This window comes from Homalodisca vitripennis, chromosome 7 (assembly GCF_021130785.1).
Source record: "Homalodisca vitripennis isolate AUS2020 chromosome 7, UT_GWSS_2.1, whole genome shotgun sequence".
NCBI lineage: Eukaryota > Metazoa > Arthropoda > Insecta > Hemiptera > Cicadellidae > Homalodisca > Homalodisca vitripennis.
In genome coordinates this window covers 100,821,250-100,965,428 of record NC_060213.1, presented here as the reverse complement: position 1 = coordinate 100,965,428, position 144,179 = coordinate 100,821,250, and the positions used below count along the sequence as shown (strand labels likewise).

The following is a 144,179-nucleotide window of genomic DNA, read 5'->3' as shown; positions in this document are numbered from 1 at the left end:
ACGATGTATTCTGTATTCCTTGATCATCTAGTGATACGTGCGTGATCAGTAATACCAGTGACGTACATAGCTTACAATGCTTTCATAATGTTTCAATATTTAACGGAGCCAAGGCGCAATGTATGAAACTTAGACCTGATTTATCAACAGTGACAGAGTGTAAATAATTATGGGTTTGTAACAGCTGTAGTTACTTAGCAAGATCAGCGCTTTTTATGACGAGGGCAGGGATTAAGCAACCCCCATCTTTGATAAATGTTTTTATCATTTGGAAACCTAAGAGGACTTTAGACCCCTAAGAGCAGATTAGATCGGCTTCGATCTTCTATGCGGTAAAACCCACGCAATACACTTTGAAGGAGGAGAACAAGTCACAATATGAACTTTCTATAAATCTTTGTTCAAGAAAGATCAAGAAATTCCTAGACAATATCGGAACAATTAACGAAGCTTTAAATCCTCTTTAAATGTAGACTTGAGAGCATTTTCATTTCACCTACATGCTAATTATTAGAGAGAAAAAATTGTTAAGAAAAGTGGATAGGTGACTAAGAGGGTTTTGAAATCAAGAGAAAATTTAAAGTTTTACTATATTATTTCTAAGCATTCTCACTATTAATAATTTAAAATCTGTTTTAAATACAGTAACAAGTTTTAAGAGAAAGTTATGAAAGCCTTAAACGCTCATGATATCTAAAGGAGACTGATAAAAAGAGATTACGATAAAAAAACCATGGTGGAATATTAAAATTCAACTTTAAAATCCAAATCTCTCAAACTCTTCATAATTAAATTTAAAGTAAAATTAGTGGGAGAATTGAAAAAACTCACAAAAAACAACATAAAATTAAGAAATTATTTTTCTCCTGATGTATAAAAAAGCATAGGAAAGTCGGTCGGAAGGAGTATTGGCTAGTTCCTGGGCTTAGTTCTCTAAATGTGACATCTGTGGGTTATCGGTATGGTTTCTTAAACATTGCTGCATGCACGTTGTGAAGCCACATACGAAATAGGTTAACGTTTATTTTGAAATGACTCAGTTAAAACAGCCCAAGTTTTCAAGAAGCGATTCATACTTATTAGGCAATTATCACAGGATTTAAATTTTCCAATTTTGAATAAAATATTTGAAAAACCTTTTTCAGAAAGATTCATAGAATTGTTTAACAGGTAAAACTTCGTACCTATAAAGCAATTCAATTTTCGTACAAATAAATCAATAATTAACGTCATTACAAACTTAGTGGATATAATAATGGAGTGTCTGGATGGTAAAGATTGCACTCTGGGTGTGTTTCTTGATCTCTCAAAGGCCTTTGACTGTGTTCATCATGCTATTTTACTGTACATGTAGGGTCCATAGCGTATAACTTTGAGTGGGTGAGATCGTATCTTGTGACAGAGACGAGTTATTGTGTTGAGATTGCAAACTCTTGTCACGAATAGTCCACATTTATCAAGGTGTCCCCAAGGATCAATTTAGGCCCAGTATTGTTTTAGTTTGTATAAACGATCTTGGAGCATCGATTTATCGAAAAGAATAATCTAATATGTGGATGACACGACTATCTGCTTCAAAGAAAGGTCAATAACAAAATTCGAAATTAGAACATTTATTGAACTAGATTCGTGACCTTAAATAATGATAGTAATAAAATCACATTTAAATTCATAAATAAAATTAAATCGTCAACTTGTCATTACGTTTGAGAATGCGTTGTACACGGTTTAAAATCAATAAAGGTATGGTTATTAATTAATATGTGGAGTATTAAATTGAATTAGTACTAAATTGTGGATTACCGAAGCTTCTTGTCAAAATTAATAGGGTTATATATCCCCCCACTCACCCCTCTTGTATACACCCCTGATATTCGAAGAAGCTGTTAGCGTTTGTTCTTAGCAAACATCGGCGCATCGTTCTGTTAGGCTAATAACGGTTGTGTACTGATTCGGTCTCGCATGTTCTGATTGCGCTGCGGGCTTGTTTGATTTGATGATTCAGTGCTCATGGAAAATAGCCGGGAGCCTTACTATGAATGCACAGAAAGCAATAACATAATAGATATATTATAATAGTCATAACAAGACGTAGAAATTCAGACTGAAATACTTTTGAGTGCAGTGTTTCATAAAAACATTGCAAATTTACTTGGTTATGCGTGTGTTTAAAACAACAATAACATTATCATGTGTTATTTACTTGGCTAAGTAGTTTTAATTTTATTGTACTTACTACTAATAACGAGTTATAATCGGACAAAAATACGCATCATCTTAATTTCGTTATATTTAATTTAAATTTAAAACTTAAAAGAAGGAATATAATTATTCACAACAATTATCACAAGGTAGGAGTAACGGATAGTTATTAAAAAATGTTTAGCATCACTCTGGCAGAAAAAAGAAATTGTAACAGGCTACTTAGTGACGCCCAACCTGATTCCTTTTTTAGATACGAACCAACTTTTCTTGTCTATGGAGAAATGTTTTGTTACATGCCAAATTTAAAGTATACAGATGAAAACTTTGCCTGCTATATTGTCACATGTGCAATCAACGTTTTTACCATTAATTTAGGTTTCACAGCAGTGTTAAAATAATAACAGTTCCAGTAAGCTACAAAAGGTACACAAGAAGGGGTTAAAATCAAATCTTTCCACCGCCCTTTAACATTGACTTTCTTAGATTGACATTTAAATGGCTTAGGTTCGTTCTCACGGGAGTACTTGAGCTTTTGAATGGCAGTTCATTGCTGCACTTTTTGGGGTGTGCATATTCATTTTTATTGACACAGGAAGTAGAGGGTGGATTTGAATCCTCGAAACGTAATGTTTTATTTCTTGTTACATATTACGAAGATAAATGTCCTGTATCCTATTATAATTTACTATGTGAAATCCGTTGTACACAGCCTCAAATAGCAAAGACCTAACAAGAATATATGTCTTCACAAAATTGTATATTTTGGTGGAAATGTCTACATTAGAAGAACATATACTATGGGAATCTAGAATGCTGGTCAATAGCCTAGCTGTGCGTTTAGAGGCTCAGTTTATCCAAATTCGTTTCCAGGGATCCGGGTTCAAATCTTGGTCTGAGCACGATATGCTAGAACGTTAACGTGATAAATAATCTGAGCCCAGCCATAAATTGTGGTAAAAAATTACAATATGAAAAATTTAGAGGTATAGAAGGGTGTCGAGGAAGAAAAATAAAGTAATTTAAAAACCTAAAACTGTTAAAAGTAGTTTAAAACTGACAATAAAACAATCCTCGATGGAAATTACTATAAAGTATCGCTCATTGTAAAATTATAAATATTTACTAATGACTATCAGTGTAATTTAATCAGTTTGATTTGAAAGATACAGTACGAAACAGAAATGTTTTGTTAACAACAAAGGTGTACAATGTACCTTGCAGACTTGCACACAGAGCCCATTAGAGCTTCAATTGAGAAGTGTAGAGTGCTAAGTTCAACGGATACTCTTGTAATTATTATTGTATAGAGTAATATAGACAAAGCCTTTTCTCAACTTTGAGGTTCAAAACTGGTATATACAGTTTCATAACAATTAAGTATTCTGTTTACTCATAATTTAAGAAATTAATTATACTTAAAATCGTTGTAAATGTATTATAAAGGTTGTTTCAGAAATAAATCTTATCAGATGTTTAAAGGAATTTTTCTATGGTTATAGAGAACTAATTTTTAACTTTAGTTTGGATTTTTGTATTTAATTTGTGATACTCTTTATATGTATGCATTTTTAGGACTGTTTTAATTCAAACCATTACATATACATTAACATAGCTGTTTGATAATATCCTTTTATAAAACACATAAAAATGAAACTTTTACATCTATAAAATTTCAGATGGTGTTCATTTAAAACGTTTGACTTAATATTGTGTATGGTTATTACTCAAAACACAACCAATTTACAAGACTAAAAATTTTAGAATCGTTAATTAGAAATCCAATGACACATCGTTTAAGTAAACCGAAATAACCGAAATATTGCAGTACATGTATTAGTGAAGGTAGCACGCGTGCTCCGTCTTTGCTCGAGTAAATTTTAAAATCTCACAAAAGAATTAAAATTGTATTGGTGATTAGACATTGTTAACTCTAAGTGTGGACTAGTGGTAGTATTCATATTGTAAAAGGAATAAGTCAGCTAGCTCTTTCATGCAATTGGTGTAGGCAATATGCACACAACAAAAATAGTATTTTTTCAATATACTTACGGGAATATATGTATGTATAAAAGTACAGACGAATTTGAATATTAAAATATGCAAACAATGTATTTCTACAAAAAACTGGAATACAAAGTGAGTGAATCTACAATAAAACTGTTTCATTATTCACGAGGCATCCACTAAAGGTGCGGCCATGCTGAAACCCTTTTGGATGTTCCACATATATTTCAATAACTTCGTCCAGTGAGCATGAGCAATTATACAATATTATTCTTATTTCATTGAAATAGTTTAATGAAATATTACGAAATATATATATATATATATATATATATAATAATTATTTTTTTTTTTTTTGAATGAACAAGAGTATGTAGTCTGTAATACATTTAAGATCATTTGAGTTTTAATTTTACAGGAGTGTAAAATATGTAATAAATGTATGCTATTTATTAAACTTGATTTTCACATTTGTATAATAAAATAATAATAGAATTGTGAACTATAGTATTTTCTTTGTGGGAAAAACCATATTTTAAAAACCATATGAAGAGCTCAAAGCTAAAAGGATGAGGGTCCATTAATTGTCGTTTTGGAGCTAACACTGATTTCTTGTATTTTATTTCTTATAAAATATTGCATGGTATCTAACTAAGCTGAAAAGATGAAGGTGTACAAGCTATAGAGGTTTGAAAAATACGTGTTCTAGGCTAAAAGGATGAAGGTGCTATAAATGCTGGCTAAAAGGATGAGAGTCCACCTAGTTCAGATTGCTGACCACAGAGGTCTCTGCTCTTAGTGCTGTTGTTTGTTGCCCATCTGCTGATTGTTTGTGTTTTGGAAATTTGCATTACAGTGTTTATTTTACAGCTTCAGGTTAATTGTAGTGTAGATTAGTGTTGTTTTGTGCAGTTTAAAATGTCTGACAACGAAAATTCTGTAACAATTGAAAACTGTGCAAAAACCACCTTGACTTGCAGGTAAAAGAACTTAAAATTTTCTGTGATTCCTGCGCAGGACAAAACAAAAAATGTGTTGTTTTCCGTATGCTTCACTACATTGTACACTATACTAAGAGACTTGAAAAAATAACAATGATTTTTTCCAATCAGATTTAGAGTGATTTCTTGTGACAACCAGGAAATTTTCAAGTCTTGGACTAAATTTCTTTCTCCTTTATATGCAAAAAGTTGTCCTTTCAAAACACGACCTGTACGGCAACTAACCATAGTTTCCCATCACCCTTGAATGATGTTACATCGTCAGTCTTTTAATGGCATAAATGAAGAAAGTGTTGTTACTAAGTCTAAAAGGAAACACGTTTCCCTGCCAGAAGGCTGTTTTCACCTGCCAGAGCTTGCATATTGTGGACTTTTACCTTTAAAAAAAGCAAAATACGATGATATTCAACATTTAAAAAGATTTTGCTCTGTAAAGTCTCAATCATATTTTGACACACTGCCATATGCTTAAACTGTTAAATGTATCCATTACAAACAATCTTGTTATTGAATTTGTAGGTAATCACCATAAGCAGATCTGTAAACAATTTTTGAAAATATAGTCTATCTTATCAGTATTTGTTTGTTTCATTTCAAGACTTGTTAGTGGACCCTCATCCATTTAGCCTAAGATTTAGTGGCATTAAAAAATAAAATTACTGTATTTAATTTTAAAATTTATAATTATAACCCAAATACATAACATATACGTTCCCAGTAAGGTACTGCATGAATTAGTAACCAAAATGAAGAGCTCTTTATTTTAATTATTTTTCAATTTAGTTTTAAATCTTAAAGTCTTGATTTCTCAAAACTTGTTATTTTGGATCCTCATCCTTTTAGCTTTGAGCTCTTCATATACTTACCTCGAAAAAAATACTTTTACTACACGTTGTGGACCAATGACATGTGCATTATTCATTCTCACCGGTACATAAAATTAATTTTGAAAGGAAAAGGAATGGGAAAAATGGCTGTTTGAGGTAATGCTGAGAACGCCTGTAATATTAAACTGCAATAAAGTATCTATAAAATGTGCAATAAACCGGTTACAGATTTTGTAGGAGTTACACGATTATCGTAAGAAATGGAGACTCAAAGTATCCTTAATTAGAGAGCCAAATATATATAAATCATCACGCGTTTTCTGAAACATTTATTTTACTAATGGTTGTTTCTATGACGGAAAAAGACAACTGACAGAATAGTTATTTTATTTTATATTTTATCATCTAGTCTTTCTATATTTAATAAAATTTTCAGCATATTTTTACTGCGGGTCTACATTACTAAGTATTGTTACAGTGTATGAATTATTCATGCCTTACAATAATTTAAGCAATTCGTAACTTTTTCCTCAACGTCTTGCAATTACTATTGTCTGTTTTACCCTAGACCTAATAAAACCCCGCCCAAACATGAATATTACAACACTTACTAATTAGCTATACGTAGGTATTTTCTGTTAAATCTTGCTTCAGTTCTTTCTTCGGTTCATAACAGCTACGTTACTTCCTGTTCGTAAGAGACACAGCATAATAAACTGTCGATAGGTAATTTGTACAGTACCTCACACAATGTACACAGCATTTCTTACAAAATATATTTGATAATGTTCACTGTGACATTGTACAAAAATTTAAAAATTAAATTTGAATGTTTTAGAATGTAATATTTGTACATTGAAGGAGCGGGCATACTTATACTGCCCTGTTCTACCCGGTCCGTACGGCTTTCGACGGATGGATTGTTTGAAAAGCAAAGTTTGATAGCCAGACACATAGCTAGGCTAATTCACACTAGTCTTTTTACTTTTTGCTATAGCTGAAAATGAATAGCAAAATGTTTAGAGGCTGCAAGAAAATACCCTCTTCATCAGCAGCAACAAATCTAAATCTCCAAAAACCTACGAGAGAAAGGAATCATACACTTTTCGTAAATTTCAGAACTGTTCGAAGACCGAGCATCGTCTCAATCTTTTGCAGTTTTCTCAATACTGATGAAAGCTAGTTGAGTCTCGTTTAAATAAACCAATATACCTGTGTAAATTGAATAATTTATAAATATGTAAAGCTCTTTTTACCAACAAAGTTTCTTTCAAATCTCAAAATCCTTCATCCAAATGTTTGTTATAAATATTTGGGTGATGAATTTCCATAGATTGGCTGGACCTGGATTGATCACTTCATATGAAAAGAGCTTCCAAAGACTTTTCAATAATTTTCAGATCAAAACATGAACAAATTTTCAACGACTTTACAGGAGAGAAAATATTTTTTTAATTTAGGATAAAACTATTGACGATATGTAAAACGAAACATGAGTATTACAATTTGTATTTTATTTTATGTATACACGAAACTAACCCATGGGTATTAATCGGTTCTTGGAGACTTTATTAGAGCGGCATTGAATGATTACTGTTCATAGATTTAGATGGAGGGAAAATATAGCTATTAAATTACTAGAGCTATCGTTATGTGAAATACAGAAAAAAAATAAACTAGAATTTAATTAAATATTAAAATTAATTCAAAATAGTTGCCAGTCGCTTATTTGGTAGTATGCAGGGTCTCAAATTTGTATTTTCCTTCTAAGAAGCGTAAACTTTACGAGTTGAAAATTTCTGAGAACTCATTTGAAATGTTAAATGTTCTTGACCTGCCCCCAATAAACCGCTTAAAACTATACATTCTGAGGAGGCTAAAAATAAATTTGCTTTGGAATAATGAAATAAACATGTTTGCATCACCCATAATATCCAAGCCAAAGATAAATTTATAGGCATGCTAGGATCTCTATGGCTGCTCCATGACAGCACAGAAGAGCCCTGGCTCGACCAACTTAACACCTAAGCATTTGTGTTGCATTTCAGATTTGGTAGGCGTTTTTACTTAGTGATTATTCATACCCGACTCTATTAGTCAGTGACTCTATTTAACAATTACATTAAAAAAAGCACTCCAATAAAAATTACATTTTACTTCTCTGAGGCTTCTCGTCTTCAAAAAAATAAAAATAAAAAAAAACATCGCCAAACCCACATATTAAGTGAAATCAAATTATGAGGGTCAGATGGTGATTTCATTGAAAACAAAAAGCCTCACACAAATAAGATTTTATTATTATTAGAGTGCTTATTATTAAAGTTAAGTAATAAAGTCCAATAAAAAAGAAGTTTTAAAAATGTAACTATTTTAACGTGTTATTTAAAGAGTGAGAACTATTAGAATTTATATTAGTTAGAAATTATGTTAATTGTTATTGTCAAATACAGTATATAAAACTGTATTAGATCATCTGTTCTGTAACTGTTTATTAGTAGCCTGTAGCAGTGATAAAAGTAACACGGTTACAGTTTAGCAAGCAGCAGTTCTATTATGGATAGAGATTTGAGTACATTGAATATACTCAAATTAATATTTAGGTTCCAGAAATCTTTTATATGTATTACCTGTCCACAGTTGAAATGTTTAACAATAGGCAAATTTTTTGATTCCTTTTGAATATCGTTGTTAACATTCAACTATTATTTTAAATTAATTTATTGGCATTTTATGTAAATAAATAAATAAAAATGCCTTTATTGCAAGCGTTTATCAGTATAACAACTGCTTTACAGAACAATTCTTGTCATATCTTACACTATTTACAATACTGGGAAATAAAAATAAAAACTAAAACCTATCTACTAAAGAAAACATCCAAACAAGACAAATAAATTACTGTACAATCATTTTTCTTAATTTACTTTTAAAAACAGTAACAGAAGTCAGTTTAAGGTTCTGGGGGAGGTCATTGTACAACTTTGGGCCAAAGTAAGAAAAGCTCCTCCTCCCAAACTCATGCTTGACTCTGGGAAAGTAAAGCAGGTCACCATGGCGTACACTGCGTTGAGAGACCTCCTCCCGAAATTGGAGCTTCTCGATCAGGTACCGCGGCTCATCCAGCGCAAGCACCTTGTGGATTATGCCACATGTCAGGATCCTGCATACATTTTCCATGGGGGACAAACTGACAGCATCTCGGAAGGGTGACACATGATCAAAGCGTCTCAAATTGAAAATGAATCGAACTGCAGAATTTTGTAGTCTTTGAATCCGATCTGTGTCTCCCCTAGAGATACTGTTGCCGTATGCAGGATAGCAGTAATAAAATACAGATAGAACAAGAGAACTCATAAGCCGGAGGTTAGCGGATTCTGGCAGCAGACTTCTAAATCTGTACAGACCCCTCAGCCTACCAAGGGCACGCTGGATAGCATGAGTGACATGATCAGAAAAGGTGAGCTCACTGTCAAGCACAGCTCTCCCCACTGAGCCTTACTCTTACTCCTCTCTGACCAAGGGCCTGCACCAGATTGTGTAGGGCAAGATGAAGGACAATGCACTTACCTATATGGAGTTTAAGGCCATTGTTAACCGACCAAGTGTTGATGTTCAGTAGGTCGGAATTTATTTTCTTAATAGCCTTATCAATGGAGCCAGGCTAGTATGACAAGCGCAACTGACAATCATCTGCGTACAGGTGAGCTGCACAGCTTTGAACACAACTGGGGAAGTCAGACGTTTATAACTTGAACAATATAGGTCCAAGACAACTTCCTTGAGGAACACCTGAGGAACACCTGCGAGGTGTTCCTCAAGGAAGTTGTCTTGGACCTATATTGTTCAAGTTATAAACGTCTGACTTCCCCAGTTGTGTTCAAAGCTGTGCAGCTCACCTGTACGCAGATGATTGTCAGTTGCGCTTGTCATACTAGCCTGGCTCCATTGATAAGGCTATTAAGAAAATAAATTCCGACCTACTGAACATCAACACTTGGTCGGTTAACAATGGCCTTAAACTCCATATAGGTAAGTGCATTGTCCTTCATCTTGCCCTACACAATCTGGTGCAGGCCCTTGGTCAGAGAGGAGTAAGAGTAAGGCTCAGTGGGGAGAGCTGTGCTTGACAGTGAGCTCACCTTTTCTGATCATGTCACTCATGCTATCCAGCGTGCCCTTGGTAGGCTGAGGGGTCTGTACAGATTTAGAAGTCTGATGCCAGAATCCGCTAACCTCCGGCTTATGAGTTCTCTTGTTCTATCTGTATTTTATTACTGCTATCCTGCATACGGCAACAGTATCTCTAGGGGAGACACAGATCGGATTCAAAGACTACAAAATTCTGCAGTTCGATTCATTTTCAATTTGAGACGCTTTGATCATGTGTCACCCTTCCGAGATGCTGTCAGTTTGTCCCCCATGGAAAATGTATGCAGGATCCTGACATGTGGCATAATCCACAAGGTGCTTGCGCTGGATGAGCCGCGGTACCTGATCGAGAAGCTCCAATTTCGGGAGGAGGTCTCTCAACGCAGTGTACGCCATGGTGACCTGCTTTACTTTCCCAGAGTCAAGCATGAGTTTGGGAGGAGGAGCTTTTCTTACTTTGGCCCAAAGTTGTACAATGACCTCCCCCAGAACCTTAAACTGACTTCTGTTACTGTTTTTAAAAGTAAATTAAGAAAAATGATTGTACAGTAATTTATTTGTCTTGTTTGGATGTTTTCTTTAGTAGATAGGTTTTAGTTTTTATTTTTATTTCCCAGTATTGTAAATAGTGTAAGATATGACAAGAATTGTTCTGTAAAGCAGTTGTTATACTGATAAACGCTTGCAATAAAGGCATTTTTATTTATTTATTTACATAAAATGCCAATAAATTAATTTAAAATAATAGTTGAATGTTAACAACGATATTCAAAAGGAATCAAAAAATTTGCCTATTGTTAAACATTTCAACTGTGGACAGGTAATACACATAAAAGATTTCTGGAACCTAAATATTAATTTGAGTATATTCAATGTACTCAAATCTCTATCCATAATAGAACTGCTGCTTGCTAAACTGTAACCGTGTTACTTTTATCACTGCTACAGGCTACTAATAAACAGTTACAGAACAGATGATCTAATACAGTTTTATATACTGTATTTGACAATAACAATTAACATAATTTCTAACTAATATAAATTCTAATAGTTCTCACTCTTTAAATAACACGTTAAAATAGTTACATTTTTAAAACTTCTTTTTTATTGGACTTTATTACTTAACTTTAATAATAAGCACTCTAATAATAATAAAATCTTATTTGTGTGAGGCTTTTTGTTTTCAATGAAATCACCATCTGACCCTCATAATTTGATTTCACTTATGTGGGTTTGGCGATGTTTTTTTTTATTTTTATTTTTTTGAAGACGAGAAGCCTCAGAGAAGTAAAATGTAATTTTTATTGGAGTGCTTTTTTTAATGTAATTGTTAAATAGAGTCACTGACTAATAGAGTCGGGTATGAATAATCACTAAGTAAAAACGCCTACCAAATCTGAAATGCAACACAAATGCTTAGGTGTTAAGTTGGTCGAGCCAGGGCTCTTCTGTGCTGTCATGGAGCAGCCATAGAGATCCTAGCATGCCTATAAATTTATCTTTGGCTTGGATATTATGGGTGATGCAAACATGTTTATTTCATTATTCCAAAGCAAATTTATTTTTAGCCTCCTCAGAATGTATAGTTTTAAGCGGTTTATTGGGGGCAGGTCAAGAACATTTAACATTTCAAATGAGTTCTCAGAAATTTTCAACTCGTAAAGTTTACGCTTCTTAGAAGGAAAATACAAATTTGAGACCCTGCATACTACCAAATAAGCGACTGGCAACTATTTTGAATTAATTTTAATATTTAATTAAATTCTAGTTTATTTTTTTCTGTATTTCACATAACGATAGCTCTAGTAATTTAATAGCTATATTTTCCCTCCATCTAAATCTATGAACAGTAATCATTCAATGCCGCTCTAATAAAGTCTCCAAGAACCGATTAATACCCATGGGTTAGTTTCGTGTATACATAAAATAAAATACAAATTGTAATACTCATGTTTCGTTTTACATATCGTCAATAGTTTTATCCTAAATTAAAAAAATATTTTCTCTCCTGTAAAGTCGTTGAAAATTTGTTCATGTTTTGATCTGAAAATTATTGAAAAGTCTTTGGAAGCTCTTTTCATATGAAGTGATCAATCCAGGTCCAGCCAATCTATGGAAATTCATCACCCAAATATTTATAACAAACATTTGGATGAAGGATTTTGAGATTTGAAAGAAACTTTGTTGGTAAAAAGAGCTTTACATATTTATAAATTATTCAATTTACACAGGTATATTGGTTTATTTAAACGAGACTCAACTAGCTTTCATCAGTATTGAGAAAACTGCAAAAGATTGAGACGATGCTCGGTCTTCGAACAGTTCTGAAATTTACGAAAAGTGTATGATTCCTTTCTCTCGTAGGTTTTTGGAGATTTAGATTTGTTGCTGCTGATGAAGAGGGTATTTTCTTGCAGCCTCTAAACATTTTGCTATTCATTTTCAGCTATAGCAAAAAGTAAAAAGACTAGTGTGAATTAGCCTAGCTATGTGTCTGGCTATCAAACTTTGCTTTTCAAACAATCCATCCGTCGAAAGCCGTACGGACCGGGTAGAACAGGGCAGTATAAGTATGCCCGCTCCTTCAATGTACAAATATTACATTCTAAAACATTCAAATTTAATTTTTAAATTTTTGTACAATGTCACAGTGAACATTATCAAATATATTTTGTAAGAAATGCTGTGTACATTGTGTGAGGTACTGTACAAATTACCTATCGACAGTTTATTATGCTGTGTCTCTTACGAACAGGAAGTAACGTAGCTGTTATGAACCGAAGAAAGAACTGAAGCAAGATTTAACAGAAAATACCTACGTATAGCTAATTAGTAAGTGTTGTAATATTCATGTTTGGGCGGGGTTTTATTAGGTCTAGGGTAAAACAGACAATAGTAATTGCAAGACGTTGAGGAAAAAGTTACGAATTGCTTAAATTATTGTAAGGCATGAATAATTCATACACTGTAACAATACTTAGTATGTAGACCCGCAGTAAAAATATGCTGAAAATTTTATTAAATATAGAAAGACTAGATGATAAAATATAAAATAAAATAACTATTCTGTCAGTTGTCTTTTTCCGTCATAGAAACAACCATTAGTAAAATAAATGTTTCAGAAAACGCGTGATGATTTATATATATTTGGCTCTCTAATTAAGGATACTTTGAGTCTCCATTTCTTACGATAATCGTGTAACTCCTACAAAATCTGTAACCGGTTTATTGCACATTTTATAGATACTTTATTGCAGTTTAATATTACAGGCGTTCTCAGCATTACCTCAAACAGCCATTTTTCCCATTCCTTTTCCTTTCAAAATTAATTTTATGTACCGGTGAGAATGAATAATGCACATGTCATTGGTCCACAACGTGTAGTAAAAGTATTTTTTTCGAGGTAAGTATATGGTTTTTAAAATATGGTTTTTCCCACAAAGAAAATACTATAGTTCACAATTCTATTATTATTTTATTATACAAATGTGAAAATCAAGTTTAATAAATAGCATACATTTATTACATATTTTACACTCCTGTAAAATTAAAACTCAAATGATCTTAAATGTATTACAGACTACATACTCTTGTTCATTCAAAAAAAAAAAAATAATTATTATATATATATATATATATATATATTTCGTAATATTTCATTAAACTATTTCAATGAAATAAGAATAATATTGTATAATTGCTCATGCTCACTGGACGAAGTTATTGAAATATATGTGGAACATCCAAAAGGGTTTCAGCATGGCCGCACCTTTAGTGGATGCCTCGTGAATAATGAAACAGTTTTATTGTAGATTCACTCACTTTGTATTCCAGTTTTTTGTAGAAATACATTGTTTGCATATTTTAATATTCAAATTCGTCTGTACTTTTATACATACATATATTCCCGTAAGTATATTGAAAAAATACTATTTTTGTTGTGTGCATATTGCCTACACCAATTGCATGAAAGAGCTAGCTGACTTATTCCTTTTACAATATGAATACTACCACTAGTCCACACTTAGAGTTAACAATGTCTAATCACCAATACAATTTTAATTCTTTTGTGAGATTTTAAAATTTACTCGAGCAAAGACGGAGCACGCGTGCTACCTTCACTAATACATGTACTGCAATATTTCGGTTATTTCGGTTTACTTAAACGATGTGTCATTGGATTTCTAATTAACGATTCTAAAATTTTTAGTCTTGTAAATTGGTTGTGTTTTGAGTAATAACCATACACAATATTAAGTCAAACGTTTTAAATGAACACCATCTGAAATTTTATAGATGTAAAAGTTTCATTTTTATGTGTTTTATAAAAGGATATTATCAAACAGCTATGTTAATGTATATGTAATGGTTTGAATTAAAACAGTCCTAAAAATGCATACATATAAAGAGTATCACAAATTAAATACAAAAATCCAAACTAAAGTTAAAAATTAGTTCTCTATAACCATAGAAAAATTCCTTTAAACATCTGATAAGATTTATTTCTGAAACAACCTTTATAATACATTTACAACGATTTTAAGTATAATTAATTTCTTAAATTATGAGTAAACAGAATACTTAATTGTTATGAAACTGTATATACCAGTTTTGAACCTCAAAGTTGAGAAAAGGCTTTGTCTATATTACTCTATACAATAATAATTACAAGAGTATCCGTTGAACTTAGCACTCTACACTTCTCAATTGAAGCTCTAATGGGCTCTGTGTGCAAGTCTGCAAGGTACATTGTACACCTTTGTTGTTAACAAAACATTTCTGTTTCGTACTGTATCTTTCAAATCAAACTGATTAAATTACACTGATAGTCATTAGTAAATATTTATAATTTTACAATGAGCGATACTTTATAGTAATTTCCATCGAGGATTGTTTTATTGTCAGTTTTAAACTACTTTTAACAGTTTTAGGTTTTTAAATTACTTTATTTTTCTTCCTCGACACCCTTCTATACCTCTAAATTTTTCATATTGTAATTTTTTACCACAATTTATGGCTGGGCTCAGATTATTTATCACGTTAACGTTCTAGCATATCGTGCTCAGACCAAGATTTGAACCCGGATCCCTGGAAACGAATTTGGATAAACTGAGCCTCTAAACGCACAGCTAGGCTATTGACCAGCATTCTAGATTCCCATAGTATATGTTCTTCTAATGTAGACATTTCCACCAAAATATACAATTTTGTGAAGACATATATTCTTGTTAGGTCTTTGCTATTTGAGGCTGTGTACAACGGATTTCACATAGTAAATTATAATAGGATACAGGACATTTATCTTCGTAATATGTAACAAGAAATAAAACATTACGTTTCGAGGATTCAAATCCACCCTCTACTTCCTGTGTCAATAAAAATGAATATGCACACCCCAAAAAGTGCAGCAATGAACTGCCATTCAAAAGCTCAAGTACTCCCGTGAGAACGAACCTAAGCCATTTAAATGTCAATCTAAGAAAGTCAATGTTAAAGGGCGGTGGAAAGATTTGATTTTAACCCCTTCTTGTGTACCTTTTGTAGCTTACTGGAACTGTTATTATTTTAACACTGCTGTGAAACCTAAATTAATGGTAAAAACGTTGATTGCACATGTGACAATATAGCAGGCAAAGTTTTCATCTGTATACTTTAAATTTGGCATGTAACAAAACATTTCTCCATAGACAAGAAAAGTTGGTTCGTATCTAAAAAAGGAATCAGGTTGGGCGTCACTAAGTAGCCTGTTACAATTTCTTTTTTCTGCCAGAGTGATGCTAAACATTTTTTAATAACTATCCGTTACTCCTACCTTGTGATAATTGTTGTGAATAATTATATTCCTTCTTTTAAGTTTTAAATTTAAATTAAATATAACGAAATTAAGATGATGCGTATTTTTGTCCGATTATAACTCGTTATTAGTAGTAAGTACAATAAAATTAAAACTACTTAGCCAAGTAAATAACACATGATAATGTTATTGTTGTTTTAAACACACGCATAACCAAGTAAATTTGCAATGTTTTTATGAAACACTGCACTCAAAAGTATTTCAGTCTGAATTTCTACGTCTTGTTATGACTATTATAATATATCTATTATGTTATTGCTTTCTGTGCATTCATAGTAAGGCTCCCGGCTATTTTCCATGAGCACTGAATCATCAAATCAAACAAGCCCGCAGCGCAATCAGAACATGCGAGACCGAATCAGTACACAACCGTTATTAGCCTAACAGAACGATGCGCCGATGTTTGCTAAGAACAAACGCTAACAGCTTCTTCGAATATCAGGGGTGTATACAAGAGGGGTGAGTGGGGGGATATATAACCCTATTAATTTTGACAAGAAGCTTCGGTAATCCACAATTTAGTACTAATTCAATTTAATACTCCACATATTAATTAATAACCATACCTTTATTGATTTTAAACCGTGTACAACGCATTCTCAAACGTAATGACAAGTTGACGATTTAATTTTATTTATGAATTTAAATGTGATTTTATTACTATCATTATTTAAGGTCACGAATCTAGTTCAATAAATGTTCTAATTTCGAATTTTGTTATTGACCTTTCTTTGAAGCAGATAGTCGTGTCATCCACATATTAGATTATTCTTTTCGATAAATCGATGCTCCAAGATCGTTTATACAAACTAAAACAATACTGGGCCTAAATTGATCCTTGGGGACACCTTGATAAATGTGGACTATTCGTGACAAGAGTTTGCAATCTCAACACAATAACTCGTCTCTGTCACAAGATACGATCTCACCCACTCAAAGTTATACGCTATGGACCCTACATGTACAGTAAAATAGCATGATGAACACAGTCAAAGGCCTTTGAGAGATCAAGAAACACACCCAGAGTGCAATCTTTACCATCCAGACACTCCATTATTATATCCACTAAGTTTGTAATGACGTTAATTATTGATTTATTTGTACGAAAATTGAATTGCTTTATAGGTACGAAGTTTTACCTGTTAAACAATTCTATGAATCTTTCTGAAAAAGGTTTTTCAAATATTTTATTCAAAATTGGAAAATTTAAATCCTGTGATAATTGCCTAATAAGTATGAATCGCTTCTTGAAAACTTGGGCTGTTTTAACTGAGTCATTTCAAAATAAACGTTAACCTATTTCGTATGTGGCTTCACAACGTGCATGCAGCAATGTTTAAGAAACCATACCGATAACCCACAGATGTCACATTTAGAGAACTAAGCCCAGGAACTAGCCAATACTCCTTCCGACCGACTTTCCTATGCTTTTTTATACATCAGGAGAAAAATAATTTCTTAATTTTATGTTGTTTTATGTGAGTTTTTTCAATTCTCCCACTAATTTTACTTTAAATTTAATTATGAAGAGTTTGAGAGATTTGGATTTTAAAGTTGAATTTTAATATTCCACCATGGTTTTTTTATCGTAATCTCTTTTTATCAGTCTCCTTTAGATATCATGAGCGTTTAAGGCTTTCATAACTTTCTCTTAAAACTTGTTACTGTATTTAAAACAGATTTTAAATTATTAATAGTGAGAATGCTTAGAAATAATATAGTAAAACTTTAAATTTTCTCTTGATTTCAAAACCCTCTTAGTCACCTATCCACTTTTCTTAACAATTTTTTCTCTCTAATAATTAGCATGTAGGTGAAATGAAAATGCTCTCAAGTCTACATTTAAAGAGGATTTAAAGCTTCGTTAATTGTTCCGATATTGTCTAGGAATTTCTTGATCTTTCTTGAACAAAGATTTATAGAAAGTTCATATTGTGACTTGTTCTCCTCCTTCAAAGTGTATTGCGTGGGTTTTACCGCATAGAAGATCGAAGCCGATCTAATCTGCTCTTAGGGGTCTAAAGTCCTCTTAGGTTTCCAAATGATAAAAACATTTATCAAAGATGGGGGTTGCTTAATCCCTGCCCTCGTCATAAAAAGCGCTGATCTTGCTAAGTAACTACAGCTGTTACAAACCCATAATTATTTACACTCTGTCACTGTTGATAAATCAGGTCTAAGTTTCATACATTGCGCCTTGGCTCCGTTAAATATTGAAACATTATGAAAGCATTGTAAGCTATGTACGTCACTGGTATTACTGATCACGCACGTATCACTAGATGATCAAGGAATACAGAATACATCGTCAGTTTGTTTCGGTTGTTTATTTTTAACTGTTGAACCATTTTATTTCCTACAGTGTTTTCGACATAAATCTAGTCAATACTCTTAATTCTCATATAAGTATGTAGCGCGCTATATTTTGTGCATAATTTAACATAACATGCTACCACTATTACCTAAAACTTCTCATGCCAAAAAGAAATTAATTTTTTTAGTTATCTTTCTGGTGGGTTAGTAAAGTTCCAAATTTGTTTTCGCGAACTGTATTCACTTAATTTGTTTTCAACATAGAAGGGTCTTTTCCATTTTAAGTGGAAACCAAGGAAAACACATACACTATGACAGTTTATATGTTTTTCACCGATTCAATTTGCAGTGAATTTAAGTTAACAACCTGGGCTATATGTGACTATTAGCTTTAACTATTAGAACTTTTTTATTTAATGTATGATCTTTTCAGAAACTAATATTACGTTAAAAATACATAACATAAACATGTACTTGAGTTGTCTAAGACTAATTTAATTCAGTTGTGTTTGAAATATAATGTAATGTTAAACTGGGTCTTATACCTTTCGGATGTTTTAAATATTAATAATCTAGATTTTAGACAATTAAACAAAAGTGATAGAAAGTATATATGGTAAGACTTGTGTTGCTCCTTCAAAGTGCATCGTGTGCTTTTTAGCATCGACCATCGAAACCGATCTAATCTGCTCCTAGAGGTCTAATGGGTCTAATATCCAAAAGTTTCTCTAAACGTTTTTATTTTATTTTTTACATTTTTAGATGTCTGTCTTATTTCAAGAATTTCCTCGGACAATTTTATATACATTTTTTTTATTAGAATGGATTTACCTATATTCTTTACGTAAATATGTTTTTCAACTTCTGTTGTCTAGCACACACACGAGTTTTTCACAGGGGTGGGTTTAAACTTTACAGTAAATACACTGGTAGTATTAAATCTTACGTATTGTACAAACCATAACAGACAATTAGTTAAGAGTTAAAACCGTAGTGGAATTCAATTAGTAAAATATTGAATATATAGGCTACAAATTAATTTTAAAATGGATACCAAACTGTGGAAAACAGCATGCTCTCTAATTTACGTCATAAATGCTTAATTCTATCTATCTGCCTGTATATGTTTTTTTTTTTTTTTTACTTTTCATAACTGCTAAAACTCTAAAGTTTAAATGTGTAATTCTATACTTTTAAAGATAAAAAAATTAAATTGTTAATTGAAAAAAATCCAAAACAAGCCTATTTTAAAAGATATAATGTTCAATTCCACAAACACTTACATCTGTGTAAAATGTGTTCAAGAATGATAGAGGGTTTTTAATTTAGGCTGAAACCAACGCTATGTGATCCGTGAACATCACACACACACAACTTTTAAAAGTTTTTGTATTTTTCTGGAACCAGTTCTGTATCACCTGGCTCTAAAAAGCTTTTATGTAAAACAGATCATCACCTCTGAAACAAATAATTAATCCTTGAAAACCCACACCCTATCCAGATATTATTCCTTATGGTTTAGGATCGAATATGTATCTATTGATCCCGTAAAATTTACTGAGCTTTCCAAAAAAATAACTGTATCTAGTACCACAAACAATTTTGGAGTCTTCCCTCTCTAGCTTCCGATGAATGACAACATACTCTTATAGCATACGTGATTTAAGCAAACAACTTAAAAGTGGAGGGAAAGAAGAATATCGTAAGCATAAAATTCAAATTAAGCTTAGAATAAAGTGTGGCGTTTTTTAAAATTGCTAAATTATCTCGAAAATATCAAAGGACCAAGAACAGGGCCTTGTAATAATAATAATAATAATAATAATAATAATACTCTTTATTGCAGGAAACAATTAACAATAATTGTATTGCAAGCGTCATATAGAAATAAAAGTCCTACTCTAATAACTAACACAATTAATTTTAATTCTGAGTAAAAAAATATTCGAGTAAATTTAAAATAAAAATTACTTTTTGGGTATGTGCCACCTGCCGCCGTTTGTGGAACACCTTGTGTAAGTTTCAGATTAAATTTAGTATTATCAACACGCTGTCATTATACTGGAAACATTAATCATATCAACCAAGAAATGTTACAAAGAGACGATAAAACGTTATAATATTAATAAAAACAATAGTATAAAACAAAGAAGAATCGTTCAAAGTGTATTCTGTGAATTTCCCAATTAACACTTGGAGAAATAAACACGTAGTTTATTTAAACAAAACCAGAACAGATCCTCATTTATTTCCGATAATCTTATCATCTCCACATGTGGTTGGACAAAAAGTGTGACTCGCTATCATAAACCAATAATAATAAAAACACCAGACGCATTTGCCTGGACGCACGCACGCACTAAAGTAGATAGTTCCAGTTATCACAGACCACATGGCCTTATATCTCAACCAATAAATAGTGGTCAATTATTTGAATAATTTTGATCTTTAAAGCTATCAAATAATTTCCTTGTTAATGAGGTTACTCTTAAAATATTAATATTTCAGAGTTATCAATATCAATTCCATATACTTATAACAGAAATATATACTTACAGTACAACTTAAATTAAGGATGATATTAAATAATATAGGATCTTGTTACAAACTTATATTAACTGATACTTTGAACATTTACTATTTAGCGGAGAAATTAAAAATGGATCTTCATTTTGGTTATATTAGTAGGTTACTAAAATCCAGCTTTCAACGTTAAATTACTTCCCTGTATCATCCAATGACGTTCTAGACATTTTTACAAAACTTCGTGGTATTAAAGAAGTAGTTTTATTCAGAGAGAGCTTAGGAGTCATCAAACAGCCCAATCCCAAACTGTCTTAAAAAAGTAGCAACACTTTTTGATAAGAGTATACTACTAAATTAAACTTAAACATACAAGAAACGCATATTTTAGTTTTTAAAAATTAAATAAAACAAATTTATTACTTGTGTAGTGATAAATTGACATAGTTTATTTCCATCCAAATCTGAAACCGGGACGAAAACGTCATAGATAGTTACAATGGTTTGGCGCCTAACAAGGTGCAGCAGGTGGATGCAATTATAATTAATTTAACTTGTAACAAAACAGGGTATTAGTTATATAAACTATTTTTATTTTATTTAGAATATGGTTAAGAGGCACCGCATGAAAGCACCGTACCTCCTAGGAAAGTTAATATGCGTATTACAAGTCATCGATGATAACATATTACACAAGGCGTTATAACTTAATACGTTTCACAAAGTAAATATTTTATATCGGTGTCACGTAACCATTATGTGATTTTTTTAAACATTATGTATTTAACGAAAGGTTTGTTTGCCCACCCCTCTGGTCCATAAAATATGAGATGATGGATTCACTCTTCCCTACAACTCAAATTAAGGATACTCCATTCAAAAAGTAAATGCGGATGTCATGTGCTGTGATCAATTTCTTGTTGAGATGACTTTTTAATTTAGAAAAATGGGTTTGGCCACAGCTTTCTAAAATACCTTCAAACAAGAAAATTTAAAGTAAATTATATTGATCATTCCATGCTTACGCATTTGAAGCAGAATTTAGGGGGATGTTATAGTCAGGCCCAAATAAGATGCGAAGGTAAATACATGGATTTTTGCAATTTGTTTACGAAACTTTATTCGAGGCAATGGCATGTTATTTATGTCTTTTATATATTAAAATATCATGTCACTCACCGTAGCTGAGTAGCTAAAATCCATCTCATGTAGACTTGGTAATTTTTCAGTAAGGTAAAAATTGAGTAGGTTCATTTCTTAACCTAAATGCCTATACAGTAATTCTTGAAAATAAATCAAAGTATTACGAGCAGTATACTCAATATTTTCAAAACATCCGTCACTTTAAATAATTTCCAAATATAAATAAAAATAGTGTACCGTTTGCTTATTTATGTCACACTAAAATTTGAATGCATTAGATTATATTAGAAAATTGCTGCTAACATTCGGCTAATTTCCTTTATGAATCAAGAATCCTTCTTTGCAGCATTCAGATCATTATCTTAATTCTGTTCACATTAACATGAAGTCAGTGGATACTCATAAAATTATATATTCGGTTTTTATAATCAGATAATAATAAGAGTGAATAATTCAAAAGCAAACCAATCAAGTAGCCTCTGATAATTAAGGTTTATTAGTAATCAGAATTCATCCATTCTTTCAGGAATTGGTGGGATGAATCTTTCATAAACCTCAATCTATATCCCATCAATAAACATGAGTTCAAATCAGATTTATTATGATTCTTGCCGGTTGCTTAAGGCGATTCTTAATGTCTGTAGCAAGAAGTCTCAATCTCGTATTCTGCAAAGAAAATACGGTCCGGTCGGCCGCCTGGTGAGCCGTCCTTACCAAAAACAACGGGCTTTCCTTTAGAACCCATCCCTTCCCTATTTCTCGCAACTCAAGAGGCAATAACTCGTATACTTACTAATTTATTCAGTTTTCTCTTGGTTATATTCAAATAAAAGCTGTTCCATTAGCTGTTTTAATTTAATCACATAATTTAATGAGTGCGTTCGTGAGGTCAATGTTTCTTGGATGGCTATTACAGTCTCGGCCGCGCGCACAGAATGCTTGGCCTATCTGTGCAAGGTCGATGGTACTAATAAACATTGCTACGATCGCATACAGAATCTGAAGCTGTGCTATAGAACTCGGATTTAAAATCCGACGTCTTAGACCGCTCGGCCATTGGCTCTTCCTTCCCAATTAGGCTTCTCTCCTGCATGTAGATATATCGTCTTTGTAAAGTCTGTTTGGCATGCGTACGACACCATATATTGACTGTGGCGTTGATCCAAACAATTTCATTTCCCTTTCTTCCACTTTCTGCTGCAAATATTGTAAGCCAAGAAATATTGTAAGATTATGATTTGGGTCCGTCTCAGCCTATAAATCTGAAAGACAGGAGAGAGTTTCTCAAAACCGCAAATCGCTTAGGCTTAGCTGAAACTGAGTAAACAAACCATGCTTCTAACCAAGGAGAACATGCCAGAGACATGTCAGTGAGCCACTAAGACCAAATAAGATTACTATGATTTAGAAACTTTGCAGTTATACTCAATAATTAACTGAACTCAGTGTTAGTGTCTGAGCGTTAGTGGTATGACCGACTTCGGTGATTGCACATGTAACTGTATAGGATTTGGCTGAGCGTTAGTAAACATTTTAACATTGGTCTCATGAGTAACCATGATGGAGAAAATCTGTAAACAAATTGAGTACAATCGTATAAAATACAATCGTAAACTTTAACATAACCTATAAACTTAAAATTATTATACAATCTCAGTGAAACCTGTTACGCGACATGTGGAAGATTAATATGTTTAAAATAAAATAAATTAATATAAAGTGTTTTCATTTCTTTAATACAAGACTCAAAAGTTAATTAGATATTCCACAATACTATTTTTAACAAACTAAAACACAATACAAATACTGGATTGGTAAAATAATGACACATACAAAGTAATAACAAAAACATACTTTATTGGCTTATTTAAAATGCAATAAAATGACACAAAATAATAAACATATTTATTGTAATCCAAACATACAAAAATTGAAACTATATTGCTAACGTTTTAAGATAATCTTGTTTATAATTCTTTACCTAAAAAGTAACAATTACGTAATGTTTTATTGTCTTCTTACTAAAATCTTAATTTTAAAACGTACTTTATATTGTTTTTATATTTTGATCTAGGTAACAAAAACATCTATTAATACAAATTGTCATTTAATATTAATTACATACTACCCTTGTAATCAACATCAATACGAACTTATATTATTACATTCAATATCAAAAATATATAATGCAGAGCTTCTTTTATATTCTACTAATGACATACTCGTTACATACTTAGTTTTTGGATACGAATTTTGAACCGAAGCCAGTTTGAAATTCTTTATAATTATCTACTTGTATATTCTTATCTGCATACTCAAAGTTACGCGCTTAACTTAAGGATTTATTCTGTTACTGTCAATCAAAGTAGCTTGGTACATTGAGGATTGTAACTATATACCAAGGAATACTCAGGATATTCAGGAATACCAAGGATGTGAACAGTTTTCTCACAGTTCTTGACAAGCTATAGATTGCTTGATTAAGACGAGAGTTGAACTTTCAAAGAAAATTTAAAAATTCAACGACAATTAACGAATATTGGAATGTTAGGAACAAATCCCCACCTTTCTATAATTAATCTCAACTCTCACCCCTACCCCATACCAATGCTGTGAATTTGTTCTGAGCCAAAAAGGTGGATATTCATTTACTATAAAATCCTAACGTTCGATTTACTACTCATGTTAAACATAATATATTGCCTATAATTCTAGACAGCATGTAATTTGTACATAGAGAAGTCATAAGAGGAATTTACGTATACTTTTTAAAACATTGAAAATTTTAAATCTAATTAAGGTTTGCTTATATTTACATTTTTCCTTTCACCATTAAGCAACGTGCTTGATTTTTAAATTTAAAATAATTAGATGCAGTGTGAAAATTTTGAAGTTACTATGAACACTGTTATTTTCATAGTTTCAATTTTGTTAAGTATAATCACTTAGTAAAATTGTTCATACAAGAACTGGCATAAACATTGGTTAATATTTCAAACACTTCTATTTCTTTAAACATCGACTGAGTATTAAGTGATTTCAATGAAGTTTTTCTATTTTTTGAAAACTGTAACACTTTCACTGCCGACAACGTCTTTTGACGCCGCCAACTTTTACAGTAGTAATAAAAGTGCATTTAAACGTATTTTAACTTCGGCATTGATAGTAATTCGCTATTTCCATGTTTTTATTTCTTACTGTATGGATTTTGATGTATGAATGTTGGCAGTCGTCTGGAATATCGGGAAAATGGTTTACTTACGAACTCGTCGTCGCGTCGTGTCGGCCGTTTGTTGTCGTTTTTCTAATTTGTCGTCTGCATTGTTATTGTTTTGCTTGCTATTACTTTAGTTTAAACCGTTTGTTTTGTGATTAAATACAACAGATCTTGACAGTATAGAAGTGACAATCAAGTACCAGAAGATTTACTCAGATTTTCAAGTGACAGTGAAAGTGATGATTTATTCCAAGATTACACAGATAATGATCCTGATTTTACTACTGGACTTCTTGGAGATGCAATTGAGATTGTAGACATTGTTTTTTTAGCCAAATAACAAATATAAGCAAATTAGTAAAAAAAACTTTTATCGTTTTATCTAAGATTGATAACTAAGAAACAATCAGGAAAGACTACAAGAATTGACACTTACTATCAGTGTAGCGAGTTCAGAATTGCCATGTGCAAAAACAATGTTTCAAGACTTTCCACACTAAAAAAATATTTAAATATAAATGGATTTCAATTTAAATATGTGTAGCTATAGTGACAGTAATGACAATAAATGCTGAATATAGCAAATAATAATGAGAAATACATTTATGTTTTAGACTAGTACATGCTGATATTTTTTGTTAACTTTTTATTTTGTTTTTTTTACATTGAATTTTAAAACAAGAGTTTAGGTTTTAAAATATTTATGCATGAGCATTTGCATAGAAAGAGAAAGAACTCTCTTTCAAAAAATGTAAGCCCCATGGTTTTCTTATAATTAGTTAAAAAAATTTATTTAGCCTATCATTTTAAAAATCATTAAAATGGGCGGCAATGAAAGTTGTCAAAATTAGGAGGCGGCAGTTAAAGTGATTTATGACAGAATCATTCTTAACTACATTAGTCATAGTAACGAACTGTAATCAGTACAGCAACCGAGTATCACAGTGCAGTGTAGCATCTGGACTTCTGTTGAATCCACCGGTTCCTGCGATGCACCTTGGTGTGTTTGGCGAGATGGTCGGATCTCGCAAACCGCTTTTCGCACATGACGCAGGCGTAGGGCTTGACTCCGGAATGGGAACGGCGGTGGCGGGCCAACTCATCGGACCGGGAGAACCGCCACCCGCAACCGGGCCAGGTGCAGGGGAACGGTTTCTCTCCGGTGTGTCGGCGCAGGTGCGCCTTCAGGTGGGAGGACTTGGCGTACAGCTTGCCGCAACCAGCGTACGGACATGTGAACCCCTGTGGCAGTAATAAAACCAGCATTAGGAGGACCTAATAATATTGTACACGAATAAGAGCTCATGTTACTCACTGGAACCTGCTTCCTTCAAAAGCTATAAAGTGATTTCTTCCATTTTACTTTTGTCCTTAACGGATATAGAAATTTTATCTTCTAATAAACGGACTTTGGATTCGTACCGATGACACATTTGCCTGGCTATTGGCCAATACACGGATGGGGACTGGACTAATTACTAACTCCTGAGGAACTCCACTGGTAATTTCTTTGGTTTTCAGAAATCAGTTAGTTGGAACTCCTGGATATCCGAATAAAGTATCTTAACCGCGTAAGCAATGAATTAGAAGGCCTATCTGCAAACAGGCAAGAGAAGATCCAATCGTGTGAAACTGCTATTATTCCTAAGTGCATACATTTTGCTAAATTTGTAACTTTAAATAGAGCTACTGAAAATTTCGGCGTATCCCGGATCCACGTTAATAGCTTTGATAGACAATCTAGCTGGGTTCAATTCAGAGTAAGTTGGCTGGAATTGGTTATAAAGTCAGAGGGTAACGCGCTGCAAGACAAAGAGTCGAATTAGATAGTGGAAGGGAGGTTTTAGATTTGGAATTAAAAGGTGGAATAATACTCGCGCAAAACTGAAATAAACAAGATGATGTCGATGAAGAATAAGATTATATAGTGCTGTGGGCGAACCACAGTTAGTAACGAAAAAATATAAATTGATAGTATTAAGGGCAAACCACAGTTAGGATCGGAAAATAATAGGAGTCGGTAGTACTGAGGGCGAACCACAGTTAGAGTCGGAAAATAATAGGAGTCGGTAGTACTGAGGGTGAACCACAGTTAGGATCAGAAAATAATAGGAGTTGGTAGTACAGAGGGCGAACCACAGTTAGGATCGGAAAATAATAGGAGTCGGTAATACCGAGGACGAACCACAGTTAGGATCGGAAAATAATAGGAGTCGGTAGTACCGAGGGCGAACCACAGTAAGATCGGAAAATAATAAATAGGAGTCGGTAGTACTGAGGGCGAACCACAGTTAGGATCGGAAAATAATAGGAGTCGGTAGTACCGAGGGCGAACCACAGTAAGATCGGAAAATAATAAATAGGAGTCGGTAGTACTGAGGGCGAACCACAGTAAGATCGGATAATAATAAATAGGAGTCGGTAGTACTGAGGGCGAACCACAGTTAGGATCGGAAAATAATAGGAGTCGGTAGTACCGAGGGCGAACCACAGTAAGATCGGAAAATAATAAATAGGAGTCGGTAGTACTGAGGGCGAACCACAGTAAGATCGGAAAATAATAAATAGGAGTCGGTAGTACTGAGGGCGAACCACAGTTAGGATCGGAAAATAATAGGAGTCGGTAGTACCGAGGGCGAACCACAGTAAGATCGGAAAATAATAAATAGGAGTCGGTAGTACTGAGGGCGAACCACAGTTAGGATCGGAAAATAATAGGAGTCGGTAGTACCGAGGGCGAACCACAGTAAGATCGGAAAATAATAAATAGGAGTCGGTAGTACTGAGGGCGAACCACAGTTAGGATCGGAAAATAATAGGAGTCGGTAGTACCGAGGGCGAACCACAGTAAGATCGGAAAATAATAAATAGGAGTCGGTAGTACTGAGGGCGAACCACAGTTAGGATCGGAAAATAATAGGAGTCGGTAGTACCGAGGGCGAACCACAGTAAGATCGGAAAATAATCTGTAGTACTGTGAGCTAAGCATAGTTAGGATCGGAAAAAAGAATAAAATTCATTACTGTGGTGGGCGAATCACTGTGAGGATATATAAATTGCGATATAGGATATTATTTTCCAGTTTCATAATAATTAAAATCACAATATTTACCCAAGTAAAACACTGCAATAATTCAAAGAGGCTATTAGCCCATACTATAAGCGAATTACTATTTGTGTTTATCTACAGAGAATAAAATCGGCGTTAACTGGCCATAAATAAAAACAGTAGCAAACCTGGGGATTCAAAATATTGTCAATACTTTCCTTAGATAGATGTCTAGATCAACGACACAATTTATATTACTGAGGTAACTATGTTCTTTAAAGACTTTAAAATAAGATATTTATTACCAAGACGTATTTAACAAAAATATATGAAAACAATATCACATTTTTATAAACAAAACGTGAATAAAATTCAATTTCTTCTGTAATATTAAAATTAAATCTTAAATTAAATTGAGGAAAAAACAAAAATAAAATAATCTGTGTAATACATTATTTACTTTAAACAAAATACACGGTACTCTTATCTGTCAGTTAACACAATGTAACTATTCGATAATATAATTTTCTTAACAAATAATAATTGTCAAAGTTTATTTTAATTTTTACAAAAAAATACAAAAATGAGTATTAAATACTATGTTTTAATAATTCTGATGAAAAATGAAATCATCTAGAAAAATAGCATATTACAATTGGCTGAGCGTTAGCGAAGGGGCTGCTAGAACTTAATCTTTGTCTGTCTGCCTGTATGTTTGTCTTTTCATACGATATCTTGAAAATTTAGACTTTAATTTTGCACGAGACTTCATTTCAACGTAAACAAGTATGAGATCTATAGTAGTGCATGTCCAACAATAAGCGTTGTTGTAGCCTATTACTCAAGAGGCTGACACAATTTTTCTTTTGTCTGCCAGGGAGATGGATGTAAAAATATCTATTCAGTATGATTGTCTACCTGTCTCTGTCGGCAGGATAGTTCAAGATTGAAATAAGCTATACATTTTGCAAGCAACCTCAGCAAAGCTTGTTGGCGACACGTCTTATCTTGTTATAATAAGATAAACGTTTCACCTTATCATCTGAGACTGTGTTGAAGTCAGAGGCTATCTGTAGACTGTCAAACTGGCACAAGTCAACCCCTAGAACCACCATGGGCATAGGAGGAGGATACTGCAGCTGTTCTGCACTCTCTCTCAGGAAACTGGAAAACAGAGAAAGAAAGTGAAATTTGTATTACTACTTAAAAACATAGCATAATTCGGCTAAAGTTTATGACATAGAGTGTTCCACACTCTGAGACAGCAACTCCTCCAGTTCTGCAGTCAGTTTACAACAAATTATTAAAATGAAAATAGCTTGTACTACATAAACTTAATACTGACCTGTGGCAAGTGTCTGTGCAGAGCGGTGTGATCTCAGGAAGATCAGGGTACACGGAGGAGTCCAGCTCTGTCATGGTCTGTTCCGCACTCTGAGATAGCAACTCCTCCAGTTCTCCAGTGAGTTTACAGTAAATTATAAAAATGAAAATAGCTTGTACTACATAAACTTAATACTGACCTGTGGCAAGTGTCTGTGCAGAGCGGTGTGATCTCAGGAAGATCAGGGTACACGGAGGAGTCCAGCTCTGTCATGGTCTGTTCCGCACTCTGAGATGGCAACTCCTCCAGTTCTCCAGTGAGTTTACAGTAAATTATAAAAATGAAAATAGCTTGTACTACATAAACTCAATACTGACCTGTGGCAAGTGTCTGTGCAGAGAGGTGTGATCTCAGGAAGGTCAGGGGATACGGAGGAGTCCAGCTCTGTCATGGTCTGTTCCACACTCTGAGACAGCAATTCCTCCAGTTCTGAATCCAGCTCGCAGCAGGATGGCAGTGTTGGGAACGGACTGTACTGGGTGAACTCAGCATTTAGTAACAGATCATCTGTCAACTGATCATTTATACGTTATATTACATGTGTACTTTGTAGCTAATTATTGAAAAAGCAAGACTAATACTACTTGAAGCGGGGCTGAACTAAGTACCCTCTGAGGAGCCTCCTTAGCGATGTCAATATATTCCTTAATTAATGTTTCATTTTTATTCTTTTCAGCAAACATTCTTACATAATCGCAAATACGTTTGGTATGTGTTATAATTAATATTTCAAACATTATTGTATGTATCCAGGTTCACTTTCATATTTGTTTACATTTTGAAGAGAAATTATCCATATATCCTTTTATTTTTTAAATGTATCGGTAGAATGAACAACGCATAAGTTTGTAACTCTATATGGTAAACAAATTCATAGAACGTATGATGACGAATCAACATACGTTACAAAAAATTCCAGGATACATAAGTTCACCACAAAATCGCAGAGAAATATACGAGTGTACGAATGAAAGGGACTTCGTAAGTAAGTGGTGAACTCGATCATCCAGCTGTGATAAACATTTGCCTTTCGAAAATAGTGGATGGTTCCATCAACAATATTTATTTGGCTAGTTTTTTTCTAAATATTGTGAGCTCAACATATTTCACAGTTTATATGTTCTGCAATATCCAACGTTGAATTGTAAATCTTTATACGAGATCTCGTATCTAACAGCTGTATTTCTTATTAAAACCCAGAATATTTTCAACAGATTTTATAAATATAGTAAATTAAAAGATTAGTTTTATAACACTTGATCTGTGTATTTTTATATTAAAAACCAGAATATTTTAAACTTGTGTTTAATATATTAAACTTTAGTATATCTATTAATACAAATTAAAAGATCAGTTTAATAAAACTTAATGTATGTATTTATATTAAAAGCCAGAATATTTGTAACAGATGCTATATGTCTATTAATATGAATTATCAAAAGATGAGCTAACACTTGGTTTATGTATTGTTATATTAAATACCAGAATATTTTAACGGATGTTATACATCTGTAAATATAAATTAAAAGATTAGATTTATAAAAATTTATTTTTATGTTTTTATATTTAATACCAGAGTATTTTAACAGATGTTATACATCTATTAATGCCAATAAAAATATTAGATTTATACCAATTGATTTATGTATTTTTATATTAAATAACAACATATTTTTAACGGATGTTATACATCTAGTAATATCAGATAAAATACTAGTTTGATAACGTTTCATTTATGTATTTTTGTATTAAATACTAGAATATTTTCAACGGATTTTATACTTTTATTGTCATAAAGAAGTACCTATATTAAATCAAGAATTAGTAGTTAATTTATTAACTTAACATTTGCTATGTCAAAAGGCCGGTCCTATTTCATACAACCTATGTAAGTCCTCGTTTGAAGCGATGATACTGTTATAGATTTAACGCAATGAATCTATAACAGTATAACAGTATCGCAATGTGATAGATTTAACCCAAGTTGTAAAAATAAAAAAAATAAGTTTGATGGTCTACGTATTCGTTTTATGAACCGCGTAGTAGGCTCAACGAAGATGTTAGTAGAATGAACGATTAAAATCGCAATTAGCAGTTTTATAAACGATTCTTCACTAACAAATCTCAGTATTGTTGAACATTGTTTTCATCCCGGAGGTTCTCTGCCCACTAAGTTCCAAAAACTTTCAATATCCTTCTCGGTTAAGACGTAAGCCATACATTATCCACGCCAAATTCGGATAAGATCCATCCCACAAAAAAGTACATTCCAGGTACGTGAGTCAATACTTCCATATTAGGACTTTGCCACCTCTTGCCATATTTGATTAAAATTCCGATTTGATCTTGGTTTCGGCCAGTAAAAATCACTATGTCAAGTTCGGTTAAGATCCCTCAATAGAGAAGCTCCTTATATAATAATCACTGTCCAATGCCGACTAGATCTCGGCCTATGGCCACGGGCGGAAAGGCTCCGCATGGGGTGTCACTTATCTTTATGGAATTGGAATACCATTGTCTACCGCGTAAAGAGGTTGTCTCAGCACTCTCTTCATACCATATTTTAATTGGCATTGAAAATTCGATGGCCTCGTAGCTCAAGTGTAACACTATTAAACTGGAAATTGCGAAACGTGGAACCGGATACCTACCGAAAACCAGATTTTTCATCAACTAAATTTTGATAGTTTATTTTCAATGATTAAATCCGAGATTTTCCAAAGGTGTCTTCTATATAATAGGATGTTTGTATATATGACATTGATAGACTCAGAAACTATTTGACCGAGTGACCGATCATTATGAAATTTGTATGTATATTTATTTTCTCACGGGGAAGGTTTATATGCTATGCCCATTGATGGCCTAACTCGCCACCAGGCGGCACTGCAAAAGAAATTTTTCAAAGCGCCTGCACATTATAAACTGCAAATACGAGACAGTTATGTATATTAAATAGCCAAACACTATTTGAAGGCGCTAAGTTATGATGTATATTTGTCTTTAAACTAAATGTCTGGTTGAACTTAAAGCTTGAGTGTTGGACCACTTTATAATAAAGTACATGTACGCGTAGCATGCGTCTTTTTATAATTTTTTGTGGTTCGCAAGAGACCTCAGTCTACCAAACATTTAATGTTAATTTTAAACTCAAAAACCTCATAAAACAAAAAATATACACACAACCGTATTACACTAAGCTAATAAATATAGAGGAAATGTTTGTAGGTTATTTTAAGAGGGCCACACAAAAAACAAGGCCTCAAAATGTATAAATCCGTTATTGTTACTATGAGTGGTAAAGTTGGATTTTTGGACTCGTTGGTTGAATAGCAAACCTAAGTTCCGTATCCATGAGTGAAACGGCAAAGTCGGACAGAAATGTAGGCTTTGTAGTAATTTGTTGCTCCACGTTCCTGTTAGGCTTATGTATATTCAGACAATTACAACATCGTTCTTTATTTCAGCAATAAAACTTTATGTAGTCGTATATTAAGACAAAACTCATGAATAAGTCTATTTTACAGATTAAACAAAAATTGTATGCCTTCCCCTTCTAAAAGGCAACATTATCCGGGAAGAAATCATAGTTCTATTATTGTACAATTCTTACTTTAGCAAAAACTTGGTACAGTATCGTTAAAACATGACTTAAACACAGTAAAGGTAACCAGTTAACATAAAGTGGAATCGGCACCGAAGCAATAAGGGTGGAAAGAAATATATCTGGTTTGACACTACTTGAGAAAGCAATGCATAATGTATTCCTGGTATATTCTTCCGTAATGGCCTCACAATCCCGATTTCTTCTTCCTTACGATTCAGTTTGTTCGCCAATCTGTATTTATGAATGTAAATTCAGTGTATAAAATAGAACTGATTCAGTAGCGGACTAAAACTAATTTGCAACTAAAATATGTTAATCCTTCTTTACAAACCTTCCAAGAATGACTTAGCTGGATAATTTAATTCTATTCCTTACTAAAATATGCGGTGTTTATTAAGCGCCTCTCAGATAATTTTAATTTTTTCATTGTCTTACTTCAGAGATTCATTTTGAAACTGTAACTTTTCTTCATTGAAAGTTAATATTTGAATTCACTGCGTTTATATATTAAGCAGTGAAGCTGTAAAGCTTCTGTGATAGCGTCAGCTATAAACATGTTTTATGTCGTCATGTTGACAATACCCTTGATAATAAGTGGAGATAAGATAATAATAATAATAATAATATTCTTTATTGCGTGAAACAATTACAATATTGCATGGCATGCGTCAACATAACTATATAAAGTAAATAAGTACATCAGATAAATGATGTTGGTCAAGGTAAATACATACAAGAATTATATTACATTGCATGTATCAGAACCGGGGATTTCGTGGTTATTGTTAATTTCAAAAATTTTCATCCCAGCGGCCCATCATGAACTCATCAGTTGCGTAAAATACAGTATCCTTTATTGGCGCTCTAAAATACAGATATACCTTTAGAGCGTCAGATTTTTAAATCACTTTCTGTAAATAATTTGGAAGTGTTACAAATATATCTATGTGTGAAATTGAAAAACATTGAATACCTACTGACAAAAAATGGTTTAATACAATGTTTTATAAAGTCAGCATATGCATAATACACAGGAATTAGTTAAATTTAGTTTCAAATTTGATACTTTTTACTAGTCTCTGCACTGAGTGGAAGATGAGATGGAGTTAAACTCAACATAAAAAACATATAAAAAGTAAAAGAAGAAAAAAATGTCGTATAAAATTTGGTTTTTTAACATTGAATACTTTATTTTTATGAACGAATGATTAACGGAATAAATACTTGTTTTACTACTCTTGCAACCCTCTTCAGTCAGTAAGTATACTGATACAGTTTTTCACATTTAGCAGAAATTAACATCCTAATTAGACATACAAACAATTAAATTGCCTACGACATAACTTGAACCATTTCTGAGTTATAACTTTTTTATATAAAAAATACAAGCAGACACACAACGCTAAACGAAGTGAAGTATACAATAATTAAGGACCATTTTTTGTTTATTTTTACTTATAGACCATATCCCAAATATTTTCCCAGATTTTAAAGACCTTGTATAATAAAATTAAATAAATCTTTACGTATAAATATTTAAAAAATTACTTCTTTACAATCTTTTAAATATTTTGACCAACACTCGTTTTCTACAAGGATATAAAATGTTATAATCATACAAACAAAAGATGATTTTTTATTTGTTTACCTACATTATAATCTAATATTTTTTATCTTTTTTTAAAACAACAATTAATCGAAATATTAAAGAATTGTAAAGAAGCCTTTGTTCATTTATTTTTCCATATAATACATTATACTGTATAAGCTTACCTATCTATATATTAATTAAACGTATTATATCTAAAAGGTACTATATCTCAAAAATTATTATCTCTAAAAGAAGTAAATTTAAAGAAACCAAATTTGACAAAGAGGTTTAAATCAATGAAAGGAAAATGTTTTTAAATATTATTTTTAATATTAAAAAATGGCGCGTCTGGTAAAAAGTTTAAGGTTAAATAACAAAAAACAGCATAGTTAATAAACATTTACTTTGTAGAAACTATTTTAAGATTTTTATTATAATTCCATCTATACTTTCTCGATGAAATCCGTCAACGCATAAGCGAGCACGACCCCTTTAAAGATACGCTTGCACAAGCCGGGAGCAACAAACAGCTGATACATCTCAACTGTGACATGTTTGGCGCTCTTGAACAGGCACCATTTTGTTAATATTAAAGAAAATAATACAATAATTTTCTTAATTTTCTTTTTATTTAAACTATTTGCCAAACTTGGTTTGTTTAGCTAACTAGTTTTAGAAATAATTTTAATAAAAATACAAAATGGCGTCTAGCGGCTAAACGAGACATTTCTCGACCTATGTTTATATCAATTTTGTTGTTTGAAATGATAAGTAGGCTACTACCGCTCACACAAGTTTATGACACCCTTTTGTGAATAGATAAGGATATTATAACATTTCAACAATTTAATGTTATAATCAGGATTAGGGCAGCTAATATTAAACATTGTGACTCACAAGTAGTGCTGTCACATGATATTGCTATATAGCTTTTAAAAAATCATATTATCTCATTTATTTCTAAAACCACTTTTCTTAAACTTGGTATCATTGAATTTGTAATTAAATTGTCAAAATAAAGTGCAATAACAGTGACTTTTTTGTTATATGTAGTTTTTAAGATATTGACTATTTTAAGAATCCGCCATTTTGAAAATAAAACTTGTAAAAATTATTATATTTACTATAATTATGCCCTTAGGTTACAAAGCTAGTAGTAAATTTTAATGTATTATAATAAGCTGTTCAAAAATAAAAAATTAAATAGTGAAAATTACAAAATGGAGGCTGTTTGGGTAGTTATTGACTTTTAAAATTTTGTAATGTGATATTTTTTTGGTCCAGGAATAATACCTAGAAAGACTGGTAGGGAGTTCTGGGACACCCTGTTTGTATCTACATATCACTGAAAGTGTATATTTGTGTGTGTGTGTGTGTGTGTGTGTGTGTGTGTGTGTGTGTGTGTGTGTGTGTGTGTGTGTGTGTGTGTGTGTGTGTGTTTCATTTTATGTTGAAATCAATATTTTATTATCAATACAAACCAAAACTCTGATAAGAAATATCGTTGGAACTAATCCACAGATTATTATTCTGGAAGGATAATAAAGGGTAATCTATCACTGTTGCAAATTGCGGCTCAGTTTTTTGTCAAGACTTTCTTGTGATCTCGGTAACATTAAGCAGCTGTAGCTGTTTTAATAAACACAAATTACTGAGCGACGATCTGGGGGATGGGGGAGTTTTATAAGGTCATTACCGTACGCCATGATACAGACCCGAGACTGCTCTCTGCTCCACTTACATTATTCATCGGTTTCCCGACCGTCACAACAGATTTACTTCCGTTTCCCTGACACCTTTATCAGAAACATACCACCTTCCATTTCCTTTATTGCTGTATTCCTATCTAAATTGGTTTTCCCACCAATGTCGCCTACAATTGCAAAATCAATTTCTGTTTATTTTCTTACTCAAGTTTGTTGTAAACATCCTATATTCCTGAAACGCCTGGTGTAAAATGTACTACCGTGTGTAAATATGTTTGACATAATTTACTTGTGGTATAACTTACATTATTTTATTGTATTAATCTATGACTTACTTTAGTATAATTTACATAGTTATACATTGAGTGTTTCGCTAGAGGTTGGCAAGACTTCAGGAAACGGCAGTAGACAGTAAACAAGGTGGAACATTTCGGTAAACATGTCCTATTTCGCTTCATTTAGTGTATGTATATCCATGTCATTTTTATGTTATAATCACATTTCAAAACCTGTAAATGCGTACAACTCCAAACGGGGCGATCATGTTGAGCTAATCAAACTGGCATTAACAAAATATTGAATTAAATAATATTTCAATATTATATCACTTAAAATAACGCCATTTAAATGTTTTCCAAATTAAATATCTTTGTTATTCGTACCAACCATTTGCTCCAATAATGATTTCTTCTAAATTTGAGGACAAATTCAACTGTGTCATATTGGTTAGGAAAGGAAAGTGCTATTGCTATTTTAGTTATTTCGTGCACATAAAATATCAATTCTTTCGTCAATACAGTTGCTCTATTTAAACTAAAAACAGTTTTTAATAAGGTTGGATATCAATAACTATAAAAAAAGCACTTGGATACTGTATTTGGTACTGTGGCTGTTTGCAAGTACAGTACCGTTACTACTAATAACAATAAATACCTAACAACTAAAATGCCCTTAAACTTTAATTTTCAACCAATTTTAACAAACAGGATACCGTTAAAATGATTATTACATTTACAACAAACCGTTACGGTATTCTTTTAAAATTCTTTAAGAATAACGTTTTTCGAGATAATTAATTTTACGACTTCTAAATGATGCCATTTTGAAACAGACTAATACGATTATTTGTTTAATTATCATTTGATCAACCTTACAAGAGTTCTAGTTTTCGATTTATTAATATTAACCTTGTTTGAATTGTGAATTCTAAAATAAAAATGTATATCGATAAATTTATATTGAATGAATTTAAATAAAATTAGTGAAATGAACAATGTTTTTATTAAAGAGGCAGAGTTAGGGCTATCAAGCCCTCTCTACCACTCAACCTTAATGCGTGTATTAATAAACAAAATTAAGACGACAATACAAAGACCAACAATACGACATGACTGGTGGTTTTAAGTTTTCTTTAAAGTACCTACTTAAATTAATCAAAACCCATATTTTACAGCCAACTCTGATATTACGACATTAGTACTGAGTCTGGTTGAGGTACTCACCATGGTGGAAGTCGCTAGAGTGTGTAGGAGCCCGGTGTCTGCCCGTGCCATGCCATCGCTGCTCCCTAGGGACCCTTCAGTGTCCAGTGTCGGCAATGTGGAACCCTTTCTGGGCACAGGCTGTACTAATCACTGCCCTGATGTTAACCAACCTTGCCCACCCTGGGGACCCGGCCGACGGCTCACTTTACTGAATGTCTGATAAGTCTTCCACAGTCCATGTAATCAGGCTGTTTATTTATGACAACTTGCGGTATTACAGTAGATGGATGTTATAGAAATTGCACATTGCAATCACTCTCATCACAGAATTTCCGAGAGAAGTTTACATTTTCACTGGTCATGGCCCCCAAAGCGCATGTTTCTGAACACGATATAACCACAGTAATTTTTAATTGTTCGAAACTAAATTAAGTCCAGACATAGCGATTACACATCCCTTGGATCAGGTTTGACGCCAGACTCAGCCAATTACCATAGACCAAATTTTACACTATGATATAATAATTGTTAACCAACTGTAAGCACTTTTTAAACTCTACATCTCATAAGGTTTCAAGATAGCAACTGCTCAAAATGAGGAACAGGAATAGTTATGGCTTAGTTATTGCACGTCGTAGAGCTAACCCGAGGGTCATTTGTATATGAACACAACCTGGGTTTTCTTGAATTCGATAGAAAATATTCTTCTAAGAATGAAATCAATCGTCAGTCACTCTAATTTTTGTGGAGGTGGAAATTAAATGGTATCAAAAGGGATCAAACTATGTTTTTTTTTCTCACATTGCATTTTGATACATTTCAAACCACCCGCTAGGCACGTAAATATACAGACTCTTAAAATTATGACTTTCGGTCTCTTTATCTAGTTATTTTACGTTGATATAACTATTATCTATGTGCCAGACAATCGGTTTAAAGTGTCTCAAGCTAGGAAAAATATAACTTGAGAAGAAAGTCATCGTTCCATATTTTTAACCTTTTCGATACCTTCTCATTTCGGCCTCCACCAAAACGAACGTATTTGACTATAAGTTGCTTTCTTAGGAAACATTTCTAAATCGATTTCAGGAAAAACTAGATTTTGTCCTTATAAAGTGACAATTGTTTTCCCTAATCCTAGACTATAAGCGTGCATTGGCAGTTTTATATTTCGAAACAATAACAGCTGAACATGAAATTTACCTGTCTTTTGAATGAGCCGGATATTATTGTTTGGAAATTAAAAATAGCATACATCCTGAAAATAAACAAAAGACCTAACAATTATTTTTTATCCGTTCTCCGAGTCTTTGCCTTTTAAAAGATACCTTATAAGAAACATTATAAAATAAAAAATACTAAATATATGTACTTATATAACAACTTAAAAATCAATTACGAGTAATTAAAATGGAGTCTAACCACGGAGGTTTTATTTACTATAACGCATATTATAGTTATTTAAAAGTACTTTTTCCAATACCAATTAAATATAATGATAATTAGTCAAGCTGCATATCATTATTAGAAAGGAACAAGAATTTGTGTTGATCTATATTATATTTAATTGACTGACAAAAATAGCACCACTGCTATGCATTACATGAACTAGGATGGTTACAGAGACAAGGAACACTGTTTTTAAAATAGGGTTGATAGGGATCTTAGGATAAACAGAATTTTGAGGGCACTGTTGTTATGTGACCGTCCATCTGCCTGTCCATTTGTGCAATAACTCTTTATAAAACGGTTCTAAACATTTGAAACTTGGTATTCCTCTCTAAACTTTTTTAGGGACAAACCAAGTTGGTCAAAGTCGCCCAAAATAAACCCCGATACTGGCACCGGTGGTAGGTCCTGCAAGGAAACTGTTAGGTTATGTACAGTTAATGTGCAAAGTTTTAGGAGTAAGACAACTGAGCTTGAAGTGCTTTGTGATAGCAATGAACTTGATATCCTGTGTGTAGTTGAACATTGGATGACCAGGGATGAACTGTTATATTATTCCAGTCTTTCTAATTTGGACTTGTCTGCCTACTTCTGTCGCCAACCCCTAGGGGTGGTGCAGCAGTATATGTTAGAAATTCTCTTAAATGTTCACCACTGGACCTTGAACGCTACAGTGTAGTGCAGCAAGCCGAATTTGCAGGTACTATTGTAAATGCAGTTTCGTTTGTGACTTTAGCCATGTATTGTTCACCCCTTGGACAGGTTGCAAGATTTCTTTACCTACTTGAGTTGTGTCTTGGATTTTTTGTCACACTGGGCCTCTCAGTAGTTATTGGGTGTGACCACAACATTAATTTATGTGTTAACTCGGATGATGCTCAAGGCCTTTTAAATCTGTTACGTAGTATTAATTTGTATAGTAGTGTTTCCGAGCCTACACGAGGTGCTGCCTCCCTGGACACATTTTTAACTAATATTGATAAGTGGAACTATGATGTATTGATAAGTGAATCACAGATCGCTGATCATAAACATATTTTTTCACCCTCAAGCATTGGAAGCCACAGGTCATAGACTTAGCAAGCGGTCCGGTGATTAAGACTGTAACCATTAGATCTTTCAGTGATAAAAATTTTCCAGTGGTTTGTGGAATCTGTAGCAGTCCAGGTGTGTTCCTGGCATGAACTTGCTCTATGCTTTCCTGCAGAACCTGAATTTACTAGATTTTTGCTTAGCTTTAAGAAGACATTTGATATTTGTTTCTCCGTGAAGCTGAAAAAACGTAGTCCTATTGGAGGCAAAAATGGACAAAGGCATTTTGCACGATCTGCAAACTGATACACGCCGGATTTAGCTGACCTACGTAATCTCATTGGTATAGTGTGTGATATGTCTCAGAAAACGCCCAATCTGAAACCTTGGGTGCAACATCTGAGGAGGGAATACCGTGCTTAGGTTATGGAGGCCAAACAGGCTGCCGTGGGAAACTTTATTGCACAGTCTCAAAATCTATGCAAGACAGCCTGGGACTATATCAATAGGAGTAAGCACCGAGTGTCTGCCCCTGACACCAATTTTGCCACAGCAGAAGTGTTCAATGCTTATTTCCTTGACTCTGCCAAGGATCTTGTTAACTCGAGTAATTTGTCTCTGTTAACTCTTCCTAGTGGGAATGGGGATTCATATGTAACTTCGGTTGCCGTGGTACCTTTTAATTTTGCGTGGAAGCTACTTACCGTGGAAGAAGTAGTAAAAGTAGTGCATGGTTTTAAGAGTTCCTAGAGTAAAGACATCTATGACATGTCTGTGGATGTGTTAAGAAGGGTTATTTATAGTATAGCTCCTGCTTTAACAGACTTAATAAACTTGTGTATGTCCGAAGGGGTTTTCCCTGAGGTTTTGAAGGCATCGAGGACCGTCCCCGTCTACAAGAAGGGTCCACAAAACGAGGTATCGAGGTTCAGACCTATATCTCTAATACCTATATTTTTTGCCAAGGTCATCGAATCTGTAATTCTGGAGCAGTTCTGGAACCTTTTTGAGTCACACCACCTCTTGGTACCAGAACAGTTTTGCTTCAGAAGGCATAGATCTACTGTCAAAGCGATGGACACTTCTTCAGGCCATTCTTAATTCTTTTAAATCAAAAATTTCTACTGCTGTACTGCTATGCGACCTTTCACGTGCCTTCGATTGCGTGTCGCACAAGATCCTCTTGAAGAAGCTGGAAAGGTGCGGCGTACGGGGTTGCGCCCTGAAAATCTTTAAATCTTACTTACATCAAAGTAAAATAATCTGTAAGCTGGGATGGTACAACCTCAAACCCCTTGTTTGTTGAGCATGGAGTGCCTCAGGGCTCAATTCTGGGACCATTTCTGTTTATCATTTTTATTAATGATATTTATTACAATTAGCGGGTAATATTCTGTTGTATGCCGATGACTCAACCCTGTTTGTAACTCATAAGAACTGTACAACCGCAGAAACACTTTTTTAAAGAACCTTTTTACAAATGCTTCATATATTGGTTCAATCATAAAAGTTTGTGCCTAAACCAGGACAAGACTCAGGCGATTACTTTTAGCTTATGCAAAAATGGTGTTAATGTGGAAGGAGTGAAGTTGCTTGGCTTTAATCTTGATTCGAAGCTTGTCTGGAATAAGCAAGTTGATGCCTTGTATAGTAAGCTAAGTAGGTTAATGTTTTTGCTTCGAAAGCTTAAGGCAGAAATGCCCTTTGAGTTTCTTAAGTTAGCTTACTTTGCCTTTTTCCACTCCCACATTGTTTATGGTAACAGGTTTGAGGTTTGGGGACACTTTGCCAGTGTAATTAGAGTTCTTCGGTTACGGAAAAACCCCTTAGGGTACTAAGTGGGGCACAGTTGCTTGAACTCTGTAGACCACTGTTTTTTCAACACCAGCTTATGACAGTGTACAATGTATGTATATATATATATATATATATATATATATATATATATATATATATATATTGGTATATACCGGGTGAGTTTTTTAAAGTGATCCAATAGCTAACTTTTTAATTACACGACTTAGCACCACACTTTAAATTTGGGTCAACTTTAAAGTCTTTTATGAAACACCCTGTATTTTATGTTGTTTTTAGATTCTACTCTAAAAAGTAAGACATTTTTGCTATTGAGAGTTTTTCAATATCTCTAATATATATATATATAATATATATAATTATAAAATATATATATATATATATATATATAATTAAACATAAAGAACATTACTACATCACTAATGCAGGTGTACATATGTATGAAACCAGGAAATGCCTTGATGTCCATGTAAATAGATTTAGGTTACACAAGGTTTCAAATTGCTTCCCTATTATAGGCACTAAAATATTCAACTCCATACCCCTTACCGTTAGACAGCTCCTGGTACAGAAATTTGGTCCTGTACTAATGTACTGGTTGTCAAACACCCCTTTCTACAGCCTAACTGAATATTTTGAATCTGACCATTCCCTTCTGCTTGGCTATTTAAATTAATTTGTTTTAAATTTCTGCTTGTGTTTAATGTGGTTATCTGTATATTGCATGGCCCCAATACTCTTTCGATTGATATATGGACTTGAATTAATAAGCCCTGATTAAAATAGTGGTTTTTGGTTATATCATGACTGTTTTTCATTCTTAGATGTAGTCTTTCACAAAATGTATGCCTAGTTTTAGTTTTAATATTTACATTTATGCCTAGTAATATTTATATTTGTATTAGAGCAGTGCCTGTTATATATTAATTAATTAGTGCAGGGACATGAACTAATGCGTACTGTTTGTAACTATTAGTCAAATCTTCTTTCTTACATGTAGTCATTTTTTTAATGTTGGTTAGTGTTTTATTTTAATACCTGCATGAATACTTGGTTGTATTTATATTTTTAGTACATGACCTGATGGACATTTATTGGTGCATGCAGCTAAGTTTTGTAGTTGAATGTTGTTTTCACTAGACGTAGCCTATTACAATTTGTAGATTGGCTGAATAAATAATTTGAATCATTTGAATAAATCATTTGAATAATTTGAATATTACCCAAATCTCTATTGAGTTTGAGGCCAAAACGTTTAGACAGTCTGCCTATCTGTTTGTGTGACACTTTACAAAAGAGACTTAGACATGACAATTGGTATATTGGTTGCTCTTGATCTCAGGAAAACTGCATTGATTGAAGTCAACAGACCAAAGGGCAGTCCGTCTGTCTGTCTGTCCATGTTCGGCTGTCTACCTGTGCGATAACTCTTGATAGAAAGGCTCTAGAAACTTAAACCTAGTAGATACAGATTTGTCTTGGCTCAAGGAAAGAACGCTAATTGATTTTAAAGTCAAAGAGTTTAAGGGCAGTCCGTCTATCTGTCTGTCCGTTTGTGAAAACTCTTGATAGAAATAAGGTCCTCAAAGATGCTTGAAACTTGGTATATAAGTTCCTCCTCTTCCTAAAAGGAAGAACTATTAATTTTAGTATCAAATGATCAAAGAGCAGTCCGTATACCATGGCTCTTAAGCTTTAGGAGCATATTGCATACCTCGGAATTATGATATTAAGCCCTAACATCTTACAAGTCCACAAAAAACTGGAAATAGCTGATCATGTCTTCCTGAGACTACCAAGAGAACCTAACATGGTAGTCCAATAAAAACTCACTCCTCCCACTGCTTATACTACATGAATCTCAGAGTCTTGAAAATTCGGCAGCTCTCTTTGAGCTCATCAACAAGAGGTGTATTCCTTACACCAAAATCCCAAAATTTTCTCTAACTCCCTCTCTCACTTCCTTCCTACAGGGGTATAAGACTACTTATAGTCTTTCTACTACCAATCACCCCACCCAATCTTTCCTGACCAAAATTCAACTTTCATCTCACTCCAACAGCCAATTTACATCTCCTAACATTTCACAATGCTCCTTTTAGCCAAGACATTTCAATCTCCTCTCCCAACTGCATCAATGTTGACCCAGTTTAATAATGGTAGCTGACCCAACTGCCAAAAGATAGACGACTGCACAGTCACCACATCAGGCATTACCTGTACTTTCACCCTACCCCTCCACTAGGTACCCTGCCACAAATCAAACTAGCCAAATTTCAAGCCAATGAACAATTTATCATGGAGGCTAATAACAAATGCAAAACAGCCAGGTATCATAAACCGTGATTGTGGTTGCAAAAGTAAACCCCCTAAAGAAGTTCCTCTGTCACCAGATACACTAAATACATATTTTGTAAATATAGGTAGTAACAACGTAAATGTGAACAAAAGTGATGTAAATAATATTTTTTAATGAAATCAAACCTAATTTAAAGTTATGTAGATGTCTTTCCTTTCCATTGGACTCATGTATCAGCACATGAGACTTTGTTTTAGTTTTTTTTTTTTTTTTTTTAGTTTTTTTTTTTGTTCTCTTAGGGCAGAAAGCTTATAAATTGCACTTAGTCCTGTAAGGACCTTTGCGCTGCTTCCGGAGTTATAGGATATTCAGGATGGGTAAGGTTGGCACTACATCTCAAAGTCATCCCGGAAGAAGGGAGGCCAGCTGTGAACCAGCCTCTCCAGTCAAAGTAGGCAGGGGGTGGCACACCCTTGTTGAGGTTAACAAGAGCCTCTGAGGTAAGGGAACAAACCCCACCAACTCCAACAGCCATCCTCCACAGTAGACTAGACCTATCAAATTGTCCATGAACCCCAGAATCTCAACATTTGCGGTTAGTGATGTGCCGCTACTGGACATCCATAAGGTTGCCCAGATTGAAGTGGCACATCGGTTTTTGCTGTGCCCAGTGGTGGGTTCAACTGGTAGGTATAAACCAGCCAGAAGTGATCCCTGCTGGGTATTGTTTTACAAGTCTGAAGATAATTACAACGTACCCAACTGTGTAATTGAGTTTTTAATTTATGTACATACTTTAGGTCCCTCTGGCTTATTTAATAGAATATGTAATGAGGGTGTCTATACTAATTGTCAGAAAATCTCTGTAGTTGTACCTATCCATAAAAAGGGTGATGACATGTGCCCTAGTAATTATCGTCCCATAGCTTTAGTACCACTTATTTCTAAGATATTTGAAGGCCTTATTAAGTATCAACTTAGTAACCACTTTACTGTAAACAATTTGTTAACTCCTGTACAGTTTAGCTTTTTACCAGGCCTAGCTACAGTAAAAGTTGTTGAAGATGTTGACTATGTACTAAATGGGTTTGAAGATAAGGGACAGATTTGTGGAGTTTTAGACTTAAGCAAGGCTTTTGACATGGTTTCACATGTTATCTTGATTGAGAAATTAAGATTCTATGCTATCTGGGGCGCTGAACTAGACCTTGTCACCCTTACAGTTGTACAGAAACCCGGATGAAATGCAGTGTGTGAAATCAAAGGCATTTAAATGGCAAAGTGCCACTTTGCCACTTAAGTAGTCCTTTTTTGGGATGGTGTTCACCAGAAATAGTTTTAGATAAATCTTTTTTAATGAAAGAAATACAGGTAAGTCTTCAAAGATGATTCAAAGCATTCAACAATTATAAGAGATCACTGTCAACTGAATCTAATAGAAATATTAACCTTGTTACCAAAGAGTCTTGTAATAAAAAACACAATAACAAAGAGTTTCAATTAAAAAATTCTAAACTAACAATATTGCATCAGAACATTCAACACCTTCCTTCACGTCTAGATATACTTCAGTGCAATTTAGATGAAATTAAACCTGATGATATCATAGCACTTCTAGAACATAATATGTCAGATGCTGAATTAATTCATTTAAATATACCAAACTACTTTAAATCCTCTCATTTTGCAAGATGCTTAAGCACTGGGTTGTGGTGTTGTTATACTGGTGCACAGAAATTTTACTTCAAAAAGTGTCACTTTACCAGCAATCCAGTCATTATTAATTGAAAAAGAATTTGATTGTTGTGTTTCGAAGATTAGAATAGATAATTTATTATTCATTCACACTTGCTTGTGTTTACAGGAGGCTTAACATTATTATGAAGACTCCTTTTTGGTTAAGTTTAAATTATTATTGGAGATATTAAATAACAAGTATGAAAATGTAATTATAACTGGTGATATAAATATAAATGTTCTAAATGTAGATACTTCCATATATAAACAGTGTGTTAATAGTCTTAGAGCGTATAATATGATTTACACTATAGATTTTCCAACAAGAACTTCAAATAAGTCACAAACAGCAATAGATAAGTTCATAACAAATATAAAAAAGAGTAGCCTATTTACATATGGAATTATAACTCAATTGTCTGATCATGATGCACAGTTGCTCGAAATTTTTGGAATAACAAATCAAAAGAATCTTGTTTTAAGAAAATTATCTAGAAATTCACAGCTAATAATTATGTGTTTTTAAGACAATTGTCTCAGTTAAACTGGTATGAAGTTTTCCAGGCACCTGTAATTCATAAATATGATGTTTTTAGCACTTTGTTTTGTTACTACTTGGATGTAAACTTTCCTAAACTATTTACCTCTAAGCAATTAATGGAAAGTAATAAATGGGCATCTGAAGAGCTGAAATGTAAGAGAAAATAAATAGGTAAATTAGAACATGAATTCAGAATTACAAAAATAATAATATTAAATCAACCATTAAAAATATGAAAAAAAGAGTTGAACCAGTCAACTGCAAAAGAAGGGCTACTATGATAGTAACATTTCTAAAGCGCCTAATATAGTTAAAACTACTTGGAATTTAATTAATTAGGAAGTCAGTAAACAAAAGCTTTCATATCAAACATATGACTGGTAGTGGGTGGTAAAATATTGACAGACCCAACCTTGGTTGCTAATATTTTTAACAATTTTTTTGTTGAAGCAGTTGATAGCTTAATACTTCCGAGCATTTCCTCCACCAACCATGAAAGCAATATTGAATTTCAGCACTCAAACCAAATTTCAACTACTTTTAAATTTAATCCAGTAAATGAGGTGGATATAAAATGCATAATTTCATCATTTTAAAATAAATATTCATCAGGAATGTATGAAATTTCAATTATTGTTCTAAAGCAGTTTTGTCCATGAATATTAAAACCCTTAACACATTTGGTTAATTCTTCTTTGATATCAGGAATTTTTCCAGATAAGCTCATAATAGCTAAAGTAATCCCTATTTTTAAAAAGGGAGATCCAAATGATCCTGCCTGTTATAGGCCAGTGTCTCTCCTCCCAGTTTTATCAAAAATATATAGAAAAGTTGTTTATAACCAATTTTTAAATTATCTGGAATCCAACAATTTCTTAAACAGTCAACAACACGATTTTAATCTGGACAATCTACAATTACCGCAGGTAATTGAGCTTATTGATTCAATAATCAATTCAGTGGATAAGGGAGAACGCGTGATTAGAGTATTTCTGGACTTGACAAGAGCATTTGACAGTGTCACATTGTAAATTAAAATTTTGGGTGTTATGGGAAAGGAACTTGCGTGGTTTAGTTCTTACCTTCAAAATAGGATGCAATACGCTGAAATAGAATATGTTTCAAACAGTGCTCGGTATTGTTTTAAAAACAAATTCAATTCAAAACTAAGAACAGTAAAGCATGGAGGACAATATTCAATATTAGAAGGAAACAAGGATCAATATTAGGTCCACTTCTTTTTCTTTGTTACATAAATCAGTTGCCTGTAGTGGTGGGAGAAAGCTCTGCTGTCTGTTTATATGCTGATGACACAAATGTGGTTATCTCGGTTAGTGTCGAAAGTGTTGAGATGTCCTCTTTCATATGTCTCTCAATGATTAAAGACTTCTTGATAAGTAAAACCCTTTTATTAAACTCAAACAAATAAAATTGTATCTCTTTTTCCACAAAACAAGCTCTAAACCCAACATTTTCATTAAGGAAGAACAAATTGCTAAATGCTTTTAGCACAACATTTTTAGGATTGGTTATAGATAAAAACTTAAGTTGGAATGAACATGTGGACTATGTTTTCAATAAAATTTCCAGTGGTCTATGTGCACTGAGACAATTAGCTAAGGTTTGCAGTGTAGAATCTCTAAATCAGTCCATTATTCTCTCATAAATTCTAATATTGCTTACAGTATAGCGATTTATGGGGCCACCATATCACATAATTTAGACAAAATTCTAGTTAAACAAAAGCAAGTTATTAGAATTATAAAAAAATTAAAGAGAAGAGATTCAGTTAAGGGCAGTCCGACCTCCATAAGAACATAATGTTAACTTGGGGAACCTATATCTCTGTAATGGTTATAGATAGAGTCCTGATTTTTATTTTACTTATTAAATAGCTTATAATCTAGGTCTTATCATGAGGTTTTTAAATTTGAAAAAAAAATTAAAAAGTTATAAATTTTTTTATAATTTATTGTTTTTAACTAACTTTTTTATAAGTAAAAATGTTTACTGTGCCTCATTGACAAGAGATATTTATAAATTTCCCATGAGGGGAACTAGGCAATAGTAAGTAAGAATACTGTATAAAAATTTGACTGGGGTAGGCCTAGTAGTTTTTTGAGTTATAGGGCCCCAAAGTTAAAAAATAACAAGTTTCGGCAAATCAAGAAAAAGCAAGAAGGTAGCATATTTTGGACTCATACCTTGGTTTAATGATGGCCTGCACTGTAGGAAGGGTTGTCTGGATCCTCTGCTTCTTGATACAGATCCTCCAGCTTCCTTTGGCTAAAGTCCTTGATTGCCTGATTTTTTTTTCAAATGTCGGTAGCCGCTTTATCTGCTTTGCGCGAATCCCGCTGGGTGTCGAGACGTTTTAAAGCTAACCGCATATTCAGTCCTGGTTCTAGCCCAATGTGCTCTAAAACTTTCACTTTGGAGCTGTACCCATCATTGAATGATAGGACTGCCTCATAGACACCTAGCCTAAGAGCACCTAGTGTAACAAAGGTGCGTTTAGGGAGCCGAGCCCAAATGACATTATTCATAGACTCATTAGGATTTTGAGATTTTCCTTTGAGACATTTTCTGAGTAGTTCTAGGCTGCACAAAGATTTAAAGATAGGTTTGATTGCTTTCATTAGAACAGGTGAGAGGTGAAAATGCTGGCTGTGGTCATATTTTAGTTTTTTTCTTTGGCGGCTTTGTTATACTTACACCATGTGTCTTCGGTGTCTGGGCATAAAATATGTAAAGGCGTATCGTTAGTAGACTGAACATGACAGTACACAACGCCCAAACTGCTCGCCTCATGGCTTCCACGCTGTGTGTATTCCTACGGATGGCTAGTCCATAGTATATTTGGATTTGTTGGATCGCCTTCCCTGTTAGCCTACCTTTCCCAGAAAGAGATTTTCCGTCAGAAAGCTTCAAGCCTTTATTTTTCATGATAAAGTCCCTTATTCTTGTCCCCATCCTCTTCTGGACGTGTCCTACACATTCCAACTTCTGAATGGACACATCTGGGCCATATGGTGCTTCTGCCACAACTGCTGCATAGCCATTGGAGTCACCATCTCCAAGGTACTCCACATAGCGAACACCGTATTTAGTCTCGGATCTTTTGAACATTGCAGTCGCACCTTCAGCTTCCATACCTCCACTGCTACCTACATAATTTGCCTTGCATATTTCTAAGTGTTGGTTGCTTGTTCTCTGAGGGCAGTTACAGTATTTTGACATTGAATAAATATCTATTACTTTACCCGTATCTGCTGAAGTAATTGTGGACAACGCCATTTAGCGAGGTGTGGCCTCGCTTTTTGCCAGCTTCCGTCAACCGCAACACATAAGTCATTAGAATTTCCATTTTCAATAACTGCTTCTGTCACTGCTCTCTTCATAGAGTTTTCACACACACTTTCTACATGGCTGGACAAAAACTGTTCATGTTGATTGAACTTGCTGGGCGGAGCGGGTAAATTCATCATGCCGCAAAGAGTTTGGGCAGCAGTATAGCCCTTTCCTATTACACGCAAGCCGTATACTAACCTTAGGTTCAAGTCATAGTAGCATTGTGAACTTTTGCTTGGTGCCTCAATAGGCCTAGGCCTAATAATCTGTTGCTTTGGGACAGTTGTCAAAAGCTTTTGTCATGCCACAGCTACAGGAGACGGAAATTTGTACTGCGAGCCCTGCTAATGGTTTTTTCGACTAAATGATAGGTTGCCATGACAAACCCTACACACTGCAACATCTTTCAAAACTGATTTCTAGCTGTACAATGTTTACTAATGGTCATACTGTAAAGGTATCAGTTGAATTATCATAGCAGGCTAGGTTAGGGCTCAATTTCTCATTGGATGTTGTGGAAACAACTTTGGTGTTCTAGGCCTATCCTCTTCATTACCTGAAGTTACTACCTGTTTTCTTGCTACGAACAACAGTCTTCTTCTTGTAACATAGTTTCTTCTTAGTTCCTACTCTCTTCTTATTACCCATTTTAATCTACATTCAATTACAATAAACTCCTTTACAAATAAAAACAACAGGGAAACTTGCAAATCACAAAACACAGTATTTCAAAACTTCACAATAACCTCCAACATAAAATAATAAACAACAGATGACATCTGTCAAATTGCTGACAGTGTGTGATATCAGCTAAAACCAGACTAAAAAGCAAAACAGTACCAACATAACAAAACCAATTAATATCTATTTTATAGATTGTTGTTTACTATAAGGAGTGGTGCTCAACGCCAAACAACAGTTGCAAGCCTTTATATATATTTTTTTATATAAGGTTAATATTATAGTAATAAGGTATATTATATACCATTTTAAAAAGAAAATTCTAAAGAATATTTAAATAAATAAAAAAACCAAAATTCCCCAAAAAAAATTTTTTTTTCATGTCAGACTGCCCTTAAGCATATGTTAGGGAACTCCAAATATTTACTGTCTACAATCTTTACAGATTTGAAACTACAAATTACGTTGTACACTTTCTGCAATCTTTAATGGAAAAGACATTTTTTGTATACTTCCACATAAAATTTATTAAAATAGCGCTTTCGCCGGTTAAGGCATCATCAGTTTGACATTGTTTACAGAAAAAAACATATGTGTAAAATAGAATAAACATATGATAAAATAGAATAAAATTTAAAACTAACTGTAAAGACCAAAAAGTAATAAATTATAAAAGAATTATGTAGAAAAATATGGTTTGCAATTCATAATTTTGGAATGGATTTCTTTTTTCACTAGTGGTAGAAAAATATCACTGAAATTTACGGAAGGTTGGGAAATACAATTATCTTTTAAAACTGTCATACACGCACTTTCAATTTTATTTCTTTTAGTCCAGGAAGATTCTTTAAACACTACACTAGACGATTCAAAATTTATATGATGATTTTCCTTTACTGCATGTTCAACTAATTTAGATTTTTCAATGTTTTCTTTTTTATAATTATAAATATGTTCTTTTACCCTAATTTCCACAGGTCTTGATGTTTGGCCGATATACGTCTTGTTGCAACCACAGTCAATTTTATATATCACATTCTTGGTTTCTTGATGTTTGTTTTTCGGTTTTAATTTTGTTAACTAGCTTCTTATATTATTTTGGGACTTAAAAACAGTGCGGATGTTAAATTTATAATTTATCCTACGAATTTTTTCTGATGTTCCTTTTACATAAGGAATAGTTACGGTAGTGAGATATTTAGGATTGTCTGTTTTGGTAATTTGCTTGCAACTTTTGTTTTTAGCCTTAGCTCGTTCAATAATTGATGGAGGGTAGTTGTTTTTAATCAAAAGTTCTGTAGTATAATTTTCTCCTAAAATTTTATCTTTGTTATCAGTTACCAAATTATTAATCTTCTGGAACAAATTTTGTACTTATCCAATTTTTACATGTTGAGGATGATTTGAATTATAATTAAGGTACTGTCCACTGAAAGTCTTCTTGTAAAATAATTAATTGTGTTTTCTTTTGTTTTTGTTATCAAAATATCAAGAAATGGAATTTCACTGTTAACCTCATTTTCAATAGTAAATTTTATCGATGGTCTAATTGAATTGATGTGTTTTAAAAATTCGTCTTGGATATTAATTTTATTTTCCCATACACAAAAGACATCATCAACATACCGTAACCAAATTTTGGGTTTAATACTCCAATTTTCAAAAGCAATGTCTTCAAAGTGGTCCATAAATATGTTGCTAATTATTGGGCTGAGAACACCACCCATAGGTAAACCGGATACTTGATTATAAAATCTATCTTTTAACTGAAAATAGTTGTGGCTAACACATACAATAAGAAGTTCCATTACACAGTTAATAGATAATGTTGTTCTCATACTGAAGTTGTTATCATTAGAAAGTCGTCTAATCTGACACAAAGCTTCAGAGACAGGTGCATTTGTAAACAGACTATTTACGTTGTAGCTGACCATAAAATCACTGTAATCAATATTAATATTTTTTATTTTATTGATAAAATCTTCTGAATTCTTGATGTAAGAATTAGCTTGTCCAAATAATGGACTAATAATAGGTAACAAACATTTTGATAACTTTAATACAGGAGAGTCAATGGAACTTACTATTGGCCTAAGAGGAATTAAATCTTTGTGAATTTTCGGTAGTCCATACAAATGTGGTGGCTTTGAATATTGAGGGCTTAATTTTACAATAAGAGGTTTACCTAGTTCATTTTCATGGTTTTTTAGTGTCTGTTTTATAATTTTCTCAATTTTTACTGTAGGATCCTTATTTATTGAAGTATATTCATCACAGTTAACTAATTTATTAATTTTACTATCATACTCTTCCTTGTCCAAGATAACTGTAACTTTACCCTTATCAGCAGGAAGAATTACTATGGATTCATCATTTCTTAGCGATTTAAGAGCATTAATCTCTGTGAAAGTAAGATTGCTTTTGGGTCTATTTGACTTTTCCAGTGTTTGTCGGATCAAAGCCCGGTAATAGTCTTGTTGTTCAGGAGGTAATAGATTAGCAGCTGAATCTGTTGGCATAACTATATCCACACATGAGTTGGTTAAAATGTCTTTTCCATTAAAACCAACTTACTTCCAACAAGGATACAAAGCAGAAAAATTCTGCAATCTTGCCTTAACAGAAAGAAAACGTCAATATAATACATGGTTCAATATATCTAATGATTCCCATCAGAAAACCTCAAACATGGGGAAAAAGTTTCTAAATCATTTACCGATTGAATTGAAAACTAACTAAAACACTAATAATTTCAAAACTAAACTTAAGGAGTATCTACTAAATAAACCTCTACATTCATACCAAGAATTTTTGAAAGGACTAATTGACTGGTTTACCTCAACATGTCTATATGTATTTATTTATATATGTATGTGTCTGTGTATATGTGTATGACAACTATTTATTACCATAATTTTGAATGAATGAATGTTTATTTCAGCAACTGTACATGAAATACACTTAAAAATTACAATAGTAATGCAAGTAGTAATGCTTATGTTAGTTAATATTTTATAAGTTGATATTAGATAATTTTTTATTAACTATGATGTTCTTAATGTGACTCTATTCATTGTACATTCTGTGCATTAGTTTTATGAATAAAGAATTTCTGAATCTGAATCTGAAACCTATTGCTACCTTATTTGTCAAACAGAAAATAGCTAGTAACACTTATGGATCTCAGATCGGTAATTCTAAGCAATATATGGGTCAACCTCGATTTTTCTCATATTACAATATAATGTTACAATAGTCAATTAGAAAAGGAAATGACTAGAATTTTTTGCCGGAAAGCAGTTATAGGGAGCAGACAACCGCCAGACGGTCATATATTGCTTAGAGTTACCTATTAGTGATCAGGGGCACTGACGTGATCTGGGCTTCAAATTTGGAACTACTCAAGTTAATTTTTTTTCTAAAAGAGCAAGCAGCGCGAAGCGCTGCGCAGCGGGCAGGCATCGAGCGTTGTTATTACATTGTTATTACATATTACAATATAATGTAGGTAATGTATGTAAAACAATTTTAAACACATAATTACATGCTGGAAAGCAAAGTAAACCAATATAATCCGCCCAATACAAAATCTCCGTAAAAATCTGGTAAAGGAATCTGTGTCATTCCTTTGGCCTGAATCAATTCAGTATATGTTGAATTGAGCTTCGCGCTGCTTGCTCTTTTAGAAAAAAAATTAACTCGAGTAGTTTCCAAATTTGAAGCCCAGATCACGTCAGTGCCCCCTGATCACTAATAGGTAATTCTCGCGGTTGCCTGCTCCCTATAACTGCTTTCCAGCAAGAAATTCTAGTCATTTCCTTTTCTAATTGACTATTGGAACATTATATTGTAAAATGAGTTGCCTGCTCCCTATAATTGCTTTCCGGCAAGAAATTCTAGTCATTTCCTTTTCTAATTGACTATTGGAACATTATATTGTAATATGAGAAAAAATCGAGGTTGACCCATATATTGCTTAGAATTACCCTCAGATCTAATCCTTTGGGGGTTAAACTTCGGGTTCCTCAAGGCTCTGTCTTGGGACCCTTCCTCTTTATTGTAAACATAAATGATTTGTCTGTTTTTTTTATATATTAAAAGCATTCTATATGCAGACGATACAATTCTTCCTGTTAGCTCGCTGAAGTATGGCTGTTTAATGAATTGAAGAAAACAGCATTTGAAAGATCCAACTTCTGGTTTGAAACAAAACAAACTTATTGTTAATAATGACAAAACAGAAGAAATTATTTTTAGTCTGAGTAAACATATCTTCCCCCTTTAAAACTGTTAGGCATTATATTAGATAGCAAGCTGTCCTGGGTTGAGCATACAAATCAGTTATGTATTAGACTTGCCAGAGTTGTGTTTTTGATACAGAAGCAAGTCTTGCTCAACTGCTAAACTTAATTCTAAATGCCTATCATGCTTTTTTCATGTTCATTTATTGTATTGCGTAACCCTATGGAGTAACTCGACTGGAGCTAAAAATGTTTTTGTGTGGCAAAGGAAGGTAGTTAAGGAAGGTAGTTAAGGTAGTTATTGCTGGTGTTAGTATAGAGATTCCTGTTAAAATTATTTAATGAATTTTAGTATTTAACTTTACCTTCTTTATTTATTTTATTAGTGGTTTTAACAAATTACCTTTAAGATTTCATGTACGTAACCATGATACAAGAAACACAGAAGAATTAGATTTTAACTATGTTATGCTAGAGAAATCTTGTTTAATTTTAGTAAAAATTAAATCTGCCTATATTACACTGTATACTGTGTTAACGACATTAAAGATTCTGATTCAGAAAACTCACACCATGAACACATTACATATCCTGAAAACTCCTAACCATCAGCCCCTCAATTTGGCCAACATCAGCTTTGGAAGACAACCTATATGCACTAACTTAGATCATGCTCCTGATTTAAAAGTCAAATCCAAAAGCTAGTCAACTGAACTAGCTTGATTCTTTTTAATTCCTCATCTCCGAGAAATGAGGTTATTATTGCAGGAAGGAATGCAGAGGCATTCTGCGGCACTGAGAAAAAAACATTCCTCCAAACCAGTATTGAAGTCAAGACAAAAACCTCACAAATTTAATTGGTAACAAAATCAGCATCCTTTAGAGCATTAAAAATAAATGCAAAATATTTCCAGATTCAGATAAGATGAACCTTCAAAAAATCAGACCAAACAAGTGTTATGGGCTTTTCTATCATATATGTAACAATGGCAAATGCCCGAAAATCCTATTACCTTTCAAATCTCCCTTTGTTAATAACAAACATCAAAGAACATGTCACTATGTTTTAGTGCTCGTACATTTGGGAACTATCTTGTCTAACGTGAACAGATATGACTTTTTTCACATAATTTTCAACCAGAGTAAGGTAAACTTAGACTTTTTCTCACTCTAATGTTCAGATTTTTTTTCCCTATACCCCAAATATGGAGTCATCAACCACCCAAAACATTCTTGCTCCTCCTATTCTGTTCTCATCTTTTGCTTTCTTTTTCACCTGTCCAAATATGTAATGGGGAATACATAGTCACTGAAGTGCTTTATTAAAATGTGAAAACTACTGATACTAGGTAACCTCCAGTTTAATTTACTCTTCTCTACGTAAAGAGTCCACTATCCAAGAAGACAAACATCTGCTTATGAAAAGTCGTGTACAGTATTACCATTTTGGTGGTTTTCGTCATAGAAGTAGTTTTTTGAACAAGACAAACTCAACATTGGGGTCTAAAATATAATTCGCTTGAACCAGAAGTCCTCACGTGCAAAACCACGAGTAACAGCTAGTTTGAAATTAAACTTTATTCTCATGCAAATAGCCTATTATTTTGTAACAAGCAAACACAATTTTATTAAACTTTTCCTTTTAAAGTCTATTTATTTTCAAAAATATTTCTATTAACTTGACCAATTTTTTAAACACGTTTTCATTAAATATTTTGACAAATTTTGAACAAGAAATAAAACATGGTCATCAGTAAGATCTGTTAAGATTAAGTTGTAGTAATTCTGTTAATATGCACAATTTTACTTTAGAAATGAATGTGTTGAAAATGTTAAGAGTTAAAGCACATTTCCTACAATAAATTCCTATAGAAAGGAGACTATGGATATGGATAGAAATTCACAACAGTTTGTAAGGAAAGTATTTATTTACATACCAAATCTTGAAGAATGCACAAAGACAGATTCTTTGGTTGTACAAAAATGGCTATGCATATATAAATTCTACTGTACAATATATCTATACAATACTCTGTCGGGTTATGTACTATATAATCTGTATCTACAAATAGACACCATCCTAAAAACTATTCGACAAAAAGCTAAAAAATATTTTAAAGTTACTTTATAAAAGTATGAAATCAATATTATTTAACCGTTTATTCCAATTTACTAACCAATATAAAGCTAATTAACAAAGTAGAGTATAATAATAGTGTGGATTGCAAATTCTGAAGTTTTAAACATTACATCAGAATTTAAAATTTTAATTGATAATAATCAACAAAGAAAATATGACAAATTATTAACAGACAAAACCCTTAACAACAAATAGCACTTCTTTAAATTTAATTTGTACTTATACCAAATTTGATATGATGGCAAGTTTTAAACATTTATTCGTATAAAAATTATTAAAATATAATATAATAAAAATATGAATACAGATTTTGTTAAATTTACTTGAAGAGAATGACTTGTTTATTATAAAAGTAATAAACAAACATCACCTTGCACAGATACTACTCTTACGTTGTCAAACAAAAAAGTAAAGATTTAAGACAGAAGTTTAACAATGGATTAATACTTGTCCAACAATACTGCCGCCGACTGGTGAATGTTGGTTTTCTGCAAAATTGTACTTTATATTAACTATATTGTCACCGCTCTTGGTATTAATAGATACATTTATTTCTTCAAAGTACCCTGAAATGAAATGGTTCTAACATGGCTGGACTATACAGGCATGGGAGATAGTGTTTCACAAAAGTAAAATTAAATATTGCACTACCAAAATCACACCAATTGAGTGGCCACTACTTAAATATAGTCTTTAAATTCCAATCATTCTGTACATAATTGAGAAAATGTATAATGATTATCTGATTAAATAACATTGATGATCTAAATGTCCGAACATTTTTGTTATTCAATGTAAAATTTCTGTTTTAGATGTTGGTAAATCTTTTAAACTCTTCGAGCACTAAACTTATGCTTTTTACTGATTTATTTTTTTGGAGAGGTATGAACTACTGTATAATGATGTTTCGTAATATTTAATCAGGCTGAATGTAAAGAATTATTGGTGAGAGATAGGAACTTTAGTAGAGAAAAGTACCTTTACCATAGTATAAATGGTATTGTTTTCTTACCATGAAAGATGATTTTTACAGTTCTAGAGTAGTGAGTTGAGGTTGAATTGTAAAAACTTATAGAAACAAAAATATAAGAATACATCAAAATTTAGCACCAATAAAAAATATGTTTCAATACAGAGAACACCCTAAATCCTTACTTATTTCACCTGGTGTTTGGTTTAAATATTTCTCTCACTTCCATCACATCATACTTTTTAACTAAATATTTTTTTTTTATATTTACAGTACAGAAAAGATGGTTCCTTCCTTCAATATATGATTAATTCCAAATTACACCTAACACTTTCTCTTTTCAGATTTAATGTTTCTTATCTAATACATGACATTACTATTTTGTTCTAACATAAATTCTACATAAATTAATAACTCTGTTTTAACAATTTTAAAAATTGGTGTCTTCATCTAAGTTGACTAGTCTGATATAAATAATTTACAGGTTAGTTTAATTTAGTGTTTCCAACATATCAATGGACCTTTCAACAATATCACTTAATTATAGAATATTCCAGCCAACACTAACAATAAATCTACTGTATGCCATTTTAATTGCATAATATGCAAATAAAACAGCCAATCATCAACGAGTAATATTACAACTTTTACTTTTACTATATAATCTTAACAAAATAGTTGAAAATTTGACATTGCAATTGCTAACACACATATTTAAAACAGTATGTTTTATTTAAGTCTGGTAATTAACTCAAATTTCGTAAAACTCTTCAATTGCTGATGATTTTATTCATTTACGATTTTTTCAAGCCATTTAAGTAAACTATTTAATGAATATTAATTTACAAATTTTACTTAAATTACAAAACCAAAATTATTTGTAGGTCCTATTCTTACTAAAATATTGACAAACTTGGTTTGAATCACTTATACCCGTACAATGTAAAAATATAGAAACAACATTAGACTTTTCATTATCAACAGTTAATACGTATGCATATTAATTTTGCAACTGAAATTATCAACAGGTTTTTTTTAACTTACAAAGCAGTGGCCATGATATGGAATGAAATTAATAACAGTTAATTTTCAATGTTTCTTCTTATCATTGTTTTAAATTACACTATTCCAACAATGCAATTAATCAAAAATTACGTTTTAATTACTAAAAAATTCTACTCTTGCTAGTATTAAGTATTACTCTTGCGGCTAGTACATTTAAGTCCACATGTATCACACATCTAGTACATCTCCATAAATAACTAGTTTCAAATGTTATAGCCAACGTTTAGGAACTTTATACACTCTATTCTTAAGGCTCAAATATACATTAAATTTAACCATTAAAGCCACAACTGTCAAGAGACTAGTCGGTTTACACTTTACTTATTAAATAGTTCAATTGTCAGTCGGAGACCATAACCCAAATTCAATTACAGCTTGACTCAAGAGAAACAAAATCAGCAGTCATTAAACCCAATTCAATTTTTTTGTTTTTCAAGTGACTCTCACATACAGAATAAAAACATTTTAAGTTTGAGAACTTAACAAAAATTAAATTATCAATTTAAACATTTTGTTTCTTCCTGTTATTGGTTATTTGCATCACAACCCAACTTGACAGCTTGAAATAATATTCTTTCCTCAAAGAAGTTTGTAAAAAGTAAGAATAAAAAAACCTAAATTAAAGACAACTCTCTTTAATAAAAAGCACCATTGTAAACATCTTTAATTTGATCTCTCCGTATAGTTATGTACTTTACTCAGTGAGGTCCCATCCATATTTAATTTTTAATATCAACATAATGCATTTTAATATAATAACACGTCTTTTCTCAAATTTGATTATTTTTCCACACTTAAAGTTAACTCTGATTTCAGAGATGTATACATTTCATGTTATTATTAATATTTTATTCCATTTTCTATGCACATTTTTTACAGTAATTTCTTTTTGTTCACAGCCAACTTTGACTCCTATAGAATGCTCACATTTTGTTGTCCACAGGCCTACTCAAGCCAGAAATTACAATGAATTTTGTATAAATATCATTAAATTAGCGATTGCCTAATTACATAGCATAGGTCACTTCACAAATTTTTTAGTTGCCTTAGCTTATCTTCACATAGACTAACTTACTTTCAAACCCTTGAATAAAAGTCCATGAAATATTATAAAATGTTTTGGGCATAAAATTGTGTAATTGTACTTTCAACTAGTTTTCATATTTTAAAGAAAATGTGTGCTTTATGTCAAAAAACTTTGATGGATTATGATCAATCTAGTAAGTATTGTGTTAATTACCTAAACAACAAAGTTTTTATACATAATATAACTATCACTTTACAATAAATACTTGAGATTATAGTTCCTTTCCCCTGCTCCCCTAATCCACTATTTGAAAGAAAAAAAAACATTTTTTGTGTGTAATCTTACAATGGTACCAACAATAATTAAGATGATTTTAAAAAGAGGTAAACCAGACATCTTGGTTTTTGTTGTGTAATGGTGGGATGATTTATCAATGTTTGATTTTAATTTCATGTTTGATTTTTGGGAACAATTCTAAAAATTTTTGTAATTGAGTTAACCTGATGGACTACTCAGTTAATTTCATGTTCAGAAAATTGTAAATTACTCCATATTAAGAATTAACTCTTCATCTAAAGCAGCGTGGGAATATATGACATTTATACATATTCTGCTCATTTTCAGAAGATTGAAGAGTAATTATGATGGTCAGATTAAATATGTTTTAGCTTTAACATTAAATAAAAGTTTCCACAGGAAACATAAATTTCAATATAAACAATCAATACATTCCCTTTACCTTAAGAAACATTTCATCAGTTTTGTACTGGATCCATCCAAATTCTCCAGCTAAAAAACATAAAATCTTAATGTTTCCAGCAACTTTATAATCAATTCCGATATTATAACCAGCTACGTTCTAAGCAGGGTGAATGAATTGAACTTCAATAATACATAATGTAACCAATATAGTAAGTATTGTGTTAATGGCTTAAACAGGAACTCAGCTGATACATAAAAATTTAAATTAAAGTTCAAGCATCTCATTTATGAATTTTAGTTTCCTTCAGTTCAACATTCCTGCACTTTAAAATACTATCCCTAGATCAGAAACAAAAACCTTTTATTTCTACGCTATTACGCAATATTCAATCCAAATATTGTTTTTCATTAAAATTATAACGGGTAGAAACAATGAAAATATTGTTATCTTACTTTACAAAAATTAAATGGTGAGAATTCAGACTTTTATTAATGTGCTTTGAAATGAATAAATATCATGTGCTTATTTTTAACAATTTTACAATTACTTTAAAAACATGTAAATAAATAAATAATCATAAGCTATAAACTACATAATAAAGTTTACCTAATGTAATGGCAGTCACTTTGATTTTGTTTTGGATTGAATATTAAGATAAATTAAAAATACTAACTATTTATTTACAATTTAGGTCTCATCTACACCTTCTCAAAGATTCCCTGCCTGCTGTTTTCGCTTGCCTAGAAGACCCTCTTCTAACAGAGGAGTTTTTAGGTGGACTAGAGTCTGAACTTCGTAACTGTCTAGTGAATGATTCAACACAGTCTTCAGGCATTTTCTTAACCCAAATATAACAAGACGGCACCTCTAAACTTTTAATGGAAGATGAATCAATACTTGTTGTCCTAGAAATTGTACTACAACACGGTTTAACTTCAGGTTTCACTGAATCCACTTTCGTATCACTTTCATTTGAAGTCTGTTCTTGATTCTCACAAGGTGCACTAGGTTCTTCTTTTAACTTAATATCGATTTTACTAACGTCAAGTTCTTCACTTGGAGGTTCGCTTTGAGGTTCTTTTTTGATTGCTACTGAATCTACACCCATCCCCTCCTTCACTTTACAGTTCCTCCTCAACACGACCATACTCAACTCTTCATTCTTCTTGATGAACTTTCGTTTGTGATTTGCGGGCCATCCAGTCATGTTTCTCTTTTTCCGCTTTCTTTTCTTGCACATCCTGCCATCCTCTAGGAAACTGTAGTCACACGCTGAGGAGCCTCCACAGTCCGAACTGTTGCAAGATTCAGCGATCAGAACCCTCAGTGCATCAACCGCATGAGGATTCATATGTTCATAGTCTGCCCTCTCCATACTGGAACAGCTGCGATATCCTTCAATAATACTCATCACGTCTATGATAGGACCCGGTTTACTACCACAGTTTGGCACTTCGCTGTCTACTACCTCTGGGTCTACTGGTAAACAAGTCATAACCCCCTCAAACTCACTAGGCGGCTCTCGCTTAGCAGTTTTAGTCTTGCTCTTTCCCTTTCTGTTATTGGTACTTTCTTTCACAGGTGGAGATTCAACTTCTTTCTTTACTGCCTGCAACATCTGAACTAACACATCATCATCATTGTTGCTGCAGATTTGCGTAAACAACTCATCGATCTCTTCTTCTGCCCTCTGTATTTCTGCTGCTATCTTATCCGACTCAGATACATTGTCTCTTGTATCTATCCTGATTTCTGGTATTGTGTGTATAGGTGTCTGAGTCACAGACACTTGGGTGTCCGAAGGGGCTACGGATGGAGGCTCGATAATGGTGCTGCACCTGGATTCTTCATCAAGAACTAAACCTATCATTTCACTTGGGACTAAAGAAAGCTCACTTGAGAGGAGTTCCGATTTCTTGTCAGGGGAATCTCTTGGCCTCCGCCTCATCAGACTTGACATTATAGCTAATGTAGAAGCATGACATCGTGGAGATTTTCTTGGTTTATCATCTACAATCAGCTGCTGCACTTTTTTCTGTTTTCTACCTCTTTTCTTTGGTTTCTCTCTGATTGCTGCCATTTTAATCCGCCTCATTACTGAATTTGGATATTCATATGGTAACAATACTTTTGGATAATTGGTATACCTAGGATAGTAAAATTCACTGCACTCATCCTGTCTTTTAAATGTCTGATACCAGGATTCATGTTTAGGTGCACTTTCAAAAGAAAATTCAAGATCATTGTAACTATTAGTACTACCGTCACAAGGTATTTTCTCTTCATCAATTATATTTTCTGGTTCGAAATCGCTCTCATCCAATTTAACTTTTAAAGAATTTCCTAATTTACTGTCGTTACTCGATTCTTGTTTTGCAGAAATTTCTTCTATCCCCTTTTTACACTCTGGTACTGGTGTCGGCGGAAACAAGTTTCCATGAAACCTTAAACGGGATCCTGTTGCTTCAAATTTGTAATATTCTGCATTGTCTTGAAGAAAGCTTTCTTCAGGTGATTTTCGTTTTCTTCTTGAAGAAGTGGAACTGCTTGCAATACTACAACTTCCTAATGAACTTTCATCTAGCACCTCCTTCTTATATTTTATTCTGTCATGATCATCCGACTCTTTCAATGAAATTTCATCATCCTCTTCAGAAGATTCTGTAGAAACAGAACTTTCTCGTCTTGAGGGCTCTCCGAACATAAAACTTTCAGCTTCATCACTTAATAATGAAAGTTCCGTCTGTCTGACTTTTTTGAACCTAACTACAACCGGCTCTTTCTCTTCTGACTTTACTTCAGTCTTTGCTGGTTCAGTGCTATTTTGGGTGACACAACCATCATTCCCATTAGCTTTACTCAATTCCAGTTCTCTCTGGCTCTGAGATATGTAATATCCAGTAGATCTCAGTTTAGAATTTAAAACCTCTACCTTATAATAAGTCCTATTATCCTCTATTAATTTCTCTTCAACAGATAGCCGCTTCTTTTGGACTTTTTTCCGACTATCACTAAACCTTAAATTAGCTACTTCTCTGGGTAAAGATTTTTTTCTGAATTTCTTTTTCAAACTTACTTTTTTCAACATCTCCGGTTTCGTCTTTGCATTTTCACATTTCTTCCCAGTAACCCTTTCTCTTGTATCTTCATCCTCATCAGTTGAGTCCTGTAATCTTGATTTCTCAGCATCGTTCAAGTCATCAGAAGGTGGCCTCACTAAACTCCTGTCCAGTTCATCTTTCACACTAGTTTTTGTCTTTCTCTCAACAGAATCCTCAGGCAGTGTCGTTGTTGGAGACTTCAAAGTCCCTTTGCCCTGAGTAGGACTCTTCATCGCTTCTGATATAGGGTAATCCCTGCTAGCCCTAAGTCTGGAGTTGTTGAGGGCATCCTCAGCTGTAGTTCCCAGCAGGCTAGTGGGTAGCCACATCTGTTTCCTAGACCGCAGGTGATGTGTGATGTCACTTCCTGTCGGTGACAACTGCGACAGCTCGTTGTTAGTTCCAGGACAAGAAGCAGATATTGTTCTCGTTCTCCTTGAAATACCTTCACAATCAAGGCCTGAATACTTTGTGAGGATGCTATCACTCCTGACAGCCGACCGGGTGAGATGGTTATGGTTGTTCACGATCCCGTTACAATGGACCTAAAACCAAAACATCATCAAATTTTACCAATTATATAAAAGCAAAAACTTAAAAATATTTTCTTACTTGTTCACAATATACAATCCATTCAAGATTTCTATTCTGTTACATAGATTTGATACTGCACCCTTCCAAATAAATATTGAGTAATTACAACATCAAATAATTTTAAAAATGACTCTTTTTAAGATAAAATAATTAAGTATATATAAATAAAATAAAATAATAAGATAACTAAATTGAGAAGTACATCAAAAAATTTAAAGTTCTATTTAAGTTCTAAACTGCCTAATTTTTTCTGAGATAAAACTTTTGACAAAATCTCTTTAAATGTTCACCTCACAATAGATTTTTACACGAATTATGTACGGAAGCACAGTTTTATCACCTCAAGAGGTTTCTTGGCACAAGCATCGTCAAGTGAGCGAGTGGAGGCTCGCGTGCGTGGCGTCAGCTGTCCGTTGTTCTGTGTGAGAGTGCTGGTGCGTGAACCCATTGTAGTCGCTTGGCTCTCAACGGAGCTGCTGCGCAAACATCTTCGTGGCCCCGCTGCTAAACCCGCACTGCAACACACTGTCATACTGTACATGACACTACCCCATACATTAAATAAACAAAAATTTGCTAATTTATTAGACTGAAAGAATTGCAGTTTATTCCAACTATGAGTATGAAAGTGAGATACTCATCCGAGCCAGTGTGTTGTGTGATTGCGTTTCTCATACTTGTACTCGGGACTTGCATTCTCTGCAGTGACAATGTCTGGACTAGATTCCAAGCAGCTTTCGGGTATGTTTGAACCCTTTTCTTTCCCTCCTTTTCTTCTTTCTGTTCTTTATTTTTGTATGTACTAATATCTCCCCCACCTGACGAAGAGGATAGATTCCAATCCTCAAAACGTTGTTTTGTACCTTGTGTAACCATAACGATGGCAAATGTCCAAAATCCTGTTATCCTGTCAAACCTTTAATCGTCAACAACAAACTTTAAACTAAGTATTAGAATCAATAGGATAATCATGAGTTTGTGATCCTAGGTTTGTTTTAGATTTGATAATACTCCATGTGGCTTTACATTTATTTTTAGACATCTTAAAGTAATTTTGCTAATAGCTTTTCTTCCTTAATCAAGGTTTTATACTGTTTTCAAGCTTCCTTATACACAGGTTTAGCAAACATGTCTCTTTCTGCACCTTTACTATTTTTTACATTGTCATAACAAACTAAAACAAAGCTTCTAAACTTCTTAAGTTTATGCGTAAACCATTGAATACTTGGCTTTTTAGAATTTTTAACTATAACATCTTTAAAAATAACACGCTTCTTCATATAAACTAATCAACAAATTAATAAAATAAGAAAATTCCTCATCAATGGTAAACTATCAAACTAAAACTATCAATAGTGATAGGCGTCACCACTCTTATTGTTTTGTACATGTTTATAGTTTTTACAGCACATTGTATGGTTGTCAAATTAGATTAAAATAAGCTAGCTAAGATACCAGCATTGTAAGACAGGCGAGGTTCTGATACTTCCTGTACTTATATTAGTGATAATGTTGTCTAAACATACCTCTCCTCTCGTTTTTTTTTTCCAGATTCAAGCAATACATATTATAAGTGTGTAATGAATTAAGAAAGGACTCCTTTTCAAATGATTTTTTAATTATATTTATGTTAAAATCACTTATAATGGTTTCTTTGTATGTTTTTGATAAACATTGTAAAAATTTATCCAGTAAACAGAGGAAATTGGTAACATTGGAATCAGGTGTACAATGAATAGTTACAACTAAGAAATTTTCTTTTTTGAGTAAAATTGCTGAAGTTTTAAACACAAGAGGAAGACAATAGTTTACTAATTATCTAAAATTCCATACCTACCTTTGCATATACACTGCTTCCTCCTCTTATAAGGGGAAGTTTTCTGCAATGACTATTGGCTAAATTAAATCCTAGTGGAGGATATAAAAGTAATTCTTCATGAAGCCAATGTTCATTAATCGTTTTATATATTAAGTTCATTTATCCAAATATTTACCATGTCTAGTTTATTTGTAATTGACTGGATATTTAAAAGAAAGATATTAAATCGCATAAAGTTGTTTACTGTGTTTGCATCAGTGGCGAGGGTGGATGGTGACGGGACTGGGGATGGTGAGTTTCCCAAATTGTTGGCTTCATTTGTTCTCAAAAGTGCATTGCAAACACGTTTTAAAATTTTGACATTATTTTCTTTATATGAGCAACAATGCCTATTATACCTCCGAGCTAATTTAGATAAAGTAAACGTAAGGAAAAATGTTCACAATTAAGAAACAAGAAGTTTTAACAATATCAACCTACCTCAAACTAGACTAGCTAAAACCGACAAAAGCCCAATGATGATGGCTATTGGACTATACAATAAGTTACCATTAGATATAAGGATGCTAAGTGATATGGAATTTAAAACTAAATTATTTTCATTGTAAAAGATCATTCTATTCGGTGGAAGAGTACATCTCAAAAGTGTGGACGAAGCATTACTTTTAGAATGTTCTTTGTTTAAAAAATGTTGTAACATTGTATTGGCATGCCAATGTATTTGTGTAGAATATTTTCTGGCAGAATAAATTTCTTATTCTTATTCACAACAGTAAATAAATACAATTCTAAGTGACATTTCAGTTACTGGCAAGCAGTGTGGCTTCTTTACCACAGTAAATTCCCTCATGTAAGTGCAAGACAACTACAAGAAAATGAGACATATAAAGAAATTCTGTAAACTACTTATGTGACACTGCAGTCTCACAAGAAAACATACTTTAGAAATAATACAGGCTGCAAGTAATTCTGGCTCATGCTCTTCTTTCTTACAGACAAGCCACAAGAAAAAAGCTGAAAAAGTAGCTTATCACACCAGATACTTCTTCAATGAAAGTATTCAACTGAATCCATGGGCAGTATACTACACCAAAATATCCAGGGAATATCCAACAAAATAAACAGACTTATATACTTATTGGAAACAATAACTCCAATACCTGATGTAATAATCCTCAGTGAACATGGACTAAAATCAAACTAAATTGAAAGTGCACAAATTGGATAATACCTAAAAGCAAGAGGATATCAACTTAGGTGGGAGAAAAACTGGATCAATACTCACAAAGGATTGAAATAATTCAGTATTGTGAAATGGGACTCATAAAAATAATTCAAAACAAAATTTGCCTGACAAAATAACATTGGCTGCGGAAAAGATATAATAATTGTTAAGTTGTGCCCTTTTATGAGCAGGACTCAAAGCTCAAGAGTGACAAATGACTTATAAAAGTCTAAATTTATAAAAATTCATTTTCCACTGGAATGCAGATTGTGTGCATTTAGTAGAACCACTTGAAGAAAGTGAATGAAAACTTTCTTGTACCAGGGTATTGTTTTTCGTTCACAGGGGTAGTATGATAGTAATTAGTCAGCCCTATCTACACCACTCATGTATGCATTATACTGTATGATGGGGAGTGGCTTATTCATTACAGTTTGGAGATGAAGTCTTAAATTCAGTGTTTATATGGATCACAACACGCTTGTCACGCCACTTTCTTATCATGACTCTAATTCAATACATCGTCACGGTCTCATCTTTCTTTAGTTTGGCAGTTTGCATTTCATTTGGGACATTTTTTCTGTTGAGGCACACTCCTGGTGCAATACGCATTCTGTGCAAGGAGCTTTTAGGCCAGCGAATAACTGTTGTAAAAGTTATCCATGAAAATGGAGTGGCCATTATTCAATTTTTTTCCAAATGCAACACAACTTTTTCTGTACGACCTTTCCCCCCCTACACTAAAACCAGCATAAACATGAAATTTGAGTATCAATCACAGTTCTGTAAGAGAGTACAATTTCACACCGTTACTTGTGACGTTTTTACCTGCAATGTACTCTAGACGACCTCGCCACAGAATTATCGTTTCATCTAATAAACGCTCCATATGTAGAAAATACCACAATTCATTTTGTTATTGAAATGGGTAACAACAAACTGGATTTTATCCATACTACATTTTTCCTGGACTTTGGATTATGAAGGCAAAAACATCATAAAATGTTCAAAAATGTATCACTTAACATTACATGATGGAAAGCATGTAAATAAAATAACTTATTAGTCTTCCAACAATCCTAGACACGATTCAATCTAATAGTTCCAGTGTGCAAGAGAAGGGCAAAAAAATGCAACAACTCAGGCATTGTAAGGTCTTTCCATTTGTTAATTTGAAAATGTGGGGTCAGTTCTGATTTACTGAATACTTCAAAGGCATACGTATCTGAAAATTTGATATTTTCTAAAAAAAAAATGTCATTAAACAAGAGCCTAGCATAGTCTAACGGCTTACCTTGACCAGGACAAGGTACTAGAAGTCCAGGCACGAGAACAAAAGTAATGGGTTTCAAACCGGAGGTTGTCAGAGCCCATACAGGGGGAAGAACTGTACCCATGTAATGTTCATCATTAGAAATACTTGATACTTGAAGTCTTCATCGATGACTGGAATTCCAGATAGATTGCGTCAGTTTGGTTGATCCCGGAAGGTGGGACTAGAAGAGTGGCGTCGCATCCATCTTAGTGAGTGAATAGAGAGGCCTTTCTATTAATTTGTTGTAGATTTCACTTCTGAACTTTAAACTGTTCAACGCTTTTTTTCTCTTCAGGTAGGCTATTAAAGAGTTTCAATGCTGCTACGAGGAAACACTTTTGGGACTTTGACAGTCTACATTTCGGGATATTCAACGCTTATGCTCCTCTGGTGTTGTAGTTGTGAACATCTTGTCTTTGAGTAAAATTCTGCTGGTTATTACAACAACGAGTTTAAAACGTACTGCCCATATACTGTCAAAATTCCCAGTCGTCTGAAGATCGGACGACAGTGGTCCAGGTGTTTGGCAGATGTTAGGGTGCGCATAGCCTTCTTCTGGAGCAGCAATACCTCACCACACATAGGGGCATGTCTCCAGAGAAGCAATCCGTAGGACAGGTGGCTGTGAAAAAGTGCATGGTATACAATTTCAAGGTATTTCTCCGTAATTACATGTTTGAGTTTCCAGAGAAGGAAAACTACCCTGAAGAGCTTTGTGGAGATTTGCGTTATATGCTGATTCCAATCCAGCTTAGGATCAAGCCAAAAACCAAGTAGCTTAACAGCCTCCACATTATCTTCCGGGTTTGTCCGCTCAAAGTCCACAAGATCTGCTGGGTTTTATCTTCGTTTAATTTAAGCTTGTTTGCTGCAAACCACATTTTCGCCACAGACAGCAGATCTTCGGCATCTCTGAGAATTTCATCCGTGTACCCTCCTCTTGAGACCAGTGTGGTATTATCGGCAAAAAGTAATGCCTGGCCGTTTAGTCTGAGGTCGTTGACTGTGACGATGAACAGCAATGGTCCTAGTACGGAGCCCTGTGGGATGCTGTGCACAATTTCCCTGCTGCTAGATGTTGCACCACCGATGGAGACTATCTGGCGTCTGTTTTCCAAGTAGTTTTCCAGGGTCTGTAGAGCAATTTTCCTTATTCCATACTTCTCCATCTTATCAAGTAGGATTCTATGAGGCACACAATCGAAGGCCTTACTCAGACGCATAGCGTTAAGGCCAGCGAATCCCCATCCTCAAAGGCTCTGATAATTTCAGCAGACAAAGACAGAAGAGCAGTGGTGGTAGAGCGGTCTCGGTAATTCTAAGCAATATATGGGTCAACCTCGATTTTTCTCATATTACAATATAATGTTCCAATAGACAATTAGAAAAGGAAATGACTAGAATTTCTTGCCGGAAGCAGTTATAGGGAGCAGGCAACCGCCAGATGGTCATATATTGCTTAGAGTTACCTATTAGTGATCAGGGGCACTGACGTGATCTGGGCTTCAAATTTGGAACTACTCGAGTTAATTTTTTTTTCTAAAAGAGCAAGCAGCGCAAAGCGCTGCGCAGCGGGCAGGCATCGTGCGTGATCCTTTTTTTTATTAAAAATTTCTGATAAATTGTTATTACATATTACAACATAATGTAGGTAATGTATGTAAAACAATTTTAAACACATAATTACATGCTGGAAAGCAAAGTAAACCAATATAATCCGCCCAATACAGAATCTCCGTAAAAATCTGGTAAAGGATTCTGTGTCATTCCTTTGGCCTGAATCAATTCAGTATAACGAAGATCACGCACGATGCTTGCCCGCTGCGCAGCGCTTCGCGCTGCTTGCTCTTTTAGAAAAAAAATTAACTCGAGTAGTTCCAAATTTGAAGCCCAGATCACGTCAGTGCCCCTGATCACTAATAGGTAATTCTCGCGGTTGCCTGCTCCCTATAACCGCTTTCCAGCAAGAAATTCTAGTCATTTCCTTTTCTAATTGACTATTGGAACATTATATTGTAATATGAGTTGCCTGCTCCCTATAACTGCTTTCCGGCAAGAAATTCTAGTCATTTCCTTTTCTAATTGACTATTGGAACATTATATTGTAATATGAGAAAAATCGAGGTTGACCCATATATTGCTTAGAATTACCGCGGTCTCTTCTGAAGCCATGTTGGTGATCTCCCAACAGAAGGTGAGATTCAAAGAAATTTGTCAATTGAGTTTTTAGAATTGTTTCTAACACCTTAGACATTATCGGGAAGACAGAGATAGGCCTGTAGTTTGCAATGTCTTCTGCATTTCCCTTTTTAAAGATAGACACAGTACGTGCAACTTTCAATTTGGCAGGAAAAACACCCTGTCTAAGGCAGCTGTTTATAGCTGTACACAGAGGAACCGCCACAGTATCAATCACCGCCTTTAATACCTTGCATGACACTCCGTAGATGTCAGGGTTACTTGATGCTTTGAAGTTTTTAACAATTTTGACCACCTAACAAGACTCATTGGAGAATTCACTTGAAAAATCATCAGAATCATCATCTACTAAATTTTGCACAGCGTCCACAGTACGGTTTGGAAGGGGCACATCATTGTCAGAGTGTAGGCCACTTTGTGTTGAGTTCCAGGAAGATCAGGATCCATTATCGATCAAATGTCATTAGAATATTATACAGGATATATTGTTGTTTAATACACAACAGTCTATTTTAATAGTCTATTTTAACTATCCCACCAAAAGTAACTAAAAAACTATCGAATTTACAAGAAATTTTAAATAAAGGAATTCACCTACTTTTGATTGACAGTTACAAATATGAATTTATGATTTCAAAATTGTCCGCCAATTTCCAAATATGGCAGTCAAATTACAAATTCTTAGCAACATTCGATTTAACTTGCGTGTTCTGGAACTACTAAAGTTATTAACAATGATGCATTTTATCATGTTTAAAAACAATTGTGTAAGCATTTTCAAATATAATAAAAAATTAATCATGTTCGAAGAACTAGCTATTACTATCATGTCCAATATCAATCAAAACACCTGACTGTAATTAGTAAAATGCCAAATTTAGTACAAACATTTAATACTACGAATATAATGACCAGCAACTTTTAAATAGATATACTTGGATTACTTTTTGTGTTATTGGGCAGTCTCTAAGGGTTTATGAACAATAGAATTTAGTGACTATTTAAATCAAACTTAGTCTAAAAAAACTATTGAGAATCAAACTTTGAGATTATAAATATATTTTAGGCACTGATGCACTATACTGACCCCACCTATTTTTTTAAAAATCAGGTATAGTAAGGTTATGTTATGTTAAATTACTATCATAACATAACCTAACCTTACTTAGGTCAGGAGACTAGATAGTGGACATGCAGAGCGGTCGCGTGAGCCACTGTCCGGCACCTGGCGCCCCTGTCACTGCCATGGCTGTCACATACCACGCAGCAACAGTACAGTCATTCATTCCATTGCCGTCACTATGCTGATTTGGGAGCTGCTGTCTACAGAAGCCATGGGTTTTATCCAATTGCGAGGTCTGCTGCCCATGACGAAATTATGCAAAGGAGGACATGCTATGAAGTTGTATTTCGGCGAACAATACCCTTTTTGGAAATGCAATGTCAGACCGTGTAAGAAGAAAGTGGGGTTTCGTGTCGGTACGTGGTTTGAACACAGTAACAAACCTTTTGTAACAAACAACATTGTGTTTTAAGTATTGTTGGTAGGAGGAACTAAATTCAGTTAAATGGTGTGGCCGACAGTTGGGAATGTCTATTCACACAACAGTGGACTGGACCAATTAAATGAGAGGTATGTGTTGATCTGTTGTAAAAAAGAATGTTGGGAAAATTGGTGGGGCCAACACCCAGCGTGTAGAAAGAATGTGGGGTATTGCGAAGTGGCGCAATAAGGTGCAAAGGGCAACTGCTCGGCATCACTTGGCGGAATACATGTGGCGGTCGGCAGTAGCGGAGGCCGGAGGCGATAGGTTTGATGCGTTGTTAGCGGATATCGTAGCCTTCTGGAATGATGCCAATACACAGTAACGATTTTTTCTCTGTGTTCATTGTTGTAAATATATTCATGCTACACGTGTTTTTTCCCTCCTAACTATGCCCAATTTGTAAAGAATAGGTGGGGTCCGTATAGTGCATAAGTACCATATTTTATAAGTTTCTGAATCATATTAGAGATTTGACCATCTCTAACTAGACAAAAGCCTGGGGAAGTGAGTTCTTATTATGAAGGCTTATTTCACTGAGTTTATTCCTGAAGGCAAAACTGTTAATAAAGAACTCTGTGTACAAATTCTCAAATGACTGCGAGATACCACCAGAAAAATAGCAGAAAATGAGCAACATAGGATTGGTTTTTGTTACATAACAATGCTACAGCAGTGCCTTAACAAACACAATATGAACTACTCTGGAACACCCTACCTATTCTCCTAACCAGCAGCTTTACCTTTTTACTAAGTTAATGAAATTAAAAAAAGGACATAGCGCTGACTCAGATAAGGTGTGGAAAATTCCACAATCCAACTGAGGAGGCTTTCAAAATATGATTACAAGCGAGTTTTAAGCAGTTGTATGAAAGATGGAAAAAGTGTGGGAATGCAGAAAGATCGTATTTTGAAGAAAAGTTTTAATAACCTGGAACTGATGAACTTCACAATGTCTTGCCTCTACACTATTTGTTGTTGTATATGATAAATATAATATAATACTAAAAAAGTAAGTTACCAATCACATAGAACTTTGTGCACCAAAATAAAGCTGTAAGCATCAAATTCCAATACATAACATAGTTTTAGTTCTTTGTATTATCCACTCACCACATTTGTGAAGCAAAGAAGGCATCGGCAGTCTTTGACTGGATAATGCTGTCGAGCTGGGCATAGTAGTCGGCGTTGTTGGCACACCTGAGATGTTGCGGTGTCAACACATGGGTCTTGAGGTCCGTAAAGTCGATACAACACAGTTCACAGTAGCCAGCGGCCAGACGCTCGCTTCCATCTTTACTCAGTTTCCGAGTCATTCTGTACCAAACACCGGTCAAGAGTTAAATTAATTTCACATTATACAGTTCTAACCTAGAACACGTTATTTGTGCAAGGGCTATTATATTTAGCCTTGTATACCTCTCAACTACTATGTAGGCACTATTTGTTTTTATAAACATGGACTTTTGTTATACCGTGCTATCAATAGGGCTGTGGCACAGATAAAAATGTTTATTTTATATTCCTTATCCAATACCTCCTATTTCACATGCGGATGCATGTGTGTGTGTGTGTGTGTGTGTGTGTGTGTGTGTGTGTGTGTGTGTGTGTGTGTGTGTGTGCGCGCGCGCGTGTGTGTGTGTGTGTGTGTGTGTGTGTGTGTGTGTGTGTGTGTGTGTGTTTTTTTTAACTGACTTCAGGACTAGATTACAGATATACGAGGTGTGTTCAAAAAGTATCGCGAATTTTGTGTATTTTCAAAATTATTTATTTATTCGTGAATATTTTGTCCCCTTCAAACTAATCCCCCTGGGATATTATACACTTGTGCCAACGTTTTTTCCAATCTTCGAAGCACTTCAAAAAATCATTCTCCTCTGGAGCAAATTCGGGTTGTCGCAGACAGATTCCAACATCTCATTAGCAATGTTCACGCGATGCTGTTTTTGATAGAAATTAGCAATTTTGGTACGAATTGTGCGACGACCCGTCTCATGCCCAAATTATCGATTAAAATCGAATGGCACGAGCCAATCGATATGTCTAGGTCCTCGGCAATTTCTCTAACAGTGATTCGACGATTGGCCATCACTTCATCAACCTTGCTTCTGTCCAAAGTAACTTCTCCGTATGCCACAGTCAACATTCGGAATGCATCCGCGCACTTAATTTCGTTTTTCACACAAAATTTGATAGATAAAGGTTCTTTGTTCCATTTTTTTGAATAGGTAAAAATCGAAGATGAACCAAAACACGTGCAAGCAAAGCAGCTGTCAACAATTAACTGAACATTCAAAATGGCCGAAATTGTCAACATAAGTGAGGGACATATGTACCAACATAACGCCACAAAAAAATCGAAATTCGAATATACTTAACCTGCGAAAATTCAAAATTCGCGATACTTTTTGAACACACCTCGTATCCAGTGATGATGGACACATTTTAAATAATAATTGGACGAATACTGATTAAAGCTGGAAAATATCTGAGCGAGGAAATGGCCAAACCTATTGACTTTAAAAATGGCATAAAATGAAATCCCATTCTAACACTTTTACCTAGCTTACAGGGTTTGTCCTTACAGTAATGACTGCATCTGAGAAAGAGAATTTGTTGATTAGCACAAATTATGAAGTCTTCAAAACAGTCTCCTTGGGTAACTATACAAAGCTACCAACACAATACACCTTTGGAGAAGTTCTTTGGAAGTCAGCCGGCATATCCTCTTTCAGTGAATGTAGTAAAAGCCTGTCTTATGGTTTGCGGTGGAAACATCTTAGAAACAGTGACCTTCCAGATTTTTCTGGAAAACAGGAAATGTTTGCTGGCTCATCAGAACTTAATGCTGGCTGCGGCAATGTCGAAACCCTCATCCAGAACAGCTAAATGGTAACAATGAAGGGAACATGGGCTGAAGTGTTGTCATGGTAGACCTTTCAGCAATCAGCATTCTCCACTTGTTTCTGTTTGACAGCTGTGTGCAGGTATGCAAGGACTTCTTAATAAAAAGTGCTTTGACGGTTTTTTTTTTCAAATACAAATTCTTTGAGGCAATAATAGAAACATGACGTTTCAAAGATTGGTATCAATCCTCTTGTTCAAGAGTCAAATACTAAAACGTGTACAACTCACCTAAATCACAGTTAACTCCAAAATGTTGTACTGTCAAAAAAGGAACAAACAAATATTCTTGAATCCAGTACCAGTCTAGACTAAACTAAAAAACACTTCACAAAACAGATTTGCAACAGAATTAAAGTTTACAACCATGTACTAATGTTTACTTTACTAAAAATAATATTATTTGACTGAAGAAGAGGATAAACACCAGTTCTTGAGATGTCATGTCTTTTTATTGTAACATTCAATAATGGCAAATGTACATCATTCTATTATCCCTCCAAATCATCCATCATCAATGATGAACTTGAAACATAGAAGACACAAAATGTCAAATGCTAATTGATGTTGAACATTAGAAATTAGAATATATTTTGTAAACATTAACAATTTAAGTAAATATGACTTCTACCACATAAGTAACAAAAATTATTTGAAGCATGCAACATGCATACATAACGTTCTAGAGCACTTAATTTAAATATGTTAAACTTATATCATGGCTGTTAACCCATTGCCAATTATTGACGATATCTCGTCATGCAGTAGCTATACCTAACTAGCCATCATGGTGATGAGCTGAAGTAGCAAAAGCGATCTCCTTTGAATTTAACCTCCGAAGTTCTAATAATGTTTCATAGACAGCGTGAGTCTTAATACTAGTCTGCTGAGTATTTTTAACAACAGTCTTTCTTTAGTTTTCCCAAACACGTTTGTAAATATTATATAGATTACAGTTGTTATGTAGAAGTTTAAGAATCAACTGAATTTATTCTTTGCTATTGATTTTTTAAGTTCAAAGTAGCACGGCATCACTGTTCTGCTGCCGAAGCGTAACTTAATTCACACCTGCTGGGATACGTGCAGCAAAACAAATCGATCTGTAAAGGGATTAACTACAACCGACTATCACATGATGCAAATCAGTACATCTTCTAATCAACTTTGTTGTTCAATAACAATTGAGATCAGAGTTCCATTTGCTCAGTTATTGTGCCAATATTATAATATATTATTAAGTTTTTAATTTTACATCTGATCTGTGCCCAGCTTAATATTTTATCGTTACAATACATATACACTACAATACAAAAATTAACACTGCCAGTTTGTAGGCTAAGTGACTGATGGTAATGATAGTTAAGTTATGCAAAACTACAATAACTATGAGGTAACTCCCTAAGAAAAGTTCGCTTCCCTAACCAATCCATGCTGTTTTTGGCTATAATTTTATTTATTCATCAAATGTTACTCAAATTTGTATAGCCATCATTAAAGATTTAAACTTTTGGATTAAAAGCTCTGTTCCTTTATTCATGTGATGGATTATTATTCATAAATATTATTCACTAAAAGAACATTGATATACTCTGAATATTATTATTATTTATCAAACATATCAAATCCAGTAGTTAGAAACACAAAAAACCTAGGTAGTTACAATAATTATTACTAGTTATTAAATGTAGTTAGACATCAAAGTCAAAGTCAAAGTCAAAGTCAAAATCTCATCAATCAGTCATTTTCATATAACAATCATATTACTTTTACTCCTATATTATAACAATCAAGAACTTGTTTTTGATCCACCAGTGTAAGAATCAAAAACCAATTTGGTACCAACAGAAAATAATGTATTGGTCTTATTTAGTAATTAATGTTTTCAAATGCCATTAATTTTTGGCATTTTGCAGTCCACAAGAAATCAACCATGCATAACCAAAAACAAAGGAAGAGTTAGGAAAGGAAGAGATTAGAAGGGACACAACATCAATGTATTAGTGAACACCACATACCACCACATGGGGGAGACGTTTGTTAACCATTTACTACTCGTACTAAGCCTGACCTAGGGGCGCCATGAGGAGTGAACGGGCTCTCTCCGCGGTTGCTGTTCAAGTTGATGGAAGGCCACTCTCTCAGCTGTTTGAACTCGGGCCTTTTACCAGTCTCAACCTTCACGTAATGTCCTCTCAGGACCTTCAGTCCGGGCACACTTTTCCCGCTGCCTTGTTTGTGACAGATCTTCTCCAATTTCAGCAGGATCTAGAAAAGATAATAAACATAACTTATTAATCTAACATTATTTATATTTTACATTAGGGTATACAATGATTATATCAATAATGAGATAGATGTTAATTAAGCTAGCTAAACTTTTAAAGCATATTTTGATTTTTAGCTGTTGGATTTTATAAATAGTAAAATTTATTAACTCAATAAAATAAACATTTTTCTCCAAAATGGGAGAGTAAACTAGACATTCTCCAACCAATAGCATTAGGTATTAACCTACCTCCCACCCATTAAATAAACAGCTCTAAAAACAGAACCTAATATTAACAAAAAAAAGTCTTGTTCCCTTAAAATTACACTTTTAAAATCCTGAAAATATCTTTCCTTATTTTAATTTGTTAAAATTTCAACCTGAATTGTCTGCTAAATTTCTTCCCAAACATTTATGATGTGATTTATTAGCAAAATTGTTAGGACTGCTAATTAAAGTTTTCTATTTTATGCTGGTAAGTTAGGGTAATATGTGAAATATTTTGTACATCACTCCATTGTATTTTACATAGTCTTTTTATAATAAACTAATGGCAACTTGTGAAGCTAATACATTTTAATACTGATTAGGAATTAAAGAACATGTAATTGTATTTCTATACAGTTATAGAATTAAAAACTATTATTTTTATACAAATAAACAAAATAACATTCTTTTATATTCAAATCTTGTAAACCCAGCAAACTGTTAGACATAGAGCATTTATAAGAAGCACTATGTGTGTACCATGTTAAGTTTTGTTAAAACGGAATTTTTATAACTAAACAAACCAATATACAAGGGTCACTCTTTTCAACCTCCGATCTCATGGCATGACAGCCAGACACGTGGCAGGTCCGTGGTGTAGGCAATAATCGATTGCGCATATTCCCCCTACAATATTTGCTGAATTCAAACAGCTAGTCTGCGCTGAGCTGCAGCCTTATAAACATGGCAATCTCTATTGATTCTTCTGCCAAATGTGAATTAAGGAGTTTTATTCGTTTCCTGCAAGCAGAAGCGAATAGTGTAGCATAAATCGATCGGAGAATGTGACGTGTTTACAAAGAAAACATTATGAATGATGGTGTTGTTCGTGAGTGGTTTAGAAAGCCAAAGATGTTGACTGACACCCACAGAAATCGCCGAATGGCTTAAACTGTGACATTTCTTGAATTGATTCTTGAATTTAATGATCGGCTATCTTTAAACTTTTAATGCGATTAAGGCACAACACAATCACTCATATACTGCACATTCTCCAATGGATTTTTGCTGCACTATTCCCTTCTGCTTTCACAAGATGAATAAAACTCAATTTACACTTAGCGGGAGAAACCAATAGAGGCAGCCAGACACATGTTATAGCGAGGAAGATGTGCAACTGACTACTGCACACACCGTGGACTTGCCATGTGTTTGGCCGTCATGGTGTGAGATCGGAGGTTGAAAAAGAGGCCCTCATACTTTTTCTTCCATAGCAGAGTGGTCAATTAATTCAGGCCAGTAGGGTCAGAAGCCTAACTCACATAAAAAAGAAACTTTGAATAAAAATGTCTAAAACAAGAACCTTTATTTAGAAAGAGCATTTAGTAATAGATAGGCAGGTCCTGTGGACAATGGTTTATAGAAGTAAAACATCTTGTCAGAGTCAATCAGTATAAATTAGGTAGATTTTGTATACAAAGTCGGCCTATTACAACTGTTCCCATGGTTGCACTTATGGAAGATTACTACATAACTGTAAAGGCCATGACTACCAAAACCACCTTCAGTTCCAAAGTTTATGCTACATAACACTACTTAAATGGAAATAACAGTCCTACAAAAAGCCAAAATTAAAAAATTGTACAACAATTTGTTTGCTATTTTGTTCTAGGTAAAAACATTTATCTAATAAATATCTTTGTTAAAATCACTGGCTAGCATAGTATGCAATATTGTTACAACAGTAACCCTCCAATATAAAAAATTCATTTCTCCACTATTTATGGACCTAGATAAAAAAATATGTCTGGATTTTGAAACGTCTTTAGAACACTATGACAATATAAAACATTTTTTTATATAAATTATCATCTGAGACTCTCAAGAAGCTGAAGTAAATGTGAAGAGGATTGAAATGAAGAAAATAGCAGTGTATACGTGACATCAGTTTTTTTCTAAAAACATATATTGATTTTCAAGTGAGTATCCCATTCTATTCCATCTTTATTCCAATCCTAATGGAAGTATTGATTGTATTTCACAAATTGTGTGGACAAGAGTTTTGTACTTTCAAGTCATATGGAAATCTTCATGGTACTCAAATGTCTGTCCACACTATTTGTTGAGTGTGATCAACATTTTGTCGTAAAAGTAGAGAGGTGCCTACTGTTGCTTCAATTTGTTCTTGTGACTTTTCTCGAAAAAGTTTGTCACTCGTAAACTATGATTTTCTACATCACATCTGCATATGTACTTTTTAATGCATTTTTTCTGTTTCAAATGGAAAAGATCCCAAATGTAGAGAAAATAGTGTAAGGTCTAAGAAAGTAAAAATTGTTTATTGTCTTATTGTTTATTGTCTTAAGCTTTTGAAGAAGCCTCAGATTTTATGAATACTTTTATTCAACATTTTCTTAAAATTTCAATTAAAAACTAGTTAATTGAACTAGTTATATAAAATTGCTCACAAGTTCGACACTTTTGGTACGTTTGTTTCTTATGGGAAATCTATAGGCCCACTAAATATAAATTACAAACAATAAGTATGAACAGATAATACAATATTGTTTAAAATTTACAGACAATGAGATACTAAAATCTAAGATTCTAAATTGAAAAATTTATCAATTTGAGCTGATTTTCTATTTATAACAGTTTTAAACTTAAGTCTCATGTTAAAAGAGGCTCAGATGTACAGTATGCAGCCAGCTAACTTTCCTTCTTAACACTTTTACTGCTGAAGTCGACATTTGACGTCGCGCATGGAATTCTATAGACTGTGATATATTTTTGACACGATTCTAATTGCAAAAAATAATCAAATAAGTAATGAATTAAATCTTGAACCTCATCCATACAACACCAGAAATAAAAAATACATTGTAACAACTCATCACAATTTAAAGTATTATAAGAAAAAAACCATCATACATGCCATGGGGCTGAAATTTTTTAAACATCTACCCACTAGTATAAAAAATTTAACTAATCTGAGAATATTCAAAAACACAGTTAAATGTTTTTTGATAAACAAGGCATTGTATTCTTTGGAGGGGTACTTTTCCACCTCCTCGTAGATTTAGATGTACTTGTATTAGTAGTTTTAAGATGTACAGACTGCGTGTCTTTGGACACTATTCAATTGTATACTTAGTGTATATATCTGATGAATAAAGATTTTTTTCGATTTGATTTGATTGTGACAACATCTTTTGACACCACCGACTTTTACAGTAATAAAATGCATTTAACGTATTTGGACTTTGGCATTGACAGTCATTCACTATTTCCATGTTTTTAATTCATACTCTATAGAATATGATTTGTGAAATGTTGTTATTAGTCATATGGAATATCGGAAAAAAGTGGTTTGTTTAGGAACATGATGTCGCGTCTTGTCGGCCGTTTGTTGTCTGAAAGAGAAAAAGAAAAACATTTTTACACTGAAAGAGAAAAAGTCAGAATAATTAGTTCAAAAATTATATTTATTTAAAAAAAAAAAACATAAAAACGGGCTGCAGTGTAAGAAAGTTGTCAAAAATAGGAGGCAGCAGTGAATGTGTTTAGTTCAATAATATTCACCGACCTCTTGTATAGAGTAGATAGGGATGTTCCAGGAGCGTGCGTTGTCCAGAGGGTCAATTCTAACAGTCTGAGGCTGGAGTCGAACCCTCTCCAGCATCGCCTCTGCACGTGACTTCTGTAAAAAAACAAATCCACCAATCAGAATCACACTTATGAGGAACTCTACTTTACTTTTCATAATGCAAATATGGTACAGACTGTCCAGAACCTAATAATATACAGAGTGAAGGAGGTATGAGAATTCTGGTCAAGTCAAACGGAAGTCAGTATAGTTTTAATATTGTTTGTTTAACAATAACAACAAAAACAAATTTGTTTAAATATTGATTCCAGTAATGGACCCCTTACTGTTTTCAAAAATCTTTAAACACTTCTAACTTTATGTGAACACTGCTCTTACATTGAAGCAATCAATAATAAACTAATTGTAAACAGTCACATTAACTTAAACACTTTAATAACCTAATCGTGAATGATTTACTTCTGGCTGATTCATGCCTTCCAGTTGAACCTACACTAGGTGCAGCAAAATCTTATTCGTCACTTATATCTTGTCAACCATATGGATGTCCGGGAGCGGCTCATTACTATTCATAAATGTTGAGATATTGGGGTGGAAGGGTGGATAGGTCTAGTCTACTGTGGAGGATGACTGTTGGAGTGGGTGGAGGTCCCTTAGTGTTAAAAGCTGTTGCTAGCCTGGACAAGGAGTGCTGTTCCCTGTCCGCTTTGACTGGAGAGGCTGGAACACTGCTGCCTCCCCTCCTTCCAAAGTGAACGGGCTTGGAGATATAGCCCGCTATCTCTCCACATGGAATCTCAATAGGAGGTGCCCCTAAGCTCAACCTTACCCATCCAGAATATCCTATCTCTCCTGAGGCAAGCACTAAAGATCTTTTAGGACTAAATGCAAAGAGAGGTTTCTAAAAAAAAATAGATTTTTAATTTTGTTTTTTGATTCATTACTTTGCCAAATATTGTTTGTCACTTTAATACCAGTCATGATCCCGAAAATGAACATATGTGTTATTATACAACATTATCACTTTAAATTAATTGACAAAATTATCTATTCTACAATTGTTCTTTTTTACATACTGATTACTTAGATTGATTTCTCCAACATACTGATTACTTAGATTGATTTCTCCAACATACTGATTACTTAGATTGGTTTCTCTAACAGAACTCATTCTTCTTTTCAGTACAACAAATCATCCTGTAGGGTAATAGTTCAGCAATTTTAAATTTGATGATAGGATTGTTTGTATAAATGTAATAAATCAGCACCTAAATCTGTCTTCAATTAAATTCATACACAACATCAAGTTCTGCATTTTTTTGTCATACAACAAATTTGTCTTTGAGATTAATGAGTTGTGTTTTGCTTGGGATGATTGACGTTGAGTTGTTAACTAACCAACCACTACAGGATTGCATCCAAAATAGGTAACATAGTTATGTGGGAGCCTTAGAAGGGTTCAGAGGGACTGCCAGTCAATCACTGATAATGGCGGATGCTCCACTCTTCTAAAGGTATGAATGCCGATGTTCAACATAGCACTCTTTGTAGAATAAATTATGAACAAGCCAACTATCTAGGACATCACTATTATTACTGTTTCGTAGCAAAAAATATTATTACGTTTATTAATTATCTGCTAAAATAAATATTTTTTAAATATTATTTTTATATAAGAAAAAAATGTTACATGTCAAACCGATAATGCAACACTAAAATGTAGTCACTTCTGTCAGTCAGTTCCGCTGCTGCCTTCCAATTTTTCTCCCCATGCAAAACATACATCCATAGTCCACCAAAAGAAGTAGTCACTTCCACAAGGAGCGACAGTAACCTCTCACTAGCACGCCTGGATAGCCTCTGAACTGAACGTAGAAACGTCCTGGCGTCAAAATGGCCGCAATAGTCCCACCCCTAGTGGCTAGAGCCAACAAGCGTGATGTGAAGATAAAATATTACATCACAGTGTACAAAAAGAAGGCAAATGTTTAATCATTATTGAGCATCCATGGGCTCCTCTCCAACCGAATCCACCAAGAATCATATTTCGAGAAAGATTGGCACCCCTAGGGGGTTTGATGATTGACTGAGACGACTACTAGCCAGTGTGAACTGATCAATGCTCGCCCAAACACTAGCAATGTCATGGGGACTGTGACATGCCGCTGTCAGCTGCAATCTAGTTGTGGTGGCTAATGCTGCTCCTGCACGTGCCACTTGAGTAAACCACTCCATTTAATCTGGTATACTACTAAATTGCGCAAAGACCTGTACGCACCACTTGAGTAAACCGCTCCATGTAATCTGGTATACTACTAAATTGCGCAAAGACCTGTATGCACCACTTGAGTAAACCGCTCCATGTAATCTGGTATACTACTAAATTCCGCAAAGACCTGTACGCACCACTTGAGTAAACCGCTCCATGTAATCTGGTATACTAAGAAATTGCAAAAAAAACCTATCACTGCGATTAGGCTTGCTTAATTGTCGCTCACGTGTCAACCAGACCTTATGACATTTCATTTCATGTCTACAATGCTGCAGAATATTACACTCTTACAATGATGATAACTTACTGTCTTTTAATGGCTTCCTCAGTGGTTAACGGAACTGTGCAATATATAACACTTATATTAGATCAAATAAAGCAAAGTTCTTTCAGTTCAAATCTTATGGACAACATTTTAGACCAGTGATCCACTCATAATGATGTCTGTTTCTTCCAGCTGGACAAATATTTGAGATTTATGTGAAAGGCAAAACAGCTCACGTACAATTTGTGACAAATTTTGTTGGTCTTCAAAGTTATTTAAAAGCCATAACAAAAACTTATTAACTAATTACTTACAGTTTTTTTCTGGCTTAGGCCATCAATGGGGGAGGAAACGCCGAGTAAGGGGGAGGGAGAAGGTGATGGTGAAGGCGACAACACAGGTGTTGAACAACTGGCTTGATTGTCGGCTGTGGTAAAGTTCTTGCGGTCTGTCACTACGTAGTTTACCTCTTTCACTAGAAACTGTTCAATATTCTGTAAACAAAAAGTGATGGTATTAAATTCCATATTTCTTGATACCACGGATATTTTTGTTATCCATACACATATATACTAATCTTATTATCATATAAACTTAGTAAAAACAGTTTTGTAATTCAAATCACATTCATTGTTTAAAGTTTTATTTCAGCAATATTTGTGTATGAGACAATATGCTATTAAATGTTTTACAGAGAACTGAAAGGAACACAGCCAACCAAATCTTAAAAACCGGCTGAATTAATATTTTTTTCAATACTTACCTTATTTACAAAGAACGCATTTCAACTACTGATGGTTCAGTTTGGATAGCGGAATGTACCACCAGTAGTCGTAAAAACACATTAGTCGTAAATAAGGAACGTTCACCCGTTCAGTAACGTAGTGAAAATGATTTAAAAGCAATGAATGGAAACCAGTTGCATCTTCAAGTATTATTTTTGTATATCTATATTAACACGCGAGAGATCGCACGACGGCAAATTGCTCACGCTCGTCTTTTACTCAAATTGCAGCTTTAATTTGGTGAGAAAAGTTTCAATAAAAAAACTGTGTGTTGTATCTATTACTGTCTTTCAGTATATACTAATAAAAGTAATTGGGTACTTAAGTTCTAACAAAGAGAAATATTATTATGATACACTGTATATCTGGTTCGGAATTGGTGACTTTTTGGTACGAAAAAGGTCGCGTGTGAGCAATTTGCCGCAATAATATAAATTAGGCTTTTAAATGAAACATTTTATTACAATAAAGTATTTTATTATGACGAAGAAATAAATTTTATAATATGTATATTTCCTTAAAACAAAACAAATTGCCTCAAAAACGTTATAATATAATAATAAATCAATATTTAGGCAAAAGATTACTAATTCAATAAAATATTATGTGCAAATGAAGAAACCTATTTTATATCAAAGAAAAATTATAAATGTTAACGAAAAATTAAAATTTCTTTCTAAGTTTCATAAAAAGTTAAAATATAAAAACCCCTAAATTAGTACAAGTTTACTAATTTTGTTTCAGTGGACATTATCGTCTAAGCTAACTGAAGAAGTGTGTATATATTCGAAAACATTACAAAAAACACAAAAACATTAAAATATTGAAGATTTAGAAATATTTCCAATATTCGCAGATTTAACAGAATGCACTACGGGAGAGATCGCGCGAAGGCATATTGCCGCGGCAGGTGCAGAGCTACAACAAAAATTCCACCACTCGCAAACAAAGCCAGCGACAGACTAACGGTTGTCAAGGTCAGGCGCAGGGATGTACTGGGAGGGATAAAACGAGACCCTGTTATCCTGGGGCATCACTGCAAACTAAAATATAAAGAAATAAAAAAAGCGCGGCAAACTGCCGCGGGCGCGATCTCTCGCGTGTTAAGCTGTAATAATGAATCACCACATTTAGATTCTCTATTTAACTAATTTTTAGTATAATTTTAGGCTCCTTAGGCAGGTCTTGTACATAGAATAAAAACCTTAACTCCACCAGGATATGGTGAAAAGCGTTCCACAATACAATGCAACTGTTTACATCTCTATTTCAAGTGTTTCATAGAATTTACGAGTAACTTTGACATTTTCATCGACAATACTCATGTAATCTCATAATATGAGAATAAAAATAAGAACATATTTATTGAGTTACCAATATATATTAAATTGTACTGCAATAGTACATAATAATACTAATTTTTCACTGTATACATAGAAACTATATCCATTCTCTCGACTTTCCATACAGCTGAACGCAGGAACACATTCATACACATACAAACATACAAAATTCATGTGATCAATCCCCAGGATTGCAACACTGCCGTGAATATCAATCCAGAGTGTGCTCCATGAACCGCAAACTGAGTAAATTGTATAAGACCCCAGGTAGTGTTGTAAGTGGGTTTTAAATATTTTTTGGATTGGTTTCTAACTTTAGTGTTTCAGGGAGACTGTTAATGAGTTTGATCCCACATTGAGAACGGAGGCATACAAATGCTTCTGTTCTATGCTATCAGACTCAAAAGCACTCCCAAGCTCTTGTATTTGTGTATATCACTGCCCTATGTCAATGTACACTTAAATCAACAAAAAAAATGAAGTCTCTAAAATGTATAAGGTAGGTAGAGTTAACAAATTTCTGACATAACTCCCTGTTGCTCGATTTTGCAATGATTCAAACGGCTTTTTTTAGTCTGAATACTCTTTCGAAGTTAGATATGGTACAACTGCCCCACAGAGAAATTCTGTATAAATTTAGCAGAATCAGTTTCCTCACTCACGTATACAGAAGTTGCAGTCTATTCACAACTAGTTTTGAGATTATTTATCAGGAATTGAGGTCAAAGAAGGTTTGAACCTCCAAAGAAGTCAAGAGATTCAGCCCTGAAACAGAGTCGTATCATCTACGTATTGAATTATTTTTCCATACTCTGGTTTAAGTCTTGAAGTGTTCTCTGGCATTATTAATTTATTATACAGGTTTTCAGATGAAGTTGATTAATATTGCCTGTGTAGGTGTTTTTCTATCTGTTACCAGGCATTTGAATTCAGGGCTAAACCATTGAAGTTAGATTTACACTTTGTTCTTAGAGGAGAGTGTTAAAACAAATAAAATTACCTAAACTAAGACAAATTTGGGGAAAAAATTATTAGGTCTTCAAATCATTATTTCCTGGGTCAGGTTAAGTAAATGTTTCGAGCTTTCATTCACTATTTCTGTGTGACACCTCTTTGGATTATATATACTGTACACAAACTACAGGTTCAACAGGACTATTTTATTTTTACGATTTTGCCTGTTCTCTATGAACAAAATTATTGTTAATTATGTAGAATTCCAACATCGGAATGATATTGATAATAATAAATGATATTTCATAGTTACACCCACCGATATAATAAACAGATACCTGATTAATTCATTTGAAGAATAACTTAATTCATCTGTATCAACTGTTAACACATTTTCAGATTATAAACACAGTCTGTTTTAGGAGTGACAATCAAAATAAAAAGAATAGTTAACTTTAAACAAACTAAACTAAATACCACTGAAATATGATTAAATGTGCTTTTCTTTATTTCCATTTCTTTGTTTTATGTTATGGTTAATTTACTATTTATGACATTACATAATGGCATTAGTCCACAATAATACGAGAGAGGTCATAACTCCTTCCTGTACGTGAGAAATTGAATGAGAAAAATTTGCTCATACTTAATTCATTTACTTTTTATTTCGATTCAAAAGAAAAATCTTATAAAAAAATCCTGTGATTAATGTGATTGTGTCTCAGATATACTACTTTGAACTATCTGAAAATACAATTTTATCAATAAAAAACAAATTACAAGTATTTACAGTAAAATTTAGACTACGTGGAAGGAAATTGCTGTATGTAGCCTACTTCTTAAAAAGCAAGAAAATAAAAAATTTGCACTTAGAAGAAAATGGGTCTAATAAAAGAACGTGCAAATTGTAACTTAAATTAATATAAGTGGGTGATAGCATTCATACATTTAAACATTTGTATCAAAGAATATTGAAGAATAAAATAAGTAAAAGACCAATAGATGTCAAAATCTTATGTAGAAATATGTGAGAAGAGATGACGATTTTCCAAACTGATGATGTTGTTATCATAATAATACTAAAAAATTTCAAAAATTACGGTAAACTGTCGTGGGTGCACCCATCGGAAGTTAATAGAACTTAATTCTGTTAATTTCAAATATATAACTTTTGTTTAGTACTTTAGATGTTTATATGGATTAGTAGTTCTGTTATCGGTATATGAAATATCACTGTTACAATACGATATAAAACTAGGTCCATTTATTGTACTCTGCACAAATAATGGCAAGAAAATTATAAAATTCTGGATAAAACAATGACAGAGAATTTGGCAGATATAGTCTACCCAACTTCTAGAGAAGCAACGCTATTGTAAGATGTTCACCATCGGTTTAAAGAGGCCAAGCACTTATTTACAGTGAGTTGTGGAACTATCTTAGGAAGCATGCAGGACTGAATGCAATATCAATTGTATCTTATGCAAATAAGCATCTCTCTAAAAAAAAAGCTGTCTGTGAGGAGGTCACTCTGGCCCCATCTACTATTTTTTTAATTGACTATATGTACATATTATAAACATAAAAAGTAAAATCAACATTTACGAGCGCTCACATAATTTGAGCTTGAATTTAGGTACTATCTTAAGGAAAGTTTTTTTTTCACAAGAAGTGGAGGGTGGCGTCGTCCACTGAAGGCCGCACTGATGGTCAAGGGCATTTCCGATCGATACTTTCCCAACCTCAGATCATGTCCCAGATCGTCCAACTTTTCGGATATCAGACCACGTTGGTCAGATCACATCTACATTATTCTAGCTCAGATTATTACATGAGCCCTTGTGATGGTTATCTTTAATTTGGAACCACTAGTAATATATTTAGTATAACCTAATCTAAACCTACTTATACCGCATAGTAGCAAGAAGTAGGTAGGGACAGAGTAGCCTCCTCGCAGACATCACTTCCTTTCAGAAGGCAGAAAACATGAACCGATTGTCAAATAACATGCAATTTTCACAGTGTCAAATAAAGTCTCCTCTTTAACTTAATTTTTTTAGATCCTCAGTAAGAGAAACTGTTCCCAAAATAGTGATCTCTATATAATACCAAAGTACTGACCATGCTTACAAAAATAAACCTCATCCTACTATCTGACAACTTAAAATACAAAAAAAGTAGTTGTCTTTCTTATATAGAACCTAATAGTAGCCTATAAATAAGTCCAGATTTCTTAATAACTCTACAATTTAAAATATCTCCGGCTCATTAGTACTAAATCATACACATGTATTTAAGTTACTATTTTTAAACTGATTAATAATTACTACAGTCCTACAATTTCATTTTCTTTCATAGCTAAAACGTTGTTACAATAAAAAGAGTGGCTAAAAACAAATGGTTCATTAGTTAATTTTAATATCCAGTTGAAGTTTGGGAGGGTTAGGTATATGAGGCAAATTCATATTTAGGCTTCAAAAGAGAGCAAAAGGCCTAATTAACATATTTTAATCCTCCTACTGGCCAGAAACTCATTTTAAGTTCCTCTAGTTCCAATCTAGTAATGGCCGAACTCATTTTGAGCTGTTGTGTCATCTCTACTTCAATGACATATTTAACCACCAAAAAGAGGGGGGGGTTTAACCCAGACAAATAAAATATGTATTTCTTGTCAATGAATTGAACTGTCCCAAACAGGTAATTAAATTTTCAATAACCATCATAACTTTAACAACTTATAAAGTAGTAGCATAGATACCGCCAGCCTTTAAGATGCAAGAATATAAAAACTAGGCTACCTATATTTCAAAATTTTGTACCAAAGGATAGTTTCATTTTGTATTATATATAGTTCACTATAAAGCTGATTCTTTGTTTGAAAAAATTATTGATCTTACAAACCATTTTTTACAAAACAATTCCAATATGACTAAAACCAAACTTTTTATATTTTCAAAGTGCTCCATATTTTAATTTTTTTTACTATGACTTATACATTTACATTCACCTAATAGAACATAATGCAAAAATAAATATAAGTAGGCTATACCTATGCATGAAGCAGGTACATTCCACAACAGTATAGAAAAACCTTGGCGAATTTGCCACAATGGGCTTGCCAGTAGGTCCATAGAAGTTACTGTAAGGACAGTTGGAAGGTTAAGTCTGCAGTATAGTAAGCGGCCACCACTACAATCAACAATCAATATTTCTGGTATTTATTTACAATACCGTGACCATGAAAAATGGACTTTTTTTCATGGGTTGGGCATTTATAGCCAAGTATTATTATCACAGGTGCATATAAACTGGGGAGAAAGTATATCATTGTATTATATTGATGCCTTTCGGCCATTATTGCATTAAGAATGGAAAATAACCGACAAAATTTTGTCGAACAACACTTGGAGGGTTAAGGATCAGGGGCATCACGTGATCTGGGATTCGACTTTTGCAAGCTTGAGTTAATTTTTTTTCTAAAAGAGCAAGCAGTGCGCAGCACTGCGCAGCGGGCAGGCATCGTTGACAGGATTAACGTCATCATTTCAGTAAAATTGCCAGAGGTACTGTCAAAAACAGAGTTTTCAGAGGATTTCAAAAAAATCGTAACTCCTTTGATTTTCGTTGCCGACAAATTTTTTCTTCACTATTGTTTTCAGGAAAAATTGTAGTTTTCAGGAAAAAAAATTAACATACCTTTCCATGGTCACGATTTTGTAAATTGATACCATATTTCTGATTATATAAACCAATATGATGAACCAAATTATCTTAAAAAGGTATTTTAAATTATAGTTACTTATAGTTCAGTCATATTTTTACATTCAAAAATAATTCAATACTGAATTAAAAACTATCTATATGAAGTCTATTTATCAATTGCAACAAACAAAGCGATATAAAACTTCCTTATTTCTTACTATTTTTAAAGATAAACACGTCTGATAGCTTATGACAAAAATAATGCATGTTCATCATCATTCTAAACTATTTGTGCCTATTACTCAAATATCACACAAACGATTACTTTATTTCAATAAATTTAAATAATACTGTTATTTAATACATTAAAAACAGCTAGTATTAATTAATTGTAAATAGCCTAACTATAATTACAATAATTCTGTACATACTGTACTTCTGTACCTCAATAGCTTAGGTATTTCTAATTGATAATTTTGTTAGCTGATTTGATTGTTGTGATGCCCGCTATTACACTGCAGTAAAAGTTCTGGGCAGAGTAAGATAAGCGGACTCAGTTTTTATATCACTTATTACAATCTTTGATATTTAATATATTGAATAAGAGAACTATCAATTTACATATCTAAAATAGTAAATTTAAGTTACATGTTTCAAATTAATAGAAATAGTTTAAACAATTATGCAATGTCACAGGAACCATAACCGTTAATTAAACGATAAAATTAAAGACAGTTGATACAAAAAACATTTAGATTATAAAGAAAACATAACAACAAAACAAACAAATTGAAAAGACACAGTTAGTAGCCTAAATCATGTTTAGTATGCTAGTGTCACAGAATTTCTGCATGTTAAACAATAGAAAGTATTTTGGATATGCCTAGCCTACCTTAGGCCTATAATTTTGTAATATGTTATCAAGTGTTATTAGGATTGTATTATATATATATATATATATATATATATATATATATATATATATATATATATATATATAAGCTTTGCTCATTAATGTGACACTAGTGTAAGCCTATCCTATTTGTACTGTCACACAATAAAAATATTTATTTCTGAGTCATTTATCATGGATTTATATACTAACAAAAGGCAAAAAGTCACTTTTAATATTAAGTAATTTAATAACATTTTCCCACGAAATAAACAAAAAAATATTTAAAAGATTATATTTCTACATTTGAAGTTGCTTATTATAATTGACATGTGTCAACAAACGGTACACTGCTAACTGGAACAGCTGATCAAAATAATTATTGGTTACTGTATCTAGTCAAAACCAGCTGCTCAATTACAATACAAAATGGAAATGATTTGACAAGTGTAGTATTGTTGTTATGATAATGCTCACCGTTACCATTTGTTTGTATTGTTATTTTATAAAAAGTTATTTTACTAGCTTCAAATACTAAACAAACGCCACAATAGACGCTGGATAAGAAGATAAGCGTTCAATACGACTAACAAAGAGAGAAGCGGAACTGAATCACTGACCTACACCAACACTGATGCTGTCAGAATTGCCAAATATATACAAATCATAAACCTACTAACCAAAAAAATTATGCTAAAACAATTTTATGAAAGGATGTGAAACAGGGCAAACTATCTACGCAGTAACGCTAGAGGCGGCTACCTCGTCAGCAAGCTTTTTGATGACCAGTCACCTTCTCGCCATTTGCACCACTCATCTAGATTCGAATAGACTATCCCTTGAAAATTTACACAACCAACCACTAAACGTATTCCACTACTGAGATATTACAGGTGATTAATATCTAGAGCACAAAAATAGAACACACTCATTAACACTGATAATACAAACGAATAAAACACTGGTTTGTAAACAAAGATTATAGACCCGCCTTTTCTTGCTTCACAACTACAAGCTTAGGTTTATCACTGAGTGAGCCTATAGCGACAAGTTAAAACCTTACTAACACTTAAAACATATTACAATACACACCCGGCTTACTCGCCAATTCACTAGTAACCCACAAAAACTTCAACTACCTTTATAAATAAATCACCAACGTCACAAAATGGACGTGCAGTAATTGCAATAATGGCACAGCTGCCAGTGCTAGTTTGTTTCAGCCAGTAGCTCACCTACATTACGCAAGGCGCGCTGATGTACGGCATTGGACAATATGGCGGACGTCGATGGCGATGACCGGTGTGCGTCGCGTCGGTCTAAAATGCTAAACTTTCACTTATTGATAAGCGTACTGGGCGTACACAAGCAAAAAATTCCGCCGGGAACAATGAACTGTCTAAACGATCGTTATTTTGCCTTGTTGTGTGTCAGAAAATAAATCTTGCAGTACTTATTAGGTGTGTAAAAAAAGTAAATTTTAAATGTGCGCTCTACAAAACATATCTATATCAACTTATTTATTAGAACTATTGATAATTTTCAACTGTCAAATTTATTTGAAACCGACATTATTGTTTATCTTTGGTTTCTTTTTTATAACTATTACACTATTTCAATGTCTAACCAATTCAATATTATTATAATATATTAAGTTAATACTCAAAGATTTGTTTTAAAGATCAATGATAACAGTAAACAAATAATTGCATATAAACTATCAGTAAAATTAAATACACTTCTTGCCTTTAAAATTGGAAAGAGATTGCAATTATTATTTCTTGTTTTACAGTACAGCAATTGCAACTAAGACAATTTTGAGAACTGCATTATGAGAAACTTTTAAGTTGGAACAGTTAAAAATCCCATAAAATTTTATATCACGCAATGAAAATGGTAAATTACAACAATTATGACAGGTTTTATTTGCATATTAGAAACAATGTAAATATCCAAAACAAACCAATTCTTGTATTATGTGTTGCAAATTGCACCACTATTATGTTATACACAATCTTCAGGCGATATTATAGAGAATTTTTTGTGCTGATCAATACTTGCACTTTTAGGGAATGCTAGTAAGCTGCAAGTTGCAAATTTGAGACTCTGCTTTTAACATTGGGAAAAGTAGAATTTTTTGTGTAAAAAAATCTATACTGAATATAAAGTATAAACAATAAGTATTAAAAGGTACTCATATTTTTACAGTTCCTCAGCATTGAGACACTAAATGTGAGATTCTTTAGTGGAATAATAATGAATTAGAGAGGAATTAACAGTTCTCAACTGAGCCTCAGATGCGCTCCAGCAGTTAACTTGTGTGACTAGTTTTCTTCAATCTTGGATTGTTATTGCTTTCATATTCACATTGTTTTAAATACCCCATAGACAAGTCCACTACTGTTACATCTTCCCACCAAGACCATTTCTCTTAATTGACTTTCTTTAAGTAAACATATTTTCAATGACATCCCAGAACTTTTTTTTTATCAAATTGTTTTCCATGTGTACATACATTTGTAAAAACCGTCCTAATGCCATGTTTTGATTACATTATACTACTGTTGCCAGCATATTGTCTGCTGCAACTATCAATATTAATTAAAATTATATGCTATACAAAATAAAACCAATTGTTTTTTGCACATAATTTCCAGTTCAGTTTATCAGAAAGGAATTTTTTTATGATTCCTTTGTCAAAACCACAATTCTATTTCAAGAAATGAGTTATAAACTTTGGCACTGTTCAAAATTCTGAAATAACCACATCCTTATACTATATCAAGTGGATTTGAAACTTTTAAACATTTCTGAAACCAGCTATTCTGACTAATTTTGTGCCAACAACCAAAAATGTCAATTTATTTTAAATATTGTTCGAGCATGCAATAAATAGCCAAGTTATGCCAAAAACAAAATTGTGGGATGCTTTAACCCTCATTGTAAAAGTCATTTTACTCACTATGCTCAAAAAAATGTTTATTGCTCAAATGTGCAAGGGCAATTAAAAAAAAACTAAAACAGAAAATAAAAGCAATATACATTGTGTTGTGTGCGTTATTTATTTTCAGAAGGAAAATGAGTATTTACTTGTAACATAATGAACTATTTATTTGACAAAGCCATGTTGGAAAAGGGTTGATTCAATGCAACCCACTATCCGCTTAGTGCAGGATGTACTAAGCACAAGAAGTACATTTTGAACGTCTGCCCCAGACTTTATGTGGAACTCTCTCTTAAGACAGACATGGACTCGAGATTCAGAGATTGAATCTATACCAGTGTCAGATTTCAGACACTGCGGAAAGCAGAAGGTGAGATAAAGCTTAGCTCGGTATTCATGTTCATTTGAACAATCCATGTATATTTGAGGTGTTTAGTTAAACATACCTGAAAATACATAAATGAAAGAATTGCAATGCTTTATTAATAATAAATTACTTATACATTTTATACATTGCTACTGAAGTATTAATTAAATTTGCTTTGTCAAAAATATAAATATGAAAAAACACATCCATGTTGTATTCTAAAATGAAATAACACTATTAGTTTGCAGTATATAATTATGAAAATACTCTACATAATACCGAAAAAAATAACAACTACTATGATATGCATATGTTTGCTACAAACCAAAGAAGCAAAGATGGCATGGCAAAAACAATATATTTCCTTTTAATATTTTCTAACTTTATTTGTATTTGTGTTGCATTTTTCAAACAAAATAAAACAAATATAAGAGTGAATGTATGTTCACTAAGCCAATAGCTGTTGATTACAAAATTCAACAGTCTTCACTGCAGTGGATAATGGTTAAATACAAGGAAGTGGGTGAATAAAACTAGTATACAACCAATTTCGCTCTATCAATTTAGTTCACCCATATTGACTTCTAGCTTTCACGTGCCATTATATCTAATAATAAGCATATTTTATAATACTGTTAACAACAATTATATATTAATTTTGAGCAACAAATCACATAAATTATCCTCACTTTACACAAATACATGAAACAAACCTACCTACGAGCTACACCTACTGAGGACTGTCGCACTAGTACTTACCTAGTGTAATCTATGTAGAATTGATGGTGGATTCAGGGGAAAGGGACAGAGTAATAATAATTGTACTTCTCAACAAGCTTCAAGCTAGTTTCATTCATTATATTATGTATCTTTCACAATAGTAAAATCTTTCAACACTGAATAGCAATATTATTTCATCACCCAATCACATTTTGAAGGAATAATTAGTTTTGCAAACTTTAACAATCATACACAGCTAATACAAGCAGAATCAGTTGCTGGAAAAGCACCAAAATAAAAATGGAGGATCCAGAATATTGAGTTCTGTAAACTTCGAACACACGGCACACTTGCACGATTGTATTTACTATCTGCACACAAGGTAAATTTCTTGAACCTGATATTTTTTCACTAAGACAGAGTGTAAACAGCTGAATATTGTGTTAATCTGAATGTTGATCAAGTACAAGTCACAATCATACCTGAAATTTAAAATAAGGAAACATTTCTTAAGATTGGAAAATTACTCCACAAACTAAAAGGCAACTTATTTATTTAGCAAAGTGATTTACATTAGTGAAATGTACCATTTTATAATTAATAAGATTTTTTACATTGATAAAATACAACTATAAATACATTTCAGTAAGATAAAAAATAAACAATGCTTAGTATTAAAAACTTCCTTTTAATCAAATTATATCTACAATAACAGCAAGTGCTATAGACTTTAAGATTACTATATTTTTACATGGAATTCACTAAACATATAAATTTTATACTTTAAAAGAAAAATCGTAGAGAGGAATGTTATTTTCAAAGAACTGCAAACAGGCAAACACTTACGAATACTTTACAAGTCCTAATGTCTAAGACCATGACTGCTCCTACATGTTCATTTATATTGTAATATGGCACTACTTGACACATTACATGGCATTTTGTTTCAGTATTTTTTATTCTTGGGATATCCATTGCCTAAGAGAGTATAAAAGTTATACTATATTTGTGTTTGTAGTTTCTGAGATTTTAATAGTTTCTATACAAATATTAAAGACCCGTGTGTAGGGTTCTAAAGTCACAGTGGTTTAAAACATATTACCACAGAATGGGATAAGTACTGAAATCAGAGTATGTAGCAATTCCTTATGTATCTTTGAGTTAAAATGACAACCCATTCATAATTTCAATTTAATGGTTTAGTAGCTGTCTATAGTTTTGTAGCTTCCAATATCTATTATAAAATTTACGATCAGTGAAGCACAGATCCAAGTTTTGTCCATTCAAACTTCAGAAATGAAATACTCAACTTCATACGAAAGCTTAATAATTGAATATGAAATAATGTCTGTATGGATGGCCATGATGAACTGATCTGGTTTTTTTATAGCAATTAATAATTATTTATGCCATTATAAATGTTTTTAAATTTAAATTCGTCTCATAAGAACATTAACGGTATCTTTACATATACAGGGTGTACATAAAGTCCTGCACGGGTATAATATTTTCTGAACGATAACAGATAAAGAAACAAGATTTGGTACATCAATACTACACCTAAAAATCTACTTTTTGAAGGAACTATCAGTTTTCTGTAATATCATGGGGACGTCCCGCAAGGAGTCAGAAGGAAATCTTAAATAGGAGCATAGGTCAATATGGACATCATTTTAAAGGGCTTATCTAGCAGAGTTTAATGCCGCAAACCGCACTCAAAAAGATTGATCCAGTACAAAATGGCGGCTGTTCAAAGATTTTACTTGGTTACATTTTATTAGTAGCCATAACCCCAGTAAAGCAAAACTGCAACCAAACGAATACTGCAGCTAACTACTACATTATGCTTGTCAGTTGTACAGAAGTGAATTATGACATTAGTTATCCTCAAGGGTTACAAATTTGGTCCTAATATATTGATAACGGGGAAAACCTGATAACAGTAACAATTAGAAATCTCAGCGAACTATGACGATCGGAAACACTTCCTGTTTTCATAAAGTGTTGAACAGTTCTCCCTACAGTTGTTCTAGAAATTGGCTGCCTCTCGTGAAAGTAGTCATTAAATAAATGGCATGCTTCCTCGTGTGATCGTCTGTTATTTCCCCAACCATCATAAGAAGTGTTATACGTTCACGTTCGTCAAGCGACATAGTGTAGTTGAGAACTACAAGCAATACGACAAACTCTTTTGTACTAAAGCGCACTGATAAAATGGATGGACAGCACTACTAAAACAAGAAAACTAGAATAGCCTACTATGAATAGACTGGCTAATAGGAAAGTCCTAACTGCGACCCAAAGATAAGAGATTTCTAATTGTTACTGTTATCAGGTTTTCCCCGTTATCAATATATTAGGACCAAATTTGTAACCCTTGAGGATAACTAATGTCATAATTCACTTCTGTACAACTGACAAGCATAATGTAGTAGTTAGCTGCAGTATTCGTTTGGTTGCAGTTTTGCTTTACTGGGGTTATGGCTACTAATAAAATGTAACCAAGTAAAATCTTTGAACAGCCGCCATTTTGTACTGGATCAATCTTTTTGAGTGCGGTTTGCGGCATTAAACTCTGCTAGATAAGCCCTTTAAAATGATGTCCATATTGACCTATGCTCCTATTTAAGATTTCCTTCTGACTCCTTGCGGGACGTCCCCATGATATTACAGAAAACTTATAGTTCCTTCAAAAAGTAGATTTTTAGGTGTAGTATTGATGTACCAAATCTTGTTTCTTTATCTGTTATCGTTCAGAAAATATTATACCCGTGCAGGACTTTATGTACACCCTGTATATATATTGATAGGCTGAACATTTAGCAAGTGTCTCCCGCCAATTGCTGAATAACAAATCTGATTTCGATCTGTCTGTACATACAAAAACAATCAAACGAGGTAAACAAGAAGATTGAAATTTAAAATGAAACTAAAATGAAACTCTATTTCTACATTAGTATTCAAAATTATACAAATTAGTCAATTGGGAGTCTAACTTTCTGTCAATGTTTTATGGGTAACCACGTTAGCAAGGAATTAAAAAAATTATAATTTAAACAAATTAGTATTTGTAATATTGGAACTTATGTATGATGGTTAAAACATTGAAGTATATTAACTTTCTTGTCGTCTCTTAAGTACAAATATATGATCAACTTTAAACTTATTTGTGTCTTTGTGAACTAAACATGCTAGTGTCTTGAAATTTGGAACATATCTCAGAACCAGAAAACAATGCCATAATATGCAATATACTACTTTACATAATAATGAAGGCTTGTATACTTATAAGAGTGTTTGTATATACCTATTATGGTATCCTTATAACAGAGGGAATATATACCACAACATGAAAATCAATAAACACTGGATAGGTAATTTTTGTTTACTTACAGCAGATGGGTTTAGAGACACAAATAAACTCGGTTGGTGTCTACTTGTGTGCAAAAGATATACAAAGAAATATTCCAATAAATTTGTTTAGTAGTTAAATAGGATAAGCATTTAGCGGAGTCTCTCCCACCAGTTGAAAACAAAGCAGATTTCCATCTTTGAGTGTGTCTGTCTGCATACATGGTAACTTTCGAATGAGATAACTTAGAGGGTTGAAATTTAATGTGAAACTCTACCTATATAAACCTCTACCTATAAAAACTAAAAATAGTAAACATAAATCCATTGGGAGTTGCTTTAAGCTGTGAGGTGATCACAAAGCCTGAAGACGTCTGATGTGCATTTAACCTTATATATCACCCTTTGAGTGTCGTAGCTATTTTCCTATGTTATCCCCATAACATATTGCCGACCCATAATATTTGCAAGCTTTTAGGAAAGAAATTTTGTTCAATAACCTATTAACAAATTTTAATACTTTTTGTATTTTTGGCAATAATATAAAAAAATATAATACACATTTTTCTGGTAAAAATATCAATACATGTATAATATGTTAGAACAAATATTGGTTAAAACATTCTTATAAACTTTTAAATTTTACTCAAAATTGTCCATATGTATTATTATTTTTTAGCTACACTACTTGAAATGCCCTGATATTACAAACAAAATTCAGGTATAATATTGTATTTTTCTGAATAAATCACACCAACATGAAAAACAATTAATAAAAAAACATAACCGTTTGTTAACCAGCACCACCTACTACTGAGAAATCTGGAGCTAATACTCTTGTCTAAAGCCTGTAAGAGACGTCATATAAACACAAAATAACAATACGTCAACAATATATTGTCAAAGTTATATGCACTTGGCATTAATACTGGAAACCATGAAACAAATAAAAGATTGGTGCTATAAATAAAACATCCAAATATCAAAATTGGTATTATACTAATAAATATAAATTATATACTGCTTTATGATTTGTTTTTAATCCAAATATAAATACAAAACAAAGTAAACAGTGCAACTAGCCAAACGTGTAATCCGCATATGATGAATTAATCAGCTGACATACCATGACAACATCATATAGTTAATCATCATTACAAAGACCTACGAGAAAGATAAACAAAAAAGGGACATTAATAGACACACAGAAACATATAAAATAAGTTATATAGTTACTGTGTGTGTTATATATCAACTGTGTACTATATTAAATATTGCCTAAAAACGAATTGTTACACCAATTTAAAGCTGCAATTTATGAGGTTTTTATCGCGTCTGACATGTTGATTTGGTGCATTTAATGCGTTATAAGATATAAAAATGCAAATCTTTACAAAAAATATTGGTTGGAAAAAATACAATTCATAAAACCAATGAAGGATCTTATGTCATATCTAGGGCTAAAACGTCTGGTGTTCTCTTTGTTTTATTTGTTGTGAATTCATGGAACACACTTTGGAGTAACATCCATGGCAGTGTTGCACTTTTTCAAGGTTTTACACCACAAATGTCATGTCTGTGTTTGCCCATCAAAGGTTATACTGTATCTGGAACTGTGTAGTCCCCTACTTATAGTACATCAAAACTTTAGACAGTTTAGTTTCTGCTAAGAAGTTATAATTATCATACATGAAAGAAAATTTCAAAAATCTGGGATTTGTGAAAGTTTTCTTTACATTGATTTGGCAATGTGATAAATTTATTCTCAAGTGCTTGTTTACTATATCTCACTAAGAAATGAATTTCACTTGTAGTTCTTAAAAATTATGTGTGCAAGTGGTAACATATAGGCTACATTACAATTTCATGAAATATCAAACAATATAATGTGCTGTTTACACAATTTCTACTTACAGCTCCCAAAGATTTAAGCTTGGTTTCCACTTTCAACAATGATCCATTATTCTTTATGTCTAAATAAAATTTCTTTGAAGCCAAAGGCTTAAATGATTTTGATGGTTTTCTGGAACCTGAAACAAATAAAGAATTGTAACATTTGCAATGTAATGGAATGTATGTAAAAACAACTGTGAGATACAGCTGAATTGTGAAATTTTCAAAAGTATTTATTTGCAAGCTCCTGTTCTTAACTATCAGCGTAATCTGTTTTCTAAATTTGAACTTTCTGCCCCGGACGACTACTGCTATGAGTATTTTTCAGATCTATTTTGTTGGATTCATGAGTTTTCAGAAACTTCCTTTGCAAGCATACCCTAGGATTAATTTCAAATTTGCACACAAAATCTTATTTCCCTATCCTTTTAATTAAAAAAAATGTCTTGTTTTTAAAAAGCCTATAAACAAGGGATATGAAAAGTTACTAGATTATACAAAGATCCAAGTAACAACCAAACTACACCAACAGAGTTAGATGAATTAAAATGGGTCAGAATTGTAGGTAGCAGCACCTTCCTTATGCTTTTTCCCTTCTACTATAATTATCCCTATTCCCATTTATGTTGCTGACAATGTCTAAAGAGTAGCCTATTTATTATCTTGCTTAGTTTTCTATATGCTTCTTTTATTTTAATTACCACAAGTGGTTTTAGTTTCAAAATTACAATTTTCACTTTCCTTATTTTTATAAGCTCTAATTCAAAATTGATAGTACAATAAAATATATTTGTGGAGAGGAAAAAATTACGTTTGAACAACAGTATAAAATTTTACAAATAATACTAATGAACAATTAACAACAAACAAATATCATCCAAAAACAGGATAAATATACAATAAGTTATACCCCCAAAATCTATTTTGTCAGTATTAAATTTAAACTAGCTGAACTTTATAATGATGCTCAAAAATCTCGAAACTGACCTAATTTATAAAATAATAGGCTATTACACACATCACTAAAACAGTTTCAATGTAAATCTCCTTATTTCTAGAAAGCTCTCCTCCACAGCAAGACCAAATATTTCAAGGAGATAATAATTGTTAAACAATATTAAAGTAAGGTAAAAAAATTACCTATTACACAAGTACTAAACATACTTTACTTGAAAACATATTTGAAATATAGTACTTTAATGATTGTATGTACACATCCCAATTGCCCCACAGGGATATAAGAGTTATGGAGTAAATTTGATTATGGATTTGTAAAAAATACTAATGAAAAAGATGAGCACGCCTATCGTGATAAGATATTGTTTTATTTAATAAATATTTTCTCCAAAAACAAGAGGGTAAAGATTTATTCAGTACATAATTATTAAATGAAATCTATTTGGTAACATTTAAATAGTATAGTAAGGTTAAAATTTTCTCGCCACCACATCTGGCTGGTTTATACCTGCTAGGAAACACTGATTCATCAATTTATTACATCTGGGCTTTTCCACGGAAGTCCTGGAGCGACACATCACAAATATATAGGTATTGGGATAACCTGATTGACAGGTTTAGATTACTGAGAAGAATAATGGTTGAAGAGGGTAAGGCTCCATTAGTGTTAAAGCTTTTAACAAGCCTAAATGTGAAGGAGACTCCTCCCTTGACTGTTCTGACGTTTGGTAGCTCCTGGCTCTCAAGGACAGTCTGAATCTCCCACATGAATATCCTGTCCCTCAGTAAACCACACAGAAGATCTTTTAGTTTTAACTGCAATACAAGTTCTAAAGCTTCTTTTCCTACTCTAGCTTTAAAATGGTGGTACACTAGAAATCAATATTACTCTTTGAGCATGCAGTCACTAAGAGCAGCTTGGATACAGATCTAAAAATACCCCAGATAATCCCAATGAAACAAGAAAAACATCCCTCGAAATATTACTCAAATTCAAGATCAGATCACGTGAGCGCTTGTTAAGGTTATCATTCAATTTTTATATTTATAGTATGTAGGTATGTATAGCCTACAGACAAGTAGTAGATAAAGACCTCTTAGTACTCAACGACTGTGTTGTATAGTCAAGTTTGAATTAACCCATCTATAAATTTATTAGTTTTATCAGTTTATGTTTACATTGTAGTAACTTAGGTACAGTGTTGTAAACTAAAATGCTAACACAGTAACAGGTTACAGAAACGTAATAAGTCAACACGTTATTTTGTAATAGGTATAGACAAAGAACAGTATATCATGTCAATATCGCCCATTACTTAAATACCACGCACATGGTTTAACTTTCAATTACTTTGGAACATTAAATTCGAACTGAATATAAGGCCACCACAATAGAATCATAGTATATCCTTAAAAACAGTAAAAAGTAACTAGGCTAAATGTTAAACTGTTTTGTTACATTTTGTAGATACACAATATAGTTTTTATATAACGTAATTCGTGTCAACATTTTTGTTTCTACAGTTTAGATAATTCTAAACTATTGTGGTGGTGGCCTCTTATTATACTGTAGCCGAACTGAATTACTTTATACTTTTAAGTTTGTATTATAGTGAAGCTATAGTTTTATATATAAAAGAAATATATGCATTTTACATTATATCAATTAATAATACAACTTTCTTTATACTAAGATTGGGCAGTTAGCCTACAATTACTTTATAGGGTAAACACCAGTCTGACAGCATTTAAATTGTTCCAATTGATTATTCAATATTATTTATCACTCGAGTGATGGACGCTTGTACTGCAGCCACTAGGACTAACTGAATTATGGATGTAGGCCCTACTACTAATTTAATTTCTTCTCAAAGAAAAGGGCATATGACTTTAAAATGGTGTTTACAATTTACACAGAAAGGCTAAGCCTATGTTAGGTTATCTATATTGTATTGATCTCTCATGTCCTAGTATCAGTTATCTTCAAGCCAGTCCTGATGAAAAAACACACATAAGCTAGACCTATGTTAATTATGGTTCTTTGTGTTTCATTGAATTCATTTAATGTAAACAGTGATTAAACCTACCTCCTTGCTTATCTCTCTGTACATTTAGAGATTTGTCATCATTTTCTGACCACCCTTTCCTATCTTTTCTTTTTTTAGAAGGAGATACCATACCTTCAAAAAGCAGCCTTAAGATAGGCAAATACCTCTTTTACACAAATGATATAAAGAACACAGCACATAAAATCCATTACTTGATTCACTATCTTCAGTGCCAGAGTATAGAATAGCTAGGAGGTTAATACATTTACAGTAACATCATATTAAGGCACTTCACAGTAACGTGTGAATATCTCACTACCATCATGTACACTCAATTCGACCGTTGTCTTTAACACAGTGACCAGAAAGGATTAAATTCCCGTTTGTGCCTATTTACAGCAGCTGGCTAACCGAACCACCATGACACCAACAACACCTTCCTTTCTCACATCAGCATACTCCCAATTCTTCCTATTCCGTTACTTATTTACAAATAAATATATAAACTATTTTGACAATAAATAACATTTCAGAATTGTGCATAGGTTAGTCATGAATAGTTTCAAATTGAAAGTTAAACTTTCAGTAGCTAACTTCTCATACAATTTCAAAGTACAGAATTCCGTTCACTTCTCTAGCACATCCAACTAAAACAATAAAAATATGAGTTTGGCTCTATCTGTCAGAATCTTATCGAACTTGATTATCTGGATTTTGGTTAAAATAAAGCCAATAAAAGTCGTGCTGATTGATATACAAAATATTTTAAAATTTGTGTTAAATAGAACCAAAAACATTATAATGATTCACTTTTATTTGATGTGATTTATAATAACAGAATGGTAATAAATTATATGTATTTCATCACAATTGATTTTACATTCAAATAATAATTATGTCTTTATAAATTCTCTCTCCATAGAGTTACGCACTATATTTTGTAATACGTACGATGAAAAGGTGAAAAATACGTTGTTGTATAGTAGTAGAGCTGTGCAGTTGTGCTATCAGTTGCGCCGAGCTTGTCGAAACCTAACATGAGTATGTGTTCTACCTCTGATTATCCTCTACTAGATTCCAGTTATTTTCTAAACTATAATTAATAATGCCATTCAAAATTTCATATTACAAGTGCAGAATTGATTAGCATAGGATTACTCATATTTTAATAATTGTAATAGTCTACATGTTTTATCAAATATTTCTTTATTTGTTGTTTACATTCAATTACTGTTCAATATTAAAGTTGAATGTTTATAGTTTACTCCTGTGTCTAATAAAACCTATCTTTAGGACCTTCACTCCTTGTATTATGTTTTTGCGTTACAATTGTAAGGTTACAGTAACCTTGTATTGTATTTTTCACTCCTTTCATGTCAATTTGTTAGATACATTTCTTTTAATAGATACACTCTTAAAACAAAATCGTTTTGATGTAGACCCTTATGACGTCAATGCAGAAGTACAGTAGATACATTGGTACCAGACATTCACTAACTCTGTAGAAGGATTTACACATGAAGCATCCAACAGGATGAAACTACGTTTACAAGTGAAACACATTTCTCCATATGTCTTCAATCATATATCAGAAGTTACTACTCTTATTAAACAGTGATTATTTTTGAAGAGCTTATGCGTTTGCAAGAGAATGAAAATTTCTACTGGTACAAGTTAGTTACTCGTTGTAAAAAAAACCACGTGAAGTAGTTGATAGATACTTACAGGCATTGAAGGATTTAAGTAAACCATGTAATCTCACGAAAGTTGCCTCTCAACGCAATAAGAATGATCATCTTCGTGATGCATTCATTATGGTATTTTAATTTCTTCTAATGTCAGACAAAGAATTTTGAAATTCAATACATTGTCTTTGGATTAGACGTTTGAGAAAGTTAGAGGTTTAGAATGAGCTCAAACTCGATCTGAATCTTTAAGTAATTCGTATTCTGCTATCAATTTTGTACATAAAGCAAAATATTATTCATATTTGGAGTCTGTTAGTGTTAGCTCCAAGAACATTAGCTCTAATTAGTATGTTATATGAGCTGCGTCTTACCATTGTTACTTCTGTGGCTCGAATAAACGTAATTCACGAGAGAAATTTCCTGATTTGGAAGTTATCCATTACGACACGTAGCAAAAATGGCTACTTTAATAAAGTCTGTGTTTTGGAAAAATGCTTCGCTTTCTTAAGAAAACATGTGCCTTCTTAGTGTGTGTGTGTGTGTGTGTGTGTGTGTATATATATATATATATATATATATATATATATATATATATATATATATATATATATATTGAATTGAATTGAATTGAATTGATTTTTTTTTTATTTCCCAAAAATATGTACAATATTATAATACAATCTGTACAATTCATTTCTAGATTGTTACAATACCGAACATTTTGAAATGTGAAGAAAGAATAAGAAATAATCATCATAGAATAAACAACATAAAATAAACATCATAAAAATAGCATCATGTATAAAAACATTGTCCTCGGGAAATGAGCCTGCATGGGCTATGATGCCTGTGCGCAGTCTCGAGTTGTTTACGCCTGAAGAAATAACGGACTGGATTAATAAAAAAAAAAAAATGAATATAAATATAGTACAAAATAATACACCATTACACACCACACACATACATATATACACACATATACATATGCATGCACATACACATGCGCATATGCAATGAATATATTAAAAGGAAAAAACCGCGTAATTTTGCTTTGTACCTGTTTTAAAGCATTAAATATTATTAATTTTAAACATATACATATTAGCAACAATGGTAATTAATGGTTAATTATATATATAAATTTAACTCCAGGCTGTAAACCGATTGAATGTCACGTTGTTATTCTTAGGAAGATTTGAGGTTTTGAGGTTCACAAGAAGAAACTAAGCGGCTCTTTTCTGACCGTGAATTTTCATCTTGTCTTTTTGTCAATTAAAAGGGAAGAAATAAACAATTGTGTATCGAATATTAAAAAACTACAAAAACGTTTTACTATGCTATATGTATACCCAACTGGTACGAGTAGATAATATTGTAAATCGGGTTCATAAATATTTTAGACTAGCGACCCGGTCCGGTTTCGCACGAGTGCAATACATTTTTATATTTTTAAAATCCCAAAATATTATTCTTTTAAAAATTAAGTATTATAGATTTTATATATTAAATACTCCATCATAAGCAAGCATTTATTTTTATCTTCAAAAATTCATTAGAATCTTTCCATAAAACCTCAAAATAATGAAATGTACTAAGCTAACTAATAATAATCGCCTTACCAATCAAATAATATTAAGAAATCAGACCAATGTATAATCAGGTAACTAACACGGGACTATGACTAATAACTACTAAATATCTTTATACACAATATTGACCACAGTTTTATTTATTATTTTTTTTTTTTGACAACACAAATAGGTCATTCTTTGGAGTTATCCGAAGGGTACACCATAAGTTTTCTACGTGGAAAACACTGAACGCTTGAATCCTTAAACATTGAATGTTTGACTCTGTGACTTATTAATGGTCATTGAAGACAATAATTCCCATGAAATTTCATAAATTTGTTTTCCAGGAGGCTGGAATTCAGGAACTCTTTAGGAAAATGAACTGCTTCATTATAATCTAGCACATTGCGTACAGAGTACTGTACAGTACGTATGCATCTGTGAATAATTTTTTTTATGAATCAAAGTATTTACTTCATTTGTTGAAAAAATGAAAATTATTTTCTTAACTTTGTTACAACAATAAAATACAATAACTGGCGTAATTATACAATAACAATAGAAATTGCGTAATAAATATATTTTAACACATCCAACTCTGTTACTAGCCCACAACACAAAAAAATAACTACCCAATTTTGATTACAGAAATTCTGGGACATTTATTTACTTTTTGTATCCAGCAAAGCAACAGTGAAACGAGTTAATAAAATTCGCGGCGCAGTTAGAAACCAAAGCGTGCATTTATGCAATTAGAAAAAAAAGTAGGAGACCATAATCACAAATGTCTGGTGACTGAAAAAACATACACAAACAAACAGAAACAACGTAATAAATACAACAAAACACTCCTGAATTGCACCGGATAGAACTATCTGTCATTGAGAGTGAATAATGTTGGGCTGTTAGGTTGTTTGATAATAATATTTACTCATTCAGTCAATTCTATGTGATCATTATTATGATTGGTAATCGCCTATTAGTGGTAAGCTCAAATTGTAAGATTGTTAAATCAATATCCTTTTGCACTTACTGTTGAGGAAATGCAGTTTATATTTAATATTATAAGTATCAGTATTTAACTAGTAGGTTAAAATTTGAAGTTTTGTTAATTTTATGTCACTAACAAAACTTACTACGCCTAGGAACCTTTACCTATTAAAATGACTAGTGGGTGTGGGGCCAAATCTTTTGATCTTTTAACAGATAGTACAAAACATAACTCTTTACTCTAATAATATTGACTTTTGGGTTATGTATTTCTGTTGATACATTTGCCTAATCTGTACTCTCCTGAAGCTAATTTTTTGTATAGTAGGATAAGCAACCCTGTCTTTCATATTCCAAGATATTAGCAAATGTTGTTGCATAATTACTAATTTAGAATTTAAGTGTTGGTAATTATGAATAGCCAGAGTGGCAAAATACATATTTTGTGTCATTAACTTACTCCTATGGTCCTCCTGAACACGGAAAAAAAAACAATATAAGGTTTTAGGGGATGGATAAAAATAAATTTAAAAATAATGCCAATAAATTAAACCAAACTTTTTACAAATGAATAAATAGTGTAAAAAACGCAAGTTTAATAAATTAGGAAAACTAAAGAAACAATAACTTCCTACTATCTACTCTCATACCACGTGGTAACTTCCGATTACATGATAATAGCGGTTTAAAAATAATACAAACTCATATTCTCATTCTAAAATCACAGGGTAGGGTACGATAAGCAGACCCGGATTTTTATATCGAAATTGGCAAACGATATTACTTAATCATCGATAAACTTGCTGATTAATTATTTTGAACAATTAACTTAAATAATCTATATCAACAGCTGTAAACACTTTCATACACTGTATACACATAGGGTAATTTTTCAATTTTACATAAGTAACATTTGATTATTAAAAATGGCAGTCAATTAAAAAAAACTACACGGCATTGCTTTGAAAGATGATAGGCCTAAGACATGTTTTTCGTGGCTTCAACAACTCGTAACGAAAAATCCAGTATGTGAATATTGTGGGAAAGAAACAACTGTAACTGTGAGAGGAGCAAATATGGTCGTCTTCAGTTTTCCTAATTTTGATTATAATAATTTGTTTGATCACTGTAAATAATAAATTCATATTTTAATTTAAAACATATGATTATTATTGAGGACTATAGATATATGTTTCCTAGATTTTTACAGGGCATGTTGCTTTGCAGTCCAGGGGAAAACAGACAATATGATGTTATAAGATGCTTATCTAGGATGAATCTAAATTATCGTCCAGTTTTCAGCCAAAATCCAAAAATAACAAAATAATCTTGTTCTAAGTTGTTAGTAGATTATATGGTTTTATAGCATATATGCTACTTAGCACGTCAGCTGAGACTGGCACACTGGTAACACTTTAGTCCTAGTAATAGTCTGTGATATGGTATTGGCAAAATGAAAAAGTTGAGGCAGTATGCTACAAGACTGCTGTTTAGTGGAGAAAAGATGATGGGTAAACAGTTGCTTTATAATACTAAAAGTCCATTTTGGATAGAAGATCAGAAGAGTCAATGAATGAAATTGCCAATTCTTTTTAAAACAAAGTAACTTCTTGTGGGGCTGATAGTGTTAATATTGTGTAGGCTATTTTAGCAGTACCATCCCGCCCAAAAATAGTCCGATGATGGCTCTTGCATTTCAATCCCCCTCTACACCCCGCACCCAATACTGTTGCCAATTTTACATATTTGAAAAACTACCGATTTTTTGTAGTAAACAAAAATCATTAGATGTTACGGTAATTCTAAGCAATATATGGGTCAACCTCGATTTTTCTCATTTTACAATATAATGTTCCAATAGTCAATTAGAAAAGGAAATGACTAGAATTTCTTGCCGGAAAGCAGTTATAGGGAGCAGGCAACCGCCAGACGGTCATATATTGCTTAGAATTACCTATTAGTGATCAGGGGCACTGACGTGATCTAGGCTTCAAATTTGGAACTACTCAAGTTAATTTATTTTTCTAAAAGAGCAAGCAGCGCGAAGCGCTGCGCAGCGGGCAGGCATCGTGCGTGATCCTTTTTTTTTATTAAAAATTACTGATAAATTGTTATTACATATTACAATATAATGTAGGTAATGTATGTAAAACAATTTTAAACACATAATTACATGCCGGAAAGCAAAGTAAAACCAACCAAAAACCAACAACTAACCTTAATAGTCGTCAACGTCGGAGTTGGAGTCTGGCTCAATGGGTTGTTGTTCACAGCGGTCACCGTACGCTGTGACACCGTTGTAGACATGTGAAATTGCCCGAAAGATGTTGTGTACTCTAGTTTTATAATCTGAATATTTTCTTTTAAACATAAACTCAGCTAAATGTCCAACAAGATGATGTTTTCTGTTGCCGTACCTTGGGATATTGCCTCTAACTTCCCGCCACAAACGTTCTATGGTTTGGGTGTGTGCGCCGGTATCGGGATCAATGAAATTGTAACTGTGGTTAACAGTAAGATGTTGGTAATTGTTATATTGTAAACAATTATAGCTTTTCCAACAATCACTGATTACTGTTGTTCCCGGCAACACGTACTTTTGTATTATAGGTAACAACGTTTCTTGGCCGCGTGTTGGTACAGGAACGAAAAAACAACGTTTTGTTTCATGCTCAATACCAGTGAAAACCCAATTCCCTTCAATAATACGGCCGCGATTATATTTACGTTTACCGATTTTTGCCTCGTCAATCTCTACTGTTTTGCCCACCCCTCCAATAGGTTCTGATTTTTCAACTAGAATAATCACACAAACTTCTCTGAGATAGCTACTCCAATCTACTATAGCAACATGAGACAGGTCGAGTTCATGTCTTAGCAGGTCATGTCGTGGTGGTTTTAATAACACCCAATAAGCCACAAATCGGCACACTGTTTGCGTTGTGAGATTATGGTTTTCGAAAAAAGTTAATTTATACTGAGACACATACTTTTTGCACTGGACTTTCACTTTCTTCCGGTTAAGATCAGTCTTTTCTATCCTGTTCCAACATCGAAACACGTGATCCGTTTCATTTAAGGTCATTTGACCCCCGTAACTCGGACATTTTTTATTACGTGGTAAAACTCCGTGGTCGTACAAAAATTTCTTAAAGTTACACTATCCTCAGAACAAACTATAAATGACGCTAACGTAAACTCGCACGAATTACACAAAAAAGGATTAACATCCGAACAGCTGCACATCACGATAGCAACTGATTAGGACCGGCCGCCAGTGACTGATAACGCCGAGATAACGCCGCGCGGACTGAAATTAATTCAGTATATACCCAGATCATGCACGATGCCTGCCCGCTGCGCAGCGCTTTGTTCTGCTTGCTCTATTAGAAAAAAAATTAACTTGAGTAGTTCCAAATTTGAAGCTCAGATCACGTCAGTGCCCCTGATCACTAATATTCTAAGCAATATATGACCGTCTGGCGGTTGCCTGCTCCCTATAACTGCTTTCCGGCAAGAAATTCTAGTCATTTCCTTTTCTAATTGACTATTGGAACATTATATTGTAATATGAGAAAAATCGAGGTTGACGACCCATATATTGCTTAGAATTACCAATGTTACCATAGAAAAATATACATATGTTTGATTTCATTCATCTGTTTTTCAGACAACATTTAAATCAAACCGGCAGTAGTGACTATAGTCATGCCGTAGTGGTAATCAGCAGCAATATAGCAATAATGTCATCAGACTAAAAGAGGTAATTTTTTAAGTAAGAACTGCTTTGTTATGAATCAAGGGAAACTTTGTGTATGAACTTAAATTGTATGTAAAAATAAATTAATGTACCTACATTTAGTCACTTCTCTACATAAGTCACCATGAATATTTAAACATTTTTCAAGTTGTGACACCAGCTTTTGGATCCCGTCATCAAAGAACTCTGCCGCCAGGCTGTTAAACCAGTTAGCAATGGTTTCTTTCAACAATTCATTTTCTAAGCGCTTCCCACCAAGAAATTCCTTGACTTTTAGAAAAAGATGAAAGTCTTATGGTGCTAAATCAAGAGTTGTATGGTGGATGATCTATTAATTCATAACAAAACTTGTCCAGCTGCGTCTTTGTTCTTACTACTTCGTGAGGGCAAGCATTGTCGTGATGCAGAATGACGTCACCAGATAGCAGACCTAGTCGGCGGTTTTGTGTAGCTTGCCTAAACTTCAATAATTAGTATAATACTAATTATACTATAATTAGTATAATTAGTATAATAATTAGTAGCCTTACAGTATTTCTCTGCATTTATTGTCATTCCTTGCGGCAGAAAGTCTATCAAAAGTATGCCTTTCCAGTCTTAAAAAACTATGGCCATGATTTTCGTTTTTGAAAGTTTGAGTTTAAATTTCCGTGGCTTCGGGAGTTTGGGTGATGCCACTCACTGGATTGACATTTTGTCTCTGGAGTGTAGTACGCAACCCACGTCTCATCACCAGTCACAATGTGACAAAAACTCATGACCAACCTTGTGATAGTGCTCCAAAAAGGACAAAGAATGTGCCATATACTTTGCTTTATGTTCTTCTGTTAATATTTTTGGCACCTATCTGGCACACTTTTTTCGTAATGAAGTGTATCAGTAACAGTATTGTAAACTACATGAAATTCGTGAAGCACTTAATGTATCTCAACTGAAAAGGAGGCCAGGAGGAAAATTAATGCAGAATAAGTTTGAATTGGTAGTTGAATATGAAGGTCTCTAAAAGAAAAATGGAGGTCTTTCAATGGACAACTAGTTTTGCCTACACCTTACATCAAAATAATTTGTTGTATAGGTAGTTTTTTACAGATAATAGTGAGATGTTCAAAAGGATTTGAAATATTTGGTAGGATAACAGACTTTTACTATGGAAAATAAGACTTCGGTGCATAAACCTTATTAGCATTTCAAAACACTTTTTGTTTTTCTGTAGGTTCATATTTGTGAATTTTTTAAAGTTTAAATGAATGCTGTATTTGAACAAAAATTACTAAACTGGCGAATAAACTTAGCTGATACATGTACAAGATCAATTTTTGAACAAAATTTTAACTAGAGTGTGCTTTTTTTGGGACAGTTATTGTATCCACAAGCTGTGTTATAAAGCTTACATATGTCAAACATTTGGAATGTATTTGGGCTCTTATGTATAAATGTTTCTTAAGTGCTACTGTAAAATCAAACTAAAATGCATGTAAAAGGCATCAGCTTGATATGAACTTAATAAGGGTAAAGAAGTACGGCCCTGGAACATCGCAAAATAGATGTAATTGAATGAAATTGATAATATTTTGCCAAAAAAACTTGGAATGAATGATTTTATTTATCTTTTATTGTGAAATATGACTTTGGAGGACAAGTTTAATTTTTCTTTTAGAAACAAAAATTCTGAAATTCATAACTCCATCAACTAAATGGTATTAGGCATGCTATACAAATAATGATAGTAGAAAACTTGCTGCATATCGTGTTGCTTTTTATCTTTAACTTAAAATCAGAATATTCTGCCAAGTCTTACTTAAAAAACAACGTTGCTAAGGACATTAAATAAATAAAATTTATTCCGATCATTTAAGAACAGGCTGTAGTGGTGGCCATCTTGATGTTAGCTCCTTAAATAACAATGTTAAACTTTATGTACTTTTATAACATCATTTTAAGTTGTAGAATTATGGGAGATCTCTCATTTTAAAGACGTGAATTAAAATACATCCAAATATTTTACATTTTTTTTAGATATTTTCATTGGTTATTCAGAACACAATCTCTAACTTATATGTACTTTATCATTAAAATTTACACATTAAGCCCTTAAGGGAGGCAGATTAAGCCTTATTCTTCCTGTCCTCATGGGCCACTTGCCTGTGGGAGGATCTCATCAAATAGAATAAGGATGAGAGTTGTTACAGTACAAGTACGATGTTATAGATATAAAGTGTAATGGTAAAAGACAGGATTTAAACCTGCGCTATCTGTAACTCAATCAAAATCCAACGTCTAAACCACTCGGTCATCTCCACTCCCGTTGGTCCTAATGAGATCTTCAAAGTGGGACATTTCTCATAAAACTATGATAAAAAATAATGGTGAAAAAGTGCATGTGGTTATAAATTGTTCTTCAGAAGTCAAGATCATTTAATTATAGCTGGCTCTTAAAGTAATGATTATGGTCAAACACAGCATATGTTTTAAAAGCAGGTTTATCTGTTTGTTTTATTTCTTTTCTGCTATTTAATTTTATGTTACAGATTTTCAGCAAATCAATCACCCTACTGATTCATATATATTAAAAATTTGTACTTTGCGATTGCTTAGGAAATATAAAGTGAGTATCTATGTGTGCTCTGTTATAGTTAATATTGTACATTATTAACTTTGTTGTTATTTATACTACTTTTCATTGTCTGCAAGTCTGATTATATTTATAATTTTAAAACTTGCATGTGTATTTTAAAATTATGTTTATACAAATATTTTTACTGTTGTATGGACTGAAGCAAATTTCTGGGTAATCTGTAAGTAAATCATTTACAAATAACTGTTTGGTTCTTAACTGTTATATTTTATTGTTTTATATTTACTTATAATGGTGTGGTCACAAAGGATGCTGAACTTGATACTCAGTAGTCACTGTAATCACATCTATTCAACTATTTCTAAAGGTATGTTACACTGGTATACATGTACGAGAATTTGTGTGACATTCTTGTCTGGATACAAGTTTGAGTTGAAATTCCAATACATGTTGACTAATATTTGAGCTTTTACATTTGCATAAATGTTGATTCTATAGAATGACTTAGCTTTTTGTAAATAGCTTATTGCTTGTTTTCATAGACTTTATATCATTATTAATTATGTATAGTGATCAAGAGGAGGTTTTATACTTGTACGCTGCTGTTGATGAAATAAAGAAAAGAAAACTGCCATGGTAGTAGCACGATTTTAAAGAAAAGAACAAAAGAGAGAAAAAACAGCTTTAAACAGTATGCAATTTGGTCTCAACCTCTTTAGCAGAAAAACTTAGTTCTTGTCCTATGGCAGTGTAAATGTCTTTCCTTTTGTTACTATCCTTGAACTCGTTGGGCTTAACATCCCATACGAAGCCCTAATTTTCTCAATTAGTGGCAATATTGTTTCTCAACTCCAGTCTAAAGGCAGCAACTAAAACATTAAAAGGTTAAAAAATTAAAATGACTACAACAATTTAAACATAATGAAAATAACTAAAAAAATAATTGTCTACATCAGAAAAGCTTCCATTATCACCTCACACAAGTCAATGTTAAAAAATTTTTTGTTCACTCAAAATATATGAACAAATGTAGAAGCTCATGCAAAATTTAAGTTTTGAGTAAGCAAATGTTTCTGGATTTGTTAATTCCACAAGTATCTTATCCAAGTGTACCAGTGTAAACATACCTTAAGTTGGCAAAACAAAATTTCATGATGAAATTTTTGTTTGCCATTGCCGTTGATTGTACGTGTATCGGGCCTTATCCTTAGGAAGAGATATGATAGGTTTACATAACTAGTTCATTTTGAAGCTTCTTTATGGTGACATTTCAAATAAATGTCTCAAATAAAGAATATTTCTGGCGATATCCACAATTTTAGTAGTACATTGATCAATTGATATTCAGCTCAGCATATGTAAATAACATAAAAATAAGTATTGTTAGTAAGATATTTTGTTTACACACCAGAAAAGTGACAACAGTTATTACATTTTTCAGTGTTTATTGATGGGCAGATCGTATGTGATCCAAAGTTGCTTTGTACCAGTTTCGGAGAGTACTTTTCCTTAGTATATCAACCTGTTGTTGATGTGAATGTAGTGGCAGAGGAATTGTACTCTGGTGCCAGTGGTAGTTTAGGAGTATTCAAATGTCCTCAATTTCTATGACTTCTGCTTTTGTGGATGGAACACCCACTTTTGTTATCAAAGGAATGGCTGAGATTGTTGGCTTTTTAATTGGATTTTAGCTTCAGGGGTTTACCCTAGTATATGGACAGTTGCTTCAGTAACGTCAATTCCGAAAAAGGGTTACAACTCCCTATTTAACTTTAGGCTTGTTTTTGTTGAGATTATTTCGTGAGATCAAACATGGGAAAATGTTTTGTCATCTTTCCCTTATCAACATGGCTTATTAAATGGATTGGTGAAAAGAGAGGGCCGAATTCTTTGGTAATGAAAGTAAATTCTGTAAGACAGTATGATTGTGCGGTATTACCGATTTTTTTAACTACTTTGACTGAGTTTCATGGTTTATTCTTTTTTTGTTGGATTTCTTGACCATTACAACTGACAGTTTCCATCTCAAAATTCTTCTGATCAACCAGTATATTAAGGTTTTCAACCATTTTATTTTTTCTGGCCTCCTGTTTCTTACTGGGTGGCTTTTCGTCCCTTTTTCGAGTGGGTGGAGCAGCAGAGTGTAGGGATATGTACCTCTAAAGATTATATGCAACTGAAATAATTTTATCCCAAAAAAATCAAGATACTCTTTTGTTTCAATCTAGCGTGTAGCGGATATACTATCAAATTGGAGAACAATTGTAATACCTACATCTAATGTCTCACTGATCAATAAAAATCTTACATGTCTATGAAGTACTCACAAAGTTTCACAGTGAAACTTATACGTTGATGAATGGAATCCTATTTGTTAAAACCTAGAAAATCCTAATCATTATTAATTGGTAGGCCTACTAGATTGGTTGATTGACGATGAAACAAACAAATTTTTCTTTTGTAATTCCTGGCTTAACTTAGGAAAATTCAGCCTATTTAGCTTTAAAAGTTTGTAATAGATAAATTTTCAGGATTTTTATTTTAGAAGGGGTATAATAAACTGTATTCTGTTTATTTGAGAATAGGTGCCCAAGCTAGAAAGGTAAATAAATTTCATCCATACTTGAGCGAAAGGTCCATTTTCTATGGTCATTGGTACAGACTAATCCAATTATATGAGAAATAGAATGTAGAGTTTAACTGAATCCTGAGTGTATACTAAAAAAAAACCCAGGATTGTGAAGGAAACAGGATTTTTCCGGATATTTCATCATTGTTCAGCGATACAAAAAATCAGTATCACAACGGACAGTGGAAAATATTCTCTCTTTGTGGCATTGAAACCAGTAATTTTCTGGTGGGATAGTTATACCGTAATCTTCAGACATTGTAATCAAATAATAGGTATATAATTATTGTATTGTTTTATGCACAATCCTGATGATAAAGTAGCATTTTATTAATAGGAATAAACTAGAATATAACGTCTGTTTTAAGGCAGAATCTCCCCTCAACCCTTTACATTTGTTGGATTACTTTTAAATACCAACAATTCATTCTGTACTTTTTAAATAATAGGCCACACTAATTTTTAATATTTATTCAAGCTCTGATGGACTCTTAAAAAGTGTTTATAGAACAATGATCTCTAAAATATGCTCTTTATTGCATGGGTTTTGTCTTTATTAATTATTATTCAATTTACTTTCATAACTCTCTAACTTTCCTAATATAGTAATGATAGTGTATATAGTATGGTCAATGTATTTGCATGTAACGCATGTATAACACATACATTTGATACCTATTTTAAATTTAATGTTTTTGCCTAGGCTGTACTAATTACAAGCTTCCTTATCACCTGTTCAAACATGTATTCATCATGCACTGGCAGGTTTAGGATGCGATCAGACCATTTTCTGTTTACGTGCTGAGATTTGTCGTTATACTCTTATCACACCACTGGGTTTCTTAAAGGAAGGCTACTTAGTAATATACATGGATGCAGTATCAGTGACATTTTAAATGATACATGCATTGAAACATTCTTTATAACATTAATTTCTCTCACTAAATAATACAGTAACATATGGTACAAAACATGAACAAACGTGAACTCTTTATTCTATTACATATAAGCAAATGGTTTCAACAAAATTATGTAGAGGGAATTTTGTGAGGAACTCAACCCACAAAAGCTACTAAAATCTGTGATCAGTATCAAGTTCTTTAATTTATCCTTATAATAATAAAATGAGTACAAAAAGTACAGTGGTTATAAAATTATCTTAAAATAGATTGTAGATTTTTTAACTCTGTGAAATTCTCTGTATTTAATAAAGATAAAGAGGTAAATAATATGTGTCAATAATATAATAATTTTTAGAAAAGTACTACAGTATATGTATTTTACTAGTGTCCTTGTACTTTTGACAGACATGTATAAATATACAGACAGAGAGATCTGGGTTCGAGTCCCGGCAGAGCAAGTACTTTTTGTGATTCAATGTTTATTGAAATTAAATTCGGCGATTGCCATTTATACAAATTTAATTAATGTAAATAAAAGTCGTTTGACAGGTATTTGGTCTTCCAATCATATGTTAGTTTAAACTTTATTAACTTTAAAATTAGTTATTTAAACGCGTATGTGACAGATAGGGCCAAATACAAAATAATTGAATCATAAAAAGTAAGGACTCTGTGGTGTAATGGTAGCACAGTCATCCAGCAAGTGAGAGATCCGAGTTCAAGTCCCGGCGGAGCAAGAACTTTTTGTGATTCAATGTTTATTGAAATTATATACACATACACACAACACACACACATTGATTTCAGATAAAAAATGTATACACTATACATCATTGTTTATACTGCATTAATGTGTGGCTGTTTGTTGCAAACTCACAATCTTAATGTATATTTCATGAAAACTGTAGGTACATTTTTATTTCAATAAATTTTATATCCACCTTTATGTTTTGCAGTTTTTTTAAATGACTAAGATCAGATTGTAGATATCAAAAGATATAATTTCAGTGGTTTGTTGATTTTAACCATTAGAAATTAATGTACTTCAATAAATCTATTTAAAATTCCAAAAGTGTCAGAAGCAAGACTGGATTGTATTTTCTGTTGCTTCTTGCATTTTGATACACCTGAAATTAAAAACTGTATTGCTTACAATGTTATTCCAAGTTTCTTATTCCAGTTTTATGAATAACATTAATTTACAGTTATTATTATTATTTTGTGTTTTCATTATGCAAAAGGGCAGTCTGAAAAATGTAAGAAAGTTAATTTATTATTTTGTGAAGAGCTACAAAATGAGAGTAATTATAGTTCAAGTTTGTCTGTATTTTTCAAATGACACAGCCGCTTATGTGTCACATTCAAATTGTATCTTATGAGCCAGCTTTCCAGTTCAGAAATCCTTGCACTGAATGGAAGAGTCCTTCTGAAACCAAGATAATAGATCATTCTGAGTAAAATGAGTTGACTTGTATATCATACATTCAGTCTCGACAATGTAGATGCAAGAGTCAATCTGTGAAATGTTGTCTTGGAATGATTTAACGATGACCAACAGTATACTGAACAAGTCCTATCTCAAGACAAATATGATACCATTTTGGTTATATTACCAAAACATTCAAGAAAGATGTATAAGAATAGAAAAAACTTCACTAATTAAATGTGATTGTTATAAAAATTATAGATGTTTGATATACAGGGTGATTCAAAAAGAATACCACAACTTTAGAAATATATAACTCTGCAGAGAATAAAAGGAGAGCTAAGGACAATCTGTCGGCGAATTCAGGAAGCTCTAAAGTTTCATTTAGTTACTCATTTGTTCACTTGAGGCGCTGTTGACAAGGCGTCAGCGTCAGTTGATGTTAATATGGCGGCTACTAAACAGAAAGCTTTTTGTGTTATTGAGTGTGGCAGAAGTGAATCGACTACAACAGTTGTTCAGCGTGCATTTCGAACGAAGTATGGTGTTCAATCTCCTGATAGGTGGTGTATCAAATGTTGGTATAAACAGTATATAGAGAATGGGTATTTGTGCAAAGGGAAAGTTCTGGAAGGCCGCACACAAGTGATGAAAATGTAGCACGCATACAGCAAACATTTGTTCGCAGCCCAGGTAAATCGACTCGAAGAGGTAGCAGAGAACTGCAACTTCCACAAAAAACTGTATGGAGAGTCCTACGAAAAAGGTTAGTAATGAACCCTTATCGTCTGAAATTGTTTCAAGCCCTTTAGGCAGCTAAAAGAATCGATTTTTGTGAGTTTATTCTTGCTCAAATGGAAACAGATGAATCTTTTGTTTCAAAGATTGTGTTTAGTGATGAAGCTACTTTCCACACTAACAGGAAAGTCAACCGGCACAATGTCCGTATATGAGGCACTGATACTCCGCGGAAAACAATTGAGCATGAACGTGACTCGCCTAAGGTGAACGTTTTCTGTGCAATTTCAGCCAATAAAGATTTTGGTCCCTTTAACGTCGAAGGTGTCACTATAACTGGACTATAGTATCTGGAGATGTTCTTGAATTGGCTGTTCCCTCAGCTCGAACAAAAAGCACAACAATTCATATTTCAGCAGGATGGAGCCCCACCACATTGGCACTTATCTGTCCGTGACTACCTGAACGTCAAGTATCCGAGGCGATGGATCGGCCACCAGGCAGCCCGCGACAGAACGTTCATCACTGGCCTCCAAGAAGCCCTGTCCTTACCCCTTGCGATTTTTTCTTATGGTATGTTAAGGATATGGTATTTCGGCACCATTGATGATTTTAAACAAGAAATAACAACAGCTATCCAAACTGTTACGCCTGATATGCTACTGAGAGTGTGGAATGAGTTTGAGTATTGGGTTGATATTGCTTGAGTAGTCTGGAGGGGGTCATATTCAACATCCCTGAACTTGTTTTTGAGTGAAAAAACTTTTTTTAATACTATTTGTAATGATGTATAACGGAAAGTTCTATTATGTTTCTTCCATTAAATACAAATTTTTAAAATTGTGGTATTCTTTTTGAATCACCCTGTATATAGTGATAGATTTCTTGCAGTTGCTGTTGTAATAGAGAATTCTAAGTTGACCTTCATGTGGTGTTTGAAGTAACAACTGCTGACCAAGATATTTGGGAAGAGCTAGAAGATTTTTTTTAGTAGACCACAAAGAATAAGCACAGGAAAAAATGAACATTTGAATAAACTATGTTGGAAAATAAAACTAACATGAAATATTAACAAATTACATTTAGAACTTTATGTATTCCTTTCCTTGTTTCTTGTTTTGTTCACTACAAAACTATTAAAAAGCAAGGTATTTGAAGAAAGCTAATCTGTCTTATGTTGACCAGCTATTGAAGTGCTGTTCACAACTAGTCAAAGATACATTCAAAATTGAACACAAGATGCCTGGTATATATGATAAGTCACTGGGATAAGAAAACTTGGTGTAGATTATACTAAAAGTAAAATTCAAAGTCCACCTCAATGTTTCGCTAGCCTCAGGATATCAGCTAATTACATTTATAGGGTCAGTTGGTTTTAAACAGTAATAAAGAGTTTATAGAAATTCTTTTTATTATTCACATATTCTTCTAATTAATGGTTGTTTATCATGTAACTGCTGCTGAAAATGCTGCTTTGTAATTTTAATATGCTTGTGTGCTTCATAATACAGTATTTAATATATTATTATTTTGTCCTCTCCTTCCCATAAAACATTGTATTTGTATAACACATCAAATTAGATGTTCAGTGAAAATTACTGTTTTAGTTTTGGAATTACACAAAATAGTAATATTCATGAAAATGACCATCCTTGAATGTATTTAAGAATGATCTACATTGTAATTTTAATATGATTGTGTGCTTCATAATACAGTATTTAATATATTATTATTTTGTCCTCTCCTTCCCATAAAACATTGTATTGGTATAACACAACAAATTAGATGTTCAGTAAAAATTACTGTTTTAATTTTGGAATTACACAAAATACTAATATTCATGAAAATGACCATCCTTGAATGTATTTAAGAATTATCTACAATCAAACTGACTCCTTTTGTCAAGATGTGGCATACAAGTAAAATTTTTAAATACCCATATATTTTTATTCCTTTAAAATTTTACATTCTTTTAGGTTATTATCCATAAAAAAGATTACCTATCAAGTTTTATGGAATTTTCACTGTATACTTTGCTATATGCTTAAAAAGTTTCAACTGCATTTTCTAATGTTTTATTTCAACATATTAAATTTTTAAATTAGGTTAATGAAATTTAAACAATGATAGATCTTTTACAGTATTAACAAATGGCCTGATTTTTATTAAATTTTGTATATAACTCAAATATTGTAGATTAAATTTTAATTTTTTGTACATAAATACATTATAATGTTTACCTCAGGATTATGCCCTAAAAAAGAAAATTGAAAAAAGGACTTCAGAAGTTCTGGTTAAGTTGCCCTTTGAATTTGATGTATTCCTCTTGAATTTAATAAACACTAGCGGACCCGGCGCGCTTCGCTGCGCATTTCAATAAGTTACCCACGGCTTTGCACGCAAATCTTAAGAACCGAAGTCCTTATATTACTTAGTAAATTTTTTTTTTTACTATAATAAATTTTAGATTAAATTAGTTATATCTCCGATGCCACGATTGAGCTTGCTTTGTTGTCTCGATCGAGAGAATATGTACACACGGAGTTTTGAGAACCATACTTCTGTCAAAAAAAAACAACTAAGGTTGATTTTATAACATTCTTTATATTTGTAGCCAACGTAAGATAGTAATTATGATATCTGCATTGCTCTTCTTATCAAGCATGAGCATGGTTTATATTAAATAAATATTGCAGTTAAAGGTGAATTTTTACGTCAAATTTGAATTGTATTATCTGGATAGTAAAGTCTATGTTTAACAGTGATTGCAGAAACAGTTTAAACAAAATTTGTCGTTTCTCTTAAGCTTACTCTATGCTTTAAAACTATAAGTGTAATATATGTTTACAAAGAACAGCTGATTAAAAATTTGAAAAGACTCTTTCACTTAATAACATATGTTTGCTGCAATGCATTTCTTACGGGTATTTCTGTAACCAGTGGGGCGGAATCCTGAATCGGGAAAGGGATAAAAAGTATCCTATAACCTTCTACAGATCAAGACGAACAAATTAAAAAAAAAATTAGGCGAATCCGTCCAGCCGTTTGTGAGTGATGCTGTTACACACGAACAGTTTCATTTTTATATATATAGATTTTATAAAGTACACTTGCGTAAAGAGTCTAAAAAAATTTTAATTTTGTAAAAGTGTAATTTAAACTATTAAGATAAAACTCTGTTCCAACATAAATCTTTAAGTTCTCTGTGGTATTGTGGAAATATACCAAGACCATGTTAAGGCAGTATTTTGTTTTATCATCCCTATTCTGTGCATGCATCGCCGAAACTTATAATAAAAAAATAATAATCTAAAAGTTGCACACAATGAATATGTTGTAAGATTTTGAAAATATTTGATTTTAACATATATTACTAATGTTTCAAATTTTGGTTTCAGGTAAATTGAAAAGCACACAAAAAATGTCTCCCAAATGCCTGAATATTTTATGTTTGAAGTAAGTTACAAAAAGTTTATTTATTCCATTTTACATGATCGATTTATTTTTTTGAATTTGCCAGTCTTAAGTTTATAAAATGCTCTGACATGTACAGTGAAGTTATAAAAATTAACTGTAGATATGGGAAGCAACATTAGTAAGTCAAAAACACCACCTCTTCACAAAGCTGTTATTAAGAAATCGCTTGAGAACATGCAGTCACTGTTGGCAAAGGAACCTTTAATGATTGATTGCGTCGGTCGAGAAGGAGAAACTGCTCTCCAGTGTGCCATTAAAATCAATTTCACCGAAGGAATCAAGTTCTTGATAGAGAACAATGCAAACATCAACACTAAAGATAACAATGGGTATACACCTTTGCATTATGCAATGTTTTGTTGTAATGAACAACTTGTTGAAGATCTCATAGACATTGGTGCTGATGTAAATTCAGCTGATGAAATGGGTAGGACTCCACTTCACTATGCAACCAAAGAGAATTTCAGTAGGGGTTTGGACTTGTTGCTAGAAAGAGGTGTTAACGTTAACCAAGAAGATAAATTTAAAATTACCCCACTAGTCTGGCCTGTCAGGAGAGGAAACATTGACTTTGTTGAGAAACTCACAGCCAGAGGAGCAAACGTGGACTATAAAGATGAACATGGCGAGTCACTCCTCCACTATGCAGTGAGGTGCGGAAGTGTATCCATTGTCAAGATGTTGGCCAAAGGCGACATTGTGAACGGGAGAAACATACATGGGCAAACGCCTCTCCATTTGGCAGCAAAGTTGGAAATTAAAGAGACTGTAGAAATACTTTTAGCAGAAGGAGCAGATGTGAATTGTAAGGACAATTACGGTGAAACCCCTCTAATTTTTGCTGTTGACGTTGGGTGCCTATCTATTGTGAAACTTCTGTTAGAAAAAGGAGCTGATGTAAATGCACAGAACAATTTGGGACAAACTCCGTTGTACTTGGCTATATACTTCATGCATGATGACGAAGACGAGGATGAGTACAGTTATGATTATTACTTCAATATTGTCCAGGAACTGCTAGATTGGGGAGCTTCTCTGTCTATTCCACTAATGAATGGAATGACATCCTTCCAGCTAGCTTCTGACGAGATCTGTAGAATGAATGCGTTGAAGATCCACGTCTTGAAGTTAACCTGCGCAAATCTACCTGTTAATGAATCCTTGGACATTGACTCTTGTGAATTGAAATCTTTTAAAGGTACATGTCTCAGAGAGCTGGAAAAGATCAAAAGCACTAGATTCGGACGGCAGTCATTACATAACATCCTGACTAATTGTAACAACTCCTCTTTTGTTTTGAACGACAATTTAGCACAAGCGATCCAATCTTCTACTTTAAGAATCGACTTTCCAATATATTCATCCTTGTTGGTTGCAAATTTTGTGAAAGGGAAAAAGAGGCAGTCTCTATTGGACTCTGCTCAGTTCACATTTATTGATCTTTTAGAAAGAAATGGGAGTATTATACTTCCTGATGAAATTGTTAGGGAGATTTTGTCGTACTTGGACAATGAAGACCTTCTAATTCTAATAAACACTCTGAGAGAAGTTTTAAACTATGGTAAATCCTAGTTTTACAAGGTTTTGAACAACTTTCTGTTCATCTCATTCAAGAATATTATCATTTAATTAAATAAAACCATAGATAATTAAATTATTTTTGACCATGTAAAGTAATTGTGAGTCAAAGAAAAATAAATTAAAAGTTTTTGTCAACTATGAACTGAAGAGTGTAAACAGAAATAACTATGCTTATTTTGTCAATATCAGTATAAATATTTTTTATGTACCGTATTTTTATAATGACTTTACACAAGTGTTTGGCAACATTCACTATTGCAGTGTACAGTGGAACGATATCTGATATGGTAGGTACAGATTATGTGTTGCTAAAGTCAAGTTGTTAAATTGGTTATGAAACGTCCTTTGGATCTTTTATAACACTGTTGTATCGTAACACTCAAAATCGGTTTTAAGTTTTAGGTGTTATAGACATACTTAAAAAGTTGGGATTGTAGTTAGTTCTAAATTATACATAATTGTGAATCATATTAATGTTTTGTAAATTGAAAAATCTGTAAATTTTGTAAAAAACTTGCCACTGTAAACATGGTTATGCCAGTTAAAAATTAAACATGTTCAACAGGAAACGAAGTATCAAAATATAAAACTTACATAAATTAGCATTGAAGTATTTTAATTCTTTGGCTTACGTAACATACCTGTAGTAATTTTATTATGATAGCAATATTTTAATGTTGTGTAAACCAGAAAGCTTAGAAGATATTGTTAAAAAAGATTTTAAGTTAAGATAGTGTGTACCACAAGAAAAGTTCTAACATAATCTTGAATATGGATCGCAACTGTTCTTAATTTTTTTAATACTTCTAAAATGTTTCTTACATAATATAAGCCATCTTTGAGTTAGTCATGTAAAAGTGTAAATAAAATCTACTCTTAAAGTATGTCTAACACCCTTACAAAATGTTTATAAATTTTAAGAAGTTAAATTTTTGTTATATAAAAATACACATCTTGAATCACTTAAAAAATTTGTTTACTACTGAACACCTTCAACGGGTTAATATAAACCAGTTCCTACAAAAATATTACAATACAATTCAAAAAGTAGTGATATTTTGCTCTCTTTTACCCTAGACGATTCCTAAAGAAAAACAGTGTATCATTTTTGTGAATGCACGTTTAAATTTACATGTACATGAACTGTAAATACTCACTCAATAATCACTCCCATTTCTGTTTATAATCCATAAACTGAGCACATATTACGCCATTAATATTTTATGTACTATATTTTACTTCCTGCTTCATTAATTTTGACATAATGCTGCTAGCAATTTAACTATTATAAGTTAATAAGTAATTGTATATAAAATTAAAATAGAATTTAGCTGTATTTGTTTGTATTAGAGTGAAATAATGCATATTTAATCTTTGGTGCTACTTGTAAAATTAGATAAAATCCTGTTTGATTGATTTTATAATTGAATAAATATATTTTTTTAATATTATAAGTATTATTTATTTCCCTTTTATTGCAAAATAACTATTGTATTCAATTTAATTGATTATTGTAATTGATTTCCTTAATTAAATAACAATCAAGAAAACCAGGTCAATGGCATTAATATCAAGGGGGATAAAACCTCTCCATGAGCCCAACAATAAAAAAATTGTACAATAGTAATCCTTAGTGTTTTAAATACAGTTTAAGTTTGCATAGAATTAGGAATCATTCAAATTTTGATTTTTTTCAGTTTTTTTATATACTTCTGTGTTCTGTAATCTTATTTACCCCCCTCCCACCAATAAAATCATATTTAAGCCACTGATACAGATAATAACATAACCTTGTTTTTAGTGACTTGTAAAACAATTTCTAAAAGGTTTGATGTATTCATTTGTAGACATTGGTTTCTGCAAAAAGCTTGTGGTAGTTTCACACTGCTATTATTAAACTACCCTAGTCCAGTTGTTATAACAATTTAATTAATATAATGTTAAAATATTTTGTAATAAAGTCTTCTGTTATGTGTAATGTTTTAATCTAGCAAAGTACACAGTTGCTATTTTTTAATTGAAGGCATTAAATACTTTCACAATATTTTTACAGGTAGGGCATTATAAATAACAGGAAAGTTAACAAAAGTAAAAACATGTCATTTTGTTTTATTGTATGTAACAGTTAAAATAAAATGTTGTACTAATAGTACAGTTTGAAAAGTAATTAAGTATGAAAATTTTGTGTGGGAAAATTTACAGTTCATATCTTAAATGAATTTATTACTTTAATAATGGAAGGAAAATATTTTTAAAATGTATTAGTGGTTGATAATGCAATTATCTTAGAAGACATACAAGTACATGCACTTTAATTAGGACTTCTTTGCCCATGGAGATCTCATAAAAACATCACTTTATTTAAAATTTATCTGATATCTTTCTTGGAAATTTTTATATAATTTAGAATATTCGCTATTTTCTTTTTCTAATAGCAAATTAGTTATTTTATTCCTGTTAGTACTGCTCTTGACAGATGTCCAGTTTCAGTTTTGTCACATCCACAGTCAATCTATGTATTACATTTTTGGTTTCTTGTTTGTTTTTAGGTTTTAATTATGTTAAATAATTTCCTAGATTATTCAATGAGTTAAAAACAGTACGGATGTTAAATTAATAATTCATTTTACAAGTGTTTTCTGGTGTTTGTTGAACCGTTTATAAGGGGCGTCTGTGTAAAAAACTCAATTGAAAGTTAGACATTTTTTATGTTTCCTAAATATTGTACAAACCTAAGTACATAATAAAGAACACAGAGCAAAAATGTTTTTCTCTCGCTCAAAATAATGTTCAACGTAAGTGCTGCACAGTCTAATCTCATTCCAGTAGAAGCATGTTTATGAGCTGCTAATTGCCTGTGTACAGAATATATCATTGTTTACATGTTTTTTGGTGTTTTCTGACATGGGAAACATTGCGTCTCAGCTATTTGAAAACATATTTATATAATTTTTGTGTTTTTTTTTTATTTAGAATAAAATTGTCTATTATAACATAACAAGTATAGGTTTAGCATTTAAACAAAAAATATATTTTTGAACATTTAAATGATGAATAAGAAAACAAGATTTATAATTTTGTAACTTTAAAAATTTGCGTTGACACTAATTACAAGAGTTTGATCAAATCCATACCTTTTTTGTCATAGATAATATGGTTAAAAACCAAGAAAATAAGAATATTAGTAAAAATGTGAGGCTAGAACGTTGTCTGCGTAGTATTACAAACTTTAAAAAATGTCACCCTCCCTCGGTGGGAGGAGGAAAGTAAAAAGTATTCTTAAAATTAAGATGTTTTTGAAAATTCGCCACTTTTAACAACTATTATTAAGTCATTTACTTATAAATTAGTATCTAATTGCCAACAAGTGTACTTTACATTGAGTATGGAAAATCATTCATTTTTTGAAACTTGGGCTTTTTGTAGGACAATTTAAGAGCTACACCATACCGAATTATTCTACCTGGATGGCCTGAACATTCTTTGAAATTGCAAAAAAAAACGAAACTATATGCAATATATATTAAAATAATTTTGATTTCAAACAACAATTTAACAAACCAACCATAAACAAAATTCTAAAAAATTATATTCACTGAACGATATTAGCAAAGTAGGTGCCTGAAGATAGAATGGAATATTTACTAAGTTAACACTATATATTACATTGTATTGCAATATTCAATAACATTACCAATTTTCACGGTATTTATATTACAAACTAAATCCATTCTGTCAACTTTCCTTACACTTGCAAGCAGGCACACATTTTAACACATATACATACACAATGTGTGGGATCAACCCCCAGGGCTGCAACTGTGCCTTGAATATCAATCCAAGTTTGCTCCATGGACTCGCCAAATGAGTAAATAGCCCGAGACACCAGGTAGTGTTTAATTGGGTTTTTATTATTTTTTTTAGACTGGTTTATAAGTTTAGTGTTTCAGGGAGACAGTTAATGAGTTTGATTCCAGCTTTAGAAGGGAGGCATTCAGATGCTGCCGGGTTCGAAAGCGCTCTTGAGCTATTGTCTCGCATCTGTGTATATCAAATCACTGCCCTGTGTCAATATACACTTAAATCAACAGTAAAATGCAGCCTCTAAAATATACAAGCTGAGTACAGTTAGCAAGTTGAGCTCCCTGAAGGCACTTCGATACAACTACTAGTTGTTCATTTTTTGAGATTATTCGAACAGCTTTTTGTAGTTTGAATACTCTTTCGAAGTTTGATATGATGGAATTACTGCTCCACAGAGAAATTCCGTGGAATAGGTGTGGAAATATTAATCCGTAGTAAGCCATCATTAAAATAGAAGTAAAACATTTTGATACTTTTCGAAAGACAATGCCAGATGTTAGTTTAGCTCATACACTTTTAATGCAAACTCTCCAGATAAACCCTTTATCTAGAAATTTAGCAGTATCATTTTCCTCCAGAACAAAGCTATTACTGTTATTGTTGGGCTTTTATAAGTGTTTAAGCCATGTATGCAGAAGATGATGTAATTTGTCTTTTCGTGATTAGTTAGATTATTTGTAAAAAAACTTTGATGCAGGAATTGAGATTAATGGTTTGAATTTCTAAAGAAGTCGGAGATTCAACCCGGAAACCAAGAGTTGTGTCATATGTGTATTGAATGATTTTCCCAAAGGAGGCATGGATGTTATTCACATATGCCAAGAAAAAAAAAACAGGGCCCAAGAAAGATCCTTTCGGACTTAGTATATTCTAATACTACTTGATACTGCATACACCACAACCTTCTAGCTTGTGTAGCAGTATAACATGACTGACAGTATCAAATGCTTTTAAAAGATTTAGAAAGGCAGTTTTAAAGCCTTCAACAATAAAATCTACAAATTGTGTGACTGTTCCAACATTTTATTTTCCTGGTCTGAAACCAAATAGATGATCAGACAAAATGTTGTAGTTTTGAGAAACTTAAAAAGTTGGATTTTGGAACAATTTTCCGGAAATTTTGCTAAAAACGGGAACCATTGAGATAGGTCGATAGTTACCAAATAATTTTGGATCGCCTCTTTTGGAAATGGACACGGTTTTTGCCAATTGGAGTGCGGATGGAAAGGTGCCAGTTTTGGAAAAAAACATTTATGATTTTTGTCAATTAACTGAAAATATGCTGATAGCATTGTTTGATATGGCACATAGATATGCCATTTATGTCACTGGAAGTTTAAGTTGAAAAACATTGTGCAATACGTCTCACTTCATCCTAACTGAAACAGAACTGACTTCAAAAATTTTAAATAGGCACATATGAGTTAATATTAAATTATAAAGTACCCTTAGGCTTGGACAAAACATAAAGCCCTAACTTCGCGTGGTAAAATGAGACATTTTACTTTAATAAGTGTTTTAAACAAGTTATTAACGCTTTGTGCGTTTGGGCTTGTTTTCTTGAATCTTGCAATTCGTTGATAAAACGAACATACGTTCATAGACTACCGTTTTGTAGCTCCATATTTCGTTAGTTACCTCTGCTCTAGACTATCAGCTAAGTATACAATTTGGTCACATATCATAGTACATTTAGGTATACAAAACGTCTCAAGTTTCACTTTTACGAAAGCTTCCTTACAATAGTCTCCACGTTTCAACTTTTCCCATTATGCAAATTGCTTGTTTTCTAATGTAAATGCCTTCATGAATCGACTGTTTCCACAAGCTCCTCATAACGCAGGAAGCATTAGTGAGGGGGGGGGGTTAAATCAAGTCATGATGTGCTGTAATTAGAAAATGAATCAAATTTGAGATTTTTATGTGGCCAAGATAGAATTTAAGTATTCTTTTATAGTTCAGTGACACAAAAAGTTATAATATTACGAGAATAAGGAAATTATTCTGATCTGCGGGTTGGTCAAAATATATAAAAGTCAAGCTATTTGAAGTCGTAAGACATAGCACCAATTTACATTATAGCGCGCGGGTCCACACGCCCCGCGCTAGCTTGCCTTAACTGCAGCTGATTATGTATCCAGCCATGTTTCTACTGAGACTAACTTTTCCGTTTTACCGTAAACGTCCGTTCCATTTGTAAATTCTCCATCTCAAATTCAGACAGCAAGTAGTAAATTCTGTTAAGACGGATCCGCCCAGACAATAAAATTCACGTTGTGGCACAAAATAAAGATGTTGAAAAGAAAAGATTTACAAAAAGCGATTGTATGATGCGAACAATTGTGGGGCGTATGAAGTCATCATATATAGTAACGACCAAAGTAGGATCCATCGTATAAAGGTTGGTAAAGTTATAGGTACTCATTATGATAAATTTAATTCCAGTACTGAAACAGAAAATAAGCTGCTAGTTGAATGAATAACGGAGACGACAGCAAATTCTCTTATTGACTCGCAGCATCTACTAAATACAGTATATTTATTACCGAGAACTGGGTAGAGGTGATTGGGATAGTAAATATTGAACCTGGTGTCGATATTAGTAAAATTTTACTGAATGCAGAAAGTCCTATTCCAATAAATGATGTTTTTAGACTTACAAAGAAGACGTATGATGGGATAAAAATACATATTGGGTTAAAATTATATTCCAAGGAAATTCATTACATAAAGAAATTAAACTATGCGGTTTTATCAGTAAAAATAAGTATATTTATCCGATTTAAATCTTTTTCCGTTGCTTAAAATATGGTTACACGGGAGTGAGGTGTTCAATACCCAGAATTTGCAAGACATGTACCAAAACATATTACGATATACAGTGCAAAGGAGAGCCGAGCTGTTTACATTATAAGGGGAAACAATGCTTATTATAGATTATGTTTATAATATACGAGACAGAAGAATACAAAGAAAGCATGTCAGACATGAATGAAAGCTACAGTTACATGGTAAACTAAGGGACAGGCAATGTTTATCCAGAAAACATAATATATACTTTGAATGTTTGACTCTGGAGATGAGGTTATTCAACACAGGAACATCGAAAGGGAAATCTTCAGGTACGTCAAAACAAAGACTTTTACAAACGTAGGGGGAATGCATTTGCGCACGAAGTGTGGGACTCCCTTGCGGACTACCCACTAAACCCCCTACGGGCCACGGAGGGCCCAGGCCGGAACCCCTTCGGATGACATCTTGCCTGGTCCGAGTGTCTTATGTCCCATTCAGGACAAAACTACTTGTTTCGGAAGCTAGGGGTCAGCCAGGCATCCGTCTTCACGCTTCTGATGAAGGATCGCATGTACATGAGTGGTGACTGCATTCCAGTATCATCTCCACAATGGTGTCTGCCGAAACATCGACAACTGTGGTGGCGAGCGTTCGCCTGGCTTCGGTGAAGCGCCCGCAAGCGAAGAAGGTGTGATGAACATCATCATCTTCCTCCGGGCAGTAAGCACACCGAGGCGACCTGACTTTTCCCATCCTGTAGAGGTACTTCCTAAAGTAACCGTGCCCCGTCAGGAACTGACACAGGTATAAATCTATCTCCCCGTGGCCACGATCTATCCAGGGTTGAAGCTCTCGAATGAGACGGAAGGTCCAGCGACCGTCCGATCCTTCCGTCCACCTCCGCTACCAAACCTGCAGTGACCTCTTTCGTTTCCCTTCCGTCTTTGGTTTCATACAACAGCCGACGGTTCTTCAGGTAGTCCTGCACAACGACCAGGAGATAGTCGGGCACGCTGAAGTCCCGCTGCAACACCTCTAGCATGTCCTCCCACCGAGCAGAGTTAAACGCGTTCTTTACATCAAGGGTGACCAACAGCACAATCGGCCGAGCCTGGTGACAAGCTGTTTCGGCTTGCTGGACGGCACTGATCACCTCTGTAATGGCGTTCAGAGTTGAGTGTCGCTTTCGAAAGCCGTGCTGCCGGGGAGAGAGATCTCCTGCGGCTTCGATGGACGACTGCAATCTGGGTTTCAGCAACCTTTCATAGAGCTTCCCCGCGGTGTCAAGCATACAAAGTGGCCTGTATGCCGACGGGGAGTTCAGGTCACCTTTGCTTTTGCTGATCAGCGCCAACCTAGCAACCTTCGAGTGCGACGGGAACACACCCGCTACCAAACATGCATTAAACATATTCAGCAGCAAGAGCGGATAACTCGCCGCCACAACCTTCAAAACCTCAGCTGGAATGCCATCAGGTCCTGGAGCCTTCTTGTTGCGCATGGTAGACACCGCCGCTAAAAGCTCCTGCTCCGTAAAAATGGGAACGTCTGGAACCGGTCTCGCTACTCTTTCCTCCCGCCTAACAGGGTGACTTGGGAAGAGAGCTTCCACGATCGCCGAAATCATTGCAGCAGGCATTTCCGTGCTGTTAGCCCCTATTCCTCCGAGCTTTTTTCTCACAAGTCGGATAAAAAACAAAGATTAAGGATAACAAAATAACATTAACTGATAGCGGGTAACTGTATTCCATCACCCTGGTAAAATGTCCTTACTGCGATCCATAAAACTGATGCTGAAACACAAGAAAACATAAGAACAAGGAATACACTACATGTTTGCTAAATGATGCTTTGTTCAAATTCAAGTATAATCAGTGGTTGTAAACAGTCATACACCAGGTAGTGCATGATACAAAAGACAATATGAGTGGTCAAACTATGGTTATAGACATATTTACTGAAGCTTTATAAGATTTAGGTAATTAGTGTTATGACACAGGTTGAGAAAGTATTACGAATAATGCACTGAAATGGACAGTCATCTGGCTGCTAAGTGGGCTGAGTTCGGATGTTACTTAAGAAACTTATATTCATATTGCAGTTATTCAAAAAACGTAGTTCAAAACATATACGATATAAATTAAATAACTATATTATACTAAGACAAAACAGAGATGATGGATATGGAGGTTTAGAACTCTTTATGCATTGGACTGGGAACCCGTTATAGCACCTCATAACAGTCGTCTTATCTAGCAATACAAATAATTATGAAAGAATGTATGAAAATATAATGATTTACAATGATTTTGTGGAGTTAGCAATATTAACCCGCACGTTTTGAGTGATGATATATTAAAGCCTGACAATACTTTATACTTGGTTTTAGGAGATTTCGATTCTCATCATATTACTCGGTTGTGCAATATCTTGTTCTAGATGAAGGAAGATTTCTAATGTCATAATAATAACAACTTTATTCAAAAAGATCAAGATATCCACACTACAGTACCTTCATCTTTTCGAAATATAAATGCACTTAATCTGACTTTTGCAACGACACGTTTGTTTAATAGTGTATCATCTTGGACGGTGCAGTCGGATTCATGTTGAAGTGATCATCTTCCTGTTCATATTGAAATCGATTGTAAAATTGGAAACAGAATAAATTATGGAGGCTGTCATGGATGAACGAGAAAAAACACGAAAAGTGTGGATTGTGTAAATATCAGAAGTCTTTCAGTTATGTAATCCGACATGCTTCCAATTTTAGTCTGGATGATACTCATCTTCTTTCGAAGAATTTTGGAGTATATTATGAATGAAATGATTCCTAAACAAATAAATTCTAGTAGAGATAAAGGGTTCAAGCCTAAATCATAGATTTCAAACGAATGCGGAAAGGCATGGAGAATAGATAAAATGTTTAGGTTTAATATGAAACCCGAAAACTAAGAGGTTTATAGGTTGTATTCTAACAAGGTCAAAAAAGTTATTAAAAAAGCGAAAAAAAAACGTTTTTATGGAAAGCGTTATGTTCTACTTTACGTAATCAAAATGTATCTAATGCCTGGAAATTTTTAAAAGCTTTTGGAGAAATATATCTGCAAGAGTCGCATTCCTATTCAGTATACCGAAGCTTTGGCGGAGGCTTTCATGCACAGCATTGTTTTAGCCAGCGTTCCGAAATGGAATGAAATGTGTGTTCTGATCGTGACTAAATCCTACACAGAAACTGAAACAATAAGTGGATCTTTTATTAAGAGGGAACTGGAAATCGTTCTTGCAAGTAAGAACAAGGAAACATCGCCAGATGCAGATGGTATATCATACCGTATGATAAAACAATTGGCCGAGAAAGATAAGAGTCTACTCTTAAAACTGTAACACAGTATTTGGAAATCGGAATAATTTAACTTAAACAAACACAACAAAATAAAGTAAGAAATAAAGGAAAATAACTCAACATTTTTTTGTTTGTTTTCAACATAATAATTTTGAAAAAGTCAAAAGTAAACAACATTTTTTTTTATCTCATTCAAGCCTCAGCGTCAACTGTGCCGGCTTCGAAGTGCACTGGTTTTTGCTATTATTACAGTTTTGGACCTCCCCGGGATTTTAAACCCTGATCTCTCGGTTAGAGAGCCGAGACTATAACCATTAGTCTACGGAGGAGGACTAACAACAACAATAATGGATTATTATTATAATTATGCCGGTCAAACTCTGATCAGCTGACCAGCTGATCAATTTTCTTGGTGTACATCACGGACGGTGCCGAGTTGCCTAGGGCTTCAAAGAATAATTGCATTTCCCCCTTGTTAAAACCGTATATTGTTAAAAATTTATCTGAGGGATATAGGCCCAGCACTTTAAATACGCACTTTATAATAATTGTGATGTACAGGTGGAGATCTGGACACTTTTGCAGCCCACCACGATCATATGAAGTTATTGGATAGTCCTAAATGTAAATCATGCTGGAGTGGTGTTGATAAATCAATTCATCACTTATTCAATCAGTGTATTGGTTGTATTAAGGGACGTAAAAGTATGTTTGAAAACTCGAGGAAAAAACATTTTGCAATTCCAAAACATTTACCAACCCTTCTTTAAACAAGACATTATTATCTTAGGGAAAACATCTTGAAATTTGTAAAAGACGCTAAAATGAAGATACGAAACTGCAAATATATAAATTGAAATGGCCTGAAAATAAAATGTTTCTTAACAATTAATTATCTATGGACTAAAGTGAAAAATGTGAGAACTAACTTTAATAAATTATTAAATTTTGAAGATGAAATATGTGTAGCTTCATTGTATAAATATCAAGCCTTAAAAGAAGAAAAGATTTCTTCATATTTCTCAAGCCGTGTGCCTTTGTGTGATTTTGGTGACTGAGGTTGTGTTTTGTGAGGTTATGTCGATGTAAAACCATTCATATTGTTGAAAGTCTTCAAAATTAGGTAATGATGCGTAGATCGTGTGTACATTTTGCAAGATGTGGTGCAAATATAACAAATTTAGATCGAAGTACTATACGGCGTTCGGGTGGTGTAAGATTTGTGTTTAAATCTGGTGTTGTACATGAGACTATTTCAAGCCTATCTGTAAGTGACATAACCATGTCAAGAAATTCTCATGTTATATGTAGGCATTTTAGCATTAACAATGTGAAACCTGAAATTTCAGATGGAAAAAAGTCCAAAGAAGACAATGTTTCAGTTGATCTGAAATCGTCAACAGGAGAAGAACCTAATGACAATATAGATGTAAAAGATTTATTTGACTGCATAGATTATGATGCAATTGTTGGAAATGATTCTGATTCATTAAATAAGTTTAAGTTGCTCCTTTTAGAGGTGGAAGTTTTGCGTCAAGATGGAATGAAAGTGCCGTCACAGTTATCCACAGAGCAATGGAAGGAGCTGTTCAGTTTGGAGTCAAGATCACAGAGAAGAAAGTGTCTTGGGTATTTGTGGACACTTGAGATGAAGAAACAGGGTGATAAAAGAAAGAAAGAGAGTAAAAGACTAGTCATACTAGAGAAAAAGGCTGAACAAATTAAGGAAAATGAAAATAATGACCACATTCGTTACGGTTTTCAAGGAAACACAATTTTTATGAGGATATATGACTCTACAATAAACTTATTTGATAATAGCCGATTAATTCAAGCAATGATGTTTGGTCAAAACATTGTTTTAGATTGTGGCTATGAAAATAATATGTCAGCTATAGAGAACAAACTCTGTGCCAAACAGCTCACCTACATGTTTGCTGAAAATCGATTGAGTGCAGATCCTTTCAATATTCATTTTTGTAATATGAATAAAAATGGTGTCCTTTACAAACAGTTTCTCAAACATATTCCTACTATCGAAGATCCTGCGTTTCCTGTTAATATTAGTGAGGAACATTACTTGGATCATCTGTTCCCTAAAGAAAAGCTTGTTTATCTTACCCCTCATTGTCGTGATGAATTGAGAATATTTTCTGCTGATGACATCTATATAGTAGGTATGTTATAATAATAGCTTATAAATATCTACTTATGTTTTTAAGTAATTCTATCAAAAATTGGGCAATACATTCATGATTGTTTGAACATACAAAATTATTTAGTTAAAGTATGATAAGCGGACCCGGTTTTTATATCCATATCAACAAATGATAGGCTTTTGAATAATTACACCCATTGATATAATCTACCAATACTAATCAATTTGAATAAAAAATGAACTTAAATCTTCTATACCAACTGTAAAAGCAGTTTCTTTTAAAAGTAACCATATAAATAAAAAAGATAAGATAGACTAATTTTAGAAAACTAAACAAAATAACATTGACAGATAATTGACTGATTTTCTTGGTTTCAAGATCTTTGTTTTGTTATGGGTACTTTGGGATTATACTGACCACACCAGTATGAAGAACAAAGATATAAATTTATAGAAACAAACATGATAGAACGAAAAAACAACTCTTGAATTACAAAATTACATCAATCAACAAGCATTTCCAGGTATTGTGATCGGTATTGTTGTCGCTGTTATCTTATCTTTCTCGAGAATCCCGATTACGGCAGGCCGTGCGGTATCACATGATTATTTAAGTTTTTTGCAGGGTACATAATTGCCTTTCCATTACAATTAAATTTATATTTCTGATCAGCCCCTCTAGAATTTGATATTTTACTGATAGGTACTATCTCGAGGGATTTTTTTCTGTCGTTGACATCAGTGCGGGCTTCGGCAGCACTGAGGTGCTGCCGAAGCCCTCGCTGATGGCCGGAGGCACTCGCATTTTGGGTGGCGGAGTGTGATCAAGAATAAAAACAAGTTTTGTGTGTTTTTTCAATAAAGAGTTTAGTTTTTGTTTGGTAATGTTTGTTTTTGTTGAATTTTTGTGTTTAGAGAAATGTAGGAGACTCTGCAATCACGTTATCTACTAGACCGCTAGACTTTGACCTCTGTCTGAGGATGGGGAGGGGTTTGCGATAAGACAATTCCTGTTTTATATTGACGAAATATTGTTCTACGCTAATCTAGTAATCAGTAGAAGCAAAATGTCAAATAACGATTCATGACTGGGTGTGGTCGGTATAATCCCAAAGTACCTTGTTATGTTTTCTGTATTATATAAAGAATGTTTTTGCTATTACTTGTCATAATTGTTTGTTTCATGGCTATAGTACCTTTACTATTTATGACATCCAATTGTATATGTTAAATTATTTCTTTTAATTTCAAACATATAACTTTCATTTATTATTGTATTTATTTTAATATTTATTGATTGATAGTTTTGTTATTCAATGTACAATGTGGAACAAAAAAAAGTGGGGTAATAAAATTAGTCATTTGTGCAAATCTTTATTTTCTGATCTTCTACAAGAAAAATCACTACCCATACCAAGAACTTTAATTTTAGGATATGGTTTTCTAATGGCTTTACCATAGGTTGGTAACACTTTTGAGAGCTTCATTTAACTTTATTTGAATAACACAGCTGATTTATATCGGCTTCCTCCGTAAAAACATGCCAACTACTATTTATGATAATGTAAACGTTTATATTTTCTACGATTTCAACAATCACAGCTCAACAATTGTGTTCATGGAACCAATATATCTACCAGGCCAGTAATGGAGGCTCAGAAACAACCTTTAAGCCATTGATTTTAAGTAGTTCAAGAAAGCCACTTATTTTCTCAATCTTAAAAAACAAGACTGTTTTTTTTTTTAATTTGTTTCTTATATCAATCTATGATGCATCCAATACAAAAATAATGTTTCCAGGAGCCTTGGTTGACAAGCAGAACAATGAGCCTTTGTCGCTGGCCAAAGCGAAGAGTGAAGGTATCCGAATGGCGCAATTGCCGTTGGATCGTTACTTGGATTGGGGCCTAGGCACAAAATCTCTCACTATCAACCAAGTGTTGAAGATCCTACTGGACGTGCGCACCACTGGAGATTGGAATCGTGCACTCACCAATGTTCCGAAGAGGAAAGTGAAGCAACCTGGAGAACAAGTCAGAGACACAAGGAAGTTCTACAACAGAGGGACCACCTTTCAGCCTCCTAATTCTCGGAATTGGAGGAATAGATATTTAGAACCCATCCATCAGGGTGGTGGTTTCAGAAGTAAGGCTTTTGCGTTATCGTTGTAGACAATAGCTCTTAATTTAGTCAAAAATTAGGTTTTAACAATCTTAGCCACCCTAAAAAGACGCTTTTCAAAAGAAAGCTGAGTGTATATTTCAAAAATAAACACTATTGGATCGGGAAAGAAATAATAAGCTAAATGGAGCTATAGTTTTCCGGTTTGCTCGTTGGGGGTGAGACACAGGAAGTCATTATTTAGAACACAAATATGTATTGCAATTACTTGCAGAACATGGTGGTGGCCTGCAGATTGAAACAGTTCTAACAACCAAATAAAATAATAAGGATAATGTAGTTTAATCCTTTTAAGACTATGGGTTTTCAGATTTTTCATGCCATAACAAGCGTCTTGTTTTTACCAAAAGTATGGCTTATGAGGAAAATTGTATCTTCTACAGATATTCAAGTTATTTTTCCAACATTGTTATTTGCATAAACTTAGACAAACAGTATTAAAATTGTCTCTTAGTAGAGTCAATTACAAAAGTGATACCTGGCTGTTTAAAAAATGTATGAACAATATTTTTGCTTTCATAAGTATATTTTTTCTTTTTTTACATACATTTTGAAAATATTACAGTCTGAATGCATACATATGTTTATTTACAGGATACTTGTTAAGAGATTTGCAAGTTTTGCTCAATAATTGCCTGAAATAAGTGGAAACATAATAATAGCGGTAAAAGTTTGAAAAAGTGACTCTATAACAAAATTGTTCAATAGGCATTGATGATTTTCGCCCAAATATTTTTTTCGTCTGAAACATAATTTAGTGTAAACAATAATGTAAATAAAATTATCGTAATGTCATGTTGGATTCAGGTGCCACTATAGATTTGAATTTGGCACGTAATTTGGATGATATACCAATTGATATTGTGAAAAAATCTGTTAACTTTATTTTAAAACTTCTTGTCCATGTAATCAATTCTTCTTCTATTTCCTGATATTTTAAAAGTTGCCAAAGTGATTCCTCTCTTTAAAAAAGGTAATGTGACTGATCCAGCATGCTATAGGCCAGTGTCATTGCTCCAAATTTTTTGTAAAATATTTGAAAAAGTGGTTTATAATCAGCTTTTAAAACACCTAGAGTCTAATGAACTGTTGGACAAACAACAACATGGCTTTTGTCGTGGAAAATTAACAATAACGGCCGGTATAGAATTTATCCAGTCCATTATTGACACAGTTGATAAAAGAGAAAAAGTAATTGGGATATTTTTAGATCTTACCAGAGCATTTGATAGTGTCAGTCATGTAAAGTTAATAAGGAAATTAAATAGCTTCGGTATATATGGAAAGGAGCAAACGTGGTTTGATTCCTATTTAACAAATAGAAAACAATATGTAGAAATAGAAGAAACAATTTTTTACAGTAAAAATCATTATGTGAGGGCTCATAGATTACAGCTGGAGATACTACGGCATGGAGTGCCCCAGGGGTCTATCCTGGGACCTCTATTGTTTTTATGTTATATAGGAGGTTTGCCAGGGGTGATGGGAGGGGTTGGATGGTGCCGTATGTCTGTATGCTGATGATTCAAATGTTTTGTTTTCTGGTCAGAAGCTTGAGAATATTGAAATTTCGTCATATATTGGTCTAAGTAAGATTAAGGATTTTTTTGACAAAAATAATCTTTTATTAAATTCAGATAAATCTAATTATATTTCTTTTTCTACAAAGCAATCCAGATCAAATTTAAACTGTGACATTTTTCTAGACAATGACAGACTTAAACAAGTAGACCACACAAAGTCTTCAGGTAAAGAAGTTCCAGATATAAAAGAAGTTCCTTTACCTGAAGAAGAGATCAGATTGCAGATCTCGAAACGTAGTGTTACTGATTTATTGTTTCACTGAACGATGGCACATGTCCGGAAAAATCCTGTTTCCTTCACAATCCTTCCATCATCAAAAATAACCTTCAAACAAAGAAACAAGCCAATGATGTTCTGGAACTCTACTCATTTCTGCTTCTATTTGTTTTGAACATCTAAAACGGCCCTATTTTGAAGCATTTTTCATACCCTTCAAATGGTTAAGAGGTGTTTGCCCAAGCTTATTTTTTTCAAATTGCCATCCTGGTATACAGCTATTGCTGTAGTCTTCTGAGAAGCCTCCTTTACAGGTCTTGAATTTTGGTAATGAGGAAAACAAAGTTTTAATGTAGATAAGCTCTCCTATATTTAGGTCTATATAAAAAGCCTTAAATGATTTAACAATAAAAATAAGTGAAGTGCAGCTGTGGTAGGCTGTAAAGAGAATTCAGAACACAATTGTTATTGGTAATTTTACTTCCTCCAAACTGTGTAAATATTGTTATGATGGTTTGATTTCAGATGAAGAAACCCAAGAGAAAAATCTGCAAAGATCATCAAGGAAAACATCTTAGTTCAAAAATAGATGTTAAGTAGACTGTACAGTTACCATTAAATATTTTTCTATAGTCATTGTGGTTTTATTTTTTGAATACATTGTGTTTTTGAGACTGTGCTATATTTTTATTGGTACAAAACCTAAATCATATGATAAAGTAAACTTCTTACAATGCTTTAGCATAAAAAAAGTGTCAAATTAATTTTTACCGCTGATATAAAGGGTTCATATTTAGCTTTGAACACTTGAAGTATAATTGCTATCCTTCTGCTAGTAGTAAAGATTTAATATTGAGTAGGAGTGCAGAGATGATACATTTAGCATTGCCATGATAAAACATCATTCATCTATGTATACTCCCAGGTATTTGATTTTCTCGACTCTCATTACTTGTGGCAGCTCTGAAATATCTTTTCATTTAATACCAATTCATTACTTTGGCAGTACTGTGAAGCTGTTTCAATGTAAGATGCTAATTCTAAATCTTCAGGTTATTTAAAAGGATTGCAGTGTATTCTCCAAACTTAAGAGTTGTGCAATAGTCACTGATGTAATATGGGAATTCACTTACAAATATAATGTACAAGATTGGCACCAACACTGATCCTTGTGGAACTCTTCTCTTTATGCTTAGTGGTATTGATGCGGTTTTACTGATTACTCCTCTAGTTATTTGAGTTTATTTCCTTTATCTGTGTTTTTGAAGTTGAGTAACTTTTGAACTACTGTTAAGTCTGTGGCTGATAGGTCTTGAACTCCTAAGTTTTCAAATTTTTTCATTAGCATTTCATGATTGATGCAATCACATGCTTTACTATAGTCCAAAAATATTGAAATAATGGTGCTTCCTTCTTCAATGGCTTGGATAAGGTATTCTACTATATTTATGATTGCAGTTGTTGATCTCCCAGCTGTGAAGCCATGCTGTTCTTTGGGTAAGAGGTTGTTTCTTGTCAGATGAATCATAAGTCTGGTCATTATTACTTTTTCAATTACTTTCGCAAAAATGGGTAGTAGTGATATTGGCCTCTAGTTATTTTCTTGTGTTGCATCTCCTTGTTTTTACTTAGGGTAAACTGGCTTTTTTTAACTTTTGATTTTTTAAAGTTCTGTTCGGCTTAATTTTAGAGAGTATTTGATGAGATTTCAGTGTTTGTGTTTTAAAAGATTGGATAACATTGTAAACTTCTTGAGGAGAAGTTAGCCAAAATACTAGATCATCTTGTATTAATGATCGAGGGATATTTGCCAGTGCATTGTTGTTTGTAATTGGTTCAGTAATACTGTTCTCTGCCACATTTAACAAAAATGTGTTAAGCTGTTCCACAATTTTAATTGGAGCAAGTAAGCTAAGAGTCTGTTTCTCTACGTCTTTGTCGCATCTTTCCCTGTTAATAACTCCCCAGATTGATTTAGACTTATTTTCTGAGTTATTAATGAAGTCTACAATCTGCCTTTTTCTTTCATTTTTTAGATGAAGACTGTATGCTTTCTTCTTTTGACTTTCTATATTCTTGTTTTCAGGAGTACTTCTTAACAAACATTCTTCTTGAGCCTTTAGGAATTCTTCTCTCCTTTGTCTTGTGTCTTGGTATTGGGGCATTGTTTTCCTTTGAAGAAATCTCTCGTGAGCTTTAATATAAGGGCATTCTAGGTCAATATAATAAGTTGTAATGTTAGTTAAGGTCTTATATGCTTCTGTACATCCTGCATTGGACACTTCATCCCAAGTCGCACGCTCCAATAGGTGATTTAC

The 144,179-nt window shown here is 33.1% G+C and overlaps 4 protein-coding genes across 11 annotated transcripts; 2 read left to right on the top strand and 2 right to left on the bottom strand.

Annotated features, from left to right (window-relative positions):
• Positions 1 to 24,688: 24,688 nt before the first annotated feature.
• Positions 24,689 to 38,193, bottom strand: LOC124366578 (Krueppel-like factor 9). The gene is made up of 4 exons (XM_046823171.1): positions 38,076 to 38,193; positions 29,987 to 30,183; positions 29,320 to 29,449; positions 24,689 to 26,478 (listed from the first exon to the last, which is right to left on the bottom strand). Exons 1-4 carry the CDS (start codon positions 38,124 to 38,126, stop codon positions 26,176 to 26,178), a joined length of 681 nt encoding a protein of 226 aa, XP_046679127.1. The 5' UTR covers positions 38,127 to 38,193; the 3' UTR covers positions 24,689 to 26,175.
• Positions 38,194 to 57,112: 18,919 nt separating this feature from the next.
• Positions 57,113 to 105,044, bottom strand: LOC124366108. 5 transcript variants are annotated; one of them, XM_046822369.1, is made up of 8 exons: positions 104,422 to 105,044; positions 101,399 to 101,514; positions 84,741 to 84,920; positions 81,869 to 81,982; positions 77,878 to 78,074; positions 74,019 to 74,222; positions 65,144 to 65,318; positions 57,113 to 64,754 (listed from the first exon to the last, which is right to left on the bottom strand). In XM_046822369.1, the coding sequence occupies exons 1-8, from the start codon at positions 104,510 to 104,512 to the stop codon at positions 61,803 to 61,805; spliced, it is 4,029 nt and encodes a 1,342-aa protein (XP_046678325.1). In that variant the 5' UTR covers positions 104,513 to 105,044; the 3' UTR covers positions 57,113 to 61,802. The 5 variants fall into 5 exon arrangements, with proteins under 5 accessions (XP_046678325.1, XP_046678329.1, XP_046678326.1 ...); XM_046822373.1 differs by lacking the exon at positions 104,422 to 105,044 and adding an exon at positions 90,558 to 90,697 and having other exon boundaries at positions 101,399 to 101,516; XM_046822370.1 differs by lacking the exons at positions 101,399 to 101,514; positions 104,422 to 105,044 and adding an exon at positions 93,195 to 93,339.
• Positions 105,045 to 108,425: 3,381 nt separating this feature from the next.
• LOC124366107 (putative ankyrin repeat protein RF_0381) lies at positions 108,426 to 127,170 on the top strand. 4 transcript variants are annotated; one of them, XM_046822365.1, is made up of 4 exons: positions 108,426 to 108,626; positions 112,302 to 112,394; positions 114,920 to 114,996; positions 124,060 to 127,170. In XM_046822365.1, the coding sequence occupies exon 4, from the start codon at positions 124,241 to 124,243 to the stop codon at positions 125,708 to 125,710; it is 1,470 nt and encodes a 489-aa protein (XP_046678321.1). In that variant the 5' UTR covers positions 108,426 to 108,626; positions 112,302 to 112,394; positions 114,920 to 114,996; positions 124,060 to 124,240; the 3' UTR covers positions 125,711 to 127,170. The 4 variants fall into 4 exon arrangements, with proteins under 4 accessions (XP_046678321.1, XP_046678322.1, XP_046678324.1 ...); XM_046822366.1 differs by lacking the exon at positions 112,302 to 112,394; XM_046822368.1 differs by lacking the exon at positions 114,920 to 114,996.
• Positions 127,171 to 136,748: 9,578 nt separating this feature from the next.
• Positions 136,749 to 142,497, top strand: LOC124366106 (mitochondrial ribonuclease P protein 1 homolog). The gene is made up of 3 exons (XM_046822364.1): positions 136,749 to 137,899; positions 139,681 to 140,025; positions 142,387 to 142,497. Exons 1-3 carry the CDS (start codon positions 136,849 to 136,851, stop codon positions 142,437 to 142,439), a joined length of 1,449 nt encoding a protein of 482 aa, XP_046678320.1. The 5' UTR covers positions 136,749 to 136,848; the 3' UTR covers positions 142,440 to 142,497.
• The last annotated feature ends 1,682 nt before the right edge of the window (positions 142,498 to 144,179 follow it).

What these genes read in the sequence shown, in the direction of transcription:
- LOC124366578 (XM_046823171.1), bottom strand. Translation starts at nt 38,126, where the DNA reads ATGGCACGGGCAGACACCGGGCTCCTACACACTCTAGCGACTTCCACC. An exon ending in CTCTAGCGACTTCCACCATG is followed by an intron (nt 30,184 to 38,075) that starts GTGAGTACCTCA and finishes ATAAATGATCAG; the next exon opens with TTGACAGATGATCTGTTACT. An exon ending in ACACAGTCTCAGATGATAAG is followed by an intron (nt 26,479 to 29,319) that starts GTGAAACGTTTA and finishes TTACTGCCACAG; the next exon opens with GGGTTCACATGTCCGTACGC.
- LOC124366106 (XM_046822364.1), top strand. Translation starts at nt 136,849, where the DNA reads ATGATGCGTAGATCGTGTGTACATTTTGCAAGATGTGGTGCAAATATA. An exon ending in TGATGACATCTATATAGTAG is followed by an intron (nt 137,900 to 139,680) that starts GTATGTTATAAT and finishes TAATGTTTCCAG; the next exon opens with GAGCCTTGGTTGACAAGCAG. An exon ending in TCAGGGTGGTGGTTTCAGAA is followed by an intron (nt 140,026 to 142,386) that starts GTAAGGCTTTTG and finishes GTTTGATTTCAG; the next exon opens with ATGAAGAAACCCAAGAGAAA.
- LOC124366107 (XM_046822367.1), top strand. Translation starts at nt 124,241, where the DNA reads ATGGGAAGCAACATTAGTAAGTCAAAAACACCACCTCTTCACAAAGCT.
- LOC124366108 (XM_046822369.1), bottom strand. Translation starts at nt 104,512, where the DNA reads ATGGTATCTCCTTCTAAAAAAAGAAAAGATAGGAAAGGGTGGTCAGAA. An exon ending in TTCTTTGCTTCACAAATGTG is followed by an intron (nt 65,319 to 74,018) that starts GTGAGTGGATAA and finishes AGTGTGTTGCAG; the next exon opens with TGCGGGTTTAGCAGCGGGGC. An exon ending in GTGCCAAGAAACCTCTTGAG is followed by an intron (nt 64,755 to 65,143) that starts GTGATAAAACTG and finishes TTTTGGTTTTAG; the next exon opens with GTCCATTGTAACGGGATCGT.